Here is a 124,918-nt window from a genome sequence, read left to right as displayed (position 1 = left end):
ATTTTTCTTTTTATATTCCAATTTCGTAGAGCTTTTTATAATTGTTCGTGAGCTCACGAGCGGGGTCGGAAGGTTTTCTTTTATATATATTATTTTTTATTTAAATAATATATAATATATAAAATATTATAGTTATTAAATAAAAAGAACAAATAAATATTTAAATGGGGTTATTTTACATAAAGTAGGGATAAACCAAAGCCCCAATCATCCTTTGAAATACCCCTCTGGAGAACCGAAAGTACTATACTGCCCTTATATGCAATTTTCGGCCAAACTGCATTCAGCATTTTTGGTCCTGCATTTATCATTTTCGCTGATTTATTTATTATTATTTTTTATTTATTTATTTATTGTTAAATAATAATACACATGTTTACTGTACTGAAAATATATACTTATTTATTTTTATTTTTATTTTTTTAATTTTTAAAACAATATGTTTACTGTATTGAAAATAACTACATGTAACTATAGTACCTATAGTAATTCGTCGTTATGTTCGTTTTTTTTCCCTATATTTTTAGTCGATCAACTGTACACACACACGAATACTGGCTTATACAAAAGAAATTCATAAAACCCAACAAAAATTTACAAATTCCAATATTTTTATTATAAATCACCTCAAAACTAATAAAATACAAATAAAAAATACACAAATATATGCACATGTAACTACATGTTACTACATGTATAGTAATGTATAGTAGTGTATAGTAATGTATACAGTTTGTTGAACACTGCTTCACATGTAACTTCAACCAAATTTTTGACACCTTCAAGGAGGATCAATGGCTTTCATTAAGCTGCAATTGCGAAATCAAAACAAAAGAAAAATTTACTTTAGTGCAAATCAACAAAATTTGAAGAAACATCAAAACACTAAAAAATCAATAAACACTAAGAGATCGAGAGATAGAGAGAGAGGTTATTGCTGGGAAATGCTACATATTTTAAATCAATCAGACACTGACTCTTCATTCCCCTCGCCTCCTACCAAAACCGTACCCTAGGTGCCGCTAATAACCACCCACAGTTCCGCGCGCCCACAAATGCAAAAATTAGAAATAAATCTGAAAACATAAAAAAACAACGAAATTACCATCAAAATATAGATCTCGACGAGAGGAATCCAACGATGGGTAGCTCGTCAAATTTCGACTGGTGGAACACAAAATACACTTCCAGCAGGACCACCGTCGTTGAATGAAAAAAAATGGCAGAAACAGATCTGCGCTCCAAACTGAATGAAATCACCACCAAAAGAAAGAGCTCAACGAGAGGAATCCAACGGTAGTTAATGTTTATTTTGTAATTTTTTTTATATAATCTAAATAATTTTTAATAATAAAAAACTAATAGTAACTAAAAAAATATCAAAATGAGCTTGGGCTTGGGCTCGAGCCTGCCAAAACATGCCAAAACAGACGATACTATTAATCACACCCCTAATCACATGTTATTTGTCTTTTACTTGTTTAACCACCTCCTAAAAATTAATCTTAGCGTGAGAGGTGATACTATTTTAACGAAATAGTAGTATCATTTAAAAGCGGAATTTAACTTTTGTAGTGTATTCGGATAAATGAATCTCATCGATTGAAGGTATCATTTGCCCCGATTATTTAGTTATATAACCTAATAGTAGTAACTAAATAGAGTAACCACGGTAGAAAACGTATTTTTTAATGATAAAATGATAATAAGTGAGGAGATAAAGACTGATTTGATATTTTTATTTGATTACAGTTTTGAATAAACAAATAGAAATGATTTATTTTCTGATATAAGTTGTATTTGATAGATACTTAAACCTATATAAATGTCTACCATTATTCTTGTAACCAACTATATAGGGAACCTTTTTAGGCACGACACAATGATCAAATACAAAGAAGAAATTAATAAGATTATGTGGTGATTTGAAATCACTCAATATTTAATTCTGAAAATACATAATAATTAATATACCTCAATACACAATTTTTCAATAAAATTATACAATATTTTTATATGCACCTCATAAAAGAAAAAATATTCTTTGTCGATTTATATAGAGTTTCGGGTCTGTCTACCCGAAATCCAATTTTTCTTTTTTCACAAGTCCTTATATAATGTAAGTCGATAAGAGTCAAAAGAAAAATATGTGATCATGCTAGACATAGATCACATGATATAGTTCAAGTAGGATGAGGTGGAAAAGTAAAGTGGATCACTAGCTTGATGACCTTGAGAAATCTGCGATCAGAGAGCACGTAAACTAAGCTGAGAGTTGATCCGGCAGAAAACCCTCCGACGCTCAAGTTAGGTGTGTGGATAGCAAAAGTCGTAGATAGAACACGAGCAGTATAGTTCGAATACTGAACGCGCCTTAACAAATGAATTAGAATCTTTATTTATACCTTGTTGATTGGGATGAAGTTGGTTAATTGAGATGGTTGGGCCCAAATCTTATCTGAAGGTGATTGGATCTTCGTTGTAGTGAACTTCAATATTGAGCTTGTGGCCAAATAGATAAAGAAATTGTATGCACATTGGATTGACCCAATTAGACACATCAATATACATCATATGTATTGGTGGCATATGAGATACTGCATCTGGTGTATTTTGTCGACTGATTTTGAACTGTAGATCTATATAAATAACTTTACATTAAGCATATATACATATGGGCATACGAGTGTGTGTTATTATGTCTAAGACAAATGTTCAATATCACTTGATGTATTTCACCAGGTGTAGCATCATAATAATTACTGATATAAGTGATTGTTGTTTAAGAAAGTTTCGGAATTTATGGATGATCGGTTTAATTTAATTAAAATGCAAAAGATATATAGCTTATTGGTGTAGGGTTTATTTTTTAATGACAATAAAAAAGTTAGATAAAGAGACATCCAAATAAGTAACTCCATGATCGATAATGGAGTACATGGAATATGTAAGGAGCACTAATTCATTTGGTTGAAGCCTAAAGTTATTAATGATTGGATACTTAGGGTAAATGATTGGTTTTCTTTTACTAAGTGCGCATTAAGATTAGTAATAATTATTTATAAGGGTGTCTGACTAAATTTATTTTAAATATATATCTTCTAAATTGTTACCTTATATGTAAGAACTTATCAGCTTTTAAATTTTTAATTACAATCTGGAAAGTAAAAATCTAATATTTGGAAGTTGGGGAAGTGAAAAATTGTTCCAAAGCTCGAATCTTTTGAATTGAAGAAGCGGAAAAATTGAAAATTTCGTTCCGACTTTCACTTATAGTTGAATTATCAACGGACACGTAGATATCTATTTACATGCTACGTGCTACTAATCACTTACGTTAAAATTATCAAATCTCAATTAAAAAAGGGATGTGATAAATGTCGTTCGAACTTTAATAATACTGTTACGACTACAAACGTGATTTTGATCATTTTTAATTCTAAATTTTGCAAAACTCGAAAAATAGAATTTGTACTATTCTGAGTTTATTTTCTAATCCAACTTAAATCACCAAAATTGGATGTCGGACGAGAAAGATATACATGAATCAATGGATACTGCCCACAATTTTAATGTATTGAGGTATCTAAAATTCAAAATGTGACTCATTCATGCATAACTTTGGCATACGACATCTAATCTAGAGGATTTAAGTTGGATTAGAAAGCTAATCCAAATAACTACAGTTTTCGTGTTTCGAATTTTACCAAAATCAAAATAAAAATATGTCAAAATTAAGTTCGAAGTCAAAACACATTACTAAAATTGAAACTATATTTAACATTTCAGATTAAAAAATTATCACCCACATACAAAGTTAACAATAATATAGTATTTGACCAATAATACGAATCTTGTATGGTTGTGACATCGCTAGTGATACGGGCTAGTTCGACATATAACAAATAAGTGTAAGCCCATTAGGGTAAGCCCAATATGATAGGCCCATAATGAAGAACCCATGATGACTTAGCTCGGTACTATGAGCGAAGTCGTCGTGTGGCGCGAACCTCGGAACTACGTGGGAGTACCTTAACTCGCCAGCCCAATACCAAAACGGGGTAAGGCGAGCCCAGGACAATACAGGCCCAAGATACATGACTTGGGGGAAAAGAGAAACCCTAAAAAAGGAAAGCCTTGAAGGCCAAGCTTTCCTCATCTATAAATAAGAGAATCAACACACGCACACGGGGGAGAAAAATATACACTAATTACTATTACATTACATACACGTCTTTCCCTTTATTCCGATCACTGACTTGATCGTCGGAGCTTTCCCGCCGGGAACCCCTCCCGGCGTTGCAGGTCTATCCACCGGAGTACGGACGGAGCTGGCTTGAGGAAGACGAAGACCTACGGACAAAATCAAGTGGCGCCGTCTGTGGGAAAGATCTAGAAATCTTGGGGATAACTTCCGGGAAAATATCAGATCTACCCCCGGAAGTCCAGATCTGAGCTATCAACGTAGAGAACAATGGAGGAAGGAGATACCACTGCCCGGAATTTGCAGAAGGATTTAGATGCAGTGGCTCGCAGTACACCGGCTGATCCATCGTCCGTTCAGAAAGATAAGTCGGGGTGTAGCTTCCTTACACCTGAAAAGGAGGGTCGGATCCCTTTCATCCCAAGCAGCCCCTCTTTTGAGTTCCAGGATGGCGAAGCTGCTTCAAGAAGGCCAGCCGCAACCCCCGCTCAGGCTCCCAATGAGCGTACATATACCCGAGACGAGGTGGAAACCATGATCACCGCGGCCATCCGAAACTACACCCAAAATTTACCTCACGATAACCGACTCAGGAGAGATCCCAGACGTTCTCCGAACGAAGGACGAGCTGAGGACGAGGGCGATAGTTATTCGGAGAACCGAGGGGGTAATAGTCATGGCGTTAGAACAGAAGTTGACAGCTTAAGACGCGATATAGATGAGTTGAAGGCCTTGCGAAGTGGGCCAGCGCGAGATCTCGTAGGATCTAGCCCTTTCGCTAGACATCTCGATAGCGACCCTATACCAGCTAACTACCGACCGATCTTATTTGAGTACAACGGCACGTCAGATCCAGCTGAACACTTGAGTCGGTTTAACAACACTGCCTCACTTCACCAGCTCACAGAAGGGGTGAAGTGCCGTGCCTTTGTCACCACTCTAGCGGGCCCGGCCCAAGCATGGTTCGGTCTGTTACCTGCCGGAACCATCCGATCTTTTGAACAACTTGCCAAAGCTTTCATAAACCAGTTCGCTAGCTCGAAGAAGTGTAAGAAGACCTCTCTGTCACTATTCAGCGTTCGTCAGAAGGAGAAAGAAAGTCTCAGAAACTATATCAAACGATTCACTTCGGCTACCTTAGAAGTCCCCACTACCAGCGACGAGGTGCTCATGGCAGCTCTTTCGCAAGGACTGAGAGATGATGAGTTTTTCCGAGCTTTGGCGCTGGAGCCTTCGCCCGATTTTGACCATCTCCTAGAGAGGGCGTCTAGGTTCATTAACTTAGAAGAAGCCCGGCAGCAGAAAGTAGAAGAATCTCACCAACCCGCAAACACACGAGCCAACGAAGCAAAAAGAGTCAAAGAACCACTGTTACCTCGAAGGGATGCTAATACCCCCGGCCGAGGTATCGCCTCAGACGCTAAGGGATCACGATTCCAATCGTATCAGCCCCTTACGGCTCCTCTGTCCCAGGTGTTGTACGCGATCGAGAAGAGAGCTGATCTGCGGTGGCCTAGGACCGCTCGCGGAGCCCCCCGTCGAGATCCGACATTGGGTACTTTTTGCCGTTTTCATAACGAATACGGACATACGACCGACGACTGCGCACATCTGAAAGACGAAGTGGAACGTCTCATCAGAGATAACAAGATCGGGGATTTTGTGAAGATAGATTCACCTCGGGGACAAAAGCGTGAAGCCCAGTTCGGGAACCCGCCACGAGCACCGCCCCCACCGCCAGCGCCGAAAAGAGGGTACATTCAGATGATTTCAGGGGGTCCCACGGGAGGAGATACTCACCGGGCTAGGAGACGTCATCTCGGTAGCCTCAAAAATAATCATGAAGTTTGCCAAATCTCTACACCGAAGTATCGTCAATATCCCACTATCTCGTTCGGTCCTGAAGATGAAGCAGACCTAGATGATTTTCACTGTGACCCTCTCCTCATCACGATTAACGTGGGAGGATACGACGTCGCTCGCGCCTTCGTTGATCCCGGAAGTTCGGTGGACGTCATATCTTACGAGTGCTTCCTACAAATGGAGCTTGACCTCCCGGTTTTCCCCGTCACCACACCGATATTTGGGTTCACAGGAGGGTCCCTGACGCCGATTGGACAAGTTAAAATCCATGTCACTATAGGAACTCCACCTCGAACACGCACTCAAACTGTCAATTTTGTCATCGTTGAAGGGCCGCCGACCTCGTATAACATCGTGATAGGACGACCAATGTTACATACCTTTCGGGCGGTCCCTTCGACCATTCATCAAAAACTTAAGTTCCCAGTTGATGGGATGGTGGGAGAGGTCAGGGGCGACCAAACCCAATCGAGATCGTGTTATGTCGAAATGGTTAAGATAGCAGAGAAAGGCCGACGCGATACCCTCATCAAAGAAGATTTGGGAGACGAGAAGCGTCCCCGAGTTGACCCAGAGGATAAAGTTAATCATGTACAACCTATGGACGAATTGATGACAATCGACCTCGTCCCCGGGATGATGAAACAAACCCGGATAAGTAAGGATTTAGAACTACCTCTTCGGGACGAGTTGATAGCGTTATTGCGGTCTAATGAAGATGTTTTTGCTTGGCAACCAAGTGATTTGACCGGTATATCGCCGCGAACTGCTGTACACAGGCTTAATTTACGACCCGAGTGCAGGCCCGTCAAGCAAAAACGGCGACACTTCGGTACCGAAAAAGACGAAATCATACAGAAGGAAGTTCAACGACTTCTGGAAATCGGACACATCCGGGAAATTCAGTTCCCTACATGGCTGTCCAATGCGGTGTTAGTACAGAAAGCCAATGGCCAATGGCGAATGTGTATCGATTTCAGGGACCTAAATAAGGCTTGCCCGAAAGACGATTATCCTTTACCTCGCATAGATCAGCTTGTAGATGCCACTGCTGGATGCGAGCTACTTAGTATGATGGATGCCTCGCAGGGATACCACCAAATTCCGCTAGACGAAAAGGACCAGCCAGCAGTAAGTTTTGTCACAGCCACGGGGACTTACTGTTACGTGGTGATGCCTTTCGGCCTGAAAAATGCAGGAGCCACGTATCAGCGGTTGATGGATAGGATGTTTCGGGCCCAACTCGGACGCAACATTGAGGTCTATGTTGATGACATGTTAGTTAAAAGCAAAAGGCGTTCTACGCATCTCGCAGACCTAGCGGAGACCTTTGCAACCCTTCGTCTATATGGGATGAAACTAAACCCTGCTAAGTGTGCCTTTGCAGTGCAAGCTGGAAAATTCCTGGGATACATTGTTAATCGGGAAGGCATCAAGGTAAACCAAGATAAAGTGGAGGCCGTACTTCAGATGACGCCCCCTCGTTCCATCAAGGAAGTCCAATCCTTGGCAGGAAAAGTTGTAGCCCTAGCTCGGTTTATATCACGGATGGCTGATAAAAGCCTACCTTTCTTCAAAGTACTAAGGAAAACAGCTCAGTTCGAATGGACCACCGAATGCCAGCTCGCATTCGAAGCATTAAAACGATCTCTTACTTGCCTGCCGATTCTTAGCACCCCTGAAAAGGGTGAAACCCTGTTTGTATACTTGTCAGTGGGCGATGAGTCCATCAGTTCGGTTTTGTTTAAGGAAGTTAATAATCAACAAAGACCGATCTACTATACTAGTAAGATCCTCACTACGTCGGAAAGCCGATATTCTGAAGTCGAGAAAATAGCGTACGCGCTGGTCCTCACTACGCGACGACTCCGGCCTTATTTCCTGTCGCATACCATGGTGATTCGCACAAGCTTACCCCTTCGGCAGACCCTAGGTCAACCTACCGCGTCAGGGCGAATTGTTAAATGGGCCATCGAGCTGGGACAGTACGAGATTCAATATCAACCCCGTACCTCGGTCAAAGGACAAGCGCTAGCGGATTTCATCCGAGAAACCACCAAGATACCCATCGAAAAAGAGTGGAAAATTTACGTGGATGGTTCATCTACAACCTCGGGAGCGGGGGCAGGGATAATAGTTATTGATCCCACTGGAACGGAAGTCGAGTTTGCCGTCAGGTTACCTCGGGTCTCCAATAATGAAGCAGAATATGAAGCCTTTATCCGAGGTATGGAGATCGCTCAAGAGCTCGGAGCGCGAGTGGTGCGAATATACTCCGACTCTCAATTGGTAATACACCAACTCGAAGGGGACTACGAAATAAAAAACGATAGAATGAAGAGTTATGTAAATAAAGCCCGAGCTGTACAAGAAACTTTTGAGGTCTGTACCATGCATCAAATTCCGAGAAACGACAACCAGCGAGCTGACTTCCTCGCTAAAGTCGGGTCGTCGGTCGTCGATTGTATTGAAAGAAAGATCACTATCCTTATTGCCCCTACCCCAACACCGGGCATAATGGTAATAGACGAAGAGCCCGATTGGAGAACGCCTTTGTTCAAATACTTCAGAGGAGAGCGAGCTGGCACCAAGAGAGAGCAGCACCGCTTGGCATATAAGGCAAGGCACTTTTACGTACGGCATGGGACATTATATAAAAGAAACTTCACCACAGTAGATGCAAGGTGTTTGGGAAAGCAGGAGATAAAGCATGTTCTGGATGAAGTACATCGAGGTGGTTGTGGTGAGCATGGAGGAGCTCGGGCCCTCATGCAGAAACTACATCGGGCCGGATATTACTGGCCTGGCATGAAGAAGGACACGCACCGATATGTTCAACACTGCATACAATGCCAAAAATATGCCTCGCTCATCCACAAGCCGGGGGAGGAGATGACCATCATGAGTGCTCCATGCCCTTTCGCCCAATGGGGAATCGACCTGGTGGGGCCATTCCCTCAAACCACGGGTCGGAAAAAGTTCATCATTGTCGCGGTAGACTACTTTACTAAGTGGGTTGAAGCTGAAGCCTTATCGAAAATCTCAGAAGACGAGGTCATGCACTTCATTTGGAAAAATATCTGCTGTCGGTTTGGCCTACCTCGAAGCCTTGTATCGGACAACGGCACTCAGTTCAACGGCAAGAAAATTCGAGCGTGGTGCGAAGAAATGAAAATTGCACAAAAATTTGTAGCAGTAGCGCACCCCCAGGCCAATGGACAAGTGGAGTCCGTAAACTGGACCATTGTCAATGGGTTGAAAAAAAGGTTAGACGAGCTAGGTGGAAGTTGGGTAGACGAGTTGCCCTCCGTCCTCTGGTCTTACCGGACCACAACCAAAGCAGCTACTGGCGAAACACCGTTCCGGTTAACCTATGGAACTGAAGCAGTTATACCGGTCGAAGTGGCAATGGACACGCTCCGCATCACCGCATTTGACGAAGTAACAAACGATGATGCTTTAAGATCACAGCTGGACGAAGTTTTCGATCTCCGGGAAACGGCGTATTTGCACATGGAAAGAAGTAAGAACTTGATCAAAGCTCGGTATGATCAGGGGGTGCGGTCCCGCTCATTCCAGATCGGAGACCTCGTCTTGCGACGAGCTGACGCGCTAAAACACACGGGAAAGTTGGAGGCTAATTGGGAAGGACCATACACAGTCACCAGGTGTTTGGCCGGCGGAGGGTATGAGTTGGCAGACATCGACGGGAAGCCGTTACCTCGGGCTTGGAACATAATACATCTGAAACGCTTCTTCGCGTAAAAAAAAAAAAAAAAAAAAAAAAAGAAAAAAAAGAGAGGCAGGTAGTCAATAAGATTGAGACACACCTTGTACGCACAAAAAACCATTAATAAACATCCATTTTCCGATCTGGGCTAGGCCCCGTGGTTTTTTCTCTCCTTATCTGGAGGGTTTCCACGTTAAAAAAGTACTTGTGTTATTTACTTAAGTTATAACTGTGGCGTTAACTCGCGTATCTCATTGTGGCGTTAACTCGCGTGTTTCATTGTGGCGTTAACTCGCGTGTTTCATTGTGGCGTTAAATCGCGTGTTTTACTGTGGCGTTAAATTGCGTGTTCTATTGTGGCGTTAAATCGCGTGTTTCATTGTGGCGTTAACTCGCGTGTTTCATTGTGGCGTTAACTCGCGTATCTCATTGTGGCGTTAACTCGCGTGTTTCATTGTGGCGTTAACTCGCGTGTTTCATTGTGGCGTTAAATCGCGTGTTTTACTGTGGCGTTAAATCGCGTGTTCTATTGTGGCGTTAAATCGCGTGTTTCATTGTGGCGTTAACTCGCGTGTTTCATTGTGGCGTTAAATCGCGTGTTCTACTGTGGCGTTAAATCGCGTGTTCTTCTGTGGCGTTAACTCGCGTGTTTCATTGTGGCGTTAACTCGCGTGTTTTATTGTGGCGTTAAATCGCGTGTTTCATTGTGGCGTTAACTCGCGTATTTCATTGTGGCGTTAACTCGCGTGTTTCATTGTGGCGTTAAATCGCGTGTTTCATTGTGGCGTTAAATCGCGTGTTTCATTGTGGCGTTAACTCGCGTGTCCCACTGTAGCGTTAACTCGCGGTATCACTGTTGCGTTAACTCGCGTGTTTTATTGTGGCGTTAAATCGCGTGTTTCATTGTGGCGTTCAATCGCGTGTTTCATTGTGGCGTTAAATCGCGTGTTTTACTGTGGCGTTAAATTGCGTGTTTCAGCGTGGCGATTAACTCGCGTATTTTATGGTGGCGTTAACTCGCGCATTCGTAAGCAAGGTATTAAGATTGGGTACTAAGTTAAAATACAAGAGTGGTACAGGATTGAACTAATGGATAAGCTTAAAGAATAATCACTACTGAAGATCATTGAGGATATTGACAGACTACGTCCGAAGTTCGAAACGACACAAATATAAAAGCTCGAAGTAAAAACTTGAAAAACGGAGGAATTGTTAAAGATACATGACAGAAAGAAATAAAGAAGGTAATGTTTAAAAATACATAATCAAAATACAGGCAAGAAAATGGCTAAGTTTTTGGCAGCCTTCACTTCGGGACCGCCGCGTCTGTTTCACTTCGATTCTCAGCATCTGGAGGGGACGGTGAGACGAGTTCCGGCTGCACATCGTTTGGAATGGTCACTGTCCCAAGGGCCCCAATGTCTCCGGCGAAGTCAGTAATGGCCCCTTGACGGGAGAACTCTTCGACGAGGCCTTGATAAACCGGCCTCCACCATTCTAAGTTGGGATCCTCATTAACATCCCCCTCAAAACCCGGAATCACGTCGTCGGGGAGGTCCTCCGCCAGTTCATTTTCCACCAACGGGAACTCGATGCCGGCACCGCCCAACCTCTTCCGAACAGCCGCAACCGCCGACGAAAAGAAGAAACGAGCTAAACCTGAAGCTTCTCGAGTAAAAGTGGTGGAACGCCATAATCGGTGAAAGAAGCGGCGAACAAACTCCTCGATGAAGCGAAGACCCTCAGGCGACCCTGGGAACAACCTTTGCCCCTCTTTCACCCCTTCGGTGAAATTAGTGGAAGCCTGTACTCCAGCTGCGAACAGCTCGTTGGAAAGTCCCTTAGCTTTCTCCTCCAAGCTGGCATTGTGGGATACAAGGGAGTCTTTTTCAGCCTCAAGGGTCTTCTCTCTCTCGTTCAGCCTCTTCACTTCGGCAAACAGCCCCTCCTTCGATGACTCCGACATCGCCAGACTCTCCTTCAAGCCCCGGACTTCCTTCCGGAGCTGAATCACCTCTTTCTTCTGATTATCATACGCCTCGCGCGAGACGTCATCCCACCCCAGGGGACCCGAAAAGGCGATGGCGAATTGCTGCACTCACAAAGAGGTTAAATAGAGTTAATCTTGAATACAAGATGCAATGGCAAAGACCGATTCACAGGAACAGAGTGAAACAAACCTGTGTAATGTTATGAAGAAGCAACTCAAGTCGGTCGCCCTTACTCATTTGCCCGAAGTGGGCGACATCGCTGGGGAATGCCAAGGACCGGCAAGCAGCAATAGCGTTTTCAGCATTCCGGCAGAGGTGCAGTCCAAAGTCGGCCGGTAAAGATGACCCAGCCGCCCCAAGGGCCAACTCAGACCTCCGTTTCTTCGGAGCAGGTTCTCTCTCTACCACCTCTTCGGTTGAGGAAGGAGGCGGTGACGAGGCGAGAACTATTGCGGAGGATCGTTTAGGAGGTTCAGAATCCTCAGTTCGCGAGGGAGGTCCGCCGCGGGCGCGAGGAGGAGCGGCGCTTTTCTTCGACGGCCTGGGCCTTAGAGCCCCTTCTTCCGAAGATCTTTTCTCGGATTCAGCGATTAGAGGGCGCTGAAACTCGGACGCTTCGAACCCAGGTTCTGGCTCGGAGGGACGGGTAGCCGGCTTGTCACCTCGGAACATCCTCTTCATCCTTAGATCTACGCACCGGAACAGACGGGCAAGGGGAGATAAGTGGGTGAGAAACAAGACATACAAGTACATAACTAGCAAAGCAACAAAAAACAAACCGACCAAAGTAAGACAATGAGTCGAAGTAAAAATTAGTGTTATAACCAAACCCACCTAAATCTTCCCGAGTTAGAGAATACGTGCCGTTGTCGTGAAAACGGAAGTGGCGAAGCATCGGCGGAAAGCTGGTGAGGCTATCCGGGACGCCGTGGCTCGGTTGAAAGTGGGATATCATTTTTAACAAACATTCGTCAACCGCCAAAGGTTTCCCCCTTTTCTTTTCAGGCAGGGTGGCGAGCCAAGGACACAAATAGGGCGTGTCAACAGGATTTCTGGCAAAGAAATAGTGACCTTGCCACCCATCGGTTTTATTAGGTGGCATCAGAATCTTAAAACCCGGACGAGCCGAGATAGAGACATGGAAAGGACTCGAATTCTTTAATACCATTACACTCCGGAAGCGAGCTGGTGTGGGAATCACCCCCGACCAGGCGCACAGCATGCGAAATCCGGTCATGATTATTATGGCATGGGGATGGAATTGGTTAAGGGACACGTTACATAATTGGGCAATCTCGGAAAACCAGGGCGAGATGGGAAAAGACAGACCGAAATAGAATTGCTCTGAAAACCAAGTACTAAAACCTAAAGGAGGGTTTAGAGGGCGATCATCTCGCGAAGGTAGAATCAATTCGACATCGGTAGGGAGGCCTATGTCGCGAACTAAGTTAGTTAGATCTGTCTCGCTTAAAGTACTAGGTCCCCATTGGTCATCCAAATCTCGTCCTTCGGATAAGGAAGGAGAACCGCTCCTCACAGAAGACGAAACCTCTTTCCTGTTTTTCTTCTTAGGTCGTTCCAAGAGTTTGCCCGAGGGGGAGAAGAAGGGCCCTTCCTCCGACGAAGAAGAGATAGAGAAGGCGGGGTTTCCACCCCCCTCCCCGGAGGGCACTTTTTGGCCGAATGGGTCAGGAGAATGGGCAGACATTATCGAATTGAAGAGCAAGACGGAGGTAATAAAAGATGGGGGAGAGAAGTAATACCTTGACCGGGAAAAAGAGTAGGCTTGAGGGAGGAAAACTCTGTCTCAGAAAACGGAATCACCAGAAATCAAGCAGGAGGAGAGACGCGTAGGCAAAAAGAAAATTTTTTTGCAAATTGGGCTAATTGGGTATTTATAGGGAAGGATATAAAATGGAAACTTTGATCGTAACCGTCTATTCGAACGGGTGAGATTCAAAGTAGGTCGCCTCGAATTCGGCGCAAGAAGTGTCGATTGGACTCCCCTAGTAATGACCTAGGAAAGAGAAAAAACCTATCATAACCGCCCACCCGGACGGACAGGATTTAATGCAGATTACCTCGAACCTAGCACGAAAAGCGTTGATGGAAATCTTCTCATGATGACCTAGGGAACTTGAACCGACCACGCGGGATGTCAGAGCAATTAATGAAAGGGAAAGGAAGAGGGGCTGCGTACGCCGACGTAAATCTAAATCGAAGTGCGAACTGATGCCTCATACTCCGTACTTATAAAACGAGGTAAAGAAAAGCCGACTCGTTTTATAAATAAGGAGTAGGGGGGAGTAGTTGATACGGGCTAGTTCGACATATAACAAATAAGTGTAAGCCCATTAGGGTAAGCCCAATATGATAGGCCCATAATGAAGAACCCATGATGACTTAGCTCGGTACTATGAGCGAAGTCGTCGTGTGGCGCGAACCTCGGAACTACGTGGGAGTACCTTAACTCGCCAGCCCAATACCAAAACGGGGTAAGGCGAGCCCAGGACAATACAGGCCCAAGATACATGACTTGGGGGAAAAGAGAAACCCTAAAAAAGGAAAGCCTTGAAGGCCAAGCTTTCCTCATCTATAAATAAGAGAATCAACACACGCACACGGGGGAGAAAAATATACACTAATTACTATTACATTACATACACGTCTTTCCCTTTATTCCGATCACTGACTTGATCGTCGGAGCTTTCCCACCGGGAACCCCTCCCGGCGTTGCAGGTCTATCCACCGGAGTACGGACGGAGCTGGCTTGAGGAAGACGAAGACCTACGGACAAAATCAGCTAGCAAACAAACAAAACACACATCACATTAATTATGAAGAAATTAATTAATTTCATAATGTTGGTGGGTTTTTTAATTGTCCTTTGCAAAACAATTCTGCAAAAAACATGATTTTGTCTGCAATATTTTATATTATTATTATTATTATGTGCTCTATGCATGATTATGTTTTAATTTTAACATATTGATGTGTGTAGAAATCATATTATAGGTCGGTAGAGATTAATATAATAAGTTAAAATTACGAAAAACCTCTCGTGTTTGAGTAATCACAATCAGCCGTCTCAATTATTTATTATTCTTACTAATAAACTCAATAGGTAACTTTGGCACTATAGAAGCAGACATGTACGACAATATATCTTTGAAAGGTAGTTATAAAGATTTTTCGTAATTTAACGTACCTTAGAGTTCGATGGTATTTTGTCGATATAATAATAAAGTAGTTTGATGTGATTATATTATATATACATAAAATTATTTATATATCATGTAATGTCATGATCATGGGATTGTCATGACATATCTTGTCTGTCTGGATAACAGTTTGTCAAGAAAATTACATTTAATTAACGAAAAGTACACTTACAATATTTATGTTCTTTCAAATTTTATACTACAAGTGAATGAAAATTAGAATTTTCGATTTTGGTCGATTCCAGTAAAAAATATCTGATTTTGGGATCATACCTTTTTTTATCATTGCAAATATCTAACAGCTTATTTTTTAATTTTAAAAAAAATTAAAAAATAATTGCATAAAATACATTGGAAGGAAGAACTTATAAGCTCGTAAATTTCTTATTATAAACTTTTTTTTATCAACTTATAAGTTTAACCAAACATAAGTCGTTCAAATATGTTAAAAAAAAAAAAAGTTAAGTCGATAAGTTCAGACAAGTTGACACGAAGATTAAAAGTGGTGTGGGGTTGAGGAACCATGAAAGATTAGTAATGGAAACATGAGATGATTAAACTAATAGTATAATATAGTTAATTAATTCTTACTTAGTGCTGGATTAGGACAAAAACTCCACTAAATCGGTGAGTTGTCATTTAGAATTCCGATTTGACCCGGACTAAAAATTGACTTGCACAATTAAAAGAGTGTGATCTTGCTGTCACTTTTTCTTCTCTCTTGTGAGTTGTTAGTGATCTTGTTTTAAGGGTGGGAATTGCTTTGACCCCTTTCCGGTCAATAATACCTATCATAAGCAGTGTTCTAAATAGCGGTCGTGGCGGTCGATATATCGGCCGCCATATCGGTATCGGTTATAAACCTTTACGATTTTGTTGAGGCGGTTTGGAATATCGGTTTTTTACGGCGAGGCGGTTTGCGGCGGTTTTTTGGCGGGTCAAACCGATATATCGGTCAACAAATCGGTTTTTTTTTTTTATTTTTTAAATTAAAATTAAAATGAAAACATGTTTTGATTTTTTGTTTTCTCCAATTCTTTCAACTTCCAAAACCAAATCAGGTACTACTCCGCAATTTATGCTTTGTTGTGTTTATAATAATTGTTGATGCGAAAGACTTGCGTAGTATTTATATTTCGTAAGAATCTTTTATTATATTATGATCTTATTATTTTTTTAAATTTTTATTATGTATTGAGTAATTAGAATTATATAATAACATATGAATGATAGGATAGAATTATGTTTAAATATTCTTTTATATATATTTTAAGTATTTACAAATAATATTTAGAAATATATTACACTATATTTAAAAACCGATATATTTCCGATTTATCTCCGATAAATCACCGCCGCACCGATTTATCATGTGGCGGTCCCTAACCGCCACGTACCCGATAACCGCCTTTTAGAACCTTGATCATAAGTCATAAACTATATCTATATTTTTAAATAATAAAAATTAATAGTATAATGGGTAAATTAGGGCAACTTCTGAGGTAAATTTAAATTATGAAAATCTCTGAGGTAAAGTCAAATTATGAAAATCATCTCCAGTTTGGTAATTACAACTAACCTTCAATTATAAATCTTCTTACATATCCGCCTTATGGTGTCAAATTCAATATAATCTTCTAGATTCCGTGGAATGTTCTTTAGTTTGTCCTTGTTCACAATATGATATTTACAAGCCAAAGACACATCTTAGGATCATGTTGTTTCAAAATGTGGAGCTCGAATGTATTAAAATGGGTCCTTCAAAAAAAAAGAATGTATTAAAATGGGTACAAACTGGTGAATATTCCACATAATCTAGAAGATTCTACTAAATTTAACACCGTAAAAGTGGACGTCTAAGATAATTTATAGTACTTGAAAGGTTGGTTGTAATTATCTAAACATGCAGAGGATTTTCATAATTTAACTATATCTTAGAAGAATAATCGTAGTTTACCCATAATATAATTTATGTAACGTGATAAAAGTCTCGAATGAAGAGTCATAAAATAGTCAATCAAAAGTCCATAGAGAAAATTAAGAAATAATAAATAAAACTCTTCTATTTTTCAGTCTCAAATCAAGTGGAGACTTCCAAATTCAAGTTTTTTTGTCACGGAAGTGTGTCATTCAATATTAATATATCCGGACATTCTCTGTAATGCTGACAAATAAAATTTAAAATGTTTAAAATGAGTTGTGATGGGATTTGATCTCGAAATATTATTGAAATGTATCATTTAATATTAATATAAATGAATGATAGTGGAATTCGAACTTAACACATTTCTTTAGTTTGACTTTAATACTATATTGAATGACCACCTTAATAAAAAATTTAAACTAACAAAATGTATTATTTACTATTAATACCTATAAACTGTAATTTACCCATTATTCCAATTTGTATGCAACAATAAACCTAACAATACCCAATTAATCTATTGCAGGAAACCAAAATTAACATATTGATGTCAATTATTGAACACATGTTGGATAAGTTTTGAGCTTTGACATAAAATGAAAAAAATATATATATTAAAAATATATATACATGACTAGGGGGGTGGGGGGGGGGGGGGGGGGGGACAAAAAACACGTATTAGATTTGGGGGCCGGGCACGTATTTGGAAGGGGGCTAAAATTGAGCTGTCATTTCTTGGATTTTGTTTTTTCCTATGATTATGGACTTTTGTAAGCCACGTGTCCGACAATGGCTGTATTGAATTATCGTCCACGGTGAATAGTCTTCTCTCTGCACTCTGCAAAAACACACACACACACACACCCCTTCACTGTGTGAGTTTTTTTTTTTTTTTAATTAATTAATTCATTTACCACCACTCTCAGAGAAGTGACATTTCATGCAAAAATATTATTTACATAATATTTTTGGCTGTTTTCTGTTTTGACAACACGGATTAATTATTGCACCAGATATGTATGAATTTTTATCTATTTAATTATATTTCAAATTATCGTTCTCTTAAAAATTAAGAGTGTATATATGTTATTAAATTTCTACAATAATTAAATATATAATGAAGAATATGAAATAAGAATTATAAAATAGATAGTACGGCCTTTATGAAGTTTTACACCTCCATTTATGTATTATTTCAACATTAAGAAAATAAGAATTACAACGAAGTATTTATAATAATTCTTATCATTAAAAGAATCGGTTGGCATATAAAACTCTACTAATCGACTTTTCAGTACACTGAAAATCATAGACCGATACATTTATATATATATTGGTCAGTTAAAATAATCGGCCCAACTTATCAGCAGAAATAAAAATAGATTGAAACTAGGTCGGTTGGCCGATAAAACTGACTAGTGCTCAGCCACAAGAATTCTTGAATGCAGACATGGAGATCATGTGAATAAACAATTACAATAAACTGTTACGATAATAAATCCAGCTATACTAGCTCAGTTTAATTCACGTGCAGAAAAACTGGAATTTATTTAAATATTTATAAAAACATTAATTAATAATATACAAAATGGCAAAAATAGTAAAATAATTAATTAATTATATAACATAAAAGTTGAAAGTACTACATAAAATATGAAGAAACAGAAAAATTATGGCTGGGGAGTAAATAATTGAGGCCTTTGATATCAGACAAGATAAAACAGTGGTAGTTAATGACGTCATTAGGTGACCCATTTTACATAAACCCTAATTAAACATGGTCCTTGTTACATGCAGGATTTAACTAATTAGTATTTAAATTAACGATGATGATTAATTACCGGACAAGAAAGCACTATTAATCAAATTTTTTTAGGTAAATTAGCATGTGACATGTGTCGAATTGTCTGTCCGAACACATCATCTAAATTTATTTGTTAATAAGAAAAAAAAATTTATATATACCAGAATTACTCATAACCGATTGAAAAGCCAATTCAAGTCCAATTTTATAATTTAGCCTTAATTTCACAAATTAATCGAACTAATTTAATTTGTGCTAATTGTTGGTTGGTGAATAATATATTTTGATTTATATAAATAATATATGCCCAAAAGATCGAATAGTGTTGTCACCTTTTGGTGAAAAGTGGCATCAATATCGTATCATAGTGTAAAAGAAAAAAGACAAAATAAATAAATAAATAATTCGAATAAAAAGGAATGGGAATTAATTGTCCCTTGTGGATAAGAACAAATTCAAAGGTTTTTTTTTTCCCATGATAAATCCCTTTCCAATATCATACACAATCAGGGGTGGAGTCAGGGCAAAGGGGGCCACGACCCCCTCTTTTTATATAAAACTATAAAGATTTAAGGTCCCTCCTTATAAAAATTTTAATTGCATTTGGCACCCGCGGATTTTAAATCTGTACACAATCATCCATTTATTTAATTTTATATGTATATATATAAAGCTTTCATGCATATGATGCATGCATGCATGCATGGTGCATTTTTAAGGAACAGTGTCAAAGTGTCAATTTAGACTATGGTATATAAACTATAGTGTTCATATATATATATATATGAACACAGAAACTAGGCTAAGTTTAATTCCTTTTAATATGGTTCACTTAATTAGCAAAATACATCTATTATTCTATTTAGCACAGACGAAAACAGCAATACCGAGAAACGGATACGGGAAACGGTTAATTGACTACTTGAGTATTATTTAGTAAACCTTCCTCATTTTGCATACCAAATTATTTTAATATTCGAAAAACAAAAAAGAAAAAGGAAACGTCAAAATCGACCGGTTGGTCGAGCAGAAAGAGTTTGTATCCTAAATAGGTCACTGGCGCAGATCTAAAGAGCGAAGAAGAGAACACAAATTTTCGTGCATATTTGAACTATTTACACTAAAAGCCCGACATACTTAACGAGTCCACAGATAAACTACCCTTCTACGCTGATAATCAAGATGAATTAATTTAACCGAAAACGTTGAAAAAAAATAATTCAACTTTGGGATTTCCGGAAGTACCCTTTTCAACATTTCTACCTTTTGTTTTCAATCATAAAATCTTTAAATTGAAGAAAATCAACAATTAATCTCTCTCGGTAAAAAAAACAAAAACACAGTAAAGGCACAAACACGAAACTTCAGTCTACGAAACTAGGGAGAAAAATTGAGATGGCACAACAAGCACAACTAGTAAACTCAATCAACTGCATTAAATATCAATCGGGAAGCAATAAATGATTTAGGCACCAAGAAAAATGACGGCATCTTGCTTGTCCACTTCTACTGGCCGCGATTTCTTCGGCTTTCTGCATTCCTTACCGGGTAAAAATACGGGTGTGCCTATGCAAGTTAAACCATTTATCAGCCGTCAAAAAAAAATTAAAAAATATATATATGTATCTCGTATAAATGTCGGGGTAAGAGAAGCATAATTTTGTTGAATATTTCATTTATCAGGTACTTTTTGAAAAATCGAAAAACACCGGTGTATTTCCAATTATTCAGAACCCCCTCACGGAAAATAAAATAACATAAAATAAAAGGGGCAAAAGAATGCAAGTCAGTAACCAATGGAGTAATAAATACCATTGCTTCCTTTGCAGTCGGTCTTTCTTGATGATCATATCGCAATAATTTGTCAACAAAATCAACGGCCTTCAGAAGATAAAAGCAAAAATTATCAGTCCAAAATATTCAAAAGAATCTTCATCTTATTATAATTTTTATGTCCCCGATCGCCATATATATAGCAATTACAGCTTACCTCGGGAAGTGCCAAATGTTGATTATCAGCATTAATAAACTTTGTCCATGGTTTTCTGCTATGCCTACATTGACACACCAGCAAAATATTCGTATCTTACAATATAACAAATACTATAAGAGAGAGAGAGAGAGAGAGAGAGAGAGAGAGAGAGAGAAGAGAGAGAAATTTTGTGTAGTTTACCTTCCAACTAGGGCAACAAGATGTTGGTCCAATTCCAGACGGTACTTGTTCAAGTAAGTGTACAGCTCATCGGTTCCTAACACCTGTCATTCATCATAATTTATATAACTTTACTTCAACCCAAAAAGGAAAAGAAAAAACCAGAAGTAGCACACAATTTCAATCCAAGAAAACTTGAAAAAAGGTATTCCTGAAGACTAAAGGTCCAACATACCTTCGCAATCTTGACTAGTTGATCGTAATTGTCATGTCCGTAAAAAAATGGCTCCTTGCGAAATATCTGTAAAGCACGCACAAGCCCTTGTAAGCATCAATGAGGAAGTACAACCATACATAGCGCAGGGGTAGGGTGGGTGAGGGGATTTGGGGGTGAGGGTGGGGTTGGGGGTCAAACTCTTAACCTCATCATCTGTGTAATCCATGGATCACAGGCAAGCGGATCAAAATCCACTGATCTATGGCTTCACAAAGAGAAAATGTATCATACATTAGGATATTTGTGGAACTACACTAAATAGTCTTCTGCACCCTTTGAAAAATGAACCCATGTTCTGGTTTTTTAAAATTATTCAACAGGGCAACACTTAACATGCAATTTTATTAGAAAGGAGACATACCAAATGATACGTCCAGGTCAAGTTTATTATGTACTAACAAGTCTAACAAAAAACATGTGTCACAAAACCAATTTTTTGGAGCTGCGAGGAAGGAAAAGCATACCATTCCAGCAAACATACAGCCCAGGCTCCATAAGTCCAAGGAGTAATCATAGTCTTGCAAATCAACGAGAAGTTCAGGTCCCTTGAAATACCTGCACAGAAACAAACATAACCAGTCAGGTGCCATAATTGATGATGCTTCTAACTATCAAGAACTTGGATCAAATAACCATGAGAGTATAATCAACTACTAACAAATTACACATGATCGATACTGTAAAATAAATTAATAGTGGGGCCACATAAAGTGTTAAATATGTGAAATTGCTAACTGGGCAAAAATTCAGAGATATGGGTACTTCATAATTATCTGGTGTTTCTTTAGAAAAAGTCTTTGCAGGTCTCAAGTAACTTAAATAATTATGTTCTTCCTTTCAAGAAAGCATGTATTCAATAGATCATATTGAATTGATGTAAAAACATTTTACATATCTTTTTTATTTACTAAGCAAGACTAAGAATCATCCATTTCGGAGCTCATATTCGATAGCCCTCAACAAGAGATAACAGTGGAGATACTATATTTGTTGATGTAAAAAATTATTTCATCCCGCTATTTGTAAAATTTCAGAAAGACGTTGTATTTCCACTTTCAACGGAAGCCTTACAGTACAATATGCATAAAATGCTATCAGGTAGAGAACCTATAATGAACAAAGTAGGCAGACAAAAGGATAAAAGGAAAGATGGCAAACCTAGAAGCAACACGGACATTATATTCCTTCCCAGGATGGTAGAACTCAGCAAGTCCCCAGTCTATTAGGCGAAGTTTACGCTGCTCGTGATCTATCATGACATTGTGGGGCTTCACATCCCGATGCATGATACCTTGAGAATGACAATAGTCTAAAGCCTACAAGAAAAACAAGTAGAAAACTTAATATTTTCTGAACCAGAATAAAGATAGCTCAATATTACAGCAGACTGTGAAGTTAGAAAAAGAAGACTTGCCTTCAAAAGTTCATAGATGTAATATCTAATATCAAAGTCGGATAGTGTCGGATATAGCACTTTGAAGTCTGTATTGTTCACATGTTCAAATATAAGACTTGGGGTCTTTGATTGTTGATCTCTTACGATATCAAGCAACTTCACAATATTTGGCCCACCACAGAGATTCTGTAAAATCTTGATCTCTCTCTTGATCTGCACAGGGATAGCAACACGGATCATAAGTCCATAAATAATTGGAGGGGAGACGAAAAAAGACCTAGAACATAGTCCGCCTTTTATGTTTTAACATAAATGAATTGTTGTGTTACCGGAGAGTTATCACAACATTTTACTTTTATTTTTTAAGGCTTCAAAACTTCTGCATAACCTGCTTATATCGCTAATAAGACAGCGCAAGTATGGACTTTACTGCGATACAGATGGAGAGAGTGATAAGGGATGCACATTCATTATGACTACGACGTAGAAAACCAGCACTGCGGGATCATTGACTCATACGAACTAGTAGCATAATTTACATAATTCAGAAGCAAATTTGATGCGGAAAGACCCATATGAGATGCTTTCACATATATCTTCTTACTAATACAATTTTACAGAAGCAAAGAAGTTATTACAAGAAAATCAGCCCACGGTGTATGACCCAGCAAAGCTTTGTGAAAATCGGTTTTCTGTTTTCTACTCAAACAGAAACTCCAAAACAGAAGAAAGGTGATACAAGAAAGGAAAAAAGGATCAGCATAATCTAGAGCAGATTTAGGAGCTGAATTGCTCAATTTGGGGTTATGAATATATTTTAACACACGAAGAAAATATCTTTCAATTCCATGATGATCGTAGGGCGTTGAGTGTTGACATCTTGTAAAAAAAATCTGCTCCTCCAAATTAACCACATAATGCGAGGAACTGGTTAATGATCCTTTACATCATTATATACTTAAAAGTAAACCTCACAAGTGGTTTAATATAAAATGCAGACAATGAAGGAATTTTTAATACAAGAAAGAATTCCACTAGTACTTAACAGTACTGAGTGACAGTATTTACCAAAGTGTCTACAAACAAAGAGTTGGTATTTTTTTTGTTTAATCAATATAAAATTATAATGTTTACTTAGTGTTCAACATTTTGACAAATTCTCTCCTGCATTTTAATTTTTTGTCTTATTTTTTTCTTCTTTTTGCTGACTATGTCTTCCTTGACTTCTTTTAATACTTCTTTATTCCCTTCATTCTTTTCTAATTCTTTGACAGTATGCTTTCATGAGGATACATATACAAACCTTTGTATACCCCAGAACAACAAACGCAGAAGGACCTCTTTTATCTTATTAATACATAGAAAAAATCCTTCCACACAGTAACAAAAATGTTTTAATTCCATTTATGTTTTCCTGAGAATACATAGAAGAACCTCTTTATCTCCCAGAACAATGAATGCAGAACCTCGTTTATCTTATTGATGCATAGAAAAATGTCTTCCATACAGCAACACAGATAACTTGTTAGCATAGAAAAATGTCTTCCATACAGCAACACAGATAACATGTTTTCCTATATGATTTTTCCCACCTCTTAACGACTAGGGTGGAAATGCAAAAGAAGACATTACAAATGTTCACTAACATACAAATTACAATAGCAGATAATTTCATTTCAACTAAGGCTACTTACATATGATGTGTGTCAAAATACTAAAGCAACATGAAACATTTAAATATAAAATATAGTCGAACCGAATTTCCTATGACATTAAAGAATTTTTTTTTATTTAACGTGCATGTACCGGTATACTACATCTTAAAATTTTTATTACAATTGAACAATGCACAAAGAGATTACAGATAAGGTTCCCAATCAAAACCGGTTACCAGCTCTCTCATTCTAAACCCATAGCGCCAACAAAGGAAAACAGGGAACAAGAAATTAAATGATAGACAAAACATCAGCCGAAAAAACAAGGTAGAGAAGAAAGAAGATACCTTTTTCTTCTTGACAGGTTTGAGGATCTTGATAACACACTTTTCGTTATTGGTGGTGTGAAGACCCTCAAAAACCTCGCTATATTTTCCCCTACCCACCTTCCTCACGACCTCATAATCATCTTGCTCTCTGTCACAACCAAATCAAAAAAATCAATTCAATTAACCAGAATCAAAAAATTAAAATTGAAAAAAAAATGAATCAATTGAATGCCCTAATTGAATACCCCCATTGAACAGTGAGAGACTCGTAGTCCCAATACTCCTTAGGTCGGATAACATTGACGTCGGCGTAGACCTTCGCCTTCGACGGAGCTCCCGGCCGCCTGATAGCTTTTCCGATCTTCTGCGACATGGTGAGGGGCGCCGACACGGTGGATTCGAGGCTGACGGTGGTTGACAGCTGCGGCGGCGGCGGCGGCGGCGGAGATGGCTTTTCTCTCTGGTGGTAGCTGTTTATCCTTCGCTGCGGTTGCTGAGAGAGGGAGAGGGCCGGCCGGAAGGAGATGCGGCGGAGGAAAGAGGTCGGAAGAGAGCGGTGGTGGAGAGAGAGTATGAATTGGAGAGGCCTTACGGCCATCAAATGTAAGGGTTATTAATAATTTGTGTTCTTTCACTTGGTTTTAGTGCTTTTGGGGAAATAAAGCCCAAATTGGGGAACCCTTTCTTCCTACGACGTCGTTTCAACACACTGGATTTTCTTTTTCTTTTTCTTTTTCTTTTTCCTTTTTCTATTTACTTATTATAAGTGGCTTTTTTTTCTTTTTAGAGATAAAAAGTGGCTTTTAAATTTGGGTAAATTCTACTTCCCTCCCTTGTACTTTTGTTCAGTATCACTTTACCGCCTTCTACTCTCGATTGTATCGATTTGCTCCCGCACAGCTGCACTTGAAAAATAATGTGGTTATCGCCATTAGTTTTTAGACCTTTAACCTTAACACCGGTTGGTCTAAGCCTGAAAATTACAAAAAAGACACCCCTCCCAATTTAAATAATTATAGAAAATTTAAAAAAAAATAAAAATTAAATTATGCATGTCGTCGTGGACTATGCTTTCTCATTGTCTTATTTTGTTTATTTTTTATTTTTTTGTTTTTTTAAATAAATAATATTATTTAAACTGGGAGGGATGGTGTTTTTGTAATTTCAGATCTTAGACCAAACGTTGTCAAGATCAAATGTCTGAAACTAACAACGATGGCCACAATGAGACAAGTTTTCCAGTGCAGGGGACAAATCGATACATCAATATTAATTAGAAGGAGGTAAAGTGATACCAAACCAAAGTAAAGAAGAAAAGTGGAATTTGCCCTTTAAATTTTATATTAGAATAAATAATTTTTATTTTTGTTGTGGTTTATAAAATATTCTGAGCAAATAATGGTTACAAGTCTTGAAATTTAATAATTAAATTTGGATTAATTATTAATAGACTGATAATACTGCACATAATGACTTTTAGTTACATAAAATCTGGTACATAATAAGTTTGTTCACATTTATTAATTTAATTTATGTAAATAGACTAGACATATATCAGATTGAAGCAGAGGGGTTTTTGGTAATAGGCAAATTTCCATCATAGGTGCACTGTGGGAGCACTGGATTATTCCTCACAAGCCTTGGTCCTGTGGGCACACTCCCGATTTTCGGACGAATATCCTGCTCGTCGATAAATTTCATAAAAAAAATTATTTAAATAAAAATTAAAGGAGAATAGTTACCGATTTCTCAAATTCTCGATGTATATTGAAAATATGGCTTTATCAATATAAATATAATTTGTACAAGTACCTGATCAAATATAGCGATTGGAATGGCAAGTGTGGCGACGGCATTGGGCGAATCCACTATACCCGAAATCCTTCCTTCGCACGGGCAACACGAGAGTAGAAGATAAACCTAATTCACCGTTACAAGTTAGAAAATTTCGAGAGTGAATAAAATAGAGAGACAACAGTGAGGGGGAGCCAGCATAAGACTGTTGTGGGGGCAATCGCCCCCACATCTTCTGAAAATAAATTATAGTATACGTGTTATTTTTTTCGAGAAGACCTGTTCTTTAGAGTATCCGAATCTAGAGAGATAGTCGATCGCATTGAGAACTGCGCGCTTGTATGCCACGCTGGCGTCGAGGTAGTGTTGTCGTCCACTCTCGTCGACACTGATGCCCTCGAAAACCAACCACTCCGAGAATCTCGGCTCGACGGGACCTATCTCAAAGATTGGGTTCACGTGTAAACGAGTGGGACCCATTGGAGTCAAGTACTTCTTCATGCCATCCCTTATTATCTCACACCTGAGTACAAACTAACTACTAACTTTTACATTCTAAATAAGTTTATATGTCTTTGATCAAACAAGATAAAATTAAACAATAAAAAAATTCAAATGTATTATTGAACGGTGGAAGGTCCAATAAATAATCTTCTTCTATTGAACAGTGAAACATAAGATAGACCATGATTGAATAATATTTTTGAGGCGACCCAAAAAATCATTTAATTAATCATGGCTAATATGTTCAACTAAAAGGAGGCATAAGGAGATAACATTCGAACTTACTTGAGCTCGAGAAAACCGCTCATCTCAATGGCCCCACAAAACGCCACTTCACCATCGCCTTGTGAGAAATGCATGTCGCCAGTACTAAGATTCGCTCCGTCCACGAATACGGGAAGGTACACTTTTGAGCCTCTGCTTAGGTTCTTGATGTCGCAATTTCCTCCATTTTCTCTACCGGGTATTGTTCTCGCGGCCTCCCTCGCGATTTTTTCCCATTCGGGACTTCCTTCTTTAATCTACAAACATCGTAAGTCATTACAAAGATCATTGAATAATTGTTTGTAATTCATTTCGGTGCGTACCTTGCCAAGAACGCAGCCCTTGGTTGATGGGAGATTCGCCAAGGGGCGTGAATGCAAAACCTCGCATAGCTTTAGTGTTTGAAGACCGGTTTCTTCGAGTTCCCTTTCCCTCTCGTTCCATATATTGAGTAGTTCCATCGAAGGCGCGGTTCCAACTATTCCGGGGTGCGTCAATCCCGGAAATCTCACACCTATATCGACATTGTCGTGATTAAGCATGAATCAAGAACATGAAAATCGAGAATAAATAGTCAACGCAACATTGAAATTCTAATTAAAGGGACAGATAATACAGATCGAGAAACTGACTGTTAATCTGAAATCAAGAGAGTAAAGTTCTACCAGGTATATGAGGAGAATACGCGTATATTCCTTCAAAATACCAAATAGCTTTGGTAGCACGAGGGAAATGGTCGGTGAGGAATCCACCACCATTTTCCCTATCGAAAATCGCAGTGAACCCCCATTCGTCTCCGGGCAAAGGACCCAAATTGCATATCTCAACCGCCAAAAGATCACCGGGCCGGGCCGGGTTTCCATCGGTATCGACCACTCTAATGGGCCCACTAAGATAATGAACCTGTCACAACATTCACATTAACACATCATACTATGTTTACTAGCTAGTTTCATATAATTGAGAAAAAAAAAATTAAAATTCAATCAATTTCAAATGATCTTAAGCTCGTATTTTGAGTTATTTTTCGAGTTACTCGAGCTTTAGATATATAACTAAGATTATTGATTTTTTATTTTTTATTTTTGTTATTATAGTTTGTTTGTGGTGGAATTAAGTGAGAATGGTTAAATTTTGATATGTACTAGAAAAGTTTTGTACTTACAATTGATAGGTCTAAGGTTTTTACATCAAGTGCAGAATGGTCATCTGAAATGGTGCCACCTGTCCAATCCACCATCTCCACCCTGAATAGTTCGCCGGTTTTTACCTCCGCCACCGCCGGAATATCGGGGTGCCACCGGTTGTGGAGTGGCGGATTCTGCTGCCATGGCTTCTTCTTTAGGTCTACAGGGATTACTAATCTTGGAGTTGAAGGGGCCATGATTTCTTGATTTTTCTTGGGATTTCTTTTATTTATTTGTTATTATTATTATTATTATTTAATTTTTATTTTTTGTGAATGAATTTCTACGATGAAAATTATGAAACTAAAGAAGAAAATATTGGGTGAATTAATTTGGAATTGATGATTTAGACAAGCTGACAAATGGTCCCCTAATCATTTGTCAATGATGTTGGAAATTTCTATGCTGTAGTTGTCGGAAGATAATGATGATTTTTTGGGAATCTTAAATTTAAATTTATGTTTGTGGAAAAAAATAAATTGTAATTTGCAAGTATTACAAAATTAATGGATGAAAATTGTGAATTAATTGAAAGAGTTTTATCCTTCTTTTTTTCCGATAACGAAGAAGTCGCAGTTAAACATATAGGTGCACTGGGTAAATTTACATTTTTGTATAATAGTTTACAAATCATAGGAGTGACGTAAACCAAACTAGACTAATCATAAGTGACAAACTTGATCTAACGACCGTTCTCGAGAGGATTCAAACTGGAATCAATAAATATTTAATATTTATATTTAATTTTAAATAGTAAACTATGAAAAATATTAATCATTTTGAAATTGAAAAATAAAAATGGGCAATTTTAAATAGACAGAAACTGGGCCCAGTTGAGAGGAAAGTTTTGGAGTTAACAAAACAAACAATAAGCCCAGTAAGAAAAAAGTGAGCTGGTCACGTGACAAAGAACATAGTGACCAAAATTATTTCAAAAATATATCTGAGGTTAATATTTAATTATTATATCTTTCATTCGTAGTAAATAGTTTATAAGTTTAATTTGAATTCTTAATATTTTTTTTCAGTATATATGAAAATTCAAAGCTCTAATCACCTATGAAGGAAGATAATATTTTGTTGAACTTAGGTTGAAAATAATCTAACTATAATTTTTTTTATATACATAATTTGCCATTAAAATATTGGAAATTGGACCACAATTAATTGATCATCTGCCTCAAAATATATGTGAATGAAAAGGGACTAGAAAACTCACAATAGAATTATCTGCAAACTTGACATCTTCGGCGGTGTATTCTTTTGTTATCCCGCCGCCGCTGAAATCGACCATCTCAACCCTGAAAAGTTCGCCGGTTCGTACTTCCGCCACCGGAGGTATGGCGGGGTGCCACCGGTTGTGGAGAGGAAGCTTCTGCTCCGATGGCTTCTTCTTCACATCTATCGGCACCACCACTCTACCACCTAATTGAGAACTCATTATTGAAATTTAATTTGATTTAATTAATTATTTTCTCTTTTGAGTCAAAAAATGGCACTCAAACTCACTCATTCATATTTTTTGTAGGAATCATTTACATCATGAAAAAGTATATCTGTATTGTTGATGTAACTATATATATCTCTACTATTGATGTCAATAGATACCTCTAGGACCATGGGTCGGGTCGGACAATTATCGGTCAATTACCTATTTGATCCGACCTAATCATTACGGGTCGGATAATAGTTGGCAACCGACTCTATCGGATAAATAAATGATCGATTGATTGGTATTATCGGTCATCTATTTATTGAATTTTTTTAATTTTTATTTTACAATAACAGATATTTTTAAAAAGTTTTTTCAAAAGTTTTTCAAAATTTTGGGAAATATCTTGCAAAAATCTTAACTTTAAAACTAATATATGTTTTTTTTTTTTTTACTAAATTTCTACAATAAATAAATATATAAATTTATGTTTTGAGTCTTTTATATATTATTTTAACATTAAGAGAATAAGATAACAATTAAAAATTTAGAATACATTTTTGTTATTAAAAAGTCAGTTGATCGATATTATCCGACGAATTGACTTTTGAGTAAACTGGAAACCATTGACCAACCCATTTATATTCGGACCGGTTAAAATTACTAACCCGACTATATGAGTCGGATAATTATCGATTATCGGTCAAGAAAAGTGGGTCAAAAGTGTATCAGTTGGCCAATATTACCTGACCAACCGACTTCTAGGTAAACTGAAAACCAAAAACCGACCCATTTATATATGGGTCAATTAAAATTAGTAGTCCTACTACATAAGTCGGTTAATTATCGTTATCAACCAAGAAAAGTGCATCGAAAATGGGCCGGTTAAAACAAACAACAAACTTTTTGCCATGAAATGTGCTAAATCTTGATTACTTAAATAAATGGGCCTTTAATGGGTTAAGGAGCTTTACAGGCGTTACCATGAAAAATAAAGTATATAGATGTTATATTATATACACAGTAGTTGCACAAAATAGTTTTCAATAGGGCTGCAAAATCAGCCCATTTTAAATTGGGTGTGACAACTTTTTCCGAGTTGAGTTGAAGCTCTTTTTGTATTTTTTTATATTTTTATTATATAAGTTATTTATATATTAATAAAAATTATAAATAAAAATGGATAGGGACTTAAATTTTTATTTTATTTATATGTATTTATTACATTATTTAATTTTATATTATTTATATAACCCGATTAAAATTCACCGTGAGTGTATAATTTGGGAGAAAGAACTGATGGGAAAAATGTTAATTTTAATTTCGGAAGAGAAAAATAATTGTAATTGTAAATATCACCATATAAAAAAACAATTTATGACTGGGCCATAGTAAATCTATTAAGATCCATCTCAAATACTATCCGTCAATTTTAAAGGGCAAGTGGGGGTGGGTGTGGGGGGTGGGGTGGGGGTGGGGGGTGTGAAATTACCAAAAAAGATATGCATATTGTGGAAGAGCTACGCCGTAGGATAAGGACGCCACGTCAGCCCCATAGCAACCAGAAAACGACATTCCCTTGTGTCGTTTCTTGGCGTAGAGCGGTAAAAAATGAAAGTAAAATTAATTGTTATTATTTAATTCTTAAGAAATTTTGACAGCGGTAATTTTAGAAAGTAACCAAAATGGCTGGTAAATATATAACCGACGCTTTATGGGTGATGCAGTCTGTAGGTCGGGTTTCGGGTTGTTCGGTTATGGAATCTGAATTTATTTGGAGCAAAAACATCACTTGAAACTGAACCAAAATCGGACTATAAATTGTTAATTATCTTTCGTCTTTGTTTTACTTCAAATTAACGACATAACGGTAAAGAACTAACTCGAGGTTTATGTTCATAAACCTCTCGAACGCTCAAACCAGCTTTATATCATAAAGTAAATAAACTTTATATCATAAAGTAAATAAGTTCTCATGCAGGAATTTATCCTAGCTTAATGGATGAAGTAGATAACAATTTAGAGACTCATTCGATCGATCCAAATAGATCTTATCAATAATCATGAATATAATGTTTGTTCTCGTTGTTTCGGATTTGAACTTCATCGGTGTTGGTTTTACCGTGTTATTTGTTTAATCATGTAGAAAATAAAACCTATTAGTATTCAAATATATGAACAAATTATTATTATTATTATTTTTGAATTATTGGATTGAAATATGAATTTTTTATTTATTTAAAATCTTATAATCAGTAAAAACAAATTATAAGATCATTATCTAAACACTTTAAAAATTATTTTTTTAAATTAGACCTAACAACTTATTAACTCTTAAAACAACTTGTCAAGTGTAAGAGCTAATCAGCTGTTTAAACAAGCTTAAAATGTGCCCATATTTTAATTAAATAATATTTTTTTAAACTAAAATGTCATTGTTTATTAATAAGAGAAAGTATTGGAGACAATTAGTAATAGTAGAACTGAAAATTCTAAAGTGTTAGAAAATATGCGAAAGAACAGAATTATAATAAAAAGATTTTATGAAGGAAAAAATATATAAAAAATTGTTTGAGTGGGGGAAAATAAAGGGAAAGTGATAGGTTATCAAATATATCCAGAAAACAAAACCCAAAAAGAATCCAACGGTTGAGAGATAGCCATCCGCGGAAACTAGGAGCCGCTCTCGCCCAATACTTTGGAATCTTAACCCAACCACCACCTCCCCTTTTTCTCTCTCCTCTCTCCTCTCTCTCTCTCACACACCACACACCACTCACCCCCACTAACCCAACCATGGTTAACTACTCCCTAACTTCAACCCCAATCTTCCTCTTCTCCAAGTTTCCACTTCCCCCCTTTATATATTACCCCCCCACCTCCCATCATTTCAACCCTAATTCCCACTCTCTCTCTCTCCTCCCTTCTTTCTCTCTCTAGAAGTTCATAAATATTCTTGGACACAAATTATTTTAGAAGCTATAATTTAATTCACATTTAATTTGAGTTCTTGTTTGACCTGATATTATATATCATAATCACTCTCCGAAAACAACGGGATTATTGTGGTTTGATTAATTTCGTAATTAACAAGAAATGAGTTGCAATGGATGCCGGGTTCTTCGGAAGGGTTGCAGCGACACGTGTATACTCCGGACATGTTTGCAGTGGATCGACAGCGCCGATTCGCAAGGCCACGCCACCGTCTTCGTCGCCAAGTTCTTCGGCCGCGCCGGCCTCATGTCCTTCATCTCCGCCGTGCCGGAAAACCAGAGACCTGGTAATTAATTACTACTACTTTTTTTTTTTCCGATGATCTGATTTTTTGGATACCCCCGAAAACTAAATCGAAACGTTTTTTTTTGTTTACAGCGCTTTTTCAGTCACTGTTGTTTGAAGCCGCCGGAAGAACGGTGAACCCCGTGAACGGCGCCGTCGGGCTTCTGTGGACCGGGAACTGGCACGTATGCCAGACGGCGGTGGAGACCGTGCTCCGCGGCGGCGCGTTGAAGCCGATCCCTGAGCTTCTCGGTGGCGCGTCGGGGGACGACCCCGACGAAGCCTCGGAGTGCACCGACATGTTCCGTCTCCGAGATCCGAGCCCGGTATCCCAGAAACGGCGTCGTTTTACGGATGAGCCGGCGCCGGCGGTGAAGGTGATGCAGCTGGCCGATCTCGATCTCACACTGACCCCGGGTTTTCAGGGCGGCGGCGGCGGCAAAAAGAGCGTCAGCCCTTTCCCGGAGAAGCGGCGGCGCGGCAGCCCGTCGATGAATTCGGAAGAATCTGCGACGACAACCTGCGGAGATGAACCGGCGACCGAAATTAAAGTTCTCGACCTGTTTCATTAACTAGGGTTTCTGTTTTTTAAGGATGTAAACAAAACTTCTGTGTTTGTCAGAGAGATTAATTAGCTTTTTTAGTTCCCCATCGGAATTTTTTAACCGGAATTATACTCCGGCGAGGTTTTGTAAGTCGCCGGCGCAGGATTTCCCTCTTTCTTCTTCTTCTTGATTTATGTGTAGAAGAAAAGAAAAAAAATATATATATAATTATATATTATATATATATTATGAGGGAAAAATGAATGTTATTTGCCAGTGATTAATTTATTTCCTTATTTGTGTAATTTTCTCTTTTTTCGTCTACTTTTTTCTGCGTCTAATGACTGTTGGACTTTGAATAATAAAAAGATTTACTATTATTCATTTTAATAAAAGATTTATTATTAATAAAAGATATATAATATTAGTTGCTTTTTACCTTTTTTAAAGAGCAATTTTTATTTTCATTACAATAAAAGATTTCCTTAAAATTTAATCATATTTCCCAATATAATGAAGACTTTCCATTCTCATGAGAATCATATTATCATCAACCAATAGCAATATTTTTTTAACAAAAATTAGGTAATAAATGAAATTATTAGCTACATATGATCAAGAAATTGAACTCATGTAACATGAAATAATTTCAAATTGTTCAAATATCTCCTAAATTTAATATTGTGGTGGTTCGAATATCTTTACGTATACAGTGTCAGAGCCAGAATTTTAGACCTTAGAGCTCGAATGCATTAAAAAAAATTATGAGAGGGGCTTTTAAATTAATAAATATTTAAAAAATTGTTGACCCTATGCTGACTCCGTCAGTGTACCTGTGTGAGTATGTGTCGGTGATCTTTTTGTAGTTACCTTTTATGAGCTCAATTTTTTTTTTTCTCTCATAAAAAGAAATTCAAATAATCAACTCTATGATGAAGTGTGCATGAGAAAATGTTTTTTTTTTTAATGTGTGAAAGATTGATTTATAATTCATTCATTGTATTTTAGTTGAATTAAAATGTAGTAAATAGTAAATAGTAAATACTAAACTGGATAAATTTTGGACCAATACTATTGCATGAATGAAAATGTGAAGAAGAAAAGGGAATAATAGTATAATTACATAATGTATCAATATATTATTAATTAATTTTAATTTATTTTTAGTACAAATTATGCAGACCTCAAAAAAATGATCCTTTTTCACTGTATAGTGTTTATATGGATACTACGTCACCATCCATCCAATGTATCACTCTCCATTTTCCACAGTATATCACATAATTGACCTATTTTCATGAAATAACCCTCCAAATAGGACACCATATGCTGTCACTTTTTTATTTCCATAAATTAAAAAATAAATAAAAATGAAAATTCAGACCACCACTAAATAAATAAATAAACCTGAATATAACTTTTTTAAACAAACAAACAATATTAATAATGACAATTAACATCAAATTGACTAAAAAAACTACGGTAGTGTTTTGGTTCTGTTTTCGTTTAAATTTCATCCTTTCCTCGAAAAGAATCGTGTTAGTTTAGGGTTTTCAGATTTTTTTTTTTTTTTAAGTTTCTCTCATCTTCGTACATGATTTAGCGACTGCTTGCAATAAAAAAATTTAACTGCTACGTTAAAAAATTGTATTCAATAAAAAAAATTTAATTCTTCATCTAAAATATATATATTTTTTCAAATGTGCTTTGACTTGCTTCAATGTTTTTTGTTTAATTTTAAATTATAAACAATAATTATTTTTATTCTCAAATTATTATCTCAAAATATATTTTCCCAAAATAAAATAAAACTAACTTCGAGAACCACTTCAAACATTGCCTAGATATTATTCTATGGTCTAAGAAACCTTTATAAAAAAAAAAAAAAAAGGAGATTAATCTGATTGGAAGGTTTATCTACTAGTTCCAGGTAGTTTGGGGGGAGGGGGCGGGGGGTCAGATTTTTGACCTAATGCCAGCTCAGATTAGTGTAAGAATTGCGTGGCGAGGTGGCGGGGCGCAAAATGAATTCATGCTTATCCAAAAGAAATTATTTTAAAAAGACAATTTATGTAAGTTGTCCTTCTCTTTTTTGAATAAATTATTTAAAAAAGACAATTAATTAAAAAAATACGGATCCGGGTTTGGATCTGTATTTCGATTGGTGTTGTTTATGAGGACCTTTCGGCGAACAGAGCAGCTTCAATTTGTAGAGAGAGAGAAATGGCTTTTGGAGTGTGTAAAGAGGCGTGCATTTTTACTTTTATTTATTTGTTCATTTATTTAATTATTTTGTTGCTAAAAGATCTATTGTTACTGTGTGTGTGTGTAATCATGTGGGCTTTTTGGTCAGTTATTTGTGCTTCTTTCTTTCTTTAATTTTGTGGAGCCAAAAACTCCGGTTCGAATTTCTTTATGTATTATATTTTTTTTGGTAAATTCAACCACTCCTGAGGTATGGTTAATTTACCGAAAAACCCCTCTTGTTTGGATAATTACATTTACCCCTCAACTATGATTTTTTCTTACATCCAATGGTAAAGTATCAAAATCGATCATCAAATATTAATTTGATACTCGTTCTATTATTTTGATACTCATTTACTCCACCGCAAGCATTAAATGAATCATCTAATTTTAAATATAAGCATAAATATATTTAATATTGACACGTGTCAATTTTTAATTGGTTTGTTGGGTAGTTAATGATTTGATACCTCTTTTTCCAGGATGCATTTTTCCATCTCGGAAAGTTGAATATCAAAATAACTACCAATTTAATTCCCCCATTGGAGATGAAAATTTATGTTTTGGAGCATCAAAAAAGAAGTTATTCCATTTAATTCCCCATTTAATTCCTCCACTGGAGTTGCTCTTATGGTGTCAAATTCAACATAATCATCTAGATTTTGTGAAATGTGCTCTAGTTTGTACTCGATTTGTGTAAAAATACAGTTTCTGATGCACCAAAATCTGATATATACAAGCTTAAAAACATATATTATGATCATTTTGCTTCAAAATGTGGAATTCGAATCGGATAAAATAGGTACAAAGTGATAATAATCCATATAATCTCGAAAATTCGACGAAATTTGAAACCGCAAGGGTGGACATATAAAAAGATTTATAATTGAAGGGGTGGTTGTAATTATCCAAACAAAAGGGGTTTTTTGTAATTTGACCATACCTCAGGGTGATTGAAATTTACCCTATTTTTTTTTTATTTAAATTGTTTAAGATATATCCAACGTCCATTTTGTTACGATAATTTAATTGTTTAGATTTTGTTGTTTTTGAATAGTTTCACCATCCAACGATACGTTTTTTTCAATATTTATTGAAAATAAAAATAATAATATAATTTCATAAATTAATATCTTGCTAATTAATATGATTAAGCTGTTTCCTGCGTTATATTTATAGAAGTTTAATTGTACTTTGGACTCGATCAAAATCCTATCCAATTCAAAATGAAAAGGTGGACATATAAAGTATTATCAAAATTCAAAAATATATTTTATCACTCAACCATAATAATTTAATAATTATGTAAGCTAGTGATTGGTTTATCTAATCTTTCTTTTTAAAGATTCTTTTTGTATACGTATAATATATTAATTAATTAAATGCGTCATTAAATTATGATAGAATGGGCCTACTGCTGGACGCCGCATTCGATCAGTCCCCACTTGACCCTGTTCCGGTATTTTGGGCTTCGGTCCACCATATCATATTGTGGTCCATAATCAACTGTGACCCACCATTATATATATATATATATATATATATATATATATATATATATATATATATATATATATATATATATATATATAAATAATTTGATTGGAGGTAGGAATTTAAAATTTATTAAGCATGATTTTGAGTTCATTTAACAAAAAAAAAAAAAAAAGATTGTATCTCTCAAGTTGATACAATTTGAAGGGAAAAACATTAGGTGATTTTACATCATAGATCTATACAAATAATTATTCACTAAGCACACATACATATATAAGTGTGTGTTATTAAGTGTAAATCAATAGTGCATGATCACACGGTATATTTCATCGAATGTAACATCTACAAAACCCCCAAATAACATAGATTATGTGTGTAAATACGATAAATCAGTTCATGAATCTCACGAGCTGGCTATAAGCTCGAGCTCAAACTCGAAAAACTTGTACTCAATAATGAAGTTAAGTATCACAAATAAAACTCCACGTCGTATTATTTGTTTTGCTGATCACTACAAAAAAATTGCTATTAGTGTGACGCGCATAAAGGGATAATAGATACTGCTGTCGGAACATCAGATGCTCGATATATCACGCGCGACGCCCGATGACAATAATACTAATAGTTCTCATCAAATAGTAACATTATTTTGTCACTAACTTCTAAATTTGTAATTAGTGACGTCATCACATAAAATTTTAATTTTATTTCCAATAAATTTGCATTTATTTTATTAGATTGCCAAAAGATACGGAACTTAAAAAGAAAAGACATTTGCACATGGATATGATTCTAATTTTGAAATGGAATATATATAATTGAGGGGGCAGGTCCAAGCTACCTCCATAATTTGAACCAATATTCTATAATAATTTATTTAAATAAATAAATAAATACATAAATAAAAATGTAAATAAAATAATTGTGTATGCTAAAGACGACAAAGTGGTGGAAAGTGTGACGCGGATATCACCACCGTTGCTTTTCATTGTACTTGGACAAATTTCCAAGCTTCTTGGTGCATATGCATATATAATTATATATACATTTCTTTAACATTTAATTAATTAGTACACATTATATTTATTATTGTACTTTGTTTTTATAATTATGTGCATTTTTTAAGTGATCCCAAAACAAGTGGGGTTTACTAATTATTGTTGATGTAGATTTAAAAATAATAATGCATCTCCTAATTAACAATGGTATTTAAAACATTTTAAATTTCCAATATCTCACACTATATAAGCTAAGCTTTAGTTGATTTTTTTGTAACAAATGTAAGGTGTCAAATGAATATATTTATTTTATTTTTAACATGATCACATAATGTAAATCGGGCAGATCTATCTTAAACATGGTTATTTTTTACGTTATACTTGACGAAGATTACATTAGTGGATACTTACCGTTATCTATACACATCAGCATATTTGTCTACTTATAAATCGTAAAGATCTACCCGATATAATACAATATAAACACGTAAATATCATCTAAAAGAAATGAAGAGGGTAAACAAAAAGGAATCTTGCAATAATGAAGTGAAAATTTATTAGTTTACCCATGATACCCCACAATTATTTGAGGTTGATAATTTATCGTTCCTTATTTTTATTTTTTTTTTGGAATAAATAAATATATTGTTCATCTATGTATTGAAAAGGGAGAAAACAATGAAATGGGGCCACTTGCTTTTATAAGCAGATTTTGGTGTTGGATTCTATTTTAGCAAGTTGCCACTATTTATACTATATAGGTTTGTCTTAAAGTGGGAGTTGTGACGTTATTATTATAATCTTTCTTTTATTTAATTTTTCTATATTATTTAATTTAATATATATTTTTTTTTGTGATGGCTTTTGAGATTCGGAATATTGGTGGAATTATTAAACTAAAAAAAAAAATATCTTATTCTGGCTTTGATATAAAAGACTGTACTTCTATTGGCTATCAATGGCCACATTTACATGCATGGAGGGGCATATGCCCCTTCGAGGGCTTTCAAGGTCATTTTTATTTTTTATTTTATTTTATTTTATCAGCCATAAATATTTATTATATAATAATAAATAAATAGTTAAATAATAGAAAATGATGCCTTTCTCGTTGGCGAAGGTTGACTCATTCAATCAAGTGAAAGAGATTTAAAATAGTGTCAGCAAAAGGAATATAGAATTAGTATATATTTCAAGGTTGACAATTATTATAGTGTAATATTACGTTCCCATATCATGGGGTACATATATTATATATATTTTTTTAAATTTAATAATGAAGAAACTAACAGTAAATTATATAAGTGCACTGGATAAATCTACACTCTCGTATAATAGCTTGCAAACCATATGAGAGATATAAATTACATTAGACTAACCATATGTGACAAACTCGACAAAATAATAATATTTATGAGTGGTTTGTAACAAAACGGATGACTTAGTGCCCATTTGGTTAACATTATTTAAAACATCTTATAAACAAACTCCTGTAACCGATAAAATATTTTAGGAGTTAATAAGCTTTTTGATCTTATTTTAGAAATTAAATTTGAAAGTCCTCGTATATAAGTTACTTGAGTGTAATATTATATTTTGAATGTTCTAGTAAATGAGCTAATATGATTTTTTTTTTTTTGGGAAAATGAGGGATAACCCCCTCAATACACAAAATAATAGAGTCCAGGCCCATTTTAATATTCACCATTTGTAAAGAAATCTAAAATTAATATTATGAATTGTGAGACCCCCTCATGTGTTTATTATTCCAATTTTGTCCTTTCTTCTCCCACTCTTTCTCTCTCTTCCCCCTCTCTCTTCTCAATCGTCCCTTTCTTTCTCTCTCCTCCCCTCTTTTATATTTATTACGTATCTTTTTATTTCCTATTTTCTCTCATTCACTTTCTCTCTCCCCCTCTCTCTCTCTTCTATGATCATTTTCTCTCTCTCCCCCTCTCTCTCTCTCTTCCTTAATACGTCTATTCTATTTCTTTTTTTTTAGTAAAATTAACGGATCCATAGCCGCTGCATCTTCATGGCTACCATTGGTTCACCCGGTCTAGTAACAATGAAACGTTCAGATTTGTTTTCTGACGAAGCAGCATCCGCCGTCGCTCTCTCTTAATGTACCCTCAATCGCTGATTTTCTAACTCAAAAATCTCCGCAAAAAGATGCACGTGAACATGCATTAATCTATGACGACATATTGTTCGGTATATTTCACTTAGTGTAGCATCTCCCAAATCCAACGATATCCACTTTGTTATTTTTAAAAATCATGATAAAATTAATCATATCTTTTTTATTGAAAACCCGCTAAACCCGATTAACCCGATTCAAATAGTAGTATTTGAATTTATTTAAAATCTCAATTAAACTTTGCACAATCAAAACGGATATTCCCGTTTCCTTGGGTCTTGACTCCGACCCGACCCAGTTTAGTAATAGCCCGTATAAAAGCAGCATTAAAAGCCTGAGAATTCGAAGCCCAATTAGTAACAATATTTCTCGATCTTGAATCCGTGAATAAAACTTGATCCGAAGTGAAGATTCCCTTCCCTTGGATAAGATTCTCGAAGTAGGCATTGTCGAATATTCCAGGAGTTGTTGGATCCAAGTTGACGGATATTCTCGGATCCGATTCGTTTCTCCGGCACGTAGCCTGTAATTGGGTCGCGTATTGCTTGTTTAGGGTCGGGTCGACCGGGTTCGCTGAGCTGAAATTGTAGATCCGGTTTTTGATTCGGCTGCAGTGTGTGAATCCTAGCGTGTGGGCACCTGTAAGAAATTTGAAATCTTTTATCACTCAATTGTAATATTTCTTTTTTGAGGGACGAAAATTAAAACTTCATGAGAATTAAAAATAAAACAAATTGGGTTAAATTGTGAAAATAGTTTAACATATGATGTAATATATAAAAATTTAGAATAACACATCTTAGAGTCATTTGACTTTATTTCACAAAAAAATTGGGCAAATTACCGCCAACCCCTGAAATAAGATCAAATTAAGAAAAAGCCCTTAAGGTTTTGGTAATTACATCCACCCATCTCATCTTTGTATTCTCTTACGAAAAACCATAAATTTGACACTGTAAGGGACGTGTAAATGAACACATATAAGGGAGTCGATTGTAATTTCTCGAATGTTAAGGGCTTTTTCGTAATTGCATATATTAATTACCTGAGAGAGCAATCATATCAGCTTGTGTTAAACCTCTAGAAGCAAACATGGAATTAAGCTGATTCAAATTGAAATTTGCCTTTGGCAAATTCCCATTTACACTTGCTGACGTGGAGCTCAACCCATCCAATCTCCCCAATTCCACCGGATACGTGGGCCCACCAGCCTGTTAATTCATGAACTTAGAGAGAGAGAGAGAGAAAGTCTAGAGAGAGAGAGAGAGAGTGTAGAGAGAGAAAGTACAAACCAGGACAATGACGTCACGAGCAGCCAATGCAAGAATATCAGCACAAGAAACCTTGTTCTTACAACGTGGGACGGCATCCACGGCGGCTTTGGCTTTGATCACGGTGTCGAACCCATCTCCGGCGAGTGACAAATTGTCAGGGTGGTCCTTCTCCGCCGTGTTCCCCTCCGCCGACGCCACTATCACCGACGCATCACACCCCTACAAAAGAGAAAAAAAACACGCATGCACAAACACATTTAATTTATGTACAAATCAGACAGCACAAGGTCCAAGTAATTAGTTACGACCGTGATTATTTAACGGTACGTAAATAAAATTAAAATAATAATTAATTAATATAATGACGAGTACGTACCGAAACAAAACAGTCGTGGAAAAAGAGACGAAGCGTGCCCGGGATGGTAATGGACGTTTGTCTGGCTTTTGTTGAAACGGCGCTTCTTACGATGTTTTCGACGTCGGGGCAGATGTTTGAATAGAAGTTCTGCCGGAGCTCCGCCGACGTAGGGTGGCCGGAAAACAGAATAATACCGACGTAAAGCGATAGCAATAGACTCGTCAGAGAATTAACCCAGCCCATGTCGGTTTTACTCATTTACTGCAATGTAACTTATTTGAGAAAACTTTGTACTATATATATAATGTTAGAAATAATTGAGGGTAGACGTAACACTTTTACAGATCGGATCGAAATTAATACTTTTGGAAAACAATACAATTCGAGACGTGTACAATCTTATAGACGAATTGATGATAGGAGATGGAAATCGGAGGGATTGTATGAATTTAATACTTTTGGAAAAATTTCAATATTTTTTTCTTTCGGAGGTGAAAAGCTAAGAAACAAAACTTAAAAAATCAGAACTCGAAATTTCAAGATTTGGGAAGAAAAACCTTTTTCCAACATTGGAAATTTTTCGGATGGCCGGAGTCGTCGAAATAAAAAAAAAAAATTCTTTTTATTCTCTAATAATATAAAATAAATAAATGATATTGTATGTGTAATTCTTGGAAGATTAAAATAAATGGATTATTTTCTAAAAATTAAAATTATATTAAAAAAAAATAGAATCTCATATATATATTTCAATTTTGATCAGAAAAATTTGAAACCATAATTTTGTGAATCGAAATATACGGAATTATAAAATTCCGTTTCGATTTCTCCTAATAGATCGAAGAGCAATCATGAATACTATAGTTAATAAATTAATAATAATATATGACTTGAAAAAGACTTATTGACGATGCTTCTTCCAATTAGGTGACCCTAGTTCGGGACTAATTAGCAGTTGGAGCAAGTGAACTTCTGTCAATTGATTGATGAACATGTGTCAATTGATCCAGTCAAAATTCAATTGTCAATGGTCGCTAGGTCGAGTTTCTCACACATGGTTAACTTCGTGTAATTTACGACGCTTGTATGGTTTATAAGGTATTATAGGAGTGTAGTTTTACATAGTACACCTATATAATTGGCTGCAGGTTCCGTCGTTAGAAACAAAAACAAACGTTGTACTAACAAAATTTATTCTCTAAAAAGGAAAAAAAGTAAAAGAAAAATTCGTGGAAAAAGTAATCGGAATTTTGCTTTAGGATAAATAATTGGAGTTAGAGTGTAAGAAGGAAAAGCCAAATTTATAAAGAGAGGTAGACATTGTCAATAAGTTTTTTGTGGGCTTTCTATAAAAATAAGGTTTTTCTGTCAAATATTCTTTTCTTTTTAGCCATTATTGTAATTTATAGGACATTTGGGGTAAGAGATGTAATTCTTTTGTCACGCTCAAATTTGCAACCAAACTCTTTGAGTAAAACTTTATTGCTTTTTTGCATAAAGATTTCTGTAAAATATCGTTTTCTTTTAGCCAATTTTGTCATTTTATTGAAAAATTGCGCCAAAATCCTCATGTAATAAACTCTATTATTGCCTAGTTGCTTAAAACTTCAAAGCCTCCATTTAATTCATAATATTGTACAACCTACATAAATTAATACGAGATAAATTAATCATCTCGTTTAAATAATAATTTCTTCCGATTTTGACTTGGTAAAAATGTACTAAATTATTAGTTCGACAATTTAATATTACGCTAAATTAATAAAATTTTGTTGGTCCGGCTATTTTAATTTATAGAGGTTTAAATGTAGTGATTGTTTTCTTTTTATCCACATGTATCAAGAAAAGTAATTAATGAGAATGAGCTTTATGAAAAGATCCATAAAATAGCTAAACACCCTTCTAATTAGTTGACTATTCACCAATTATTTCATTTAATTAAAAGTAATAATAGCAAAAAAATATATATTGAAACGGTTTGTTTTATTTTTTCACTATTTGAATTAAAAAAAAAAACATTTATTACACATAATTTAACTTATTCATTTCCAAACATAGTGAGACCCATTGATATTCACTTATTCACTTTGTTATTTCTTAAAACCATGAAAATTTGATTTTTATTTTTTTATTTTTTTTACATCAAATTACACGTTTAAAATCTCAGTTGAACCTTCCACAGTCGAAACGAATATTCCCATTTCCTCCGGTCTTGACTCCGACCCGACCCAATTTAGTGATAGCCTGGATAAAAGCAGTATTAAAGGCTTGAGAATTCGATGCCCAAGTAGTGACAGTACTTCTTGATCTTGAATCGGTGAATAGAACTTGATCCGAAGTGAACAAACCCTTCCCTTGTACAAGATTCTGGAAATACGCATTATCGAATATCCTAGGACTTGTCGGATCCATATCAATGGCTACTCTCGGATCCACATTCCGCGGGCACATACCCTGTAGTTGGGTCGCGTATTGCCTGTTTAGGGTCGGGTCAACCGGGGTTCCTGGGCTGAAATTGTAGAGCCGGTTCGTGATTTGGGTGCAGTGTGAGAATCCTAGAGTGTGGCAAGCTGCAACAAATCCAAATCTTATATGTCAACACTATTATTATATTCGTCTACTTACAATCCTTTTTTTTTTTTTTTTTTAATCAGTGACGAAGCTGGTATAGAATCAGTGGCCATGCCCCCCCCCCCCCCAATATTTTTAAAAAGTATCTATTAATTATATGAAAATATAATTTTTGTGTACAATAGCATAAATGATCCCTCCTAATATTTTTAATGCATTTGATTTTTATTATTTTTATTTAATTTTTTTATGGAAGATGCTATTCGATTTTAAATACCATAGTGTCTATATAGCTAAAAGACCATCCTAGGAAGCATAACATGTTCTCTTTTAATTAGCATCACGTGCAATTTGAAATTTATGTGCATTTCAAATAAAATATAATAAAAATATGCAATAAGAATTATGTAAAGAAAAATCAAATTGGATGTAATTCTTGTAATTAGTAGATGATCTAGTACAATTTGCAATTAACCAAGTTAGACTCATTTAATGTAAGATTATGCTAATTTAAAAATGATTACCTGAGAGAGCAATCATATCAGCCTGAGTTAAACCTCTAGAAGCAAACATGGAATTAAGCTGATTCAAATTGAAATTTGCCTTTGGCAAATTCCCATTTACACTTGCTGACGTGGAGCTCAACCCATCCAATCTCCCCAATTCCACCGGATACGTGGGCCCACCAGCCTGTTAATTCATGAACTTAGAGAGAGAGAGAGAGAAAGTCTAGAGAGAGAGAGAGAGAGTGTAGAGAGAGAAAGTACAAACCAGGACAATGACGTCACGAGTAGCCAATGCAAGAATATCGGCGCAAGAAACCTTGTTCTTACAACGTGGGACGGCATCCACGGCGGCTTTGGCTTTGATCACCGTGTCGAACCCATCTCCGGCGAGCGACAAATTGTCCGGGTGGTCCTTCTCCGCCGTGTTTCCCCCCGTCGACGCTACTATCACCGACGCGTCACACCCCTACCACGAAAAAAAAACACATTTAATTTATGTACAAATCAGAAAGCACGAGGTACAACAAGAAACAATTATGATCGTAATTAATTAATTTATTAAAGTTAGTAACTAATTAATTAATCGTACCGAAACAAAACAATCGTGGAAAAAGAGACGAATGGTGGCCGGAATAGTAACGAACGTTTGGCTGACTTTAGCGGAGACGGCTCTTCGCACGATGCTTTCCACGTCGGGGCAGGTGTTCGAATAGAAGTTCTGCCGGAGCTGAGCCGATGCCGGGCGGCCGGAGAACAGAATAACACCCACGGAAATTGATAATATTAGACTCGTCAGAAAATTAACCCGACCCATTTTTTCGGTTTCACTATACTATACGTACCCAATTATTGCAATTTAATTTCAGGATAATGGTAACGTAGTAATATATATGTATATATATAATGTTAGAAATGTGCAATAGTATATGCTATAGGAGGCTTCTTCAAAAGCCGCCTTTGTTTAGCTGTTTAATCTAATAGTCCACTATTTTTTTTTTATATATAAATATATATATATATAAAAGATGACAAAAAATCGAGGTTCGTGGAATAAAAAAAGAGAGTTAAGTGTGAGAAGGAAAAGCCAAAATTAAAGATAGGGATAGGAGAAAGTGATACGAATATAATCATCCAAAGTAAATAAGGTTTTGTTTTAGCGGATTAAGGAACATTTTATTTGGGTTAAATAACGTAAATCCCATTCATGCATGTTAAACACATTTTGCACCTAAAGTAAGTTAATATGCTTTTTTTACAAAGAATTTTAAGTTTTAAATAGATAAGTTAGTTTTGTGTAATTAAAATATAGGAAATTGGCTAAAACTACCTCAAAAAGATTTTGCATATCTAACAGTCGTCTGTTCGAATATTTTGAATTTGCTAAGTCTTTTAAAGCAGTTTAGTTGGACAACTTAGACTGAAAATAGACTGTTTAGTTGGAGATCAGTCTAGAATGAAAATGAGGATTGAGATCGATGAAAATAATCTTTTCTAGTGACGTGGTTGACTGAAATTAGGTGGTCGTCTGCAAATGACTGATAGTGAAAGCTGGAGGAAAGGAAGAAACATCAGTCTTGGAAGTGGATGTGGCTTTAACGATGGTTAAAGTGAGGGAATATAATAAATTTACAGTCTGGAATTTGATAAGTGAGTAAGTCTATAATCTTCTTCTATCCGAAGATATGATTCATCGAAATAACAAGTCACTATTGATATCAACACATCTGAGATCGCCAATTGTTAGGGGATTCTAAATAATTTGTATTCAATCTAAACTCTCTAATTGAGTTGCCCGAGAAACTTTTAGCAAAATGTGAAAAATATAACTATTTTTTTTTTATATCTGTCCTGGTATAAAAGAAAATTAAACTTGAAGAATTGTGTGAAGATTTTTCTTCTTAACTCTTGAGTATTATTACATATATATGTTTTACATGGGATATTGTTTGACTTCTTATAGTCGTCCTAGCTTTCTTGGCTTATCCATCCCATGTGATATTATTTTTCATTTGCATTAATTTTATATACTAATAATTGTTCCAACACTTGTAATAAATTTATATTATCAACAAATCAATGCAATTGAGATTGAGATATAGTCCACAAGTTCAGATTTAAATCCAATTGAAGCTTTACAAAACCATTTGCTAAATATAAATTGAATTAGGTAAAAGATTCTAACCAATAATTGATGATTGATTAATTATTAAATTAATTGTGGGCAAGGTTGATTTTTCTACGTCTTCGTTTGTGAAGATTTAGTTGTTGCAACATATTATTTCAGTCCACATCATTATTCATTGCCAGCTAACTTAGTCTGGAAATGTTAATTTGCTTTTCTAGACGACCAAAATTAAGTCACTTGTCACGTTAATACTATAATCGACAAAAAATAAAAGGGGAAATATGCAATAACCCCCTCAATTAGAAAATATTTTGAACTAAACCTAATTGACTATTAAAGACTTTTGCCTACACCCAAATTTCATTCTTAATTAGTGAGACCCCCCTAACTAGACATGATAAGACTAAAGTGCCCTTATGTGATTAGGCTTTTAATGTGATATAATTTATTTCACTCTTTCACTCCCCCTCTCTCTCTCACGTTCTCAATCTCTCCTCTTCTCTTCTTCTTCGTCTTTTTTTTTTCCTTTTTTTCGTCTTTTGACAGATCTGTATATACGCAAGTATTTTTGGGCGAGAAGGAGGTGCCTAGTCGTCGTCTTTGTAGCGCTCTATGCTTGATGTTGAAGAAAAAATGCGTGAAAAAGATCAGAGATTGTATGTAATTGTTTTTTTTTTTCTTAATTTAGTCTATGGATTATAATGTTTGGTTCGCAATTTACAACGTTTGTTTTGTTCAGAGCAAAATGTATGGGGTTTGTGTCGTCCGAGTTGTATCTGATTTCATTTTATCTCGATTTACGGGCCATTTATTTTTCTACAATATGTGGGCCAACTTTTTTAGAAACTATGACACATTTTCAACATTTTTTACTTTTACAATAATGCGTCATTCAAAGTGACGCTTTTTAAGAAGCTGCCACGTGTCAAGGTAATTGTGGGTTATCTTGTATTTTTTTCAAGTAAAATATTGATGGAAAAATTAAAAATGTGTGGGGCCCACACGGTAAAAGAGGAGTTGGATGGGTGGGGGTGAGTTTGGGGGGTGACGGCCGACCAGGGGGTCTGGGGGTGTATGTTTTTTTTTTTTGATAAATAAATTTGGGGTGGAGGTAATAAAATCATTATTAAGAAAAACAAATTATACTCTGGTATTTCTTATTTTGCATTCATTTTATTTTGAATAAGAAACTAAAAATCTGAAATTATTTTGACAATATCAACATTTTTTTTAATTTAAAAACTTAATAAATTTTAAATTTTCGAATAAATTTGGTGAATATAACTTTAGAATATCTATAAAATTTTGAAAACTTCTACAATTTTGAAAAAAAAAAGATATAATATACTTTTTCTAATATTTTTTAATTATTTTATAATTTCAGAATTATAGGTTTAAAGTTTAAAGAATTATTATTATTATTATTATTATTATTATTATTATTATTATTATTATTATTATTATTATTATTATTATTATTATTATTATTATTATTATTATTATTATTATTATTATTATTATTATTATTATTATTATTATTATTATTATTATTATTATTATTATTATTATTTTCAAAATTATAAAAGTTTTCACAATGTTTTGAAATAATGGTGAAATTATGAAATTCCGAATTAGGGTATAAAATAAAAAAACAATGTTTGTAATTACTTATTAAGTAAAAAAATACAAAAACGAATATTTGTTTTACTTAATTAATTTTTTATTAGTTATTCAAAACAAAATAATTAAATAAACAAATTAAAAAATGCTTAAAAACGAATATTTGTTTAATTTACTTAATTAATTTTTTATTAGTTACCCCCAAACCCCTCATTCGGCCTCTTACCCCCAAACCCATACACACCAACTCCTCTTTTACCGTGTGGGCCCCACACATTTTTAATTTTTCCATCAATATTGTACTTGAAAAAAATACAAAATAGCTCACAATTACCTTGACACGTGTCAGCTTCTTAAAAAGCGTCACTTTGAATGACGTATTATTGTAGAAGTAAAAAAGTTTGAAAATGTGTCCTAGTTTTCAAAAAAGTTGGCCCATATGTTGTAGAAAAATAAATGGCCCCTCGATTTACAGAGTAGTCACATAATAGTCATATTCACTGTTCTGTTAATAATTATGACTATTGTTGATTCACTCGATTAGTGATTTATGAATTTCTTGTTTGTTCCCCACTCTCTCTTTCATTCACCGTCGTTGTCGTCGCCTCCCCCTCCTTCTCTTTCGTTACTTTCGATTTTTTTTTTCTCCAGATCTGGAGCAGAAGCATTAACGTGACTATAGTCTGGTTCGAATATGACTATCGATGATTCACTCGATTAGTGATTTATTAATTTCTCGTGTTCGTTGTTTCTGTCGATTTCTCTCTCTTTACACCACCATCGTCTCCACATAGATTTGTACACCACCACCACCGTCGCCGCTCGTTGCCGTCGCCTCCTCCTTCGTTTCCACGTAAGGCTCTTTCGCTATCTTTTCGTTATCTTTATCGTTTTCTCAGTTTTTTTTTTCCAGATTCCACCACCACCACCATCGCCGCCTCTTTCACTCTCTTTCCTTCACCACCGCCACCACCGCCGTTGTCGTCGACTCCCATCCCTCTCTCTCGTAATTTTTTTTTGATTTGGTAGCAATTTTTTAGGAATTTGGAAGCAGATTTTTAGGAATTAAATTATTATTATAGAAAGAGAGAAAAAAAGGAATAAGTGAGATTAATTATACTAATTAATCCTAATTAGCGGGATTTAGGTGCCTAATTAATAGGAATTTTGTAAATAATGCGGATTTAGTTGCCTTATTAATAGGAATGTTGTAAATAATAGATATTTATTTAAAAAAAAACGTGCGGATTTAGTTGCCTTATTAATAGGAATTTTGTTAATACTAGATAATTATTAAAAAAAATGGATAGTATAAGGGTAAAATTGGAAATAAATATTCTAGGGGTTTTCACAAAGGAAGAATAATGGTATGGACATATCACTATTTTTTATCTATTGGAGGGGTGTATTGCTAATGACCCAAAAATAAAATCGAAGTTACGGTAATATACTATGTCGAACATATTATTTTATTTCAATAAATAAATAACTTCATCTAGCAATTTTTTTCGTCTTTTTTTTTTGTACTCTAAGTTCATCCATATCTTCGTATAAAGTCAAATTGAAGAAAAAGAGCTTCCCGCCGGTACATATATAAGAATGACAAGATAAAATATCGATCTGAAACATTTTAATGATCTATGTAATATTTTCACGGTTTATGAGACGCTACACCTGGTATATTTAATTGAGTAAATTTGAATCACATATCTATATGAATAACTATATACTAAGCACTTGTACACATACGTGTGTGTTATTATATATAAATTAAATGTTTAAGATCACCCGGTGAATATTTATCGAGTATAAAATCTAGAAAACCCATTTTCACTAATAGTAGCCTTGGGTCAAATTTCAAATAGCTTAATTATTCTTATCAATATTGGTAATTACTAATTAATTTAAAGAGTATGATTTAAGTCACATGGCCACTCTACTTTGGTCAATTTATGTGGGCATTACTTTTCTTGTGGGGCTTCTCTTTATTCTTTATCTTACTTTATTATTTCTTAAAAAAAACTAATACATTTCTCTTACAAAATAATCAATGGATATGATTGAAATTTAAATATTTTGTACGCACCAGATTATATATCTTACGGTCCCTGACAACCACTCATGAACCAAACAACCTTTTTTGTTTTTGTTTACTTCATACTTTTTTCGTAGTCTAAAAATTTATTATTTTATTGCCAAAATTCTTAATTTCATATTATTAATGTTGATGGGCCTAGGTTTAACTATGCCTAATTACATACAAAAAATCATGAGCCCCATAATCGATATTGTCGTGCCACAATTTTTAGGCCCATGTAGTGTAGAGCAATATCCCCCAATAATACCGGAGTCCTTATAATGGAAGATAAATAGTTACAACTCGAAATTGAATGGATCCGATCGTAATCAAAACTTTCGAAAAGAACATGAAAACATTTTTTGTGAATGTTCAAATTGATTTCAATTTCATTAAATATTTTTTTGGAAAAATCTGAAATTGAATGTCGAAAATATGAATGAAAAAGCTCATTCTAAAATTGGACAATTTCGAATTGGAATCAATAATAAATCATAAGTTCAATAAATTGGAATCGGATAAAAAAATGTGAACCTCATTGCATTCGTATTCTAAACAAAAAGATTTTGGAAAACAAAGCATAAACCAAAAATTTGGCATTCGAATGAAAAATACTGTTCAAAAATTGAAATTTTTTTGGATCGTAATTGGCGAAAATAAAATCATGATTTTCGTTCCAATTCCCCCCTATACGCGCATCTACCAATTCTATTAAAATATCTGATCGATAAGATATGAAACTTGACTATGTTTGATTGAAAAATCATAACTACAATCAAGCTCCGTTAAAAGATGTTTGGTCGAGCTCCATTAAACCTTGTTCGAAATAGACTCAATTACTAGTCACGAATTGCCAACGTTGTTCATTATATAAACGACGCTCTCATATAATAATTTGTAAACTCCACCAAAAAAGTAAAGCAGCGGGATAAATCCATTTTCACTTGAGGTGAGTTGGGGGCACAATTGTAATTTAATTTCTACTTTTAGAAAAAAAGAGAGAAAAAAAAGAAAAATTCAATTCTTGATGATAGGACTTTCATCAAAACCACAACTATTACATCTCCGATCTCTCTTTTAACTTCTGTCAAAATCCTGTCACAGAAGAATATTCAGTGAAGCATACGGAGTAAATTTTGCTAACGTACGCCGCTGGCGCACTATTCCGTACTACTACTGACCGTCTCGCTAGCGTGCGCCCTCGTCGCCGTACGTGCGCCGGTTGCGCAGCTCCACCACAGTAGGCGATCCCCTTCCGCCGCATCCTGCGCCAGTTTATATAAGATCGACGGCGCCGCCTCGTCGGAGATCTACGCATCGGGGATGTCGAAAGCGCGGGTCTACGCTGACGTCAATGTGGTGCGCCCTAGGGAATACTGGGATTACGAAAATCTCATTGTCCAGTGGGGGTAAGTAATCAAACGAACAGTTATTGCACCTGATTTCGTCTGTTTGCCGCCCTAATTTCTCGTTAATTGGGGATAATTCGTAATAAATGCTCCATATTTCATACTTCTTCAATTGTTTTCCTTTTCCCTGTTAAATTGTTTTTTCGTCATGTTTGATCCAGATTCCAGATTAGATTTTCCCTAATTTAATGTGGGATGTGGGGGGGGGGGGGGGGGGGGGGGGGGGGGGATTTTGCTATCTATATTCAAAGATTGAAGTATGGTGTCATATTTTGTGATTGAAGCTTTGTTCTTTTATTTTGAAAACTTTGAGCAGATATATATAACTTTATCTCTAAGCATAAGTTTCTTTTTGTATATATATTCAGTGACCAGGATGACTATGAGGTTGTTCGCAAAGTCGGGAGGGGGAAATACAGTGAAGTTTTTGAAGGAATAAATGTGAACACCAACGAACGATGCATAATCAAGATTCTAAAACCTGTTAAGAAGAAAAAGGTATTTTTCTTCTCCTATTCAAATAACCGAGAGTATCGTAGTTTACGAACTGCCGGTTCTTTAAAGGGACCTTGTTTCGTAGTCTTACATTTTAGTTAATAAATCTCAAAGAGCTGAAAATATTTTCTAATTTTTTTTTACCCGTCTTTCAGATAAAGAGAGAGATTAAGATACTGCAGAACTTGTGTGGGGGACCCAATGTTGTCAAACTCCTGGACATCGTTAGGGATCAGCACTCGAAAACTCCAAGCTTGATATTTGAATTTGTCAACAGTACAGATTTCAAAGTTCTGTACCCTACGTTGACCGATTACGACATACGCTACTACATATACGAGCTTCTCAAGGTGCGACGAAATCCCATCAAAATATCACATCCATACAAAGTCAAATTTTCTTCCATATCCTTAATTGTTATATTAAAATGTTTTATTGTTCGAGAAGTGCTCATGAAAGAATAATATTGTTGCAACTGTGTTGCGGTGACTGATTTCTATATAATTTTACGTAAATAAAAAAAAATAGTTATATGCATGATTTAAATGTTGCGACTATCTTATTACGGTGCAGGCATTGGATTACTGTCACTCACAGGGAATAATGCACAGAGATGTTAAGCCTCATAATGTAATGATAGACCACGAGTTACGAAAGCTTCGTTTGATCGATTGGGGTCTTGCTGAATTTTACCACCCTGGCAAGGAATATAACGTTCGGGTTGCTTCAAGGTAAAACATGAACTGTTTCTTAAGGCCTCGTTTGGTTTCTGAATATGAGATTTGCCTAAATAAGGTTATGTAATCATGAGTTATGTAGAAACTTTCGATGCTGATTTAGTTACGGCATTATATACTGGCTCAATCAGCTCATTCAATTTTGCATGCACATATTTGCGACGCTTATCTGCCGAATGTATTTAATATGGTTGTGCGAAACATCTCAATTATTTATTCAGATATTTCAAGGGCCCGGAACTTCTTGTCGACTTGCAAGATTATGACTATTCTTTGGATATGTGGAGCCTTGGTTGCATGTTTGCCGGAATGGTGAGGGTTTATTTATTTATTATTTTTAATTATTTTTATTTTAACTATTGTCCGTTTTCATGTTTTCATTAAACTACTTCGTGTTCTTAATGCAGATATTCCGCAAGGAACCTTTCTTTTACGGGCATGATAACCAGGATCAACTTGTCAAAATTGCCAAGGTAAACATTTTGCTCTCGATGTGTTGTTCTGTTTCTCTAAATATTATGATGTTCGACTTTCTTTCCTTTTTTGGTTAGTTCTCTAACATAATTATCACACGGCTTTATAGAGATTCAAGCTAGCTCGTCAAAAAAAGTAACATTAAATTAAAATTTGTCGGTAATGCCTTTTGTCAAATATCTGATGTCAGAATATTCTTGCAGGTACTTGGGACTGACGAGTTGAATGCGTATTTACACAAATACCATTTGGAGCTCGACCCCCAACTCGAAGCTCTTGTTGGGAGGTATTGCTATGAATCCAATAACTCTAATGTCGAAAGGAAATTTCAATGGGATTCTTTAATGTAATGCAATATTTGATGCATCAAATAGATAATTTTGCTTAATTTAATATATACTTTTTTATTTCGACAGACACAGTAGGAAACCATGGTCGAAGTTTGTCAATGCAGACAATCAGCATCTTGTGTCTCCAGAGGTCATGCAGTCATTGGAGCTCCTACTTATTTCAGTCTGAGTTTACTGCATTTAGTACCCCTGTATTATATCTAATTGCTAAATAAACCCCATGTGTTATAAATATTAGCAAAACCCTCCCTATGATGCAACTTTTTTAGCATACAACCCCCTAAATGGTAAGTTTGCTAAAAAGATTGCATGAGACGGGGCTTTTTTTGCTAATATTTATAACACTGGGAGTTTTCAAGCAATTAGACTAAACACAGAGGTGCTGAATGCAATAAAAAGCCCTTTTTTTAAACCTTCAAAATTTATACTGTAAATTGTAATCTTCTTGTTTCGTTTGTAGCAGGCTATTGATTTCCTCGACAAACTGCTGCGTTACGATCACCAAGATAGGCTCACAGCAAGAGAAGCCATGGTAGGAATCTTCGTCACCTTAATTTTTTCTTTATTTCAACTATTTTTTTATTCTGGGAACTAAACTACGTAAATGGTTCTGTGTTGTTCGTAGGCTCACCCTTATTTCTTACAAGTGAGAGCTGCCGAAAGTAGCAGGACACGGGCCCAATAGCCCGGCAAATTGGCCCGTGAAACCATAGGGATTTTCTGTTGTGATGTTTAAGATTTTGGGCATTTCTGATTTGTGTAGAAGTTTGTTTTTGACATCAACATTATCATAGTACATTACTACATTATTGCCTTTTTTGTTTTAAGGTTTCTAAGCTGCTTGATGTTTTTGTGGATTCAAAATCCAATCGTGTGCAGTTTATTTTATTACTGTTACATATTTTTATTTGTTTGTGTATTGGTAAAAATTGGCTATATTATCGATAATCAACTTATCCAACCCATCAATTAAAATTTAGGTTAAATTACGGTCGATCCCCTGAGATAAGGTCAAGTTACGAAAATATTCATTGTGTTTGGGTAATTATAATCACCGCTAAACTATGAATCTTTTTATACCTCAACTCTTGCGGTGTCAAATTTAGTTTAATTTTGTAGAGTATGTGAAATATTCTTCAATTTATACTCGTTTTCTCCCAATTCAAGTTTCATATATTTGAAACAAGATGATAATGAGATGTGTCTCTTGACTTGTAAGTTGTAAGTATCAGATTGTGGTGCATCATTTACTGTATTTTTGCTAATACGAGGACAAACTAAAGAACATTCCACGGAATCTAATAAATTATGTTGAATTTAACACTAAAAGGCTGGACGTGTAAGAAGATTTATAAGTTGATGGGTAGTTGTAATTACCCAAACGAAGAGATTTTTTTTCCGTAATTTAACTTACCTTAGGGGTGGCCATAATTTACCATAAATTTTATTATACTTCCAAAAACAAATACCTGAATGAAGTATTTATTGATATATTATCGTTCATTCATGTGTAGCGTGCAATTAGTTGGAACGGGATTCCCGAATTCAGGGTAAATTTTCTATTTTGGAACACATACCTTCATGCCGATATCTGATATTCCGATTTCCAATTTTTCCGAAATTATTTGAATTGAAATTGAGAATATATAATATTTTTTTTGGAAATTCCGATTTTTTTCAACCAAAACTTGATACCAGAAAATAATTCCGATTTTCTGCAAAATATCTTATTAAATAAAATAATTATTTCTATATATCTCCACTAGATTCTTCCAAATATTTTCTGTTACAATAAAAAAAAAGAAAAGATTTCGAAAATAAGCAAACAAAACAAACACAAAAAGAAACGTGGCCAAATTCATCAACAAGTCAAAGTAGTAAACACTACGGATTCTGCCACGTCATCAGGCAGCCACCTTATTCGCTCTCACATCAAAGTGGGTCCCACATCCTTCAAATTCAAAGTATTATTTTCATCAGAATTCTAATCTCTTTTGAATTCGTTTCTTTCGCCCTTTATGTAATCGGCTTCCAATAATCCTCTGCGCCGTCGTCTCTGTCTTTCTCTCTCTCTCTCTCTTCTTTCTCTCTCTTACCTTACTACGCACGCAAACATGAACGCAATGGACGGTGTAGTGATCTTCATAATGTTCTACTCAATTCTGATGATTTCTCTTATTGACTGTATCGAATCTCTTCAAAAAAGGACAAAAACCGAATATCGCCTCCGCCGCAGAGTTGTCGTCCGCCGCCTCGTTGTCCGCCGCCGCCGTAGCAGTAAAGAGAGTACAATTGTGTCGCCGGCGGTTAGGGTGGTGGAATCAGCTGAAGAAAATCTCCTTAAAGAAGATGAAAAGATTGTCTGCGTTGAAAGGGAGCCCCAAGGTCAAGAAATTACAGAGAATCTCAATAGGGAAGATTCTCGAGGATTAGATACACGCAGTTTGACTTATGGGGAATATTCTTGTGAAAAGTTGGGGGCTTTTGATCGAAAATCATATTTTTCGGGTATTGTTGCAAATAACGGGGATTTATATGTTCGTACGAAGAATTTGGTTATTGATCAAGAATCACATTCTCGCGGTGGGTTTTCGGGTGTTAGTGAAAACAATGTGGATGGTATTTGTGAAAATAGTGGGATTATTGATCAAGAATCGGATTCTTGCAGTGAGTGTTCGGGTACTAGTGAAAATAGCGGGGACGAATCGGATTCTTGTAGTGAGTGTTCGGGTACTAGTGAAAACGATGTGGATGATATTTGTGAAACGAGTGGGATTATTGAGGATAGTGGTGATAATAATGGTGAAGGGGAAGAGGAGTTTGTTGATGATTGGGAGGGAATAGAAACAACCGAATTAGAAAAGATTTTTGGCGAAGCCTTGGTTTTCGCGAGTAGCAAAAGCAATTCCGATCGAATTGGAGATTTGAAGTTGCAGCTGTACGGGCTTCAAAAAGTTGCTCTTGATGGCCCTTGTCACGAATCTCCGCCTATGGCTTTCAAGATTTCGGCTAGATCAAAGTGGTATTGAACAATTTTTTTATTTTATCTTTTATTTTGAATTAACGGTATATATAACTTGTTTGTCTCGTGTATCTATCTATCAATAGGTAAAACGGTCACAATTACATTATAGATGCAACATACAATATAATTGCACACACGCGTATGTATGTGAACGTCTGGAGTAGTTTAACAATTCACTATGTATAGCATAGAATAAAACCACTATTAATTTAATTCCACGTTCGTATATTCTCGTTGCGGCCTTTGCATATGTAGTAAGTAGTATGCAATCAATGCGATTTTTATGTAGAACGAGGTCGAGGTTATAATTTTGTAAAGATCATCAAGTTTTGAAATTCAATTTTTTTTGTTGTCATTCTATTATAATCACTATATATACATGCGTGCTTGCATGTACATATATACTGATGGAACTAAATCAAGAAAATTTCTTATAATACGACAGGAATGCTTGGCAGAAACTCGGGAGCATGAGCCGAGAAACGGCAATGGAGATGTACGTCGACATTTTATCCAAGGCAATTCCCACTTGGAAGGTAAATAACTATTTAAGTATATATAATATATATATATTTGTTATTATTATGTTTTCTTGGACATGTATAATAAAAGAAATGGTGAATTTTACAGGGTGAAGATAATAATAATAAGACACTTACTATTGAAGAAGAGAGTGGTTCATCATCTTCAAGTAGTACTAGTGAAGGTGCATTATCAGCCGAAAGTGTATCTGGAGCAGAAAATGGACCAGTTACAGAAGATGAAATAAGGGCTTTTTATTTAGAAAAGGCACAACAACAAGAACAAGTGACAGCATTAGATCTTGTATTGAAATTCAAATCCAGGCTTATGTTGAGAAGTGAAAGATATGCTTTCTTAGCTATAATTGCTAGGATTTGTCGGCTACACATGACACCTGAGAGGAACTACGTCGTTTTGAAGGGGGTTTAGTTATTTTCCTTCTCTAACTTGAGAATAAACACTTTTTTTTTTTTATTTTTTTTTTATTTTTTTTGAAGATTAAGCTTAGAATAGTTAATAGCATAGTTTATGCTACTAAATTTCCTTTTATTTTATGTATTTATTTTTAGAATTTGTTACATCTCTCTCTCTAGTTTATTCAATTTAAAGCATGTGCCCGTTTTATTTTATTTATTAGAAAAATTACAGTTTTCATCTCTCAAATTTGCACCAATTCCACATTTGGAAGTATATTTGGTTTCTCATGTTCCAATAATTTAACACTTTTATCCTTTTCGACAATTTTCCATTAGTGTGATAGTTAAGCCAGTGAAAACTTAAGGGGATGAAAACCGTATTTTCCCTTCTTTATTTGAATGTTTAATATACCGGATTCGGAATTCCGTGGACCGTATTCTGGTAACCCGGAAATAATTTCCACATAATAACCCGACCCGAATGCCCCATCCCTAAACCCAAACCCAAACCCAATTCCCAACTGTAACTTCACTCCGATCAAATTATTGGGTTCAAGCTGATGATCTAATCACCATTACTAAAAACCTCTGAAACCCTTAGCAATGGGAGTAGTAATCGAATCCGAATTCTGGGAACCAAACCAATCAATATGCATTTTCTTATTCATCTTCTGCGTCTTGTCAATCTTCCTTTTGCCCACCAAGGCCGCCGCCAATGTCTTGGATCACGCGCCTCCCGGCGCGTTTCTCCGTTTCCAGCGGAAGTTTCTCCTCCTCTACGCTCTCTCCTCAGGTCACTTCATTTTTTCTGCATTTTAAATCAGTGTTTTTTTTCCCCTAATATATTTTGCTGACTTTGTGTGTGTGTGTGTGTGTGTGTTGGTTGCTGTGTAAATAGTGATGGAGGGTTTGTGGGCTGTGTTTGGAGAGTACGAGTTTGCATATTATCGACTCAGTAAAGAGCAAATGGTTACGTTTTTATCGGTTGGATACGCGGCTTCTCTATCAATTGGGAGCTTTCTTGGAATGATTTCTGATTTAGTGTGAGTGATGCAGTACTTATGCACATTTTCTCATTTAGTGTGTGTGATTTTGGTTTGATCAATTGAATAAATGCTCACACTCGCCAACGTTTACTAGATACTTTCCTCCGTTTCAAAATAGCCGTCGTTTAAAGTTTCGGCAAATGTATTAAGAAAGCTAATGTAGGACTAAATTACCCTTCCAACCAATTCTGTTTTTATTAATTACTGTCGCCACTTGTGTAGATTAATGTTTGATCGAATTTAGGATTGATGGGGGTAAATATGGAAGATTAAACAAATTCTCGAAAGGGATGGTTAATTTGAAACGGAGGAAGTAGATCTTTGACAATGTTTACGAATTGAATTTATTTTGATATACTGCGATAGTAAAATGCCTTTGTTTACTCATCAAATTTATTTGTTATAGTTCTTCTTTAAAGGCTCGTTTTGCATTTGATTGAGAGTGTTTTAGTTATCACGTTTTTTTTTTTGGTGCAGAGGTCATAAGAAACTTTGTTTGTTGTTTTACTTGCTGCACTTGTTCGTGAGCATATCGAAGATAGTTATTGGAACTCCGACTATTTGGTTTACAAGCATCTTTCTTGCACTGGCTTCTTCAATATTTTCCTTCAGTTTCGAGTCGTGGATGGTAATCGAGCATGACAAGGTTGGTTTTGAACGCGTATTAATCTCTTGATATTGCATTAATTATCTTCGGCATTTATATGTTTGTTGACCTTATTTTTTGCAGCTAGGTCAACGGCAAGATTCACTGAACGATATGTTTTGGCTGATGACTTTCTTCGAGTCCGCTTCTTTCATTAGCAGCCAGGTTCTTGCAAATTATTTCGTTGATGGTAATGTGTTCAAAAACGTTAAATCTGTGTGGAGTGGAGCTTCGGTTCTGGCTTTTGTCGGTGTTTTGTTTGTTACTCGAGGTTGGAAAGAAGCCCGACAAACGGCAGCTTTGAAGGATTATCACGTTTCATTGCGTAGGCATGCTACTAGTGGTATGTGTTTCATATGTTAACATATGCAAAGAACCGAGTATTCGTTTGAAGCTCTTCGACTTGTCTATAAAGTTTTGAAATATGGAGGTGAATAACATTATTATTCCGATCTTATAGATAAAAGGATATGGATGTTATCATGGGCACAAGCCTGCGTACACTTTTCTGTTGCAGCGTTTTGGATTCTGTGGGCCCCAACTATAGTGGTAAGATTTTGAGGAGAACAATTTTTTCGTCTATTCCCCCCCCCCCCCCCCCCCCCCCCCCCCCTTTCGTATGCATTTATGATTCTTTTACTTATTTGCTTTTGGACTTGGAGTCAATGGAGAGATGGATGATGCTAAGGAATCTTTCGAAGATTTGGAAAATCAAGATAAACTGAAGTGTTCAATTTTACGAAGTATACACCGTTATGCATATTAACATGTATAGTGATTTTTTTGAAGTTAATTGTAAAAGATTACTAATGGACCCAATATTGTTACGTCTTTCATATAATTGCGAAGTAGACGATAATTTGGCTTTGTCTAATCAATGCATTGAGTTCTCATGATATAGATGCTTCTTAAAGACAGAAACTGTGTGTACGGTTTCTTTATTTATTCTATATATATTTCGATAATATTTTACTCCTCTACTGATTTACAGTCCATTTTCTCAACACTTGGCCATATTCCGTCAATGTGAATATCCTTTAAAATTATATTCTTTGTAATGTGATCATTATTTCGACATCTTTTAATATTTATTTTCGGACCTCGTAATATGATGTAGGCCGATGGAAGAGAGGCGTCATTAGGGTTGATATATCCTTGTTTGCTGGGCTCTAAGATGCTTGGCAGTACTGTATTCCCATGGTTCTTTCATGGCCCGTTAGTTATTCGTATAGAGGAATATCTAATGTACGCCTTTATTTTAATGGGCTTGGCTTTGTCGATCGTTGCCTATGATTATCAGGTCTGAAACTGCTCAAATCAATCATCGCTCGATTACTATTTGCTTAATATTTTCATCTAAAATTTTAATATTATTATTCTCAGGAAATAGGAGTTCTCGTGGCACTATTCTGCTTATTCCAGGCTTGTGTGGGCCTGGTTTTGCCGTCTCTAGCCAGAATGAGAACCATGCAAGTATTTCTTTATATATTTTCAGTTGCGAATCACCGCTTTATTAGGATGGGAAGATTCTGGTAATTTTTGGTAATTTTTTATTATTTTATTATCTCCGAATTCTGTAGGTATGTGCCGAATGAAATTCGTGGTGGAATAATGAGCTTATCTCTTGCCCCAGCAAATGCAGCTGTCGTGTTATTTCTGTTTCTGGTAAATTCATTCGTTTGTTTTTAACTCAGTTGTGCAGTAACGGATTGACCTTTTTCTTAATAGTGCCGTAATTAACTATGTACCTCGTTTACGTGCTTTTTTATTCGGTCAAATAATATTTTTTTAATTCTTGAAAACGGGGGATAAATTATGGTTTCTTGTTGATGTTGCAGAGGAGTTATCAGTACATTGGGAATTCAACTATCATTTCATTTGCTGCACTCGGGCTATTCTCTTGTGCTGGATGCATGTATATTTTCAAGAAATGGGGAAAGCAACTCCACCAAAGTAGCCACCGCCTGTGATCTATATACCCCGTTTTTCTCAGAAGTTCATTCGATCAGAGCCGTTCATTTTGGGGAATCTATTCCTGGCTCGATCAACGGCCGATCACAAGCGGTGATGAATGGCTCTCCTCATGCACGAGAAAGAAAGAAAGTCGGAGGTAATCAAAGCTGAAAAAATAATTTTCGAGGGGTAATCGAACTTTTTTTGTGAGAATTTATCGGAGATGGTTATAAGCTTACGTGTTGATTAACAAGTCATCATTTTTGTCCTGTTGATTAAGAAAAGATATATTATATAATTAGGGACACTAGTTTCATGTCTTGGTTTATATGTTTGAAGGTAAATGTAGAAATTAAGTAGCATAATTAGGATAAACCTGATGATTAAATTGTTGATTTTGGAAATCCTTTTCTATTCACATTATTGAATGTTATATTCCATTTTTTATATTTTTGTTTTGTTGATTAAATTGCGTGAAGTTTCGATAAATTATGGGAATTTAGCTCATCGTAAACAAAAAATCGACGCAGGATTGTCAGAAATTTGTGATCGAAAAGGTAAAATTTTCAAACAAATATAGCAAGAAAAGGAAGAAAAAAAACACCAACATATTTAAAAAAAAAAAAAAAAGAAGATATTTTATATCCGAATTAAATTTCATTAGTGATATATGACAAAATTGGTTTAAAAAAAAAAAAAAAAAAGTTGTCCTAAGAAGCAAGAAAACCTGTGGAGAGATGCAAAGATGAAGAGAAAATAACGTGCTGCCTTATTCCTTGCACGCTACAACCACACACTTTCTCCCTCGCCCACAAAATTATTCATAAATAAAAATAAAAATAAATAAATACAAAATAAAGATATTTATCGAGGATAATTCCACAGATAAAACCATATAGATATCCTAAAATTAAGTGGCAACTACAATTTCCTAAAATATATATTAAATAAAATAAATACAAATTATTTTCCACCACTTAAATAAGTAAATAAATTGATATTAACTATCCTGAGCTCTACTTCATCTTCTTCCCTCCAAATTCCTATTTTTTTTTTTTTTGAGAAATTAAAAAAAATCAGATGCTTCGATTAAACGTGTATTGTTCAATAATCCCAATTAATCCTACTAAACAGCCCAAAATTGTAATCCCATTAATTAAGTACAAAAGAAATGGAAGATTTTGTGTTAGGGCACTCAAAAATGAGATGAATGGCGGCAAAAATGGCGGCGGCGGCGGCGCACCTGGTCAGAGCTGGGATCCTGGCCTCGAAATTGAAGTCCCCTTTGAGCAAAGACCTGTACGTTTTTTCTCACTCTCACTGTGTGTTTTTGTGTGTGTGTGTTTTTATTTTTAATTTTTTATTTGGCAGTAAAAATTAGATTTTTGTGTTTCTATATATATATAAGCTCCATTAGCTTTTGTTTAATTGAAGCAGTCAAAATTGATTGTTCTAGTTGTTATTGGATTAATTAAAATAAAATTAATATAAATTCCCAAAAAAAAAGAGATTAATATAAAAATTAAGTAAAAATTGATTGTTGTAGTTGTAGTAGAAATTGACTGTTGTAGTTGTTATGAACCCAAAAATTGTGTGTTTTGAACTGTAATAAAATGCTTGTCGATTTCAATGAAAATAAAAATATAAAAATTGGAACTGCACAGGTGAATGAATATTCATCTCTGAAGGAGGAGACGCTGTACTCGTGGGCCGACATGGGGCCCGCGTCATTTTTCGTTCGTCTCGGCGGGCTTTGGTTGGTCACTTTCACAGTCTTGGGTGCACCTATTGCAGCTGCTAGCTTCAATCCTTCCAAGGTATTTTGACATGTGTTTTTATTACAAGAGCTGAGAAAATTCGGTTGAAGGGTTTCCGATGTTTACGGGGTTGCGTTTCTTGATTTATAAATTCCAAAAAAGTTGAGTAATTTAGAAAACGTATATAATGACTTGTGATTGCTTTAAAAGCCAAGAAAATGGTCATAGAAAATTAGTGGACCAATTTAAATCGACTTAGTCGACAACTTTGTCAATCGATTTTTAAGAATGTGTAAAGATTTCTATAAATATTTAGATTATCGATGTAAATTTAATGCTAAAAGATTGCAATCGAAAACTCTTACATATATAGAAGCTAATGTTTTTCAACTATATATACTGCAGGACCCGTTACGATTTGCCCTATCAGCGGGAACAGGAACTCTTTTTCTCGTTGCGTTGATTGTGCTAAGGATTTATTTGGTACAATTCTACTATTTTTGTGGAAAAATATTATTAAATCTAACGATTAGTGATTTGAAGATACACTGCATTTAAAATGTCCGATAATATCTAGTTACAATCTACATTTCTCGTATTGTGAATCTTTTAATAGGGATGGAGTTATGTTGGAGACCGGCTTTTATCGGCAGTCATACCGTATGAAGAAACGGGGTGGTACGATGGTCAAATGTGGGTAAAACCACCCGAGGTTAGTGCTCTATTTCTCGTTTGTTGCCACGTCATCAAAATAAATTTTATAATGAAACATTTAAACTAATTTATTTTTTTGTGTGATAATTTCTTTGATGGCTTACGATACATTTTCGTAATGTATTTTTTCTTTTCCGTTTTTGCAGATCCTTGCTCGCGATAGATTATTGGGCTCATATAAGGTAATAATCGGATAAAAAGACTAAAACGGACAAAAGTATATGCTTATAATACGATCCAATAGTCGATCAATTTTACTAGCTCAATTTATTGAATATCAAGAATTAATTCTTGAAATGATATTTATGCATTATAGGTGAAACCAGTGATCAAATTGTTGAAACAAACACTAGTAGGAACCGGAGCGTTACTCGTTGCCGCTGTTTCGTTATTTATTTTCGCCACACCGGTAGAAAATTTCGTCCAAAACTCGTTATTCCACAAAGAGAACTCGTCCGATATTTCAGCCTCAAAGACCAACACAAAGTTCAGGTTTGTTCAATAATTGAGACGACAGAAGAACCTCGTTAAAATAGAAAAAAATTCCGGTCCCGACTCGAGGACAATGCTAAAATATTGTTCGATTTTTTAAAACTTGTTATATATATGTGATAAAATTATTATAGGAAGGAGGAGCTTTTGAGATTGCCGGTGGATGTGAAGTCGGATGATGAGTTAGCGGCGGCAGCGGCAGAGGCTGCCGACGGAAGGCCGGTGTACTGCAGGGACAGGTACTACCGTGTACTAGCAGGTGGACAATACTGCAAATGGGAGGATCTGCTTAAGTGATTACACGTCGAAATTATATATATATATTTTTTTCGAATTTTTCGGAATTGTTAGTGATGATTTGTAGTGGATGGAATAATGAAGAAACAATTTGATATACATTTGAGGAAATATATTATACGTCTCAAGAGTTAGAAAGAAATTTAAAAAATATGAAATGTTTGTAAGTTTCATATTTATAATTTTATTTAATTTTACCGTGGTTGTTTATTTGTGCTTCGAGAATCGAGACGACTGATTGCTGTAGTAAAAAAAATATTCTAAAATTAAAAACATATATTGAAATGATTCGGCTGCTACAATAAAAATTGTTCCTCCAAACATATCGTCCTGTTCTCCGAAACCAATCCGAAAAGTTAATTCAACTAAATAAAATTGATGTATTTATCAAGGGTAATTTACAACTATCCATGAGGTATGTTCAAATTATGAAAAAAATCTTCATGGTTGGATAATTATATCTACCCCTTAACTATAAATCTTTTTATATATCCACATTTATGATGTCAAATTCAACATAATCATCTATTCCGTGTAATATTCTTTAATTTGTACCCGTTTTGTGCAAAAATACAGTTCCTGATGCACCACGGTCAGATATATACAATCTAAAAAACTCATCTTATGATCATCTAACTTTAAAATATGGAGCTCGAAGGGATAAAACATGCCTAAAATCGAGAATATCCTATATAATTTAGAAGATTCCGATAAATTTAAAGCCGCAAGAATGAATATGTAAAAAAATCTATAGTCGACGGAGATGATAGTAATATCGAATCAGAACATAAGGGGCGGTTGTAATTTACCAATTTATCAAGGGTAAATTACAAACACCCCCCTGAGGTATGGTTAAATTACAAAAACCCCCCTCTTGTTTGGATAATTACATCTACCCCCTCAACTATGATTTTTTCTTACCTTTATGGTGCCAAATTCAACATAGTCATCTAGATTCCGTGAAATGTGCTATAGTTTGTACTCTTTGTGTAAAAAAAATAGTTTTCGATGCACCACAAACTGATATATACAAGCTAAAAATCACATATTATGGTCATCTTGCTTCATAATGTAGAGTTTGAATGGGATAAAACGGGTACAAAAGTGATAATATTCCACATAATCTCAAAGATTCCACTAAATTTGATGAGTTGAGGGGGTGGTTGTAATTATCCAAACAAAAGGGGTATTTTTGTAATTTGGTCATACCTCAGGGGAGTGTTTGTAATTTACCAATTTATCAATTGTAGATTTTTTCATCAACCAAAGATGCCAAAAATAAGAAGAAAATATTATTTTATTTTTATTTAAGCAAAAAAAGAAATAGTAAATTTCACTGGCACCACATGTGTTAAGCCTTCATTTGCTCTACATTTGACACCTCACACCAACCAATCACACGTGGCAATCACCGCTCGCACGTGGCACCACCACACAGAAAGCATGAAACCTATAAATACTAGATTAAAAATATTAAACTGATTCAGAAGTGAAAAATGGAGAAGAAACAAGAGAGCGAAAAGAAAGAAAATTTAGAAGGGTTGCCGGTGGATACAAGCCCGTACACACAGTACAAAGATTTGGAAGATTACAAGAAACAAGGGTACGGCACACAGGGCCACCTCCAACCCAAACCAGGCCATGGTGCCGCCGGATCCACCGACGCCCCCACCGGCGGCACTGGCGGCGGTGCCGCCATAGATCCGCAGGCGCAGCTGTCGTCCACTGACGCCATAAACCGCCAAGGCGTTCCTTGATCATGTGTTAGTTTTTTCTAATGCGGATGATCGTTTAATTTGTTGTGATGACGTCATCCGATCCGGAGTTTGTGTAATAGAATCGTGCTTGTCTTTGTTTTTTTTTATTGTCTTCTTTGTGAAACATAATTTACGATAAATGTATATATATATATATATATATATATATATATATATATATATATATATATGTGAATGCATTCAATTCATACACTAAGATAAATGTAGACATATATATGTGAATGTATTCGATTCATACACTAAGAAAAATGACTTTTTACTACAATTTTTTTACACTAAAAAGTCCCGTATCTACTACCGGGCAAATGTGTAGCAAACTGATAACGGTCGTAGTAAAATGTCATTTTTCTACCTGGTGATACATGCTATATGTTGGTCTTTTCTTGCACTAAACCGAGTCGACTATAATTGGCCTTACACAAGTTTTTACACAATTTGCGTCTTAACTATACAATTATACATCAATTAAATGATACCATGATTCAAAAAGGAAAAAAAAATGAAAAAAAGAAAAAACTAATAACCCCACAAATTGATTCTACGTGCTATCCAACATACACCAAGAACAAAACTCAACAAGCACAAACCATCATATAACGAACAAAAGATATACCACGATTCTATTACACAAGAAGTCAGAAAGCACAAGTACTCGACAAATCTCAAACGACGAACACGAAATTTATGTCCGAAGAAACGAGCTTACTACAAGACCAGTACCGTTGGAACAAACATATACTTTGGTTCAATTTACAGAATACGAACAAAAGATATACCACAAGTCATACACAATAGCTACAAATAGTCAGAAAGCACAAGTACTCAGACAAATCTCAAACAACAAACACGAAAAGTATGTCCGAAGAAACGAGCTTACTACAAGACCAGTACCATTGGAACAAACATACATTGGTTCAATTTACAGAATACTAAAACTAATTATTTGGTTAAAAGTCAAAGTCCACATAGCAGCAAACAGCAGATATATCCCCAAGCGACAGAGCCCTCTAGCAAAAAAAAAACAAAAAAACAAAATTTAATATGAGTAACACTAAAAAACCAAAGCAAAAATTTATAAAAGAGATGAAGCAGACAATACCTCTTCATTTATCCTGTTTATCCTGTAGTGCAGCAGCAATTTTAAGAAGCATCTCCTTTTGTTCGAGAGAATCCGACAACAGAGTCTTCATCTTTCTATCTTGATTGGCAGCGAGAGCAGTATTCGACAAGATTAATCCTTCAATCTGTGTTTTGATCTCTTTGAGCCCATCTGTAAGCAAAGTCTTCAGCACTCCTTGTTGGGTTTTATCTATCCTACACCCGGTGAAGGTTACACCGGGTGATTTTTCACCGTTGATCTACACACACCAATGTGGGTGTGGGTGTGTTTGTGTGTATATTAATGGTAAAGATCTACCCGGTGTATTTCACCCGGTGTAGGATCTCAAAAGCCCTCCTTGTTGTGCAAGAATAAGATCGGCTTGCCCCGCAGGAATTGCGATTGCTTGCTGAGGTATCGGCTGGTTCACCTCCTCACCATTTTCGACAGATAATTGTTCCAGGACTATCGTTGTTTCAGCAACAGTAACCTCGTTCGAACCACGAGAAGACATTGTTCCTGAAAATGTGCAAGTGTCACTTAATCTATACAAAAGCGCTGAAGCACATTTCATAATCCATCGTAATTCATCTCAGATAATGAAAAAAGTAATTTCTAACGATACGGCTCTCATATAAACTGTTAGAACACGGGATTAGGATAAATAGCGTACCATGACAAAAAAAAATATACAGAACACTGAGTTACTTGTCATCACATATGATTTAAACAGATAAGACAACAAATTCAGATACATACTTCAGCTGAAACAACAACAGATACATACTTCAGCTGAAACAACGAATTCGAATACGTACTTTGGATACAAATTCAGATACATACTTCGGAAACGAATTCGGATACATACTTCAGATACGAATTCGGATACATACTTCGGATACAAATTCGGATACATACTTCGGATACGAATTCGGATACACACTTCGGATATACACTTTGGATACGAATTCAAATATAGACTTCATATACAAATTCGGATACACACTTCAGATACGAATTCGGATACACACTTCAGATACGAATTGAAATACAGACTTCATATACGAATTCGGATACACACTTCAGATACGAATTCAACTACAGACTTCAGATACGAATTCAAATATAGACTTCATATACGAATTCGGATACACACTTCAAATACGAATTCAAATATACACTTCAGATACGAATTCGGATACATACTTCAGACGAATTCATACACACTTCAGATACGAATTGAAATATAGACTTCATATACGAATTCGGATACACACTTCAGTTACGAATTCATACACACTTCAGATACGAATTCGGATACACACTTCAGATACGAATTTAGGTACATACTTCAGCTAAACAACGAATTCGTATACATACTTCAGATACGAACTTGGATACACACTTCAGATACGAATTTAGATACATACTTCAGCTAAACAACGAATTCGGATACATACTTCAGAGACGAACTCGGATACACACTTCAGATACAAATTTAGATACATACTTCAGCAAAACAACGAATTCGGATACATACTTCAGATACGAATTCACTTTAGCTAAACAACAAATTCGGAAACATACTTCAGCAAATAATTTGGATCTGATCTATAGAGAAAGAACACTGAATTAAGATAACTCTCGTAACAACCAGTTGAAGTAGAACACCGAGATTATCAGTAACGATCTAAACAGATAAAACAACAAATTCGGATTCATACTTCAGCTAATGATATGGATCTGATCTAAACATACAGAACACAGAATTATGTTAATTTTCACACCAAACAGTTCAAATAGAACAGTGAGATAATCAGTATCGCATGCGATCTGAACAAATAGAACACATAATTAAGATAATTTTCACAACAAACAGTTCAAATAGAAGCCTGAGATTATCAGAATCGCATACTGTAAAAGCTACAGATAGATCCGAGGTGATTACCTCAGAGAGAATGAGAGAGAGGAGAGAGAGAGAGAGAGAATTGACGCCGCGGAGAGGGAGAATCGACGCCTCGGAGAGAGGAGAGAGAGAATTGACGCCGGAGAGGGAAGAGAGAGAAATACTCAGACACAGAAATAGCGGGACGAAGGATTGGAGTGTATTTCAAAACTAAGTGACGACACTGCATATATATATATAAGGCTGCAAGTGTGTTGAGCGAACCTGTTTTGAACTCGGGCGATATAAGAATATAAAAAAAATACAGCGGAATAAAAAGGATAAAACTAGTTGAGCGGAGCCTGGACCGCCATTGGACGGTCCAGTAGACTTTAAGTATGTCCGAAAATAAAACAAACGAAAATAAAAGGAATAATATATTAATACGCCATTCATAGGGGATAGTTACACTTTGGTCCCTCATGTTTGGTATAATTCCACTTTTGGCCCCAATTGTTTGGTCTAATTCCACTTTGGGTCCCCATTGTTTGGTCTAATTTTACTTTTGGTAATTGCTGATACATGCTTAGTTAGCAAGTAACGGAAAACATATTTTAGGGTCAAAATTGAAATTGAATTTTTTTGGGCTGAAAAATAATTATAATTTTAAAATATACTACTTATAATAATTTTAAAATAACTTGTTTAGTTAATTTCTTATTTTATGTTTACCGTTCGAGTTGCTCTTATTAGTTGAACCGATGGATGTAAGTGTAATTTTCAAACTATGGAGGTGTAAAGTGTATTTTACCCATGATAAATATGGCAATCCAATATTTAACCATGGTAAAATTTGAGAAAGCCCACTCTAGCTTACATAACTAAAGACTAGAGTTAAGTCACAAATTTTCGACAAAACAACAGAAGCTCAACTGTTATTCAACTAAGTTGGTATTTGCAAAAAAAATTAAAAATAGATTATGAGTTTTTTTCTCACATAATCTGTTTTTAGATGTTTACAAAATCGACTTTTGCTTTTGATTCTCTTAAAATAAACTGGTTTAAACTATAATTTTAAAAGCACCCATGTACCTGTTTTTTCTATGTAAATTGATTTTCCATATTTTTTGCAAACAACACCAACTTTTAGAATTAAGCACTAATATCAACTTAACTCACAATCATTAGCTTATGCTTTTAAATAAGCTTTTGCAAACATCAACTAAACAGAAAATTTTTGTCAACTTTAACTAAAATCTAATTAGAGTATTCTCATAAGGAGTATGTATGTAGCAGATAGATACACTTTGAAGCATAATACTTCACAATTATAAACATACTACTTTCATGGATCTAGCCAACAACGAACTACTTCAGAATTATAAACATACTACTTCAGAAAATATTTGATACAAAATCAAATACCTTGATAATAATAATAGTAGTAAAAAATACGATAATAACATTAATACGAACATTCATCACTAGCTAGGTCTACGTTTGCCCGGCGAGAGAAGCTACAAATTGTTCTGTGTGGGCCCTGATGAGGTAGCAGTTAGCTATAGTCAAGTAGCTGTGGGCCCTAACAAGGTAGCTGTTTCTAGCACAAGCTTGTAAGTCATGAGTGATTAGATCCTGCAGCTCCGAAATCTTCGTCTTTAGTTGTAAAAAAGGCAGAGTCTCTAACATGTATTGTGGTAGTTCAAGAACATGCTTCCAATTACGCGGGACCGGAATTGAGGATACGATGTTCTGCTGCGGCGGTGCAGGCATCGGCAGCGGGTTAAGTGCCGCCAACATGGCGTATCCAATGCGTACTCGATTTCCCGCCGCTGCTCGTCTGACAACATCTGAAAAATTGTATAAACACAAGAATAAAGAAATTGCTCACAAGAATTATATAGAGAGAGAGAGAAAGAGAGAGAGGGGGAAAGACTCACCTTATTGAATATCTTCCGGTAAAAGAAATCAGGAACAAAAAAAGGAAAAAAATATTTAAAACTTACCAAATAATAACGAAACATAATTATATCTCGATTGTATGTCTTAAAATCTTGGACCAAAATTCAAATTCCTTTTTCTTTTCTTCCATTTATTTATAAGGAAAGTCCCATTTTATTTATTTATGTATATATTTATTTCGAATAAGCAAATTCCTAATTCGAGTCGAATTAAAATTAGATTGAAGTCGCAATTTTCGATAGTCTTTTTCCAGTAACGAAATTAGGGTTCTCTGTTTTCTTTAGGTACAATACAATAATATTTCTTTTCTTTCTCAATTAAATATCTATATTAGAAATTTTATTTATTTCTAACATCAAATTTGGTACAAAATTGTAAATATTAGCCTGCTGAACCCTTCAACAGTTTAATAAAATACTAATATATTTCGTAATTTTCATTTCATCAGTTGATTTTATTAACGTTTTTAAAAGTAAAAATTGCAATTCATTAATTGCTATGAATTATGAATTTATGATACACTCATCTAGATTTATAAATCTTTATTATATATAAAAATAGGAGACAACAACTTAAGAAACTCTAATAGCATATTTGTAAAACTTTTAAATTAATTATTAATATGAAAAGAAAAAATCATCTCCTATTTTCCAACTTTTTATAACTTTAGTTGTAAATCGGCTAGCAAAATCCTAATTCACTCGATTGGTGTTTTTTTTTATTTAAGTTTTGCGATTTCTTTGTGAATCTCTCTCTCTCTCAGACACGAAATGTGGAATTTTTTATTTTAATTATCGGAAGAGTAAAGTAAAATCTCTCTAACTCACACATCCCAATGTGAATTTCTTTTATTATAACTTATAAGTGTTTTACCCTGCCTAATTTAATTTTTTGATCTTATTTTTTTAATTTAAAGTTAACAACTAATTACTTAAATATTGCAAATATGTTTTTAATACAATTTGATTATCATATTTTTAAATATTCTTCCTTTTTGTACTGTTATCTCAGATACATATCTAACCTCATGCAATACTCTAACAACACCAGCAAATTAAATATCCTTATTCTCAGATCTCCTATGCCGCACGGACACGGATACCTGGATACGGCGATACGCGGATACGTACAAAGTGATATGACATTTTAAAAAAACTAGGATACAGACACATAGGGGATACGTGTAAATATAAAAAATATAGGGGTATATTTATAAATTATAAAAATATAGGGGTACATTTATATATTGTAAAAAATATTTATAAGTCGCCAAATTGCATAAGAGAACCGCTCGCCCTTGCTGCTCGTGTTCTTGGTCGGTCGGCTAGAGTTTTGGACTTTTGGGTGAACTCTCAAAGAAAACAGACAAAATGTGAATTACGGAGAAAATAAAATGTGTATTTTTGTTTATAAGGGCTATCTCTTAAAATATAAGAACCGTGTTTCAACTTTTTTAAAATTGCAGACACTGCTCGATACGAGTGTCCTACTTTAGTAATATTACGACACATGCTAACACGGGTGTTCGAGCCGTGTCCTAGCATGTCCAGGTGTCTGATACGAGGATTCTTCACTTTCTAAAAGTGTCCGTTGAGCATAGCAGATCTCCAATCCCATTTTATATAGTAAGTGTGCGTATTAATGTTAATTTGCCCCTCCGAACTTTAATGAGTTTTGCACTTTATCCCCATAACTAAAAAGAATGTTGTAGGATGGTCCTCATGCTCTATTATTTAGAGGAGGGGCAAAATTGTCAAGTCACCTCACATTTCACTCCTCTCACAATTCTCTCTCTGTCGTTCATTTTTGCAGGAGATGGGAAGAAGAACAATGAGGTACAGCATTTCAATTTTGAAAAGATATTCTTAATTAAAACATCAAAACACGTTGCGCACTTTTTCCCAGGCCGGCGGAATCCACCGCCGGCGCCCCCGGTCAACCAAATGAAACCGGCGGTCACTGGTGTCAATTTAGTGGTTCTAGGAAGAGTTGATCTACACCACTGATTGTTTGTCTTACATTGCCCCGCTACCACAAAATTAGTTTTCAGGTGCCTGAATTTAGTCCCTAATTTATTAATGTTTTTTCTCAAATTAGAGAAAATTTGTTTTTATCCTGATTTTTTGAGAGAGTCTAGAGAGAGAAAGAGAGAGAGAGAATCTATAGAGAGAGAGAGAGGTGTTTGCCTGATAGCTTTTTACACCTACATTTCGGATCATCTAAATTTCATTCTTAATTCATGCTATAATGTGTTCAATGTTAAACTATATTATCAGCTTGTTATGTTTTTAGACTGTTTTAGATTTGAATCATTTGACTGGATTTTATTTATTTTGGATTAAACTGTTCAAACCTGTACTTTGGGTAGTTAAAGTAATAGTTAGGAATCTACAACCCGGCTCTGATTTAGCAATATATGATATGCTTGAACGTATATTTCTGGCATGAAAATACCCGAAATGTAATAAGGAATCGCGAGGATCGTTTTTTTCAATATACACCCGGGCCCAACTGATAACCCATGTAGTCGTTTTCGGATCATGGAGTTGAACAGAAGGTCCTCTAATTTGTTCTTTAACTATCTCTTAGATGACAGCGTTTATCTAGAGTCGAGTTGATGTATTTAAACAACCTTTTTCACACTCGTCGTATTTTTTACTTGAATTGCTTTAATCTTCAGCGAAGCCGGATAGAAGTTTTGAAGAATTCAGTGGTTAGTTCATGCTATTTTCCATAAACAATGACTTGAGGTTCTTAACACCTCCAAGATTAATTTTTGTATCGATTTGCACGAGACTAGCTTAGACCTTATTCTATTAATATTTTGTAGGTCCGGCTCTCTCTACGTGCCGGATATTTTGTAGATCCGGCTTTCTCAACAACATATACAGTTTATTTATATGCGGTTCTCGTCTACTTTGGGGCACTGCTGAAATTATCACTGCAACATATTACGTGCTTTTGGACTGCTCTCGTCTGCAGATTCACATTTATACGAAAGTCTATATATTTTAATACTATAGATGTGCACCGTTCTCAATAATTAAAATCTATGATTTTCGACACTATGCTGTAGCTCGTAGAGGATTCGACATAATATATATATATGGCTGCAAGTGCAACTTGATTAGAGCATAAATCTCTGAAGCTTATAAAATTCAAAACAGTAGTGTTGATTGTTTCGACTACACGAGTGCTTTATTACTACGTCTTTGTTTAAACCGTAACCTAATTAACCAAAAACTAAATATGCATCAAATACTTTCAAGAAATCAAATAAGCCACCGCACATAATAATAATAATAATAATAGTAAAAAAATACGATAATAACTTAAATACAATCATCGCTAGGTTTACGTTTTCCGGCGAGAGAAGCCACCAATTGGTCTGTGCGGGCCCTGATGAGGTGGCAACCAGCTATAGTTAAGTAGTCATTGGCCTTAACGAGGTAGGTGTTTTTAAGATAAGCTCTCAAGTCGTGAGTGATTAGAATCTGCAGCTCCGAAATCTTCATCTTTAGTTGTAGAAAAGACATAGTCTCTAACATATATTGCGGTAGTTCAAGAACAGGCTTCCAATCAGGCGGGACCGGAATCGGGGATACAATGTTGTGCTTAACGTCTAGCCACTTTTTGTCTACTTCAGCCTTTGTGGGTGGCGGTGGTGCTGGCGGCGGCAGCCGGTTAAGTGCCGCCAGCATGGCATATTCGAGTGCGTACTTGATTTCTCGACGCTGCTCGTCAGACAACATTATTTCTTTTTCAGACAATATTATTTCTTTCTCTCGTCGATTTATTTTTTTCGTGGATACCCAGATTGTATAAACACAAACACAAGACTAAAGAAATTGGTTACAAGAACAATCATATATATATAGACTCACCTTATTCAATTATCTTCCGGCAGAAGAAATCATGAACAAAAAAAGGAAAAAGAATATTTAAAACATACCATATTATAAAGAAACATAATTATATCTCGATTGTATGTCTTAAAAATCTTTGACCAAAATTCAAATTCCTTTCTTTTATTTTCTCTTTATTTATAAGCAAAGTCCCATTTATTTATATATCTATTTCGAATAATCAAATTCCTATTCGAATAAGAATTAGAGTGAAGTCGCATATTTCGATAGTCTTTTTCCAGTAACGAAATTAGGGTTCTCTGTTTTCTTTAGGTGCAATACAATAATATTTGTTTTCTTTAGGTACTCAATTAAATATCTATAGAAAATTTATTTATTTCTAACATCAAATTTGGTACAAAATTGTAAAAATTAGCCTGCTGAACCCTTCAACAGTTTAATAAAATACAAATATATTTCGTAAATTTCATTTCATCGGTTGATTTTATTAATGTTTTTAAAACTAAATATTTCAATTCATTAATTGCTATGAGCCTATGATACATTCATCTTGATCTATAATCTTTATATATCTTTATATATAAAAGTAGGAGACAACAACTTAAGAAACTCTAATAACATGTTTGTAAATTTTTTAAATTAATTATTATTATTATTATTAAAAAAATATCATCTCCTATTTTCCAACCTTAGATGACTTTCCTTGTAAATCGACTAACAAAATCCTAATCCACTTGAATAGTGTTTCTTTTTTTCTTTCTTTTTTCTAAGTTTTGCGATTTTTTTGTAAATATCTCTCTCAACAGGGTATGTGGAATTTTTTATTTTAATTATCGGAATAGTAAAGTAAAATCTCTCTAACTCACACACCCCAATGTGAATTTTGAGTGTTTTACCCTGTCTAATTTAACTTTACTATTTTAACTAAATACTATATTTCACTGTGATGTGGAAACGTAACAATATGGTTTTATTGTCTTTAGAATAATGGAATAATAATATTGGCTCTATCATATTTATTTTATGCATAGATTAGAAAAATTCAGAAAGAAAGACAAAATAAATAAAAGAATTTTTTTATGAATAGGTCCTTCTAATGATAAATAAGGATGAACACGTTGACTCATAGAAAATGGTATCAATCTCCCATTGCGTATGGGTACTTATCAAGTATAGAATAAATCTGTTAGTGTTTGGTTTGGGAAACTCTTGTTTTACCACAATGGGCATATTTGTAGGTAAGTTCAATTGGTTCTCCATCACCAGTAATACCACAAACTGTCGAACAATTATTCAAGTTTTACCCCAATGTAAAAATACGTAGAATCTCAACAAAAGAGTTTCCCTAATCAAACATGGTTACGGTGTAGTTGAGAGAAAAAAACATAACAATACGCAGAAGCTCAACAAAAGAGTTTCCCAAATCAAACTTGGTTACGGTGTAGTTGAGAGGAAAAAACAATACGCACCAAACGAAGATCCAGAAGCACAACAATTCAAAAACCTACAAACAAGATTTGTGATATAAATCCTGAACAACAAACATCTCACAATTCAGAATCCGAATTCGCAGAAACTTAGCCAAGTCTATATTGAACTGAATATATGCATTGTATCTAAAAATATGCATGATCCCATTCAGCCAAAAATTGAATGCATGCTTCGAGATCATTCCGGTCATCTGATCCAAAGAAACGGACCTGCAATTCACAATAAGAACAAGTCAAAAAAGTAAAAAAATACAATACAATTATGAAAATACAGGCATTTGTAAATCTCTACTCATAGGCCACCAAAGTAATGTACCAGAATTTGATAATGTATCAGTAAAAATATTTCAGGGAAAACAAAAAAGACAACAAAAATAGTACAAGGATGAAAGTAGAGACAATTGTAATATTCGACACCTACACTGCCAAATTAATATCTCACACGTTTAAGCCACACAGTTTTATTGTGTATCACTAAACAACTTAGACATTAGAATCAGAACAAGGGCATCACAGAACATCTAAACTTGTAGATTGCGCTACTTTTCAACAACGCAATGTTGAGAACAAGATAAGTTACTTTATCAAGAATTTATTATTGAAAAAGATAAATTGCGAATAAACCGAATTCTTTAAATAACACATAAAAAGATGATAAAATAAATTGCGAATAAAATGAATTGTATAAATAACATGAAAAATGGAGATAGATATACCTATTTATCTTTCACGAGTGCTTCCAAAATCATATCCAGCTTCTTGCTTTGAGCTCCAACTTCAGCGGTTAAAGTGTCCAGCAGAGCCATCACCTATTCTTCCAGCCTTGCAACTACAGTCCCAAAACGTATTTAATCACCATTCAAATTGCCAACAAGTTCGTTCAAATGATTTACACAGTTGAAAAGCACATTCAAGAGGTCAGACTCGAAATGACGTTGTTCAGAAATTATTGCTTCATTTGAAATGGCAAGGGCTTGAAGCATCTCTTGCATGTTGACTAGACGGGCAACGATTTCTTGAATCGCGTTTTCATGGGGTTATTCACCGGAGGATCTTGTTTTGGGATTAGGCAGAGGGACCTGTTGCTGATTCCAAAGAGGTTCCGGTTGACCGCAACGGGGCATCAATTGGGGGAAGGCCCTGGTCAATCACCTCAACGTCTTCATCAACGGACATCGCATTCGAACCAACCGATTCAGACTCCATAGGCCTTGTGAAATTCGTAATTTACAATATACAGAACAATAAACCACTATTAAATTCGTAATCGTGATTTCAATAGCACCCAAGGAAGCATGTTATATACAAATTAATCCTAAATTTGTTAAGCTTTTTGTTTCACTCAGTGATTATGTTCGTAAATTGGATGCGTGGGCGTTATGTAATTTTGGCGGTCATTCTCAGAAACGTCATGACCTCTCCTCGATTCTTTGCTAACCTCTCCTCGATTATTTGCTCAGTAATGAAAATGCAGAGCTTCCAATGCTGAGAATTTTTTTTCTTTTTAATATCAAAATAAAAAGAATTCTAAATGAGAGTGTTTAAATAGTAATATATGCATCTTAAAGAAGAGCTTAGATTAGTTATATAATCAAGAAAAATAACCTACAAAGAAAACTGTTCATTCTAAAATATTCAAACAAAAATAAATATGTTGTTCAAAAAGTTCTAGAAGAGAACTTACTTAGAATTCTTTACAAATAATATTCATTTAAGAGGTTCTAGATGATATTTTAGAATGAAACAATAAAACAGAGAGGAAGGGTGTTTTCGTCTTATAATAATTAGCTAATTGGTAAATTAGCCTTTGTCCTGATTTTAAAGGATATTACTTACCGCTTTCGGGGCGAGAATATAAATTGTGTCCTTAATAGTATGGGGTTTCGGAGCAACGAAAAAAACCCCTTGTTTGGGTAATTGCAGCCATTCCCTCTTTTGAAATATTTTTACATATAATTTATGTAATTCGGTTATTTACCAAACCAAATCATATATTCAGTTCGGTAAGCGGTTTGAAATGTTGGCGTATCGAAATTTCGGTTCGTACCTGTAGATTTATATGCCTATAGAAATCAATTAACCTAAGTTGTAACAGTTAAGTTGTGGAAACAATATTCAGTTACAACTATAATTCTTGTGTTAACACAGTTATAAACTACTTAAAGCAAATAAATGAACACAAGAAATTAACGTGGTTCAGACACAAATGTGCCCTACATCCACGTGGACCTGCAAACACGATTTTACTAGTTCAGATTCACAGTGTACATTAATAGGACTTATTAAAAATAATAAAGACTCCCTCTTTAATTTTTACGTCGTTCTTGTACACAACTCGAACTCCGTATCTCTCTCTACAGCAGCTCCACTCCGCGTGCCTTGAACTTTCTTCAAGCCTGAACTCCCTTCAGAAAACGCAGCTGATCTCCCTTGAGATCTATACAACAAATCTATATATGTTGGCACAATGCAACGATGGCACAGTCTTGCTCCGCAGAACGCCTTGGCAAAGCTTCGATGCTATGAAGTGGTTTTTCTCCCAAAAAAATGCCCACGGTTCTTGTATGTCTTGGAGGCTTATATAGCCACGAAAATAAGCCCTAAGACCTAACTTGAACCCCAAGAAATCTATTTAACTAGGTAATAGAATCCTAGTTGATTTCTACTTCTATTCTAGATAAGTACAAAAGATACCTAACTAGAATAAAATACATGGAAATAAATCTAAGTCCTAATAGAAGTATTATAAGAATATGACTCTAATAAATTCCAAAATAAACATGGAAAACAAATCTTTGCCAATCTTTTAATTCCAAAAACTCGGTGGATTTCCTTAATCTTCAATAGTCGGAAATCTCGCGCCAACAATCTCCCCATTTGGCATAGATTGGTCAGAATCCATGTTTAACAAGAACTCCCCATGCAGATAAGATTTTCTCCCCCTTCAGAAATGATTAACTCCCCCTGCATCATATACTGTTAGCACAATACAAGTTGCAACACATAGATGTTGTAACAGAGAAATTTCCTGCAACACAAAGTTATCCAAAAAAAGCCCAATGCACAAAATAAAGATAACTAAGGTTATATCCAAAAGACAGGAGAGTAATCATAACCATAACAGTCCTAAATAAGACATACATTTAAGCAGTTCAAAAAGGACAACAAAAAGGTTATCAAGGAAACTTCCCTTAATAATCATAGTCGGAGAGCAGATCATTATCATGAGAACTGCTGGATGCTTTGCCTTGCTGTTGTGGACTGCTACTTCCTCATTGAAGTTTCTCCCTTGTGTATGGCAGTTTTTGCTGGAGAATCTGGAGTTGTTGCTACTCCCCCTTTCTGACCAGACTGTGCCAAAGTTGCAAATTGTTCATGTATGGCTGGGAGAACAGATGGAATGTTCACGTGAATTTTTGTGAAATCCTCGTTGATACAACCAATTTCAGGAGCAATCAGATGTCATGGGAACAGATTCATAAAGTGAACTCTTCTTCGCCTTGAGAGCAACCTCTAATAAATGTGGTGACAAGGAATGTTAGATCAACAAGGGAAAATGTAGGCATCACTCCAACTTTTTCTGCGAGAGTTAGCAAGAGCTCAATTTTGAGCAAATAGGTACTTCCCAATGTTGATAAAAATAGCATGAGTGACGCTTCAGAGAAACCCAACATACATTAATCACACGGCTATGGTGTCATTGACACAAAGGGCTTAACAGTGATTTGATTCTTACACCGGTAAAAATCTTTATTCAAATCAGGAGCCACATTGAAAAATTTCCCTTCGCAAGTAACCGCGAGACCCAACAACGGAGAATCAATAGAAAGTTAGGATTCCGTGAAGATTCTGATGACTCAGGTCTCAGATCTAGTTGGATGTACGGCAGTAAAGGTAGCATAAGTCTGCTCAGAAAGAGATTGGTGGCCACTCGAAGCGTATGACTCATCCTCAAGACCATAATTGCTCTCAAACTTCCTTTGAGGCCGGCGAAGCTGCACATGGGCGCTGAAAATAGCTTCTTCAATTGCGACATGGTCTTCACCACCGACGTCTTCTGCCTTAGACATGGAATGATCACTTTCAACCAGAATATTGTCCACCGGATCAGAGACAACACCTTATTTGGAGCTTGGGGCTGGTGACTGCGATGTGTGAGTATGGGCTCCGAATTGTGGCCACGAGAGAGATGGGAACTACATAGACCACTATTGTCGTTACAGACCTTGACGTTTTTCCAGACTTCTTGTCGGACGGCGATGCACAGTTGTTTGTGCTTCCTCATTTCAGACCCCTCGACCGATTTGTCTCTTTTCATAGTAAATCAGTGGAGCACAGAAAAGAGAAGAGACGAGTAGCTTTCGAAAAACATAGAGAGATATTGGAGAGAGAGAGGTCGAGTATAAGAAATATTGAGAAATCCTAGAAGCCCTAAAGATAGGATGATAACAGATCCCACAAACATCATGATAAAACAGAAGTATATTCCCACACGCTTCTTCAGAGATTCGAACATATCACGTATCAAGACAGCCATGTGTCAACAGTCAGCCAGAGGCCACAATAAGCTCAGAAACCCTAGATTTCCAGAGATGTAAAAAAATGAAGTATATATATATATATATATATATATATATATATATATATATATATATATATATATATATATATATATATATATATATATATATAGGGATATTGCAGCAGTATGTAGAACCCAAGTTTTACAAGGAAAGAAAACCAAGGAGGTCACAAGAGCAAAAATGTAGAGTGCCTTGTTTTCAAGGACTAACCAAAAGAACTGAGCAAGACACGATAGAATGCCACCAACATGCTCTTGAATGCACGATATACCTAGAGCCCCATGACCATACTCAAGAAATCATAAATTACGTATTTTAATGGGGTTATGAATGCATATGCGATTAGCACAACAATTCGATCGTGAACTTCAAGAAGAATTTCACTAATACATACCTGAACAACATCCAAAAAATCACACCCCTTTTTTTTTTGGCAAAAATCCATAGATTCATTTTTTTTTTTTTTTTGTGATTTGTTGACATGAAGTTCAACCAAATATTAGGAGGGCAACCTTCTTAAGAATTCACATAGCTTTTAATAAGAAGTCGGGAATGCATATGCAAATGGCATAATTCTTCCTATAGGAGTATGATCTTTGAGATGAATGAGGCCATATGCATTGATCACTCCCGATAGAGGGGGCAACACACTTCTATCGGAACTTACCGCGGAAACAAAAGGTTAATCCACAAAAACTAGCAAACCACATTTAGTCAAAATGATACCTCCATCACTACTATTCCAAGCAAAACAAGGATTAATATAAGCTGTGCGATGTTATCACATAAGAATGTGACACATAATATGTCCGATTAGTAGATCAAGTGCAATCCGGACAAAATAAAAAGATGATTGCACTATCATTTTTATAGCTTAATTTTGCACATTGCAAATTCCAAGCGCTTTACGCAAGGAATCAAATCTAAGGAAATCCAGGGGTTTTGTGAAAATATCAACCAACTAATTGTCTGTGGACACATAGTCTATGGCCACACGTTTCTGTTCTACTAAGTTCCTCATGAAATGAAGACGAATATCTCTATGTTTTGTCCTAGAGTGCTGAACATGAATTTTTGAAATATTTATGGCACTCTCATTATCACAAAAGACATGCAACTCTTTTTCACGAAAGCCATAGATAGACATTTAACATATGTTGCATCCAAAGGAGTTGAGTGCAACATCTACCTGCAGCTATGTATTCAGACGCAGCACTAGATAAGGAAATTGAATTTTGTTTCTTACTGTACCAAGATACCAAATTGTTACCCATGTAGAAACAATCTTCTATAGTGTTTTTTCTGTCATCCACATCTCCTGTCCAGTCAACATCACTGTTCCCTTCTTTACCAGTGGTGTCATCATATGTCGGAACTGATACTTCTGTGATTTTGTCTTCTGGTATTTCTCTTCCAATGCTCTCAATTTGTTTCCACATTAGAAAGTCGCCACATAAATCTGGTGTACTGGAGTTTAGTTGGGGAACACTTTTCACACAACCTTCTCTTTTCACAAAGGCCTTGTTTCCATCACCAAGAGTAACTTGTCCACCGGACACATTATGCAGGTTCTATAAGTAATTAGGTACACATGTCATATGCTTGGAGCAACCACTATCAAAATACCAAGAGTTAGTAGTACATGTTTTTAAAGAAAGAATAGCAGGAAAGTAGTTTGCATTATACTTATTCATCCATTTATTTTCAGAGTATCTTCTTTGGGAATTGTGATTCCATACAGCGGAATTGGATGATTGATATGTTAAACTCTTATTAATCAATTTCCATCTTTTAAAGCATTTTGGCCTAACATGTCCTACTTTGTGACAGAAATGACAAGTTGGCACCAACTTTTTTGTATAAGACTGTGAGGCAACATGTTGTGGAGTAGGTTTGACAATATTATTCACAAAATTAATTTTTCGATTCGGATTAGGTTTACCATCGAACTTACTCCCAATATAGCCAAGACCAAGTTTATCAGGATTTGAGGGATGAGCATTTAAAATTTCTTCTAACCTGTTTGAAGGAAGAATCGCAGTGCAATTTAACTTACTGACTGATGCCTCTAACGTTGTTGCAACTAGGGTGTTGTCACGCTTGAGGTAGGGTTCAACATTTTTCTTTGGAGCAGGATTTCTCCTGATCTGCCTTGCTTTATTGCAATCGTAGTTTTGCAAATGTCTCAGCAATTCTTTTAGATTGTCAATATCCTTTAGGGCAAAATCTTGTTTTACCTCCAGTACCTCATTTTCTAATTCGAGCTCATCGATTCTGGCCTTCAGTTTGACTTTAACTGCTTCATTCTCCTCTCCCAGTTCCTTCACTTTCTCCTTTAAACACCTGTTTTCATCACCAACCTCATGACATTGCTTTAGAAGATCGTTCAGTTGCTGTTGAATCTTCTCAATGGAGCATTCTTCATCATCCTCTGAATCTTCTTCTCTTGTGGACAAAAAAGTTGTGTTTAGATTTCTATGATTCTCGAGATTACGAGTAGCATACCTGAGGTGTGGTGGCTTAGTGTATGTGATATCACTCCGTGTTACTTCAGTGTTCCTAAGGTGTGACGGCTCAGTGCATGTCACATCAGTAACCCTGCATGTATCACAGAAGTCAATACTTGTTTCAGCATCACTCGCTTCACTGTAATCATCAGATTCAGAGTTATTGTCACTCCAGGTTGTAGCAAGTGATTTTCCTTGCTTCTTCAGAGTGTTTGCATATTCAGCTTGAATATGACCATAGCCACGACATTCTCTACATTGAATCCCCTTCCTGACTTCTTGCTTGTTTGTAGGACTTCTGGGTTTTCTTTCAAAACTTGTAAGATGTCCATTCCCATTCACGAGTTTTCCGAAGTTTTTAGCTATTAGAGACATGGATTTTGTTAGCTTGACTTTGAGTGTTGTCATGGGAACTGGGGGCACTGACGAAGTTGTCACAGCGACTGTTTGTAGAGCAATTTTTCTTTCATTATCCATCTTGCTGATATTCAACTTGTTCTCAAATGTCTGCAAATTTCCGATAAGATCTTCCAGTCGCAATGAGTCTACATAACTTGCTTCCTCAATAGCTGTGACCTTGTATGCGAATCGGTCTGGCATTGATCTCAACACTTTACGAACAAGCTTGACTTCGGAATAGGTTTCACCAAGCCCATGAGCTCCATTGAATATGGCATTCAATGCTTTGGAATTCATATTTGCGGCAATTTGTTCAGTTTTGCTCCACTCTTTTTCATGTTTCTCAGTTTGAATTCCTTTTTCATCTGTGGCAACAGGTCGTTTCCAGCCAGTCAGAACTGTGCGCCATGCCACTTCATCCATTGACTTGATGAACATCTTCATCTTGGTCTTCCAATAAGAGTAATTGGTTCCAGTAAGCAGTGGTGGGCGAGTCGTTGAATCGCCTCCCATATGAGCATTCATATTTCCTATGGAAGATAAATGGCAAATAAATCAAATTCCCAAAATCACACACTATGTATATCTAGTGAGAGGCTCTTGATGCCAATTGTAGATTTATATGCCTATAGAAATCAATTAACCTAAGTTGTAATAGTTAAGTTGTGGAAACAGTATTTAGTTACAACTATAATTCTTGTGTTAACACAGTTATAAACTACTTAAAACAAATAAATGAACACAAGAAATTAATGTGGTTCAGACACAAATGTGCCCTACATCCACGTGGACCTGCAAACACGATTTCACTAGTTCAGATTTACAGTGTACATTAATAGGACTTATTAAAAATAATAAAGACTCCCTCTTTAATTTTTACGCCGTTCTTGTACACAACTCGAACTCCGTATCTCTCTCTACAGCAGCTCCACTCCGCGTGCCTTGAACTTTCTTCAAGCCTGAACTCCCTTCAGAAAACGCAGCTGTCAACAACATCAATATTATTATTTTTTTGGGGTTTTTGTTTTGTTTGAGTTATTCACGGAGTAACGTAATAATATTACTGTCTATTATTGTAATATTACTGTAAACACAATAATATTACTGTGGTTGACGGTAATATTACTGTTGTTATAGTAATATTGATGTCAACCACATCAATATTATTATTTTGTTTGGATTTTTTGTTTGTTTGAGTTATTCACGGAGTAACGTAATAATATTACTGTCTATTATTGTAATATTACTGTGGTTGACGGTAATATTACTGTTGCTATAGTAATATTACTGTCACTCACAGTAATATTAATTCTTTTGGTTTTTTTATTATGTTTACATTTGTTGAACGGTCAACATAGTAATATTACTTTATTACACAATAATAATGAGTTTTGTTGTGTTAATATTAATGTGCTAGAGATTAATATAGCAATATTACTGTGTTAAACTATAGTTTAGTTAATTTTACTGTGTTTAACAGTAATATAGTTAATATTACTGTCAATCACAGCAATATTGCTGTTTAAACGGAAAAAAAAAGTTACAGAAAAAAAAAAAGAAGAGAAAAAAGAAAAAAAAGGTTAAAAAGTCAACGCCGGAATCCGGCGGAAAAAAAAAAAGTTTTTGAATTTTTTTTTTTTGAAAAAAAGAAAGTTTTGGGTCAAAATTGAATAATTTATGAAATTTGGGGTCAAATTGAAGTTAAATTAAGTTAAGGATGAAATTGGAGCATATTAAAGTATGAGGAGTTATTTTAGTCCTTTACAAAAATCTGGAGCATGTGTGGTCTTATTGGTAAAGGAGATTTTTGTCTGAATCTCTTTATGAATAAGTACCCATTGATGGGCTTATTTGTAATATGCCCTTTAAACAAACCCTCAAAATTATATAATTGTCAATGTTTCTGTCTATTATAAAAAAAAAAATTAATCCTCCATTACTTATAGCTTGCATGAAGAAGAAGTAAGTTTCTGTCTATTATGTTTTCCGATAAACTATCTCAAAGCTTCGTAATTAGCTGAAATCTTGCAACTGAATTAGCTGAAATCTTGCAACTGATCGATTTATATTAGCAATTGTGGTCAAAAATCCAGAAACTAAATCATACAATGTAATATTTGTAACTAATGGTCATTATTCACGCGATATATATATTATCTTCAGTTTTTCCACTAAATAATATTCAATAAATAAATGGAAATTGCAAATTTCCCACCAAATAATATACAATGTATTTATCGCAACAATTTCCTATAGTGTCATTATTTCAGTCTCTTTGTTTCATCGCAAAAATTGGTTTTCCAACCCTCTATTTTCGTCGTGATTTTTTGGACCAGGCCATCAAGGTAAATGTCCTTCCCTCTACCCGGATACAATGGAGCATCAAGATATATTAATGGAAACTTCGAAGAAGCATAAAAACCACTCTTCTGGAAGTTGATCTGTTGACTGGAAGATCTCGCGCATAATTTTGTTAACCCCATGGCCTTCATTGTCCGCGGTAGAAACCGCCACTCCACTCTGTAATATGCGTTCGACACGTCAAATTTAAAAATCACATTCCCACCTTGAACTTTCCTGTCTAGATCCCCTAACAATTTTTGAGCCAAAAGCAAAATTATCTAGATATTTAAATTATTTATCTGATCGAGCTTAATGTGGGTTGAGCCTTTGTAACTCAAACTCGGTGTATTAAATTTTCGGGTTTAATAGACTGACTCAAACTCGGCCTACAACTCACAATAACTAATCTCGGCTCAAATAAAATCGGGCCGTGTCATCGAGCCCGGATCAATTGACAATTCTACCAAAAGTCAAAGTAGTAATAATAATAATAATAATAATAATAATAATAATAATAATAATAAAAGACACAACCACGGGTCGGACCCGCCAGGTCTGGGTCCGACTTTTAGGCAACCCGAAACTGACCCGTGGGGAGGCGGGTCCACCCGGGTCTGGGTCGGGTCCGGATCCAAACCGGTTTTCATTTTTTTTCCACGAAATTACAAGAAAAAGAAAAAAAAAGTAAACTGAAACCTGAAAAAACTTGAGCTTAACTTAAAAAATAAAAAAAACAAAAAAAAAACGTAAAGGGTTGAATTTAAACACTAAACAATTTTAGAAATATTAAAACAAATAAGACGTTGAAAAATAAAATGAAGGTTGTGAACATGAATTGGTGAAGATTGGATTGGGGTATTTATAAATAAAAATAATAATTGAGAGATTTTTAAAAATTATAAGTTCAAATGTCAAACTTCAAATAATATTCAAAATTCAGTCTTTCTTTTAAATTACACAGGTTGAACTGTAATTCTTTATATTTTTCAAAATTAAATATATATGAATTTTTATTAGTATAGATTTTTAATATTAATAATAGTGAATATGATAATTAATAATTTATTAAAACGTTAGTTATAAAATTATTACAAACACAGTTTTATTTTTATGTATATATTAATAGATAAAAAAAAGTAATATGTTTGAACTGGGTTCGAGCCCCAATCTTGAATATTTGTGAATTTACACATTATATTCGTGTAGACTCGACAGGTCTTCGGGTGTTGACCTATCGGATAGACTCGTCGGGTCTCGGGGTCCATAAATACAAGACCCAAAATCGACCCATGCAAACTCAGGTCCGGTGCGGGTCCGGACCTAACCCAGCCTGTGGTCGCCGGATCTCGCGTCAATAAATACAAGGCCCAAAATCGACGCATGCAAACTCAGGTTCAGAGTGGGTCCGGGCCCAACATGGCCCGTGGTTTTGTCTAATTAATTATTGGGGAGTGCTAAATCCCACACTAAAGGTTACTAAATCCCGTACATAAATAAAAAAAATTCTCTCTCTATAAAAAAATATTCTCTCTCTATGCTCTATTTTCTCTAACTTCTCTCTACATTTTTTCTATGATTTTCCATACTAAAATTTACTAAATCCCGCACTTAAATAAAAAAATATTTTATCTCTACAAAAATTCTCTTTCTACGCTCTATTTTCTCGACTTCTCTCTAACTTTTTTCTCTAGGGTTTTCAAAATACTAAGAAGTCGTCAAAAGTCGTTTTTTGTTACGTAATTACATCAACTAATGAGTTCAATACCTTTTAACTTCAATCGGATGTAAGATTTTAATTTTTTTGTCAAAAAATCGTCATAGGCAGAGGGCAGACAACCTGGAAGACGAAACAGATAGCGCGCACATGTTGGGCGTGCAGTACACTGTATTCGCGTTCAACTTGGGCGCCGTCTTTCATGCGTCCGCTTCTACTTTAGATGCGATCCGTTTTTGTTTTTTTGTTATAAATTAGTTTTTGTTATATTTTATTTATTTTTCGGGATAATGGGGAAGTTCATTATTTCGAATATTTTCGAGGGGTATAATTGTTTAATTGTAGAGACGATTTAATACAATGGGCGAGAGACACAGCTGAAAGCCATGATATTAAGCTAAGTATAGGTCATACTTTTTGTGATAAAGTATACATTACCTGTGATCGGTTTTGGAAAAAGCAGGTGAAACGAAAGAATAGAGATATAGAAAGTACAATATGTACTGACACAAAAAAAAATGTAATTGTAGTTTCTAGTTGAAGGAAGTTCTACAAGCAGAGGGTAAAATGAAAACTCTTTATAATTTACGGAAAGCATAATCATCCTCTGACTTCGAAATATAGTATTCATAAACAACTCTCATAGAAGCAGTATGAAGTTACCGAAATGTTTAAATATTTATTAAAATTTATTCAATATTTATTAAATATTAAATATTTATTAACCATGTATTCAATATTTATTAAATTTCTAATTATTTAATTCGAAAGTATTTTTAACATTTATTCAGTATTTATAAAGTATTAAAATTTGTTAAAATTTTATTAACATTAAATATTTATTAAAATATTTAAGAAATAATTAAATTGAATTAAAAAAAAAAAAAAAAAAAACAGATCTATTGCTTCTAACCCAGCCGCCCCACCCCCCACCACAAAGAAAATCCCACACACGCACTGGCCTGCCATGGACGTCATCTCATGGTAGGCACAACTCTCTCTCTATATATCCTATACCACCTTCCATAACAAATAAAGTAATTGAATTCAATTCAAAAACAAAGAAAAAAAAAAGACAAAAAACAAAATATATGGTGCTGCTTGCTATCAGGCGCGCCTTCACCGAAAAAAAAAACCCTGCTTGATTTGTAGAATAAATTTGAGATAAAATGATAACCTTAATCGTAGAATAAATTAGAGAAGATTTTCTTCAAGTTCGATTCTCGGATTATTGTACTAATTTTATGATGTTTTTTGCAAGCGTGAGGCGAAAAGAAGAACTTGTTTGGGGAGAGAAAAAGATAGACACGTTTGGGAACGTTTGGGATTTTAGAGAGAGGGAAATTTTATTATGTGCATGATTTAGTAATTTCCGTGTGGGATTTAGCATTTCAATTAATTATTATTATTATTATTATTAGGGTAAATTACAACCACCCATGAGGTATGGTAAATTTACGAAAAAAAAACCCTCGTGTTTGGATAATTACATTTACTCCTCAACTATAATTTTTTCTTACACCTCCACTCTTATGGTGCCAAAGTCAACGTAATAACAATCTGATACCACCCTTATGGTGTCGAATTCAACATAATTATCTAGATTTCGTGGAATATGCTCTAGTTTGTACTCGTTTTGTGTAAAAATACAGTTTCTGGTGTACCCCAATTTGATATATACAAGCCAAAAACACATATTATGATCATCTTGCTTCAAAATGTTTGTACTCTATTATATTCCATATAATATCGAAGATTCCACTAAATTTGAAACCGCAAGGGTGGACATGTGTAAGAAGATTTATATTTGATGAGTGATTGTAATTACCCAAACAGGAGGGGGTTTTCGTAATTTAAGCATACCTCAGGGGTGGTTGTAATTTACCTTTATTATTATTATTATTAAGGGTAAATTACATCCACACCCCTGAAGTATGCTAAAATAACTTTAAGGTCCTTTGGTATCGATAATTATACTCACCCCTAAAATAATGTTAAAAATTCTAATAGGATAATGCAATGGATACGTTATTCCAATAGAGTTCTAACGGATTATAACTTTTAGCTAGTGGTGGAGACAACGTGGTGACATTGGCTCCCCAAACCTCAGGGGTGTGGGTGTAATTTACCCTATTATTAATATTACTTTAAATAAGCATCGGAGCCTGTTTTCATCTTTCATCTGAAAGATTAATTATTGAATAAGGTGAGTATTCTGCTGCGGATTCTATCTTCTTATGATTTTTGTAAGAGCTTTGCCTTTTTTACAAGAACGAATTTAGGGTTCCTCTCTATTACGTTACAAATCCTTTTCTTATTTGTTTTTTCTCTGCTTTTTTAGGTAAATTAATAATATTTGTTTTCTGCTTTTATATATATTTTAAAAAATCCTGAATCTCTCCTACGTTTTATTAGTCTTTGGATCATATTTGTGTATATTTTTAATTGGACGATTTTGAATAAGATTTTTGTTCTTGTTTCTTATTTTCTTCTAGTTTCACATATATTAATGTTACGTTTAATTGGAAATTGGAATATTCAGGAAATTTAGAAGAAAAAATAATGTTGTCGGATGAGCACCGGCGTGAAATTCAGTTCGCATTGGAATATGCTATGTAGCAAATCTGAACCAGTGACGTGGTCAGAAATATATCAAAAACTTTTAAATTTCGATACCGTAGCCCCAGTGCCGGTCCCACCTGATTGGGAACCTAGTCTTAAACTACCGACATACATGTTAGAGACTCTGTCTTTTTTAGAACTAAAGAAGAAGATCTCAAAGCTACAGGATCACATGACCGACGATATGGTTGCGTATTCGAAAAACGGCTACCTCGGTAGGGCCCACACCTACCTCTCCACCGCTAATTTCTACCTCATAAAGGCCCACAACGAAGAAGATAAGGCCCGCTTCGAACGAATGTTTATGGCAAACCAGTGAATATATTATTTAAGGCCTCGTCTACATTACTAGCATAATTTTAAGTTTTAATATTTGATGCATTGTTTTACCGCTCTAATCGGCCGGAACTCATAATCACTAGAGGTGTTAGTTAGATCCACCGATTTGGCATAAAATCAGCATGTTTTATTGCATGTATTCTTTACACAATCTTTGTGTCGTTTTTATTGCATATCTTTGTTTTTGTTTTCATGTGGTGCGTATTTGATATCGTCTAAGATAGTTATGGAACAAAGTTCTTAATATTGTCGATTCAATTTTGAGAAAAAAATCAATTTTAAGATTCAAGTGTTGAGAAAATGGACTGTGAATCAGTAGAGGAGTTCGATATTATCGCAATATATAGAGAATAAATGGAGAAACCGTATACATGGTTTCTATCTTAAAGAAGCATCTGCATCATGAGAACTCAATGCTTTTGATTAGGCGTAGTCAAATTATTGTCTACTTTGCAATTATATGGGCTCAAATGATAATATTGGGTCCATTAGTAATCTTTTACAATTAACGTAAGAAAAAAAAAACAAAAAAAAAAAATCACGAAACATGTTAATATGCATAACGGTAAAAGACTCATAAATGCATACGAGAGAGGGGGGAAAATCAGGCGAAAAATTTGTTCTCGTTTTTTTGCCTGCATATTCAAGACTTTCTAAACAAGTTGAAGAGCTTCGAACGAATACTCGTTTTTTTGCATATATTAACATAATGAAACACATACCACTAGTAGCATGTCTATGCAATGAAATGTGATAATCCTTCACAGATGCTGTTTGTCGGGCTTCTTTCCAACCTCGAGTAACAAACAAAATACCTACAAATGCCAGAACCGAAGCTCCACTCCACACAGATTTAACGTTTTTGAACACATTACCATCAACGAAATTGAAACATCTTTGTGTTTTCTACAAAAGTGTTTTTAACTCTCTTACTTTCAAACTAAATTTTAGTTATGACTTAGTGGGCTAAGTGTTGTGACTTAGTGGACTAAGTAGTGCTTAGTGGGTTTAATTATGGATATTATTTAAACTCATTAAACTAACCCACTAACCCATTATCTTGAGTGCTCTTGTGGTTGGTTTTCTTGCAGATCATGGGCTGAGTAGTGGAAGCTTGGAAAGTCTATAAATACCAAACTCAAGACTCAAGAAAGTGTAGATTCGAAGAAACAAAAAAAAACGAGTGCTGAAGTTTATCCACGAGAGTTTTTAGTGTGTTTCTAGGATCTATTGTACGTACTCCTTACGAGTACATTATTTGAAATCTAGAATTTTTAATATTTCTCTTTTTGTTTCTAGATTTGAATGTAAGAATGATCATGAGAATGATTCATTCATAAGGAAGAAGTTTTCGTACATCTTCCATTTGTATTCTTGGAATACTGTTTGTTTAATATAATTTTTCCGTCCTGTAAAGGGCAAGTTCACAAGTTTTTACTTGTGAACATTTTAATATCTGAGTATTGTCTTTATATAGTTATTTTTCCGCTGCATGTTTATTTAAGTGTCATAACACTTAAGACAACATCTCTGTATTAAACGAATTCGGGACCATAAATTATTTCAGAAATAATTCGCAAGAACCTGGCTGCTAATGAAAGATGCAGACTCGAAGAAAGTCATCAGCCAAAACATATCGTTCAGTGAATCTTGCCGTTGACCTAGCTGCAAAAAAAAAAGGGTCAACAAACATATAAATGCCGAAGATAATTAATGCAATGTCAAGAGATTAATACGCGCTCAAAACCAACCTTGTCGTGCTCGATTACCATCCACGACTCGAAACTGAAGGAAAATATAGAAGAAGCCAGTGCAAGAAAGATGCTTGTAAAACAAATAGTCGGAGTTCCAATAACTATCTTCGATATGCTCACGAACAGGTGTAGCAAGTAAAACAACAAGCAAAGTTTCTTATGACCTCTGCACCGAAAAAAAAAATGTGATAACTTAACTCTCTATCAAATCCAAAACGAGCCTTCAAAGAAGAACTATAACAAATAAGGTTGTTGAGTAAAACTAAGGCATGTTACTACCAAGGTATATAAAAATAAATTCAATTCGTAAACATTGTCAAAGATCTACTCCCTCCATTTCAAATTAACCATCCCTTTCAAGAATTTGTTTAATCTTCCATATTTGCCCCCATCAATCCTAAATTCGATAAAAAATTAAACTACACAAGTGGCGACAGTAATTAATAATAAACAGAATTGGCTGGAAGGGTAATTTAGTCCTACATTACCTTTCTTAATACATGTGCCGAAACTTTAAACGACGGCTATTTTGACACGGAGGAAAGTATCTAGTGAACGTTGGCGACTGTGACCATTTATTCAATTAACTACTAAGAGAAAATAAATGAATATCGAACCAAAATCACACACACTAAATGGGAAAAATTGCATAATTTGATGAGTGAATAAGTAGTGCATTACTCACACTAAATCAGAAATCATTCCAAGAAAGCTCCCAATTGATAGAGAAGCCGCATATCCAACCAATAAAAACGTAACCATTTGCTCTTTACTCTCCAAACACAGCCCACAAACCCTTCATCACTATTTACACAGCAACCAACACACACACACACACACACACAAAGTCAGCAAAATATATTAGGAAAAATAAAAAAACACTGATTTAAAATGCAGAAAAATTGAAGTGACCTGAGGAAAGAGCGTAGAGGAGGAGAAACTTCCGCTGGAAACGAAGAAACGCGCCGTGAGGCGCGTGATCCAAGACATTCGCGGCGGATTTAGTGGGCAAAAGGAAGATTGACAAGACGCAGAAGATGAATAAGAAAATGCATATTGATTGGTTTGGTTCCCAGAATTCGGATTCGATTACTACTCCCATTGCTAAGGGTTTCAGAGGTTTTTAGTAATGGTGATTAGATCATCATCCTGAACCCAATGATTTGATCGGAGTAAAGTTACAGTTGGGAATTGGGTTTGGGTTTAGCGATGGGCATTCGGGTCGGGTCATTTTGTGGAAATTATTTCCGGGTTACCTGAATACGGTCCAGGGAATTCCGGATCGGTTATCGGGTACTTGATCGGTCCAGTATATTAAACGTCCAAATAAAGAAGGGAAAATACAGTTTTCACCCCCTTAAGTTTTCACTAATTTCATAGTTGGTCCCCATGTTCATACAAAATACATTTAGTCCCTAATGTTTCAAAAATTAAACACTTTTAGTTATTTTCGTTAATTTTTCATTAGTACTAACAGAATCAAGTGTGTGCCGCCCATCACTGGCTTAACTATCACACTAACGGTAAATTGACGGAAAGGATAAAGTGTTAAATTATTCGAACATGAGGGACCAAATATATTTTGTTTGTGAACAAGAGGGACCAAATGTGAAATTTGGCAAATTTGAGGAGTCAAGACTGTAATTTTTCTAATAAAGAAAATAAAACGGCCTTATCTCAGGACCTCAGACAATAAATACTCTTACAACACCAGCAAACACCCTTACCCTTATTCTAAGATCTCCAATCCCGTCCGCCTTGCTGAACAAGGATCGCGCGCATCTTCACACGCGCCATGGCCCGAAGTCGTTGTTGCGGGTGAATTTAACTTAGCGGATCACATGGATTTGGATCAATTCCGAGCATACGGCGCCAATTGTTGTGGGTAAAATGCTAATTCCAGACACAAATCGACCACGCTAACAACTATCCACAATCGATCAAGCATGGAAGAACAAAAGCATTTAATTAAGCTACAAACCCTAATTGTGCATGGAAAATGCAGTAAATGAAAGGAGATAATTAGAACTGAACTATACGTGGTTCGATCAATTAATAGTAAAAATATTACCTAACCACCCCTGACAATTGTTATTTGTTAGTAAAAATATTCTTGTAATTCATTGACGGTGTAAAAAAAATTACAGCTCAAATTCAATGGATTTAGAAATATTTTACCTAACCAAGTGTAGGTTCGAATATTTTACCGCCCTCGTGCCATATTCACATGCCATGTATATGCACAGGAAAAAAAAAACCGTGCACGGTGCACCTGATACAAACACTACACAAATCGCAAACTGAAACCTGATAATCCAACGAACATTTTTACTACCTAGTGCATATAACGAATTTCACTGAGCAACAAACAGAAAAATAGCAAACATGCATACAGTTCTGACAGGTCATTCAACAAAAAAATACTATGTGCATATATTGCAGTTTCACAATCAACCGACAATAGCAAACGCGCATACTCGCGGTTCTGACTGATCGTTTACCGAAGAATATTACCTTGTGCGAAGTTTCCAAGTATCTAAGAACACCAGATCGAAAAACAATTTAGACTCAAAAGGAATTAAAAGTCTTCGTATTTCTTTCTAATTACAAAGGTCAAAAAGTAAGTGCAGCAACAGAGCCATTCCAAAGCAAACTTCAAGCCAATCATCACAGACTCGGGAGTCATCAAAAAGTCAAAAGTCTGCTCACGGGAAAGGGGCCTGCAATATAATAATAATCACTTGCATAAATTCCAACATGAATAAATAGTTCAACGAAAACAAATATCGTTTATAACGAAAACAGATATCGATTATAACGAAAACAGATAATCGATTATATCGAAAACAGATAATCGATTATAACGAAAACAGATATCGATTATAACAAAAACAGATAATCGATTATAACGAAAACAGATATCGATTATAACAAAAACAGATAATCGATTAGAACGAAAACAGATATCGATTATAACAAAAACAGATAATCGATTATAACGAAAACAGATATCGATTATAACAAAAACAGATAATCGATTATAACGAAAACAGATATCGATTATAACAAAAACAGATAATCGATTATAACGAAAAAAGATAATCGATTATAACGAAAACAGATAATCGATTATAACGAAAACACATAATCGATGATAATAACAAGAAACGGTATGGTTAAGTAGATTGTGGAAATACAGGCATTTGCAAAGTTTGACCACCCCCACCACCCCCGGAGAGCACCAAAGTAACACTTGAGACAAGTTTATCGTCTATATTTAGTGATAAGCAACAAACAGCTTCAAAATTAGAATCCGAACAGGGGTGACACAGAACATCTAAACAAGATAAATCGTGCTACTTTTGGCAATTTATCAATAAAAAAAAATCTGAAAGAAAAAATATAAGTGGATAATCTCAATTCCATACTAGAGATGTCGAAGAAACAAACATACCTATTTGTTTTTAACCAGGGCTTGAAGAATCTTGTCCAACAACTCGCTTTGAGCTGCAGAATCACCAGTTAACGAGTCCACTTTGCGAATTTGAGCTGCAGAATCACCAGTTAACGAGTCCACTTTGAGACTTTGTGCTGCAGAATCAGCAACAAGAGATTGTACCTGCTTCTCCAACCGTTCAAGAACAGCACCGTATCGACCTTGTGACTCATTCAAACCACTCACAACGTCACTTAGCTCTCTCACACGTTCAGAGAGCACATCAACTACTACACTGCGAAGATTGCCTTGTTCAGCCACGATAGTTGCATTGGATACGTTCAGCCCTTCGACAACTTCTTGAATGTTTGCCAGACGTTGATTAATTCGTTGAATCGCATTTCCATCTACTTGGTTCGGTGGGGGGTTAGGAGGGGGGTTCGGTGGGGGGTTAAGAGGGGGGTTCGGTTGGTTAACCTCCTCTTCATCTACAGCCATCTCGTTAGAGCCGACAGACTCGGATTCCATATCGCTTTCTCTAGAGTAAAAACAGCAACAAAATTAAAAGTTCAGAATCATAACCCTGATTTCAACGAAGTTCATAATATATAAAAAATAGGTCATTCAGATTCAATTAATTTTAAATATTGCATTTACAACTCCATTTCTTCGCATATAACATATAATAATGGCAAAAAACCAAAATTCCAATTTGAAAAAAATAAAAAAAAATAAAAAAAAAAAAGTGAAAGAGATACAGCAACTGAAATTGAACTCCAAATTTGGAGAAATACCAAATCACATCTCTTTCGGATTCAACCATGGCATTGCATTCAAAACTCGAATTATCCATAGAAAAATAAGAATTATACAGTAGCTTAAATCGGAGTTTAAATTTGAAGGATTACCTGCTTAAACCTCAATTAGTAGAAGATTGGCGCAACTGATTATTCAAGAAATCTGGGGAAAACATGAAATCAGAAAACCTAAGAGAGAGAAAATGAGCGGAAAGAGGAGCGAGAGAGGGAGAGGGAGAGAGAGAACCTGTGCGAGAACGAACTCAAAACTGAATGATTTTGGCGGAAGATTGAGAGAATTTAAGTAAAAAAGCTGAATTAAACTAATTCAGTTTTGACTTCTGCTAATTCTTTAATTTGTTTTAAAAATTTACGGGTTTATTGCAATTAAGACCCTTGTGTTATACAGAATTTCTATACTACCACCATATGTTATTTTATTATCAGAAATCCCCTATTATTCATTTTTTCAGCAAAAATAAAAGCGTCGGGTTATTTTGTAATAAAATAACATTAAGATAATCTTTTAGCTAACTCATATAACACATGGGTACGAATTACAATAAACTCATAAAATACTTCTACGTTTTTGCCAAATGTTATTTCCACTATTATAATTATTTTTTTTTTATTTGAATATCACTATTATAATTATAAAATACGTATAATTGAAGAAACAATATACGTTCATTATAATTTTTTATTTGGCCAAATCTTTTTAATAGTCCCTCAAGTATACATTATGTCCCACTTTAATCCCTAACTATTGAAATGTACCAATTTCATCTCTCACGTTCCAAAATTATCCCAAAGTCACCCTTCCCTAAACATGCCATAAAAACTAACGGAGTGACATTAAAAGGCAAAAATAAAACAAATAAAAATTAGGGTAAATTACAACCACCCCTGAGGTATGACAAAATTACAAATAAACCCCTCTTGTTTGAGTAATTACAACCACCCCTCAATTATAAATTTTCTTACACGTCCACCCTTGTGGTTTCAAATTTAGTGGAATCTTCGAGATTATATGGAATATTATCACATTTTTACCCGTTTTATCCCATTTGAACTCTACATTTTGAAGCAAGATGATCATAATATGTGTTTTTCGGCTTGTATATATCAGATTCTAGTGCATCAGAATCTGTATTTTTACACAAAACGAGTACAAACTAGAGCACATTCCACGAAATCTAGATGATTATGTTGAATTTGACATCATAAGGGTGAAGATGTAAGAAAAAATCATAGTTGAGGGGTAGATGTAATTATCCAAACAAGAGGAGTTTTTCGTAAATTAATCATACCTTAGGGGTGGTTGTAATTTACCCAAAAAATTAATTGGGGAAACAAATCTATTTTCGTTCATCTTCCTTGTGTATTTGTACTATATTTTAAAAGGTTGAACTAGATTATCTTTTATCCAAGTCACGAAACAAACAAAAAATTTATTTGTATTATGATTTTTTTTTTAATTTCTAAAAATTTCAATTAAATTCCAAATATTTTCAATTCACTTTCTGAAAATCGTTCCAATTGCGTTTTTCTTTTTTTGTAGTTTCCGAACTCTCCAAAAATTACCAGGATTAGAACAAAATTTTGAATTCCGAAAATTTCAAAATTGAAATTAGAAGTGTTATTTGATTTAAAAATTTGAATCTTAATTAAATTTTAAATGTTTTCAATAAAATTTTAGGTAATCGGTAATTTACCGAACTAAATAGTATATCTTGGTTCGATAAACGGTATGAAAGTTTGGCGTACCAAATTTTAATTTACAAAATTTTGGTTTGATTTTTATACCATTTTACTGAATGAACACCCCTAAGTCCTATTGAGTCCTACATCGGGGTGAGTGGTAAGACATATTTGATAAGGAACTGATATTCGCGGTAGCATTTTTACGAATACGGGTTTAAAATAATTCACTCTCTTCCTCTCTCTATAAAAAAAATTTCCCAAGCTTTTATTCGTTCGGGGGCGAGTTGAGTAACCTAACCAACTAGACTACAACAAATTTAATTCTTTATATCTTTCTTTTATAAAATTATTTACGTATACCTTAATAAAAAAAATAGAAAAATCGAGCGACCGGTCCAGGTGCCGGTCGGGGATTTGCACGCCCGGTCTAGGCGTGCATATCCCTGACCCGCGCCTGGAACGGTCGCCAAAACTATTTTCACACGCCCGTTTTGGGCGTGGGAATGGCGCACACCACCAAAAAAAACAACCCCAAAATGCGATTTTTGGGGGGGTTTCGCATGTTTAACCACAAATTATACACATATAACTAAATTAGATAAGAAATTTACCTTTCAATTTAAGAGATTTTCAAATTTGGAAGGATTTTTGGGGGTTTTTGTGAATTTTGGGACTTTTGGAGGGTTTGGGTGGGTTAAGTGTTTTTAGAGAGAGAAAGGTAAGAACACAATGAACGATATTCGTAATTTTAGTACCTCGTAAATCATTTCAGATTTGATAACCTATTATTGTATAGACTTTGTTAACCCGAAAAGAGTTTTTTATCATTCTATGGGATGAATATCACATCAAGTCCTACGTCTTGTGCTTGGTAAGGGGGAGTAATCTCAAACGAATCTAGATATTAGATATTGGTGATAGTACTGGTGCTCAAGACCCGGCTTATCCAAAAATCTTTTTTTTGAATCAGGCTTCAAAGTAAGTCCAAGTTAAAGAGTGCAGTTTTGCGAGAAATAGGATAGAGAACACGTGGAACATTCCATTGGTTACTTATCTTCGCGATAAATATTATCAACACAATACTAAGTGAACTAAAAAAAAAAGTAAGTAAATGTCTAACAAAAGATGGATGTTTAATTTATTTTAGATTAATCATATACAATTTTATATTACTCATCTTCTATGTTTATGAACTTAGACAAATTTATAATATGAAATGCCTAATAAAAATAAAAATTATTTCTCTATGTTCTTAATTTTTTTATTCTTTTTGTTTTACCAAAAATACTCTTAATATATGGAATATTCCATCGGTTATTAACGATTCCGTTGGTTATTGACGGAATGGTTAGGAGAAGGATCACGTAAGAACAATTTTGAAAGATGAGGAATGAAATAGATGTATTTTAAAGATGAGGGACTAAAGCGGGACATAATGTATATTTGAGGGACTATTAAAGACATTTGGCCTTCTTATTTTTAAAGAAGACATATATTATACTTATTTGGTTGTATTTAATAAAAAAGGAATAAACGTTGGCAATGTTTGTAGAGTTTTAATGATTTCTTACGTTGGCAATTAATATTGGGCATAGCCACACAAGAAAGAGTATAAATCGGAAAGAAAGCACAGCTTTGATCAGTGTAATTTTTACGCCGATCGATAACAACCCTCTATTTTCCTCGTGATTTTTTGGACCAGGCCAATCAAAATAAATGTCCTTCCGTCTAACTCTACCCGGATATAGACTTGACCACGGTTCGGTTCTGGTTCCAAATCGTCGGTTCCGGTTTCGATTTTGGAGAAATTGGAACCGAATCGAAAAAATCCATTTCTTTACGGTTCGGTTCCAAACCGATTCCGGTTCGGTTCCCGGTGAGAACCGGTAGACTTGACGGGTCCTCTGGTCGACCCGCCGGGTAGACTCATCGGGTCTCCGGTCCACAAATACAAGACCCAAAATCGACCCATGCATACTCGGGTCCGGGCCCAAACCGGCCCGTGGTCGTGTCTAATTATTATTATTATTATTATTATTATTATTATTATTATTATTATTATTATTATAGAAAACCCCTTATTGTATTATGGGTTAATTTGCATTGAATATACTCCCTCCGTTCCAAATTAACTGTCACTTTGGGGAGTTTTTCTTGTTTTATTTTATCTGTCACTTTAAAATTCCAATGATGTATTAATGATTGTTTTCTCGATTATGCCCTTATTAGTTATTACTCTTAATTAGTTGAAATATAATTAATTACATGGGTATTTTAGTCATATTATATGTATTTTTCTAAAATCCATGCATAATTATTAATTTTCTTAATATGTCGCAACAACCTAAAACGACAATTATTTTGGAACGGAGGGGTATATAGAGAAATATTACAAGGTAGTAGAGTTTAACTGGGTAACTAAATCATACATAATCTAGGAAACTCAATCATACTAGAATAATACTATTACAAGAAATCTATAATATAATATACTCTAACACTACTACTATTATTATTATTATTACTACTATTATTATTAATATTTTAAATAGTTTAAATAAGCATCGGAGCCTGTTTTCATCTTTCATCCGAAAGATTAATTATCGAATAAGGTGAGTATTCATTCTCCTGCGGAATCCTCTATTACGTTACAAATCCTTCATCTTTCATCTTCTTATGATTTTTGTAAGAGCTTTGCCTTTTTTACAAGAACGAATTTAGGGTTCCTCTCTATTGCGTTACAAATCCTTTTCTTATTTGTTTTTTCTCTAGTTTTTTAGGTAAAAAATAATAATTTTTGTTTTCTGCTTTTATATCTATGTTTACAAAATCCTGAATCTCTACTATGTCTTTATTGTTGAGTATATTTTTAAATTGGACGAATTTGAATAAGATTTTTGTTCTTGTTTCTTATTTTCTAGTTTCACATATATTAATCTTACGTTTTAATTGGAAATTGGAATATTCAGGAAATTTTGAAGAAAAAACAATGTTGTCAGATGAGCACAGGCGTGAAATTCAGTTTGCATTGGAATATGCTATGTTAGCAAATCTGGACCAGCTGCCGCCGCCTATGCCGCCGCCAGTGACGTGGTCAGAAATATATCAAAAACTTTTAAATTTCGATACGGTAGCCCCAGTGCCGGTCCCACCTGATTGGGAACCTAGTCTTAAACTACCGACATATATGTTAGAGACTCTGTCGTTTTTAGAACTAAAGAAGAAGATCTCAATGCTAAAGGATCACATGACCAACGACATGGATGCGTATTCGAAAAACGGCTACCTCGGTAGGGCCCACACCTACCTCTCCACCGCTAATTTATATCTCATAAAGGCCCACAACGAAGAAGATAAGGCCCGCTTCGAACGAATGTTTATGGCAAACCAGCAGCATCAGTGAATATATTATTTAAGGCCTCATCTACATTACTAGCATAATTTTAAGTTTTAATATTTGATGCATTGTTTTACCACTCTAATCGGCCGGAGCTCATAATCACTACTAGAGGTGTTAGTTAGATCCACCGATTTGGCATATAATCAGCATGTTTTATTGCATGTATTCTTTACACAATCTTTGTGTCGTTTTTATTGCATATCTTTGTTTTCATGTGGTGCGTATTTGATATCGTCTAAGATAGGTATGGAACGAAGTTCCTAATATTGTCGATTCAATTTTGAGAAAAAAAATCGATTTTAAGATAATATTTTTCACTCCAAATTTCAAAATGAAAATTTGATTTATGATTTTTCGAATACTTATGAACATTGTAGTTAAAATCAGGATTTGCATCCTAAAATCCTAGGATTCTAAGATTCTAACCCCCTCCACCTTGTCAAATCCGTATTAAAATATCCAAGTGCGTTAAAATTCTTTAGGATCGGGATTTAAGACCTTAAAATCGTTAACATCCGCGATTTTAATGGGATTCTACCGATTTTAAGTTTGGGCAAAAAATTGACTGAATTGTGCGATTGAGCTAAATATTATATTGATGATAATTTGCCAACTGGGAATGATTAAAAAACGATTCAATGCAAGTATTGTGCTAAATTTCCAACAAGAAGATGACAATGATGATGATGATGATGATGATGATGATGATGGAGGGGAGTGATGATGAATTAGATCCAAATGCAAATTAATATTGATGACTTAAACTAGTTTATTAGTCCTCTAATGATCTTTGAGATACTATACCTGGTGAAATACATTGGGTAATTATTAACTATTGATGTAGTGAAATATATTCCCTCTAAGCACACATACATATGGGTATGTGTGTGCTTGTATGTAGATCAACGGTTAATAATTACTGGTGTATTTCATTGGGTGTAGCATCAAACAAACCGTACTTTAATTGAGAGTTGAGACATTTTATTTATGGTTAAACTATGTTAAGACCTATTTTATTTATGCTGGTATGTGTTTTATTTATGTTTTGGGATCTTTTTACTTTTATATGTCCAAGGAGTTATTTTAAATATATATTATTTGGGATGTTATTTAATATAGAAGATACTTAAAATCCTACGATTTTACGATCCGATTTTACAATTCCGATTCTACACTTGCTTCTCGATTCTACCTAGAATCCCAATTTCGACTACCATGCTTATGAATTGAAATATGTATAACATCTCGATTTTCAACAAATGTTTTTTTACAGTGAAGGAATATTTTATTGGGCATACTACGTTAGTTTTCAGGCGGAGTAATTCGATTTATGAGATTTAGTATGAGTTGATATTCAAATATTTCTCTTAGAACGCATGTGACCAAGCATGTTGCCATCAGAAGTCCGTATTTCTTCCTGATTGTGTCAGAACAATTAGAAAGAGATTATTTAATCAGAAAAATTGTTGCAAAATTTTAATATTTCTAGAACATAATTGTAATCTTTCCAAAATTAATGCAAAATTTTAATATTTCTAGAACATACTTGTAATCTTTAGAAACGGTTAATTTTGAACAACTAGAAAGAGATTATTTAATCAGAAAAATTATTGCAAAATTTTAATATCTCTAGAACATAATCGTAATCTTTTAAAATTGTTAATTTTGATCCGACCGACCGGTTCGATTTTTTATATGGTTTGCTAGTAGATATTTACAAAATGAACAGTTGGATATGGCCAAATTAATTAGGTGTACACGTACCCCCAACTATATCTATACTCCTATACATACATAATATTCTTCACTTCACCCCCACTCGAGGCGTATAAATGTGATCGGCCACCGCCCCCGCCCCCACCCCCACCTTCCACGCATAAGTCAAAACTTGCCACTCCCATTTATCTATCCATCACACATTCTTCCAACAACACAAAAGAAAAAATATCTTCCACTACCAGAGAATATTAAAAAAAAAAAATGGGCGTAGTTGAAGCAGCACACAACGTTAGGGTTTTGGGCTCCGGCGAGACCACCGTCGTACTCGGCCACGGCTTCGGCACCGACCAGTCGGTGTGGAAGCAGCTTCTCCCCCACCTCGTCGACCATTACAGGGTCGTGATTTACGATAACATGGGCGCGGGGACCACAAACCCCGACTACTTCGATTTCGACCGGTACGCCACTCTCGAGGGCTACGCGTACGATTTACTCGCCATTTTGGAGGAATTTAGTGTCGACAAATGCATCTACGTCGGCCACTCTCTCTCCTCCATGACCGGCGTCATCGCCTCCATCTTCCGCCCCGATCTCTTCCACAAGCTGATCTTGATCGCCGCTTCTCCGAGGTTATTTTCGTCATTTTTCAATTTTATAATTTTAATTTTTTCTTAAAGTGGAATCTTGGAAAAAAATAATTTACAGTAGAACTTCAATAAATTAATATTCAATAAATTAATAATATTATTTAAATAATATCATTTTCTGATAATTAGTTCCATAATTTAATATTTCGCTAAATTAATAAAATTTTACTTAATTTATTAATTTATAAAGGTATAGCTGTATTTTTTTTATTATTAATTTATAGAGGTTTGACTTATTTTTAATTTTTTATTAATTTATAGAAGTTTGTATTTTCAATTTTTTATTAATTTATAGAGGTTTGACTTATTTTTAATTTTTTATTAATTTATAGAAGTTTAACGGATATTTTTAATTTTTAGGTTTTTGAACACGGTGGATTACTACGGGGGATTCGAGCAGGAGGAGATCGACCAGCTGTCCGGAGCAATGGAGACGAACTACAAGTCGTGGGTGTCGGGATTCGCGCCGCTGGTGGTGGGCGGCGACATGGACTCGGTGGCGGTGCAGGAGTTCAGCCGGACGCTGTTCAGCATGCGGCCGGACATAGCGCTGAGCGTGTTCCGGACGGTGTTCAATTTCGACCTGAGGGAGTACTTGGGGCGCGTGACGGTGCCGTGCCACATCGTGCAGAGCTCCAAGGACCTAGCGGTGCCGGTGGCCGTGGCGGAGTACCTCCACCAGAACCTCGGCGGGAAGTCGGTCGTGGAGGTCATGTCCACCGAGGGACACCTGCCGCAGCTCAGTGCGCCGGAGGTCACTATTCCGGTGCTTCTCCGGCATATACAGCATGACATCGTTGATGCATGATGTATATATGTAAACTCTATGTATGTATGTATCAATTATGTGATGTGTTTCTTATCAAAAAAAAAAAAATTATGTGATGTGTTCAATCGTGAATTAATAATAATAAACTTATGTATATGTTATGCAATAATCCATTTACAAAAATATATAGATATATATATATATATTATATATATAATTATATACATAAATTAATTTTATTTTATTTTCAAAAGTTATGTTCTTAAAGATGAAATGCTGGAATGGTCCCATAGACTACGACATCCTCCAGAATTCGACCAATTAGGACCACATGAAGTTTATACTTTATGGTACTTGTGATTAGACGAATTAATCACCACGTGTAACATTTTGAACTTTATATCAATCAAAATTGTGAGCAATAATCATTGAATTTATAGATATTTTTCTCTCATATTCAATTTTGGTGATTCAAGTTAGACTGGAAAAGTAACTCAAATATATAAATTTTTTTGTGTTCTGAGTTTTGTTAAATTCAACTTCAATAATGGTCAAAATTACGTTTGAACTCGAAATAGTATTATTAAAACTGCAACGACAATTGTCACATCTCTTATTCTATATAGATATTGATGTATATAATATTAATTTATAACATAATTTTTACTAAAAACTAATATAATAGGGAAAATTAGTAATAACACCCTCATCTAGTAAAAGAAGTTAAGGAAACACCCCTCCCAAAAATAATTAGAGAAAACTCCCTCATTTAATAATGCACCCAAATGATATTTTCATAATTCCAAAATTATCCTTAATTTTCTAATACACTTTCTCTCCTCATTTTTCCTCATCTTCTTCTTTACGTACATTTCTTATTTCTCTCTCCTCCTTTTTCCTCTTTGTTTTTCTCTTTCTCTCTCCTCATTTTCCTCATATTCTTCTGTACACTCTCTCTCTCACTCGTTTTTCCTCACCTTCTTCTTCTCTATTGTACTCTCCCTCTCTCTCCTCTTTTTCCTCCTCTTCTTCTTTGTACAAATAGAAAAGGGCGTCACTCATATCATCAATAGGATTGAAGCTGTATACACATTAATATCTTTTTTATTTTTATTTTTTCTTACAATAAATCACGTAACAAATTAAGAGAAAAAAACACAACACCCAATTTGTTTTGAGATTAATTTCTGCAAATATGTCATGAGTGTGAATAGATGTATCAGATTTTTTTGTTGATTTTGACAAGGTTATAGTTTATTGGGAACAAAGTATGAATTTTCTAATTCTTCATCTTCTCTCTTGTCTGTGTTTTCTTTTCTCTCTTTTCTGCTTGTTATATTTTAATGGAGTTTTTCAGTAAAGTCGTTACTGGAGGATTTCAGTTCTTGAAACTAGGAGAATGAGAGATCAAACCCCCGCTATGGTTGACAAAGAGTGGGGTGGCGGCGATGTGGTGACGATGGCGAGGTAGATTTAGTTTTATGGTGGATCGGGCGGATAACAACGCGGGTAGAGAAATTCGCGCAGGTTGGAATCTTAATCGATTATGTACATTTTCAATAGTCGATTAAGTTAATCGACTATGCTCTGGTAGTCGATTAAGGTCAATCAACTCCTATTTTTATTTTATTTTTGAACTTTTCATTTATTGATTTCATGAATTGTATAAATCAATTACAATGTTTGTATAGTTTTTGTATTTTGTAAAATATTGTTGATTTTTGCATTTTTTTTGCAATTGTGATTTGTTATGTTTAGTAGCAGATTCTTAATCGATTATGCTTCATCATAGTCGATTAATATACCGGACATAGAAAAGAAAAAAAATTAAAAAAAAATAAAAATTAAAGAATTTCCTTAATCGACTATGAAGCATAGTTGATTAAGGCTAATCGACTATGCTTCATAGTTGATTAAGGAAAGTGATACAGAAAAGACAGGAAAAAAAAAACAGAAAAAAAAAGGAAAGGAAAAAAAAACGTTGAGCGCATGACACAGTGATGATGTGGCGGGTGGGGGGGGGGGGGGGGGGGGGAAGCTGGAAAATATTATGGCTGAAAATTGGTGTGGACTTTTCTCAAATGGACAGAAATATTTTGAGCCTCTCTATCAAAAGAAGTAATGAGAGGGTTTTCTCAAAGAACCCCAATATAATAAGTTAAATATTTTTGTAAATCATTTAAGTCTAATTAAAGGGCTTTAATTTTCAAGCAACTGCATGTAGAGTTGACTTTTCATTTAGGCCGTAACATAATTATGGGCCGCAAGCGGCCCCCTATTATAAATAAGTGGGCTTTGATACTAGTAAACCCAACTTATCAAGCTACATAAGGTTTTTTTATATTTCTTTTTTTTCTGAGTTGAATTAAATCAAATAAGATTCGATTGTTGAATCAAGTGTAATATATCTTAATAGTCAAATAATAGAAAAAATGAAAAGAAGAAGAAAAAATAAATCAAATTCACTTTTATGTTTACTATTTTTTTTTAATACTGGTACATACACATGAACCTCTATAAATTAATACAGTCGAGACTAACAAAATTCTTTTAATTTAGCGAAATATTAAATTATTGAAGTAATAATTTACTACGCATTTATTGAGTCGAGACCAGAAAAATTACTATTTAAGCGAGGTTATTAATTTATCGAGATTTTATTGTATTTTGGAGTGTATTGCGCTTAATTAGAACCAACTCAAATTAGTTTATGCCTCGAGTCTCATTTTATACTCCAAATTCAGTCAACCATATAGATATTGATATGGACCAAATTGTATAATAGCTTGCACTACTAGAAAATCGCCATTTAGCAACGGTAGTTTGCAACGAACAATGAATTCGTTACTAAAATAAGTAATTAGTGATGGAATTGGCGACGGAATACAAATTCGTCTCTTTAGTTGTGAAACTGTAATTATTGCAACACAAGTAGCGACGGATAACAAGTCCGATTCTAAATTATTACTTTAGCTACGGATATTGCAACAGAGAATAATCCATTTCAAAAATAAGAAGATTAGAACGATTTTTTTGTTCAATGAATGATACAAAATTTGAAATATTGTTTTCAACTCATACTCTACAAATTCTATTACTTATATTATTTTTTCCGCACTAATTTTTTTCTGTCGAAAATGTTAAGTTTTTTGAATTACATTGTAATAAAAAATACTTTAAATGGTTATATATATAAAAAAAGAAAAGAAAAGATAATAGCACTAAAGATAGTCTAATTTATTAAATTAAATTTAGTGTAAAATAGTAAATAAAATTTCAAGACTAAATAAAAATACGGACCATAAAAAATATCTCAAGAGTCAAGACCTATACCCCTTCTCTTTTTTATCATTCCCTCCACCGCTCCACCTCCAAAAATTTCCAAATTACTTTCCCCCCTTTTCCTTCAAAGACTACCGAAAACTTAACCTATTTCCCACCCCCTTTATGAAATTCTAAAATTCTCTGGTAATGCCAATTCCTCAAAAGGATTCAATTATGGAATTCTACAGCATATCAATCATTGTTGGTTTTTTACTTCTTAATTGTTCGAATCCTATTAATATATGTATGTAATTGCTTTTTTTTGTATGCAGATTGTAGTGCGAGGAATGGCCATTTGAGGTGGTCTCCAGCAATGGATTTGATGAGATTAGTTGGATCCCAAATATCAGAGCTGTAAGCCTCGTATTTTTCTCAATATTTCACTTTCTCTCTCCGGCAGAATTTTGCTTATCCCGTGAAATCTCTAGGCAATGTTTGGAACCATTTTCATTTTGTTTTCATTGTTTCCCCAAAACAAAATGAAATTTATTACACTTTTCAAATCATTTTCTCAATACAATTTCAAAAGTTTCTCTCTCCTTCAGACATGATGCGATTGCTACAGTAAAAAATGTCTTCACTAAAAAACAAATAAACATCACTTCATCTTTCAATTTTTTTCTTCAAAAATACATTTTTCTAACACCTTTAAACATGATTTGACTGATACAGTGTATTTTATCTCTTTCCAAAATACAAACAAATATTACTTTCATTCTCAAATTATTCCCCCAAAACATATTTCCTCAAAATAAAATCAAAATAAGATCCAAAACGCTTCCAAACATTGCCCTAGTGTTTGCTTTTTTGCTCCCTTGTATCTTATTTCCGATCTTGAACCTCTAATACATCAAATTGCAACTCTTAAAAAATGATTATTTTTCTTTTCTTGAAATTGGATCGAGGATTTTTACGATTTAACTTATTTAAATTTATTTAGGGTTTCCTAATCATGCTTGTGTCGGCGTTATTTGAATTATTGTTCTTAAATATTGCACTCCATTACGTTTATGCAGACTCTATTCTGGGACTGGACATCGTTGTCTCACAGATTCCATATAAGATGGAGTTGGCAGACCGAAACCCATTTTTTTCTGGCGTTGCTTCCTGATAGGCCGTGGGGGTGAAGTATGCCATGTTTTTTCTTCTAAATATTAAATCATATATTAAACATGAGTTTTGGTTCCATAAGTTCTGACTTTTCCTTATTCTTTCATGTTTTAATTTATCAATGACTCCATCTAATTAGAAGACATCATATTGTATTTGGTAATAAAAGCTAGCTAAATTCACTTATGTGTGAAGGAGCTTTCTTTTTTCTCAGAAAATTTATTTTTCCTTAAACAGGAGTATTATCGCTCGGTCAATGTGGTTTGCCATGGTAAATATAGTATATAAGAGGATGCAAGAGATTCCAAGTGGTCATACTTCATGTAAGACTTTCTTCACATTCAACTTCCCCACCTGATACACAAGGCAAAAAAGAAGAAGTAATAATGGTTTTTATGATGTGTTTTTTTCAGGGTTATTTGCAGGTCTGGTTTTGTAGCACTATACATGTTGGAAATAATAAAATGTTTTGATCGAAGTGGACATGTGGTGGAACTGTGCATTATTTCTACTTACATTTTTGTTACAATTTGCAGGGCATGTGGCTGCTACTTTTTGCTACCTAAAGTTTTTCCCATCTCCATACGACACTGCTGGTAAGTAGAGTCTTCATTTGCCTGCAGCTTATATTTTTCTTATATAGATTCTCGTTATTAATTAGATTAATTTATGAGTTAGAACATGTAGAGCTACTGATTGTGTGTGTATTTTTCGCGTTGAGAATTAATTTTTCTGATCAGGCTGCATTACCGTTTCTTATAAGTTTCATATGTAGTGTGATATTTGTTGGCTTTTTGCAAACTTCTCTACTACAGAATCACATCCTAGTCTGCCTTGCATGAGCAAATAAACATAACTTACGAAAATGATTAGGCTTTGATGTTTCAGTGTTATGGTCTTGTAGCTTAGGATGTGTTATACTTATGTTTCTATGATTTTGTGAGTTTGAATATGAATTATGTGTCTAATGTTGTTATTCATCGTCGATATTTATGGAACGTAGAAACTTATGTTTAAGTCTCTAGTAACTTGAGGCACTGATGTGTTTTTATATGCATTAGGCATTATTAAATATTTGAGGTTGTGTATTAAACTTGCATCTAAGTTTGTAGATGAATTCCATGTTTTGGTGAGTAGTTAGTTGAGGGTTTTTTCATGTTTTTCTCTATATTAATCAACATATGATGCTTGTACAAATTAAGTTAACATCAATTTCTATTTGAGTTTAAATTTAACTATAGTTCCAATACTTGTGTCATTGAAGTTTCATGTGCAATGTGCTATATGTTAGTTTTTTGCATACATACGTACATGGTTGAGATTACTTTTCCTTATTCCAGTTGTAATGGTTGTGGTCCTGTAAGTGTTTACCTATTTTGTATAAAAAAAAATTGTGAAGCGAGTATTTTACTTGACGTTTTCAGTTTGGGACATTCAAGCTCTTAATACGTGTCTTTGTACAATATGTTCGACTTTATAGCTAGAATCTATACAAACTGTCTGTGCGCCATCTTAAATTATGCTCATTTCTGACTACATTATTATCAAAAAAAAAATCAGGTTGTCATTCAAGCTATGCATCAAAGTCAACCACGAGGATCTTCTAAAGATATAAAGTGGATGTTGTTCGTCAATTAATTTGTAGGATATGACTCATGCGAGCATAACTCGTCAATAGGATTGATATTTTCTTTTTCACAATATAACAACCTTTTGAAAAACTATTCCAATGCAAATTTATAGTGCATATTAAATATATATGTTGAGTTAATTTGAATATTTTTGTTGGTGTATAATATATTTAAATATGGTAACGAGAATTGATTTTCTTTTTTTTTAGATTTCGACATAATTTTTGCAACGAATTCAATGAGGGATATATCTCTCTAAACTGAATGTTGGCCTCAATTAGTTACGGATTTAGGAATGGAATTATTGACATATGTATTTAGTATAGCCACATAAATTTAGCGACGAAACCTAATTGCTTTCTAAAAGTCAAAATGACTTCAATTTGTTGACCATGGTTAGCGACGCCATCATTTTCATCAGCGACGAATAGTTCCGTTGCAACCATTAGCAACGGAAATAATACAGTTGTAACTAAAATTTAGCGACGCGGCTTTTATCTACAGACGTGGCGAGGGAGCATTTCCGTCGCTACATTACAATTAGTAACGGTTTAATGGTATTTAGCGACGGATTCGTCCGTAGCTAAATGGTGATTTTCTAGTAGTGTTGCAAATTATACGAGACACGTAAATCACACTAGACTAAACATGTGTGACAAGTTTGACATAGCGACCGTTCATAAGGTCATCCCTCGCGGGGCTGATTATATTAATTAGGTGTGTGTCCAGTAAAGCACCACATGATCGGTGATAATACCACAAACCAATTAAAGCGAAAATGATTTCACACATCATCAAACAATATTTATGATGTTATTATTGTCACAATTATTTTCTTACATATATTAAATTTTATTTTTCAATATGGAAGTCTCAAATATAAGTGGACTTTATTCCGAGCCCGACAACTTTTTGCAAAGTGAAACAAGTAAATGCAGTCACATAATTTAGATGCACATTTACACCATCTATTTTAACACCTTTACTCAATCCCCACAACCTTTTTTCTCTTCCAAAAAAAAGAAAAAGAAAAAGGAAAAAAAAGAAACACTACTTAATAATACTAATCATTATTTTTATCATAAAGAGAATAATTGAGTAAAATTAAAATGACAATAGTTTACAATAATGCCCCTCCGTCACAAGAAGCAAAAAAATGTGGAAGAGGTTAAGGGAAATAATCCTATTATAATTAAATATATAGATCTAAGCAGCAAGCAACATTGTACTAAACAAAATTTGCATTCTAGAAATAAACTTGAATCGCCATTTATGCCACGAGACCCAAAATTACTTAATTTTGTTAATCAGGGTGATTTGTGTTTGGGGTTAGTCAAGATTTTCGGGCCTCGCCCGACTAATTTTGGGAGCATATGATTCAATTCTTTCGTTTATGTCTTTAATCAAGATTATGAATACTAACATTTGTTGGGTTTCAGACCCAACGGAATATTTAATCAAGTTGAGCTTCTTTGTTCGTTGGAGTCTAGCAATTCATAGCTTCTCTGTCGATTTATTTCTTCAATTTAATATCTTTGTTTCTTTTGTTCTTAGACACCCTGTATAATCAGGGGCGGAGCTATGTAGAGTGGTGGGTCGGCAGAAGCCCACCCTCACTCAATTTTTTTTAATGCTATTTTAATGTTGTTTATTATAATTAGTCCATTCAATTCATTTCTAGCCCACCCAATTATAGTTTAAAGAGCTACAATGACTATTTTTTTTAGCATCGTATTTACTTATTTCGTTATGTATTTTACGAATAGCTTCTAAAAAACAGTTGGGGGCGCTGACCCCGAACCCCCGTAAACTTTAGCCCACCTTAATATCAAATTTTGGCTCCGCCACCGCCTCCAATGCCACTCATATAGATAATCTTTGTAATAGGTTATGTATTATATATGTATTCTCTCTATATATCTGTTAAGTGTATATTTTTACACTTTATCGTATCTTTTTATTTGAGCCTTTGGTGTGTTTTAATGATAATTGGTGCTTAAAAAGTTGATTTATTGTATTTTAGGTACAAATTGAAGAATTGGAAAAGTATGGGGTCAAAACTGCAATTTTGGAGAAAATATGGGCCAAAAGTGAAAAAAGCAGAATTCTGGAGAATAGACCGCGCGGCCGTGCGGATTTTAGGCATAAATCTCACACGGCCGTCCGGATGGGCGAGTTGGCGCAGTGAGGGAATCTTAATTGTACAAGGAAACTGCCTTCTTCCCCAAGTTTTTCACCCTATATAAGACCAAGCCAAGCACACAATTAGGGATCCATCTTTTTACGCAATTTCAAGAGCAACAAAGCAATAACGAAGAATTCGAAGACTCCAAGCAAAGATTTATCGTCTATGATTTATTTTATTTGCGTTTTTGATTTAATTATGAGTAGCTAAACTATTTATTTCTAGGATTTTATTTGGAACCCTATGTGGGATTTATGAACCCAATTCTATGATTTTATGCAAGTTTTAATTCCGGATTATTTCTTCTACTTGTTTTATTAAGTGCATGAACTTGATCAACTTATGTGCTTTTATGTTATTGTTAATCGCATGAATCGGAAGATCGGATTAATAATTAGAACTGTGGTAGAAGAGCCTTTGTGGTATTAACATAGGAATATAGTTAATCTCTTAGGTAGCCATTATTGAGATTTGTGCTTAATGTTGTGTTCTAGAATTAATTGCATAGGAATATAGTAATTGAATCTAGAGTATTAGAATCGTAATACACGCGGAAGCGGGTTATGATTATTTTAGCATCTCAGGTTAATAATCCGGGTTAATAACTTGCATAATTGAAGGAATTGGGGGAATAATAATCACATAGGGGGAAGAATAAAATCCTAGGCTTGTCTACTTTGATTGATCTTCGTTTTAAATTGCTTTCTTGTTTTTGCTTGCTTTTTAATTTAGTTAATTCTCTCTAAAGTCGACTGTGTAGGGTGGGCTTGATAACAATTAGTAGAATTTAGCGTCTAGGATTAGATAATTAAATATTCCCTGTGGGTTCGATATCCGGACTTTTAGTCCACTATATTACTTGTACGATACGTGCACTTGCGTGTAGGTTTTCGACCAACAAGTTTTTGGCGCCGTTGCCGGGGATTATTCTAATTATTTATTTTATTCTAGCTCTAGATTTGAACAATTTTCACGATTCACCCATTTAATTTTCGTTTTATTTTATTTTTGTTTTAGGTACGTTGTATGCGCAGGAGACTCGATCTTGCTAGAGAACCGTTTGATCCCGAAATCGAACGAACTTTTCGAGCCGCTAGGAGACTTCAACGCGAAAATTATAGAATGGAGGACGAAGAACGCATACGTGCAGAGGGTAATTTACTCAATGCCAACGGGAACCAAGTCCAAGACCCACCCCTTCAACTTCCATTACAGCCAGCAGCTAGGCCACGGGCACTTCAAGATTACATAATCCCGACTCATGACGGATTCCGCCCTAGCATCCAATATCCACCTATTGAGGCGCACAATTTTGAGATCAAGCAAGGTCTATTGACGATGCTCCAAAATAACGGGCTATTTAGTGGGTTGGCAGGTGAAGATCCCCATCTTCACATTGTCAATTTTCTAGATACCTGTAATTCCCACCGTCAAAACGGCGTTTCCCAAGAGGCGCTTCAATTAATTCTATTCAAGCACTCCCTACAAGGAAGAGCTCGCCAGTGGTTGATGTCCCAAGCCCCCCACTCTATCTCGTCGTGGCCTCAACTCCTCAACCTTTTCATGAAAGTCTATAGCTCACCCGAGAAGGACGAGAGAATCCGGCGAGAAATTCACAATTTTGTCCAAGAGCAAGGCGAGCAATTATACGAGGCATGGGAGAGATTTAAAACTCTTTTGCGGCAATGTCCAACACATGGAGTCGAACAATGGCGGCAAATCCACATCTTCTACCAAGGGATTAACGAGAATGCACGAACGGTCTTAGATGCATCCACCGGGGGAAATTTTATGAGTCAATCGATACCGGATGCTTTCATCATGTTGGATCAAATTGCTCAAAATCGGTTTGCCAAGTCAAGCGAGAGGACGGTTAGTGGAGCCAAGAAAGTTCCCGGAGTGTTGGAGTTAGATGCAATTACGGCCCTTCAAGCTCAAGTGACCCAAATTGCTCAACAAAATCAACTCCTTCTGCAGCACATCAAAGCAAGTCCACCACAACAAGTCAAAGCAATTGAATCTCCATGTTGTGAAATTTGCAGTGGAAATCACTACACGCTCCAATGCCAACAAGATGTGGAGTCGCTCAACTACGTCAACAATGCGCCTCGCCAATTCCAAAATCAAGGGTGGAGATCACAAGGGCAATATGGAGGAAATCAACAAGGCCAAGGATATCAAAGACCTCAAGGTCAATTCCAAAATCAAGCCCCTCCTCAACAAAGCTATCAAGGCAACAATCCACCGGCCCAAAAATCAAACACGGATGAGATATTGGCCCAATTCATAACCGCTACCCAAGCCTCGTTGCGAAATTTGGAGAATCAAGTCGCTCAATTAGCTTTGAATCAAGAGAACCGTCCGCAAGGAGCATTGCCATCGAATACGGAAGATCCTCGAAAGCAAAAGTTCGAGACGTGCCAAGCTATCGATTTCAAGATCGAGAAAAAAGAAGAAATTCAAGTCAAGCCGCAAGTCACTGTAGCCGAATGGGTCGAGCCAATCCCATATCCACAAAGATTGCTAACGAAAAAGATCGAGGTCGAGCCATGCCAAGCAGTCACCTTGAAGAACGGTAAGCAATTGGAGGAAGCCCCACGAAAAGAAAAGAGAAGCACGGTAATCGAGAAGCCGAAAAAGAATGAGGAAAAAGAATCATCTCATGACGAGCCACCATCAACGGTGCCTTCACAAGTCCCTCAAATTCCTTATCCTCAAAAGTTTATAAAGAAGAAGCTCGATGCCGAATATCAAAAATTTTTGGACAAGTTGAAGGAAATTCGCATAAATATTCCTTTCATTGAAGCACTTCAAAAGATGCCAAAGTGGGTGAAGTTCCTCAAGGACCTCGTGAAGAAAAGTAAGAAATTGCAAGGGAACGAGATGATCCAACTCACGGAGCAAATTAGTGCAATTCTTACTCGGCCTCTTCCACAAAAACTCGGCGATCCAGGTAAGTTTACTATTCCTTGTGCTATAGGAGGTAAAAATTTTAGATCGCTCATTGATTTAGGTGCTAGCATTAATCTTATGCCGTACTCTACTTTTAAAAATCTTGGGTTAGGAGAAATTGAACCGACGGCTATAACTCTTCAATTAGCCGATAGATCTTTAGTTTACCCAAAAGGTATTTTAGAGAATGTGCTAGTGAAAGTTAATAAATTTATCTTCCCTGTTGATTTCGTTATACTTGATATAGATGAGGATAGGGAGATACCTCTTATCGTAGGGAGACCGTTTTTAGCCACGTCGAAGACGCTAATTGATTGTGCTAGTGGTGATCTTACAATGACTGTGCATGATCAAACAATCAAATTCAATGTTTTTAGTGCTAATAAAAATCCATGTGATAATAATGATTGTTTTGCTATTGAGCTTATGGATTTTACAAATAATGAAAAATTTGATGTTTTGCACTTGGACAATGGGAAAGCATCTTTGAGTGCAGGAGATGATGGCGGAGACGGGAATCGGAAGGAGCAAGTTTACTTTATGGACTCAATTTTAAATCCTCCGAGAGAAAATCATACGAGTCGAGGTCTTAACGACGATGAGAATGCAAGGAAGATGTTGCCACCCAAAAGCTCGAGCAAGTCACGAGAGAAGGATGAGTCAAGCTATTGTGGTCGTAAGGAGAAAATCAAAAAGGAATTGCACAAAGGACAATTGGTGTTATTGTGCAAATCCCGTCTTTGGTTACTTCCAAGGAGGTGCAAATTAAAGTGGTCGCGGCCGTTTATTGTCCAAGAAACTCTTCCGCACGAGGTGGTCAAAATAAAGGAGCGCGATTCAAATCGTACGTTCAACGTAAAACGGAGCCGGCTCAAACCGTATTGGGAAGCGAGTGAAGATTGCCAAGTGACTTCGGTCACTTTTGCTTGAAATTAAAGAAGCAACGTCCGGCTGAAGACTTTAAACTTAGCGCTTCTCGGGAGGCAACCCGAGCTTTATTGTTTTTCGTATTTTTTTCTTTAGTTTTTCGTTTCGTTTTTAGTATCATAAGCATGCATTCTAATTTATTATTTGAATTTTATTTTTCAGGGTCGAAAAAGTGATCGAGGGTCGAGTCGGCCGTCTGCGGAAAAAAAAAAAAAAAAAGTTTCAGGGGCACTAATAAGAAGTTTTTATTTTGCAGGGACCCAATTGCAATTCTTCACACGGCCGTGCAAGAAAAAGGCATGAATCTCACACGGCCGTGTGAGATTTTGGGGCAGCTACTGGACAAAAACGCACATTGGTGCGGCCGTGCGGAAAAGAACTGGAATCTCGCACGGCCGTCCGAGAATTCAAGGGGCTACTGCCCAAAACCGATGATTGGTGCGGCCGTGCGGATTTTTGCCTAAAATCTCGCACGGCCGTCCGAGGGTATAAAGGAGCATTCAAAATCCGAAAATTATATTTTCTCCCCCATTATTTCTTAAACCCTCTTCTTTCCTTCTTTCTATCTCCCACACACAAATTTTCGAATTTTTTGAATTTCTCCTCCAAAAATTCTTCGATTCCACACACATAATTCACTCACACACTCTCCGATTCTTATTTTGTGTTGGTATTGACAGGGAGGCTAGAGAGTCTAATCAACTTCTTCAAAATCTCATCTTTCAAGGCACGCCCGAGTGCATCGAGCCGGCATCCACCGGCACCCATTCTTGAGCCCGTGTCCGAGCCGTCCGATGAGGATGAGCGTGAGAGAGCGAGGGAGGAGCACCCCGATCACATCGACTTCGACTAAATCAGGTGTTTTCTATCCTTAAACTTTGTGCTAATTTCGTTGAGGGCAACGAAAATTTTAAGTTCGGGGGTGAAAAACATGTTATTTTTGTGCTTAATTGTTTTAGTTTGCATGCATTAGGTTTTATTCGTTTTTATTGTTTTTCTCGTAATTCCGGATTAAAAAAAAAAAAAAAATAAAAAAAAAAAAATAAAAAAAAAAAAAGATAAAAAAAAATTGCTTGAGTCGAATGCATCGATGATTTATGATGATGAGAGATGATCAATGTTTGATGATGAAATTGCTTGTGCTTGTGTGATAAAGATTTGATGTTTGTTTAGCTTTCGATTCAACGGAACTTAGAAGCGAATTATTGCTAGGAATCACATTTTGTGCATTGCTTTGGTTGAATGTTTTGTATTTTAAATTTGGAATTAATTTGTGCTAGATCATGCTATGTTCGGTTTTAGAACTCACCTTAGGAAATTTATGATACGAAGTATTGAGTAGTGAGTGACTTGGGATATGATTTGGGCCTTCTTTGAACCGTTTGAGCCTTTCAAGCCGACCTTTTTATCAAAATTATCCTTAGAACCTTGATTTGAGCCTCGGAGAAAAGGTGTTCTTTCTTTTAGCCAATGCGTAAGGTAGAATAGGTGGAGATTCTTGAAAAAAAATACCCCTTGGAGTTCGGTCGAAAAAAAAAAAAAAAAATTTTTAAGGTCCTTCTTCTTCTTCTTCGAAAAAAAAAAAAAGAAAAAAAAAGAGACAAATATATATGCTTCTATATATATAAAAAAAAAAAAAAAAAAAAAAAAAAAAAAAAAAAAAAAAGAGAAGAAGAAGAGACTAGAAGGGAGAAATAAGGACTAGTCGTTGAATTTTTTTTTGAAAACTCGACCCATTGTCTCAAAAGCAAAAGTGGAGACTTTTGAACTTTTGAGAATCGAGTTTATTAAAGTCCGTAGAGGTGAATTCATTGTTTCAAACGCTTATCTTTCAAATTTTGGCGTAATCACCTAAATTCAAGAAGAATAGCCACACATACCCATATTTCCTACCTCGAACCAAAGAGCCTAACAATTGAAAGCCACAAAGCCCCAATGATCCCAATAGCTTAATGTTCGATATTAGTGGAGTAGAATAATTTGGTGAGTATTTGGAGTCAAGCATATGCATGTAAGTATAAATTTTCTCTATTTTTAACTTGCAAATATTGGATACTTGAAGCAATTGTATGATTTGTGGTTTTTGGTAATGGTGAGAGACTAAGTGTTGTTGAATTTTGAGCTTGCGAATGCCTAAGACTTGTCATTATAATTACAAGTTCTGAAAACGTGAAGTTGATCATTGATCTATGTGATGAGATGTAATAGTTGTGTTATTTGCTTATTGGTTGATTTTGCTTGAGGACAAGCAAAAGTTCAAGTTTGGGGGTGTGTTAAGTGTATATTTTTACACTTTATCGTATCTTTTTATTTGAGCCTTTGGTGTGTTTTAATGATAATTGGTGCTTAAAAAGTTGATTTATTGTATTTTAGGTACAAATTGAAGAATTGGAAAAGTATGGGGTCAAAACTGCAATTTTGGAGAAAATATGGGCCAAAAGTGAAAAAAGCAGAATTCTGGAGAATAGACCGCGCGGCCGTGCGGATTTTAGGCATAAATCTCACACGGCCGTCCGGATGGGCGAGTTGGCGCAGTGAGGGAATCTTAATTGTACAAGGAAACTGCCTTCTTCCCCAAGTTTTTCACCCTATATAAGACCAAGCCAAGCACACAATTAGGGATCCATCTTTTTACGCAATTTCAAGAGCAACAAAGCAATAACGAAGAATTCGAAGACTCCAAGCAAAGATTTATCGTCTATGATTTATTTTATTTGCGTTTTTGATTTAATTATGAGTAGCTAAACTATTTATTTCAAGGATTTTATTTGGAACCCTATGTGGGATTTATGAACCCAATTCTATGATTTTATGCAAGTTTTAATTCCGGATTATTTCTTCTACTTGTTTTATTAAGTGCATGAACTTGATCAACTTATGTGCTTTTATGTTATTGTTAATCGCATGAATCGGAAGATCGGATTAATAATTAGAACTGTGGTAGAAGAGCCTTTGTGGTATTAACATAGGAATATAGTTAATCTCTTAGGTAGCCATTATTGAGATTTGTGCTTAATGCTGTGTTCTAGAATTAATTGCATAGGAATATAGTAATTGAATCTAGAGTATTAGAATCGTAATACACGCGGAAGCGGGTTATGATTATTTTAGCATCTCAGGTTAATAATCCGGGTTAATAACTTGCATAATTGAAGGAATTGGGGGAATAATAATCACATAGGGGGAAGAATAAAATCCTAGGCTTGTCTACTTTGATTGATCTTCGTTTTAAATTGCTTTCTTGTTTTTGCTTGCTTTTTAATTTAGTTAATTCTCTCTAAAGTCGACTGTGTAGGGTGGGCTTGATAACAATTGGTAGAATTTAGCGTCTAGGATTAGATAATTAAATATTCCCTGTGGGTTCGATATCCGGACTTTTAGTCCACTATATTACTTGTACGATACGTGCACTTGCGTGTAGGTTTTCGACCAACAATATCCAAGAAAGAACATGTTTCAAGATTTGAAAATGTTTTATTGTGATTTTGCTCAAACAATATAACTTCAATTCAAAAGCAACTTTTATTGTGAAATTTCATACAACTCAATATGGTCTCCAAATAGGGATCAAACATTCAATTGCTAGATAGCTTTATACAAAACTATGCATAAATAGACCTAAGCTATTTGACACTTTAAAGAAATAAATAAATAAGCCAATTTCTACCTAAACAAAGAAAGTACGATTTTGTTTGCTATGCCATTCTCATGAAAAGGAAAATAAATAGGGAAAATAATGAATAAATAAATAAGTGTAAACGGCTATATTTAGTCTTATAAGCACAAAATCTGATTGGTTGGACCACTGATCGCATGCGTTGACGGTGCAGAGGGAGTCCCGTAAACCCTTCGCCGCTAAAGTATACGTGTAATTGCTTTATTGGCTGGTAATCTTCTTACTGGTTCCAGCTGTAAGAACCATAAAATAATAAAGGAAAAGATAAAATAGATAAACGGGTGTGATATTGTTTCATTGTTTGTTAATTCTCTTTATTGTGCGAGTGTTTTGGTTTAACAATTCTTTTCATTTTCTTAATTACTTTATTGATTATTATTTTTATTTATTTTTCTTTCAAATGATACTCATCATTATAAACGTTGGAAAGATGAATGCAACGTAGTCACTCCATATTTAATGGTTAATTACTATTTAAAAATTGAAACTACAACTCGACTTAATTTACAAAATCACCAACCGATCTAAGGCCCCGCCGTCGCAGGGTTTTTACTCCTCTGCTTCAGTTCATAACTAAAAACACAATAATGTCGAAAATATTGTATCGATTTATGTTAATTCACCATGAATTTGGTACGTAACCGATTTAAGTTAATCTACTATGAATTTTATAGCCGATTAACGTAAATCAATTATGAATTTATGTCCTCCCTATGAACCAACAACCAGCCATCCATCGTCGCTGCTGTCACAGATTCACCCTTCTCCCAACACCTCGACGGACTCAAACACTCGTGAATTTGATTTATTGCCGTGAATTTGCGCCATATAATTCACAGGACCTATTTACTCCAGATTTTTGATAAAATGGAATGAATCTAGGGAGAGTTTGTAGGAGATATATTTGAATGAAATTGACGTGAATCGTGGGAGATATATTTGAGTGAGGCCGACGTGAATCATTGGATTTTATTGTGCAAAGAAATGCATTTATAATTCAATAAAATTATTATTGATAGTTTACTTGTATTAACCATCTAATGTAGGATTATACATGAATTGATTTTATCGACCAGCTGATCTACTTTGAACTCTCTTTTTCATTAATAATAAATTTATTATTTCATCAATAGCAACTTTAATTGGAGGACCATTGGACAGTGCATAATTTTTAATAGATTTACTAACGCATCAAATCCAACTAAAACATTTATTATCGTTCAATTTGAGCTTGCACTCAAAATAAAATTGTACGAAAAATTCAACTCTGAAGCTCGATTCGTATTTGGCTCGATAAAATATCCTTTCTCCATCGGTTAAATTTTATTTAATTAAACCACATTCAGATATAATTTTCAAAATTCAAAAATCTATAGTAAATCAAATAATTCGAATTCAATTTTTGTTTTAATTGCTAGTGGCGCTCTTAAATCTTTTTTTTTCACAATAAAAAAATAGGAAAAAAATAAAAAATAATAAAGAGCGACGCGTAAAAGAGCCGTTGGATGAGGTGGCAAGGGAAAACTAAATCACATGCAAAGTGGGTCCCACCACATTTTTGTTGGGTCTTGCATGGGCCCACACAAATGTCGAACGACGAACACCCATCTCTAAATTTTGCTCCTTATTTATATCTCTCCTTCTTCATTATAATTTGATCATCTTCTCTCTTCCCTTTCTCTCTCTACATATTATTTTCTTTATTTTTAAATTAAAAAATATTATTCCACAGTTTTTCTCTCTCTAAAAAAAGCCATGGATCGGAGAACAGGCTTTCTACTCGCATTGATCTGCCTTGTAGTTGCTACAGTCGGCGGCCAGTCTCCGTCCGCCGCACCGGCCAATGCTCCCGCCGCCGCCCATGTTTCCACCCCACCCACCGCCACTCCTCCGACCAAACCAGCAACTCCGGTTCCGGTGGCTGCTCCAGTCTCGACACCTCCGGCCGCCGCTCCAGTTTCTAGCCCTCCGGCTTCAGCTCCGGTCAGTTCTCCACCGACTGCAGCGGCGCCTGTGAGCTCTCCGCCGGCTTACGAACCAGTCAGCTCACCACCGACAGTCGCTCCCGTTCTTTCGCCGCCGTCTCCAGCTCCGGTAGCCGCAACACCACCGACTGAGTCTTCTCCTCCGTCTCCGGCTTCTGCCCCGCCCACCGAGCCACCAGCCACGGCACCAGCACCAAGCACGAAGAAGAGCAAGAAGCACGGGGCTCCTTCTCCGGCGCCGGCGCTGGACAGCCCACCGGCCCCACCGACAGAAGCTCCCGGACCTAGCGCCGACTCCATTTCTCCAAGTCCCACATCACTCAACGATGAGGTGCGTATCTTTAGATTTACTCACTCCTACATTCTAACTTGCGCCAGATCTATGAACTTCTTGCATTAATTAAGGATATAATAATATAAACTTCCATAAACAAAGGCCCAGATCCCTAACTCAGAACATGGGTTTAGTGTTTCTTTAATGTTCACATTGTCGCTATGCTGATCGATTAAAGCAACAATGGCGGAATTTTTCTCTCAAAGTAAATTTGCCGTGTCGGTGCATTATAGCATAATGTGAACTTACGACATCTCGCAACAACTGTTTTGTCGTTTTTCCGACAGCTTTTTCTTGTTGCGGTCCTTTGTCCGGACTGGAAAACTTTTAAGGGAAATTGTGTAAATGAACATGGTGAAAGAATAACAGCGCACGATAGCAACTCTTCATTATGAGCGCACGATAGCAACTCTTTATTTAAACATTTAGGAAATAATAATTAATTGTGTTATTTAAATTAATAATAATTAACAAATGCGTGTTTTTGCAGAGTGGAGCAGAGAAATTGATGAGCAGGGCAAGTTTGGCAATGGGAGTGGCCCTCCTATGCTTCTTCTTCTAGAGAGAGATATATTATATATAGAGAGAGAGAGAGAGAGAGAGAATATTATATTATTATTTATTTATTTTTGTTTGTAAAATTTTATGTCCCCACGTGCGTTATTATATATTTTGATAGTTAAT

The 124,918-nt window shown here is 35.2% G+C and overlaps 13 protein-coding genes, 2 long non-coding RNA genes and 1 pseudogene across 17 annotated transcripts in view; 9 read left to right on the top strand and 7 right to left on the bottom strand.

Annotated features, from left to right (window-relative positions):
* Positions 1-19,942: 19,942 nt before the first annotated feature.
* On the bottom strand, positions 19,943-25,248 carry LOC105966620 (casein kinase II subunit alpha). The gene is made up of 10 exons (XM_012991211.2): positions 24,792-25,248; positions 24,565-24,694; positions 22,581-22,775; positions 22,325-22,482; positions 21,631-21,721; positions 21,125-21,190; positions 20,911-20,993; positions 20,728-20,791; positions 20,550-20,618; positions 19,943-20,303 (listed from the first exon to the last, which is right to left on the bottom strand). The coding sequence occupies exons 1-10, from the start codon at positions 25,142-25,144 to the stop codon at positions 20,244-20,246; spliced, it is 1,269 nt and encodes a 422-aa protein (XP_012846665.2). The 5' UTR covers positions 25,145-25,248; the 3' UTR covers positions 19,943-20,243.
* Positions 25,249-25,963: 715 nt separating this feature from the next.
* Positions 25,964-29,871, bottom strand: LOC105966622 (uncharacterized). Of its 2 annotated transcripts, none has more exons than XM_012991215.2 (7): positions 29,515-29,871; positions 27,774-28,011; positions 27,432-27,622; positions 27,130-27,365; positions 26,620-26,863; positions 26,359-26,466; positions 25,964-26,226 (listed from the first exon to the last, which is right to left on the bottom strand). In XM_012991215.2, exons 1-7 carry the CDS (start codon positions 29,734-29,736, stop codon positions 26,101-26,103), a joined length of 1,365 nt encoding a protein of 454 aa, XP_012846669.2. In that variant the 5' UTR covers positions 29,737-29,871; the 3' UTR covers positions 25,964-26,100. The 2 variants fall into 2 exon arrangements, with proteins under 2 accessions (XP_012846669.2, XP_012846670.2); XM_012991216.2 differs by lacking the exon at positions 29,515-29,871 and adding an exon at positions 28,274-28,652.
* Positions 29,872-32,619: 2,748 nt separating this feature from the next.
* Positions 32,620-33,856, top strand: LBD37 (LOB domain-containing protein 37). The gene is made up of 2 exons (XM_012991203.2): positions 32,620-33,007; positions 33,100-33,856. The coding sequence occupies exons 1-2, from the start codon at positions 32,824-32,826 to the stop codon at positions 33,576-33,578; spliced, it is 663 nt and encodes a 220-aa protein (XP_012846657.2). The 5' UTR covers positions 32,620-32,823; the 3' UTR covers positions 33,579-33,856.
* A 6,720-nt stretch (positions 33,857-40,576) lies between these two features.
* Positions 40,577-42,887, bottom strand: LOC105966633 (peroxidase 51). The gene is made up of 4 exons (XM_012991227.2): positions 42,084-42,887; positions 41,726-41,926; positions 41,479-41,644; positions 40,577-41,072 (listed from the first exon to the last, which is right to left on the bottom strand). The coding sequence occupies exons 1-4, from the start codon at positions 42,321-42,323 to the stop codon at positions 40,663-40,665; spliced, it is 1,017 nt and encodes a 338-aa protein (XP_012846681.2). The 5' UTR covers positions 42,324-42,887; the 3' UTR covers positions 40,577-40,662.
* Positions 42,888-44,031: 1,144 nt separating this feature from the next.
* On the bottom strand, positions 44,032-46,132 carry LOC105966630 (peroxidase 51). The gene is made up of 4 exons (XM_012991223.2): positions 45,732-46,132; positions 45,408-45,608; positions 45,161-45,326; positions 44,032-44,635 (listed from the first exon to the last, which is right to left on the bottom strand). The coding sequence occupies exons 1-4, from the start codon at positions 45,954-45,956 to the stop codon at positions 44,229-44,231; spliced, it is 999 nt and encodes a 332-aa protein (XP_012846677.2). The 5' UTR covers positions 45,957-46,132; the 3' UTR covers positions 44,032-44,228.
* A 5,714-nt stretch (positions 46,133-51,846) lies between these two features.
* On the top strand, positions 51,847-55,293 carry LOC105961097 (casein kinase II subunit alpha-2). Its single transcript, XM_012985337.2, has 10 exons — positions 51,847-52,373; positions 52,742-52,871; positions 53,024-53,218; positions 53,442-53,599; positions 53,827-53,917; positions 54,013-54,078; positions 54,283-54,365; positions 54,496-54,559; positions 54,893-54,961; positions 55,055-55,293. Exons 1-10 carry the CDS (start codon positions 52,288-52,290, stop codon positions 55,112-55,114), a joined length of 1,002 nt encoding a protein of 333 aa, XP_012840791.1. The 5' UTR covers positions 51,847-52,287; the 3' UTR covers positions 55,115-55,293.
* Positions 55,294-56,426: 1,133 nt separating this feature from the next.
* Positions 56,427-58,589, top strand: LOC105961079 (uncharacterized). The gene is made up of 3 exons (XM_088827126.1): positions 56,427-57,451; positions 57,900-57,990; positions 58,085-58,589. The coding sequence occupies exons 1-3, from the start codon at positions 56,544-56,546 to the stop codon at positions 58,403-58,405; spliced, it is 1,320 nt and encodes a 439-aa protein (XP_088683252.1). The 5' UTR covers positions 56,427-56,543; the 3' UTR covers positions 58,406-58,589.
* A 217-nt stretch (positions 58,590-58,806) lies between these two features.
* On the top strand, positions 58,807-62,484 carry LOC105961098 (Major facilitator superfamily protein). The gene is made up of 9 exons (XM_012985338.2): positions 58,807-59,185; positions 59,291-59,435; positions 59,916-60,084; positions 60,169-60,427; positions 60,545-60,633; positions 61,202-61,384; positions 61,468-61,553; positions 61,665-61,749; positions 61,923-62,484. The coding sequence occupies exons 1-9, from the start codon at positions 58,996-58,998 to the stop codon at positions 62,052-62,054; spliced, it is 1,338 nt and encodes a 445-aa protein (XP_012840792.2). The 5' UTR covers positions 58,807-58,995; the 3' UTR covers positions 62,055-62,484.
* A 422-nt stretch (positions 62,485-62,906) lies between these two features.
* CGLD27 (DUF1230 family protein (DUF1230)) lies at positions 62,907-65,605 on the top strand. Its single transcript, XM_088826192.1, has 7 exons — positions 62,907-63,336; positions 63,702-63,854; positions 64,200-64,277; positions 64,411-64,506; positions 64,655-64,690; positions 64,825-65,000; positions 65,135-65,605. Exons 1-7 carry the CDS (start codon positions 63,118-63,120, stop codon positions 65,295-65,297), a joined length of 921 nt encoding a protein of 306 aa, XP_088682318.1. The 5' UTR covers positions 62,907-63,117; the 3' UTR covers positions 65,298-65,605.
* Positions 65,606-66,767: 1,162 nt separating this feature from the next.
* LOC148766176 (uncharacterized) lies at positions 66,768-67,220 on the top strand. Its single transcript, XM_088827078.1, has one exon. It carries the CDS (start codon positions 66,794-66,796, stop codon positions 67,052-67,054), a length of 261 nt encoding a protein of 86 aa, XP_088683204.1. The 5' UTR covers positions 66,768-66,793; the 3' UTR covers positions 67,055-67,220.
* Positions 67,221-67,643: 423 nt separating this feature from the next.
* Positions 67,644-68,693, bottom strand: LOC148766175 (uncharacterized). The gene is made up of 2 exons (XR_016035027.1): positions 68,175-68,693; positions 67,644-68,082 (listed from the first exon to the last, which is right to left on the bottom strand). It is a non-coding gene; the product is annotated as an uncharacterized LOC148766175 (long non-coding RNA).
* A 24,754-nt stretch (positions 68,694-93,447) lies between these two features.
* LOC105961100 (uncharacterized) lies at positions 93,448-94,899 on the bottom strand (annotated as a pseudogene). Its single transcript, XR_001173063.2, has 4 exons — positions 94,551-94,899; positions 94,324-94,442; positions 93,636-93,804; positions 93,448-93,549 (listed from the first exon to the last, which is right to left on the bottom strand). The product of XR_001173063.2 is annotated as an uncharacterized LOC105961100 (transcript).
* An 841-nt stretch (positions 94,900-95,740) lies between these two features.
* On the bottom strand, positions 95,741-98,121 carry LOC148766174 (uncharacterized). The gene is made up of 3 exons (XM_088826903.1): positions 97,983-98,121; positions 97,093-97,612; positions 95,741-96,358 (listed from the first exon to the last, which is right to left on the bottom strand). The coding sequence occupies exon 2, from the start codon at positions 97,600-97,602 to the stop codon at positions 97,093-97,095; it is 510 nt and encodes a 169-aa protein (XP_088683029.1). The 5' UTR covers positions 97,603-97,612; positions 97,983-98,121; the 3' UTR covers positions 95,741-96,358.
* A 6,660-nt stretch (positions 98,122-104,781) lies between these two features.
* Positions 104,782-106,276, top strand: LOC105961099 (karrikin insensitive 2 receptor IA). Its single transcript, XM_012985340.2, has 2 exons — positions 104,782-105,323; positions 105,702-106,276. The coding sequence occupies exons 1-2, from the start codon at positions 104,956-104,958 to the stop codon at positions 106,147-106,149; spliced, it is 816 nt and encodes a 271-aa protein (XP_012840794.1). The 5' UTR covers positions 104,782-104,955; the 3' UTR covers positions 106,150-106,276.
* A 3,167-nt stretch (positions 106,277-109,443) lies between these two features.
* On the top strand, positions 109,444-112,378 carry LOC148766173 (uncharacterized). The gene is made up of 6 exons (XR_016035064.1): positions 109,444-109,635; positions 109,707-109,788; positions 110,451-110,562; positions 110,782-110,867; positions 110,958-111,140; positions 112,105-112,378. It is a non-coding gene; the product is annotated as an uncharacterized LOC148766173 (long non-coding RNA).
* Positions 112,379-123,561: 11,183 nt separating this feature from the next.
* LOC105961101 (uncharacterized) overlaps positions 123,562-124,918 on the top strand; it is a 1,448-nt gene continuing 91 nt past the window's right edge. The window contains exons 1-2 of the mRNA XM_012985341.2: positions 123,562-124,231; positions 124,725-124,918. The exon at positions 124,725-124,918 is cut by the window's right edge and continues 91 nt beyond it. Coding sequence (XP_012840795.2) covers positions 123,671-124,231; positions 124,725-124,796 — 633 coding nt within the window. The 5' untranslated portion in view covers positions 123,562-123,670 and the 3' untranslated portion in view covers positions 124,797-124,918. The remainder of the gene's footprint in view (positions 124,232-124,724) is intronic.

This window comes from Erythranthe guttata, chromosome 12 (assembly GCF_056151865.1).
Source record: "Erythranthe guttata isolate IM_541 chromosome 12, IM_541, whole genome shotgun sequence".
In the NCBI taxonomy this organism is placed as follows: domain Eukaryota; kingdom Viridiplantae; phylum Streptophyta; class Magnoliopsida; order Lamiales; family Phrymaceae; genus Erythranthe; species Erythranthe guttata.
Note: the sequence above shows the minus strand (reverse complement) of the source record. Positions and strands in the feature narration are given on the sequence as shown.

Coding starts and splice junctions, on each gene's coding strand:
- LOC105966620 (XM_012991211.2), bottom strand. CDS start 25,144: ATGGCCGTAAGGCCTCTCCAATTCATACTCTCTCTCCACCACCGCTCT. Junction 21,191..21,630: donor GCTGTATGTTTGCTGGAATG/GTATGCTTTTCC, acceptor CGTGCTTTACAG/ATATTTCGCAAGGAGCCATT. Junction 20,994..21,124: donor AACTAGTCAAGATTGCGAAG/GTATGTTGGACC, acceptor GATGAATGACAG/GTGTTAGGAACCGATGAGCT.
- LOC105966622 (XM_012991215.2), bottom strand. CDS start 29,736: ATGAGTTCTCAATTAGGTGGTAGAGTGGTGGTGCCGATAGATGTGAAG. Junction 26,864..27,129: donor AGCGGTTTTCTCGAGCTCAA/GTAAGTTCGAAT, acceptor GTTTGTACTCAG/GTGTGAGATAATAAGGGATG. Junction 26,227..26,358: donor CAATCGCTATATTTGATCAG/GTACTTGTACAA, acceptor ATCGACGAGCAG/GATATTCGTCCGAAAATCGG.
- LBD37 (XM_012991203.2), top strand. CDS start 32,824: ATGAGTTGCAATGGATGCCGGGTTCTTCGGAAGGGTTGCAGCGACACG. Junction 33,008..33,099: donor GCCGGAAAACCAGAGACCTG/GTAATTAATTAC, acceptor TTTTGTTTACAG/CGCTTTTTCAGTCACTGTTG.
- LOC105966633 (XM_012991227.2), bottom strand. CDS start 42,323: ATGAGTAAAACCGACATGGGCTGGGTTAATTCTCTGACGAGTCTATTG. Junction 41,927..42,083: donor TCCACGACTGTTTTGTTTCG/GTACGTACTCGT, acceptor TCTCTTTTGTAG/GGGTGTGATGCGTCGGTGAT. Junction 41,645..41,725: donor CTCGTGACGTCATTGTCCTG/GTTTGTACTTTC, acceptor ATGAATTAACAG/GCTGGTGGGCCCACGTATCC.
- LOC105966630 (XM_012991223.2), bottom strand. CDS start 45,956: ATGGGTCGGGTTAATTTTCTGACGAGTCTAATATTATCAATTTCCGTG. Junction 45,609..45,731: donor TCCACGATTGTTTTGTTTCG/GTACGATTAATT, acceptor TTTTCGTGGTAG/GGGTGTGACGCGTCGGTGAT. Junction 45,327..45,407: donor CTCGTGACGTCATTGTCCTG/GTTTGTACTTTC, acceptor ATGAATTAACAG/GCTGGTGGGCCCACGTATCC.
- LOC105961097 (XM_012985337.2), top strand. CDS start 52,288: ATGTCGAAAGCGCGGGTCTACGCTGACGTCAATGTGGTGCGCCCTAGG. Junction 52,872..53,023: donor AACCTGTTAAGAAGAAAAAG/GTATTTTTCTTC, acceptor CCCGTCTTTCAG/ATAAAGAGAGAGATTAAGAT. Junction 54,962..55,054: donor TCACAGCAAGAGAAGCCATG/GTAGGAATCTTC, acceptor TGTTGTTCGTAG/GCTCACCCTTATTTCTTACA.
- LOC105961079 (XM_088827126.1), top strand. CDS start 56,544: ATGAACGCAATGGACGGTGTAGTGATCTTCATAATGTTCTACTCAATT. Junction 57,452..57,899: donor ATTTCGGCTAGATCAAAGTG/GTATTGAACAAT, acceptor ATAATACGACAG/GAATGCTTGGCAGAAACTCG. Junction 57,991..58,084: donor AGGCAATTCCCACTTGGAAG/GTAAATAACTAT, acceptor TGAATTTTACAG/GGTGAAGATAATAATAATAA.
- LOC105961098 (XM_012985338.2), top strand. CDS start 58,996: ATGGGAGTAGTAATCGAATCCGAATTCTGGGAACCAAACCAATCAATA. Junction 60,634..61,201: donor TGTGGGCCCCAACTATAGTG/GTAAGATTTTGA, acceptor AATATGATGTAG/GCCGATGGAAGAGAGGCGTC. Junction 61,750..61,922: donor TCGTGTTATTTCTGTTTCTG/GTAAATTCATTC, acceptor TTGATGTTGCAG/AGGAGTTATCAGTACATTGG.
- CGLD27 (XM_088826192.1), top strand. CDS start 63,118: ATGCTTCGATTAAACGTGTATTGTTCAATAATCCCAATTAATCCTACT. Junction 63,337..63,701: donor TCCCCTTTGAGCAAAGACCT/GTACGTTTTTTC, acceptor GGAACTGCACAG/GTGAATGAATATTCATCTCT. Junction 63,855..64,199: donor CTAGCTTCAATCCTTCCAAG/GTATTTTGACAT, acceptor TATATACTGCAG/GACCCGTTACGATTTGCCCT.
- LOC148766176 (XM_088827078.1), top strand. CDS start 66,794: ATGGAGAAGAAACAAGAGAGCGAAAAGAAAGAAAATTTAGAAGGGTTG.
- LOC148766174 (XM_088826903.1), bottom strand. CDS start 97,602: ATGGAATCCGAGTCTGTCGGCTCTAACGAGATGGCTGTAGATGAAGAG.
- LOC105961099 (XM_012985340.2), top strand. CDS start 104,956: ATGGGCGTAGTTGAAGCAGCACACAACGTTAGGGTTTTGGGCTCCGGC. Junction 105,324..105,701: donor TTGATCGCCGCTTCTCCGAG/GTTATTTTCGTC, acceptor TTTAATTTTTAG/GTTTTTGAACACGGTGGATT.